Source organism: Anastrepha ludens, chromosome 6 (genome assembly GCF_028408465.1).
Source record: "Anastrepha ludens isolate Willacy chromosome 6, idAnaLude1.1, whole genome shotgun sequence".
Taxonomy (NCBI): Eukaryota; Metazoa; Arthropoda; class Insecta; order Diptera; family Tephritidae; genus Anastrepha; species Anastrepha ludens.
The window spans coordinates 113463715-113607893 of record NC_071502.1 but is presented as its reverse complement, the minus strand read 5'-3'; the positions used below and the strand labels follow the sequence as shown (position 1 = coordinate 113607893).

Below are 144179 nucleotides of genomic sequence, written 5' to 3'. Positions count from 1 at the left end.
TATTGCGTCTAAAGCGTCACTTTTAAACAAAGAGCTAATATCAAATTTTGTTTTAAATCGGTAAAACGTTTACCGAAACATTTGAATTGATGAAAAAAGTTTATGGCGATGACTGTCTATCTCGTGCCAGTGTCCATGAGTGGTTTACACGAATCAGAGATGGTTGTGAGGACATAAAGGACAACGAACATACGGGCCGCCCAAAATCAGTAATCACAGAAAACTCTATCGAAATTGTTCGTAAATGTATCAAAAATGAACCGACAACATCGTTGAAATTCATGAAATCGGAGTTAATATCTTGAAAACATTGATTTATCGCATTTTAACTGATCAATTGGTCATACGAAAGGTCTGTGCACGTCTCATTTCGTACAAGTTAATTGAGGACCAAAAATTGCTCAGAATTTAACAATCGAAATACCTCATTAAAGAGGCGAGAAAATACGAGAACTTCTTTTACAACACTGTAACTGGTGATGAAACGTGGTGTTTCCAACACCAACCTGACACTAAGCGTCAAAGTGCCGATTAGAAGGCCCCAGACGAGCTACAACCGAAAAACTCACGTTTGGAGACGTCAAAAATCAAGTCGATGGTCATTTGTTTTTACGATTCCAAGGGAATTGTCCATAAGAAGTTCATGCCAACGGGCCAAATCGTCAATGCAATTTTCTAACTTGGCGCTTTGAAGCGTTTGTTGCTTCCCCTCACCCTGAATACCTCGAAGGAGGAAGCTGGTGCTTATTGCATGATAATGCACCATCTCATCGATCCACTTTTGTGACTGACTTTTTGACTAGAAATCGCATTTTGACCATCAATCACTCACCTTATTCGCTTGATATGACTCCCTGTGACTTCTACCTATTCGGAAAATTGCATTTGGCCATGAAAGGGAAACGTTGTGCGTCGTAGAAGCTTGTACCGATAACCTGAAGAACATTCAAGTCAATGAGCTGAAACACTCTTTCGAAAAGCTTTTAGATCGCGCAAAACAGTGTATTGAGGCCCGCGGGGACTATTGTGAATGAACAAACTCAAAGTTATCAGAACAAAGCTCCTGTCGTTTCTATGTTAGCTCAGTCTTGTTTAATTGCGACTTCACCTTGTAGATCCCAAACTCCTGGCTGACATTAAGCCTACATTAGTTTTAAGATTTGTTAATAGCCTAAAAATCTTAAAAATTGTCATTACAAGAAGTTAAAAAAAAAATGTGTTTAGTATTTAGTTATTGAGAATCAGTTTTCAACTTTTGGATTTCCTCTATACCGCGACGATATTCCTTAAAATTTCACCTCTCGCTTCAACAATAAAAAAATATTATAAACAGTTTAAAGCAGGATACTCCTATATGAAAATTAAAGTTACACCTTTTTTGTATGCATGTAAATATGTATGCGTATACTTATATATTCTCTGAAGAGTGCGTACTTGAACAAACAGTACAACAAAGCTACTTCTCTCAGATCCTCCTTCCCGCACTCATTCTTAAACTTCAGACTCACTCAAGCATGGCTGGTCACTGCAAAAGCTTTTTATGGCCAATGTGAGAGCAGAATAATATTAGTATTTTTTTTTATGTGAATTAAATGCAACGAGTCCAGTGAAGGAGATAAAGGATTAAAATGCGATGCATTCGAGTTGAGTGTGAAAATAGGTGATAAAAACTAATAGCTGAGAGAAATCAAGATGAACTCGTGGCCTGTGCTCTAAAGGATTAAGCATGAAATAGGAGTCGGGCAATAATTTTCGGTTGAGCTTAAATATAAAAAATTCAGTACTGGAGCAGTAAAGTTACCGAGTACGGGAAAGAGCGTTAACAAGTAGGGTAAGTACGGGATTTGGGGAAGAAAGTTTGAGAAAATACAAAAAAACAGGAACTCCAAAGTAAGAGTAGCCAAAAGAGCAAGAATCGCACGCATTTAGAAACAAAAGCATAGCAGTAAGCATTCAAAACTTATTTATACTTTTTCTTATTACAAACGCTGGCTAATTATGCACAAGTCCTTTGGCGCTAAGTTGCAGCAGAAGTGGATGATTAAGGGCGGAGAGCAGGAAGAGAGAGCACGACACATTAAGCAACATAGTAACGACTTAAATGAAGAAAATGCGACTTAAATGAGCACGAAAGTGTTGGACTGAAAATGCAAAACACACCAATAAGAAAACTAGCATAAAATATTACAACTAAAGGAAGAAGAAGAACAATTCAAAACCATACAATTCAACTGAGGCGACATTTGCCCCAGGAAGGAAATAAAAAAGTAGCAGAAACTTTAAGCTAATCAGCACAGCCTCACCCTTTGCATACATTAGAAGCACAGTGGCCAGCAGCATTAGCCCTGCAGCGAGCATTAAGCTCTCAGAAGGTGTCCAAATGAGCGGCTGCCCGCACACCAACCAACAACTAGAAATGAAATTAACTTTTCCACAACACAAAACTAGAACTTAAAAAAGGTCAACAACAACTCAAAGTGGGTATTCACAAGCAAAAAACTGCATACACTTCCAAAGCTAACGAGCAGAAAGCTGTAAAGAGAAAAACAAAAATAAAAAATGAACAAGCAGCGTGAGCGGTTAAATGCACCAAGCCAAGTGATAAGACAAAACTGGGAAACTTGGAAAGTATGAAAATGGCTGCATGCTTTGGTGGCAAAATAAAGTTTTAAATAAGCAACAAAAGACACAATAACAAGTTTCTATCTACTTTTTCACAACTGACAAGGCAAAGCTCATTAAGGTGTTAAGCGTTATTTCTTGTTGTTGTTATGGCTAAATGCGCTGAATGCACTTGAAGCAATTAAACTGCACGAAAAAGGCGAATGCGTGGGCGTAATGGCTGGGAAATGTAATCAAGAAAATGTTATTTCTTTTTACTTTTAATGCAGGAGTAGTAGAAGACGATGGTCTTAATTACATTGCATCAAAGGCAAGAGGAATGGAAGCGGTGCAGTTAAATTAATGGCAATAAAAGTGGTGGGGCTATACAAAGTGAGACAAGGAATGGAATTTATTCATAAAAGTTAGTCTGGTTTATGTGAGCTCGCAGTTTAAGAAGCAGTGGCAGCTATGGTGATCCGCGGTGCTGGCAAGGGCGGTGAAACTTGATGATGGAGGGACCTAGAGCTTGATACCCCCTCCGAATCGCAAATGGCTTTTCATTAGAAATTTGTCGATGGTTTGCCATTGCCTGCGGAGGGGTGATCTTTATTTGAGAAATACCTCTAGTATCATTTGGCGTTTAGTGCTCACAATGGGCTTCTAGACTAAGCGCTACCGAGTTGTGGTCACGCACAAACCCGCTCGGCTTCCATACTAGCCATCATCTATATCTTAATTTGAGAAAAACTTTCTTCTTGGTCATGACGTTTCTTATTCCATCTCAGTAGAGGTCTGCGTACTGAAAATTGAAAAGTGAGTATTTTATTGCTTTAGAGGGATTCCATGTCAAGTGATCCAAGTATTTTTGATTTGGCCTTAAAATTTTCTGCAACTCAGTGCATTTGTAGAGTTAGGAGGAGCGCCAGAGGAGGCAAAGAAAGAATAGGAAGAAGCATTATCAACGGCAACTACACACTTAGTGGACAAGAAAGATGCGGATTTACCCATTAAAAAAAATTTAGTGGATCCCAAAATTATGACGACAATTTCGTGATTAGAATTGAGTGGTTGACCTTGTCAAAAATCTTAGGACAGTCCGTTCATCGAAAGCAGACATACAAACTCCAGAGAATACTGGAAGATAAGTGAAGCCATACTGGTTATTAGAAAGGTAACAGCGCTTTACCGCGAAATTGAACTTTTTTTTATAATAAAATTCGAATAACTTTTATGTTGTAAAGGGTTTTCCAATAAGAGGTGTTATTTTGATATTCAAAGAAAAATGCTATATGCTTTTTAATAAAAATCATCGGATGTTTATTTCATTATAAAGAGGAAGGTATGCCGTTAATAGTGGAAAACAACATCAGGCAAATGTCCACCACGACCACGCTGACAGGACAATATCCTTTTCATGAAATTTTCCATAATCGAATTGTAAAGTGGCTGAATTTTTCACGAATTCCATCTTTGGAGTCTTGAATCGATCCTGGGCTTCAAAGAAAACAGTCACAAGGTGTTAAATCACAGGATCTCGGTGGCCAATTATGATCACCTCTTCGAGAGATAACACGGTCCGGAAACTTTTCCCATAAAAGATCAATGGTTTCGTTGCTTGTGTGGCACGTAGCGCCGTCTTGTTGAAAATAAACATATCCATCCATATAAAACCATCCAATTTCGGCCATAAAAAATCGTCAATCATCTGTCCTGTTTAACACCTAACACCTGTTATTGGCAAACCCTTAGGATGTGTAGTTTGGAAATAGACCTGTAATTAGCCGCCTACATTTTATTGCTGGCCTTGAATATAGGGGTTTTGACGCCTCTATATTTCCATTAAATTTTCTTCTTGAATAACTTTTTTACAATACAAAACAAAAAAAAAAAAACGATTTTGAGTGTGGAAATCTTTATTTGGACATTGAGCTCTTCGCTACTTGTCTGTTTGTAGGTATACAGCAGCTGCCTAGTACACAAGTGTGAAATATGATTGACGTATGACGCCACTTGCGTATAGCGTGATTAATTTTGCCCCACTTTAAATCTAGCGAAATTTCAACGAAAAAGGTAGGCAAAGGCAGGGATATTTCTTGCAGAAAAAAATATGAAAATCCATCATCATTCGCAAGGAAAGAGCTTTTCGTACCCTGACTTCTGTCACAAAAAGCATCGATAGTTAGCAAAAGAGTGCAGAAAATTGTTTATGTATTCATTTAAAACAGTTAGAAAACTAATAATTAAAACTGATTGTAGAAGAAAATAACTAAGGTCTTACGCAAAAACTAACGGTAGAATTGGCTTGCCAACAAATGACACTAAGCTGCTGCTCCATGCAGCATAGGGCCTCGCTAAGACTCTTCCATAGCACACGGTTCTGTACTATTGCTTTTGCACCGTCCCATGAGATGTCGATATCTGCTGGTTCGCGAAGTATCGACCTTCTCCAAGTAGTTTTTCGTCGACCACGACCTCTGCTCCCTTGCGGGTTCCACTCCAGTGCCATTCGCATTATGCTGTCTGGTGGTGATTTTCTCAATATGTGACCTATCAATCACCACTTTCTGCGTTTGATGTGCGTAAGAATGGGTTCCTCGTTTGTTAATCTCCACAGTGAGACTGATGGTGTTTGGCCAGAATATTCTGCAGATGATGCGGAGGCATTTTTTGGTGAAGTATTGTAGCCTCTGTGTGATGGTGTTAGAGACCAGCCATGTTTCGCTTCCATCCAACAATACTGGCTTTACGCATGTGCTTGATATTCGTAGTTTAATGCGCCTGGAGCTTTCCGAACTCCCCCATACTGTATGCATTCGGCCGAATGCCGCCCTAGCTTTGTTTAGCCCGCAGTTGACATCTTCATCTGCTCCACCATCTGCCGTGATGATGCTGCTGAGGTAGCAGAAGCTTTTAACGAATTCCACCGCGCATCCCTCAACCAATACATGCCTTGCGTTATTGTGGTTAACTCTCATGGCCTTGGTCTTGGCGATTTGACCTTCAGTCCGACAGATTGTGCCAGCGCGACTAGTTTGTCGGCCTTCGCTTGCATGTCAGAGAGTTTGTGAGAGAGGAGGCAGGTCCTCAAAATGTCTGGTGAAACTCCATACCATGCCTTTTTTGGAGAGAAGGGGCGACAGAGGACAACCTTGCCTTACGCCTTATAAAGGAAAGTATCGTGAAAGAAATATGAAGTTGTTTTATTTTTGCGGACTTATTCAATTTTTTTCACACAAATAAAGTGGATAAACTGCGCTTTTGACTTTTTTATTAGAAGTAAGATAAATTTAAAATACCAAAAGCAATTAAAAAAAAAAAAATTTTATTAAATATAATAATGCACACCGTCTGCGAGCAGTTTTTAATACGTGCGGAAATTGGTACAAAGTGTACAACTCGTAATTTTTTTAAAGCTCGATCTGGCTGCATTGCAATAATTGATATTGCACTTAATTTGTCCTCCTTACCCCTTGAATTTATGCGTCTTTTTAAAATATTTCCCTAAAAGAGGTAAGAACAGTAGCAGTCTAAACGATTGGCCCCACAGTAAATGAACGCAAGCACTTAGCGCTCAGGAAACCATAAAAACCAGAATTAAAGAAAATATACGAAAGGTGTAAACAAACGTTGAAAAGCGCTAAAGAAAGTCAACATTATGAACATTATAAAATAAAATAAAATAAAATAAAGAAATCTATGTGGAAAATAATAAAAGTAAAATAGATGAAAGGTTAAGGTGCAACACCTTGGGGCATAAACATATAAACAAATTTACAACATCCGCAGAGAATGAAAACAAGAATATCGAAGAGAAAGTAAGGAAAATAAAAAATGACTCGAGGCGGAGAAGGGGTAACAATGAATACACTACGAGGCGCAAGCAGAAAAACGCTGTGAAGAAGATGAGGTAAGAGCAAGAAATAATAAATATAAAGCTGAAAAATAAGCAAAGGCAACTAGAAATAAATTCAATGTACGTGTGAGTGAGAGGAAGATATGTGGTGCGGAAGCAGAGCTCTCGTATGCCGGACGTACCGAGAAAAAATGAATGAATAAAAGTGCAGATAAGGAAGTTCCTGGCTAGAGAAGCAGCGTACAATAGATGACAGCGGCAAAGTAGGTGGCAAAAGTGTGGTAAAGGAAAAATAGAAGATTGAAGAATTTATCGATGAATAGAAGCAAGAGATTAAGTAATAGAGTAAACAATCGGCTGCATATAAAATTGTATATGAACGTAAAACTAAAAAGCGAGAAGGAGACTGTTGGGCGCCTTCTCTGTAAATGTCCGAGTTTGGCAACTAGATGATAAAGGTCACTAGGCGCTCTTTTCTTCGACAGCCTGGGCAGTGCGCCAACCTAAGTCCCATTAATCTTCTCTATTATATCAAGAGCTCTTGCTGGTTGTAGATATTTGCCTGTTGGAGGTCTCCTAATGGTCGTTTTGATACCATTTAGTACGTTTCAGTACTACTTGAGGAGTGCCAGACTGGCATTTCAACCATTTTACCTACCTAAAACTATAAAGGGGGACTGTTTAAAGGGACGCCTAGGATTCAGTGGTGAATAGTTCCTAGATGGTATCCATTTTATATGTCTTCTTTGGCATTTGTCAAGTAGATGACCCATTGAGGGTAGTGAGACTTTGCATCCGTCCCTCTACCATCGCCTCTTCTCTTTGTTTCCTGTTCCAACTTTTGCGATAGCAGTTATCCAAGGCTCCTGGACTACAGCCAGCGGCTACGACTTACTTTTACTTTTACTTTTACTTTTACTTTTAAAGTACGACTTCTCCAAGGTTATGAAGAGCTCAACTGTAACCGTTTTGCTATGATGGAGGCTGATGTGAAAGATTCTCCCCTCCATTGAGGTCCAAAACCTTCTATACAGGTTCGGCTGCCGTCGCCGTCACTCTGTCTTCGGTGGTAGTCATTGTGTTGGGCTCGTCACTCTTAAGCTGTAATGTTAGTATCACTTCTGTCACGAAATTCAAGCCGGGATCGCACTCTACTTCGCAAGCTTCTAGCATGTTGCCATTGCCATACCTCGGGTTCCGTTTTTAAGACGCAGATATACACTACCAGTGCCCCACGGCATCTTCTCGTAGCATGGGTATAGTTTGTTTTCTGTCCCTTTGTTTATCTGGCGGATCAGATCGCGTTGAGGTTTCCCTGCATGGATAAATTTCCAGTCTGTTGTTGGAATGCCTGGACATTGCTGCTAAAATAGCAAATTCCGGCTTCACTTAGCTAGATACTCGTACCTTAGCTCTAAGTTCACACGGGATATCCTCTCTGTCTGCTATCTTCAGCTTTGCGCTATTCTACAAACCTCCTAGTGTGCGAACAGTTGCAGTGACAACTTTTAATGTAGCGGATCTTTCCTCCCATAAACCATCCTGCTCCGTTGATGATCAGCGCAACGATTGCTTGCAGAAGTTGCTCGCCAACCTGCTTCTACTGACCTGTCATCATGCATCCATTCGGATGGCTACGGTCAATTAACACCACGATCAGGTATCGCTTGGTAACATCACTGACAGCTTTTAAGAACTGCTCGAATGCTCAGCAGAATTTGTAGGGGTGTTTGTATGACGACGCTTTGCCGCTAGTTTTTCTTGCTCAGCGTATTTTAGTCTCTCGTCTCCGATAGATTTTTTGCCACGTTTCTCTATTTTGTAGGCTTTTTCTTTGGTCCACTAATACCTTTGGAAGCAGTACCTAGAAGGTAAGCATTTGGAGAAGTCAGCAGCACCATGTCCACAGTTGTCTTTATGGTCGTCACACTACTCCTGCTTTCTAGGTCCGAGTCTGATTTTAACGCGCTACCTCTTGAGACTGACCACTTCTATTGCTCAGCAGTAGCATTGCGACTGCTGGGGCCTGCAACCACCTCAGCAGATGTGTGACCGCTCCGAGGTGAATCGGGGTCCACCCCGTGCCCGTCGTTGGTATCAGCCACTACCCCCATCGACGTTTGGACCGATATACCGGCCCAAATTTCATCTTTTCTCAACCCCACGTTGCTTCTTTTGGGCAGGGCACCAGACACTTCTTGATCCTGACTGTAAGGAAGCCTTACAGACTTTGTATACAGTCTTTGCTAGACCGCTTATCGCCTTTTACCTCGCATCCTTGTCCCCTTTCTAATATCAAATTTTGAAAAATCGATCATTAGAAGTGGAACGGGGGTGAGAATAGCAAGGATGCTGAGACCCATTACCCAGGCGGCACTCTCGCGGAGGGTTCAGTCAGGCGATTTTGGCCATCCTTTGAAACTTTAAAGTCCTTGAAAACGTGAAACTGATGAGAAAATGAAAAACAGAGTTGCATACTCTTTTATTTTCACGTACATAAGAATTTTTCGTGCACAAAGTGCGTAAAAGTAATACAATTGAGCAACAACATGTAGAAGTGCAAGAGTGACCAGCAAGCTTAAGTTAAATTAGGCCGTGCAAACTTTGGGAGACTAAGAAAGAGGTGCGAATAAAAAGATTAGCTAAACATAAATAGTCAGAAAAACCTGAAAAGGATTCACTTGGATCTTTGACTGCAAAAAAGCAAAGAATAAAAGCTTTACGACCAACACCTTCCACAGCAGCTGAAACGCTCCAGGAATATTGAAGTTATAAACATATTTAGCCGCTCGGAAGCAATAAAAAAAAATATGAACTAAGCGAAAAACGAACAAGTCAAGGAAATAAGCTGTTGCAGTAAGAAGTAGCTGGGGTCAAAAATAGCAAAAAAACTTCTAAAAAAAAATTTAAAAATAAACAAAAAAAGAATTGTGAGATTAACAAAAATGAATGTTGTAATTAGAAAACGTGCAATTTCCGGTTTCGTCATTAAGACGTTTTGCACCCGCAGAGCCCTTAAAGCTAACCTGAAGCGTGCGCTGCATTTAATATGCATAATTTGGCAAGTGGAGAAAGGGAGGGAAGACAGCGCGGAAAGAAAAGAAGAAACTAATGCGTTTACAGAGCTTGCGCTGGTATTGAAGGAAAGAATTTTTCAATTATCTTTTGCTTTACTTTTTTTCTTAATAATAACTATGAAAAACATCTGCAAGTCTGGTCAAGGTGAGAGAACCTTAAGGCGCTTGACATAAATGCACCCTTAATTAGATGCAGGGTGAAGTAAGGCAGCTGTATTCAAAGACGATACGCTTACATGAAAATTTAATCATCCATTATTGCGCGTACATTTTTATTAAGTCTTTCCCTGAGCCTCTTCTTCAGTTTAAAGTGCGAGACTTTATGTTGAGGCATAAAAATGCAGGATTGTGTAATTTTAAGACCTTTCCAGATATTAGATTTAATGCGAAACTTTCACTTGAGAAACGAGCTGGGAGGTGTGCAATTCTCCACCAAAGTGGCAGAAAGAAAGATATTTTTTTATTATATAATTTGATCTTTAATGTCGAAAAACATCAAAAAATAGGCTTTGTACCAGAAATAATCTATGCTGCGCCACAAGTGATAATACCAGATTGTCATGTGACCACTCGCGAGATAGATGTATTAGTGACACAGCACAGGACTAGCACAAATTCAATATTGCAAAAGCAAAAATATTTATTCTAATTCGGTATCATATAATTTGACAATTGTATCGCCGGGTCGCTGGGTGTAAAAAAATGTTGAAGAAATTCAGCCACGGACAAATCTATGACATAATAACTGGTGATAAATCATGGATTTATGCTTATGAACCGGAAATAAAACGGCAGCCTAAGCGTGGCTATTCCCATACAGACTTATTCCAACAAAAAGCACCTTAAACCAAATGGTCGTCTGGGTTTTTGGAAAATCTGGTCATGTCACAACGGTATCACTAAAGGAACTTAAACAGTCAATTCTGAATGGGGCACAATCATTTGTTTCCTTCACCAAGACAATGCGAACTCTCACAAAAGAGATTATTTGATCCCACAAAACATCGAATGATCGGTCATCTGCCTTACAGGAATAAATTGGCACCTAATAATTTTTAATTTCTTTTGTTCGAACAGCAAAAATAAAATATAGCCTTTATACCGTCGCGATAAAGCTGTTCATCGTTTGAGGCTATCCACGGATCAAACCATTTTTTGATGTCTTCATCTGAGTGGAACTTCTGGTCAGCTAGACCATGTGCCATCGATCGGAACAGGTGATAATCGGACGGTGTAATATCTGGAGAAAATGGCGGGTGGGATATGATTTCCCATTTCAGTGTTTCCAGGTTTTAACGGGTTTGGCAACTTGAGGCCGTTGTCTTGCTGTAGAATCACTTTTTCATGTCTCTCCGCGTATTGCGGCCACTTTTCGCGCAGTGCTCGGCTCAATTGCACCAAGTGAAGTCGATACCAATCCCCAGTGATGGTTGGTTTTAACAGTTCATAATATATAACACCAACTTGGTCCCACCAAATACATAGCATAACCTTCGCAGCGTGAATATTCGGCCGAGGCGACGACATAGAAGTATGACCGAGCAGTCCCCATGACTTTCTTTCCTTTGGATTACTGTAATGAATCCATATTTCTTCACCCGTCACGATGCGATGAATAAAGCTCTTCCTTTTTTGCCGCTGGGGCAGTTGTTCACAGGCGAAAAAACGACGTTCAACATACCTTGGTTATAGCTCATAAGGAAACCAAAGCCGCCTGTTTCTGAATCATTCCCAAAGCATGCAATCGCTTGGAAATGGATTGGCGGGTACCTCCTAGTACTGATTAAAGCTCTTCTTGCGTTCGACACGGATCCTCATTGCCCATCGAGCAATGCCTCCAATTCAGCGTCTTCGAAGGTTTTTGGCCCTCTTTCATGCGGACGGTCGTCAACGTTAAAATCACCGTCTTTGAAGTGACGGAACCAATCTCGGCACGTTGTTTCACTTAAAGCAGTATCTCCATAAACCTTTTGTAGCTCCCGATGCGCTTCAGTCGCCATTTTTTTCGAATGAAAGAGGAAAATCAACACTTTCCGCAAATGACGATTATTTGGCACAAAATCAGACATTTTCATATAACCAAAAGTATACTAGTATGAACCAAAACCAAATCACTAATGTGTCGGAGCAGTTTGTTTGCCATAAGTCTAAGCTTTGTTTATGACGTTTAGGTTGTATTAGAATAGACAAGCGCACACTGCTAGCGGCATCTATTGACAAACAGCGGGAACTTAGTTGCGCACCAAATAAAGGGGTTTCAATTGGCTCGGGTCGATTTTGGTGCCCTGTGGCAGCCATTTTGTTTTGGTGATATCTGTCAAATCTTTTGTTTATTATTCAGTTGTTTATGCTAAATTATCATGGCAAGTTACACGATTGAACAGCACGTTCAAATGATAAAACTTTATTATCAAAATGAGTGTCAAGATCAGCCGAGAACATTGTCGCGGTCCGTGAAAGTGTACAGCAGAATCCGAGGCAGTCTATTCCTCGCCGTGCACAAGAACTTGGCCTTTCGTAGACTTCCACTTGGTGAATTTTGCGTCGGGACTTGGGCCTACACCCGTACAAGATCCAACTGACCCAGGAGCTCAAAGTTGATGACCATAGACAACGCCGTTTGTTCGCTGACTGGGCTTCGAATCATTTGAAAGCGAACCCCAGTTTTGGGCGAAAAATCATCTTTGGTGACGAGGCGCATTTTTGGATGAATGGCTGTGTTAACAAACAAAATTGCCGTATATGCGACGACACCAATCCACACGAGGTTCACCAGGTGATAATGCATCTTCAAAAAGTTACCGTTTGGTGTGAATTTTGGGCCTGCGGCGTCATTGGTCCGTACTTTTTTGAAAACGACGTTGGTGAGACAGTCACCGTCAACAGCGAGCGCTACACAACGATGATAACCAATTTCTTATGGCCCATATTGAACAATATGGACCTAGACGACATGTGGTTCCAGCAGGACGGCGCTACGTGCCACACAGCAAACGCCACGATTGACATTCTGCACATCTACCCGCCCTTATTGAAAACCCCTTTACTTTCACAGTTTTTTTCTTGGAGCAGCCAGTTGTGTATTACAGCGTTCCGAAATTGCGATCAGTAAGAGATACTTTGATGTTTTCTTCAGCATCGCTACGATAAGGGCGAAAATTCGGATCAGTGCTCCCAGAAAATTGCGCCGCTTGAGTTCATAATACATGTAAGATGGTTCTGAAAATTCTATTCGGGTAATATGGACAACGAGAATGAGGAGACCATTCCAAAAAGCTAATCGTTAGAAGTGCCGATAAAATCATGAAAATTGGCGAGAAGGCCTATGCCCTGAGAAGGAATGAGCTCCGAGCACTTAATTTAGAAACTAAGTATTAGCTAGAAAACTGGTTGAGATCACCTACTTCAAGAAGATTTGCTTCAAATATGAGTTCGATGTATGGATATGACACGATGACTTGTTTGAAAACCTTTTGGTTGTTTGGTAAGTAGTACAGGGCTCTGATAATACTCTAGAGGGCAGCCGTATATTGTATGGAATTGAATTCCATTAGAGGCATTCGAGTTTAAGGATCTCGTTAAATTGTGTGATTTTTTCATTTATTGAACCTTAGCTGAAGCAAACTTGATACTTTGCAGGTATTCAAGCTAGCCCACTTGTTGTTAGTAGCTACTTCAGCCGCTTGATTACATTAAAAAAGAAACCTGGATAGGCTTGTAGGCCAGAGCTGGTTTAACCAGGACCTATTCCAGCCAAATTTCCTTAGTTCTTTAATATTTTGAAATCAAGTTGGTGTTTATTTGCTTGTGAGAATAACTCGCCTGTAGGGGTATTGTACTACTGTGGGCAAGAAGTAAGGTGAATTCATTTGTCAAACTTCGCGGGATTAAAGTTTCGCTCTAGTTATTTTTTTCATGAGTTGGCAGCACTCTTAATAACATCTGGGCCAACTTTCATGTGAATGTCATTATCAGTAATATATTTACACTTGTGTTTACCAAACGACCAAGAGTGCATTTTTCGATTTTTACAATGTCTGATTTGATTGAGCAGAGAAGTGCCATCAAATTTTGTTTGCGAAATGAAATTTCGGCTGCGGAAACGTTTAGCATGCAGAAGGCATTTGGTGATTCGACCATGTCGCAGAAAAATGTTTATAAGGTGTACAAAGATTTCAAAGAGGGTCGAGAACGTGTTGATGACTTGGAGCGCTCCGGACGACCATCGACGTCAACAGATGACCAACACGTCAATAAAGTGAAGGAGTTAGTGCTCAAAAATCGACGGTTGACTGTTAAAGACCTTACTGATATGATCGGAATATCAGAAGGATCTGTGAAAACCATTTTGAAAGACCATTTGGGCCAACGAAAAGTCAAATCTCGTTTGGTACCGAAAACTCTCAATTTCTTGGAAAAAAGTCGTCGCGTTGATGTGTGTGAAACAATGCTTTCAGACTATCAGGACAAGCTCAAATGCATCATTACGGAAGATCAGACTTGAATTTATGCTTACGACCCTGAAACAACCGACCAATCAAGCGAATGTCGTGCTAAAGGCGAGGCCAGACCAAAAAGAGCACGTCAAAGTCGTTCAAAAATAAAGGTCATGATGACAGTTTTTTTCGTCTTTCGTGGTGTGGTGCACTATGAATTCCTTCCACCTGGCTAAACTGTTAATAAGGAATATTATTTGAGCGTTATGCGTCGTTTACGTCAAGTAATTCGTCTAAAAAGACCAGAATTATGGGCCAACAACTCTTGGTTTTTGCATCACGATAATGCACCGTCTTACACTGCACTCGTTCTTCGTTACCATTTCGCCAAAAATTCCACGCATATCGTTCCGCAACCACCGTATTCGCCTGATTTGGCTTCGCGTGACTTCTGGCTATTCTCAAAACTCAAGAGACCACTCCGGGGACGCGTTTCGAGTCGATTGAGGAGATAAAAGCTGAATCGAAGAAGGTGCTGATGGCTATACCGGAAATGGACTATTTGGCATGTTTCGGGGATTGGAAAAATCCTTGGCATAAGTGTATTTCATCGAGAGGGGATTATTTTGAAGGGGATAAAATTGATTTACAAGAATAAATAAAGATTTTTCATTTTACAACCAAATTCCCCTTTCTTTTTTTTCACCACAGTAGTATTTCACTTTTTACAAATAATAGACCTTTAATCGTTTAACTTTACTTTCCACTTCTTTTACCTCCGTCCTAATCCGCAAATTACCGAAAATCTCTAGTAAATTTTACTCACTCCTTTCATAAAAACTTACAACATGGTAAATTGAATCCGATTACATTCGAAACACATTAGACTCAACAGTGAATTGCTTTAATGGAAATATATGTACGATCACCAAAAACCAACCAAGCAATCAGCCACCAAGCAAACCTAATAAGTCCCAATGGATTTAGTCATTAAATCAATTAAGCTTAAATCCAAATGGGGAGAGACAGAGAGACGGAGTAAAATGCGAGTAATTCAACAGAAAATTCCTAAAGAGAATGCCAGCTGTCTAAGGCCGACGACAGAAATTTTTGTTGGAACAAAATTTAATAGAAATGGAAGAGAAATAGTAGAGCAGGTCACATTGAAATTGATGAGCTTGTTCGTATATACGTACGTGTGTCTATTGAAGCTCTATGTATGTATATGTTGCATAATATCGTTAGCACGCAACGAAGTGGAAGTATTGGAATGAAATCATACAGAAGCGCGACCATAACTGTTGGATACGTATACGCCATGACGCCGCATAGTATTGCCAAAATTGCTGTAAAGCGGCGGAAGAACCGGCAGAAAAAGCAATGAAATGTCTTTGCAAGCAAAGAGAGTGAGCGAATGATTGCGAAATTGAGAATGAAGCTTGTGAGACATGCAAGTGCTAATATCGGGCACAAAGGACAGTCGACTTATATGGAAAGGGAAGAGCATTTATGGCCCATTGTTGTACATGCCTATATCGCATTCATATTGAGTACCATAAAATTTAAGTGTATTAGTGGCGAATGTTAGTATGATTGTTGTTGTAGATTGTGCCAAATATGTAGCATTTTTTTCGTGTTTTATGTGCTTTTTTCTTTCCGCTTTGCAAACAAAGACAGCTTTCTGCCGCTTTTGTACTTGTATGGCGCTCTATTGATTTGCTCATATTAAGGATATTAATACAACAAAGCACATACGGCAACATTATACTTAGACAATAGTGATAAGCAAACAAAAGACGCGCACAATAAAGCCCAGGCAATCAGTGAGGAAAGCGAAGTGTTGTAATGACGAATAATGGTTGTGAAAAGTAGTTGGAAAAATGCAAAGAGTGGGAGTAAATTGCCTTGCAATTTCGCAAGAATGTTCGCAAAATGAAAACATTACGATTTAATGAATGATGAGGGATGAAATGCGAAAAATATTTGCTAATCAAAACTGAAATTCATTTGGGGCTGAAGTGATGCTGAGTGAAGGCGTTTTGAGGAAATCGGTTTTTAATGCACTTCAAGGTGACTGGAAGTTTGGAAATGCACAAGAAAGTTTGGAAAAACACAAAAGAAAGTATTGTAAGGTTCCGCCGTAGATGAATGGCTTAGTGCGAGACTACCATTCGGAAATCAGACGGAACATTCGGTTCGAATCTCAATGAAAGACTAAAATGACAAAGTTTTTTCTAACAGCGGTCGCCCCTCGGTGGGCAATGGCAAATCTCCCAGTGCATACGCGCCAATTATAAAGGGTGGTTAAATTTCAAAAGCCGATGTTGAATGTGAACCACACCTAAACGTCAACGATACCGTTGGACTTCTTTCTTTGGGGTTATTTGAAAGGAAAGGTGTACGTGGATAAGTCAGCAACAATTCAAGAGCTAAAGGATGAGATAATTCGACACATAATGGCATAGAATCTCAATTATGCCTCAGCGTTATCGAAAATTTGGACCATCGAATGGAGGTGTGCCGCCAAAGCCGCGGCGGCCATTTGCCCAATATTTTGTTTCATACCTAATTGAGCCATACCATAATAAAGAGAAATGACAATAATTTCTTAAACAAATTGTAGTTTATTTAAAATCAGCACCGGCCCTTTAAACTTAACCACTCCTTATAAGGTATTCAAAGCATTTTTTATACACCCTCATAATTTTACTAACAAAAATCTGGCGCATTTTGCAGTGGCGCGAAAGGAAAGCAGAATTTTATTTTTGTGTATCGAATAAAATTGTGAAAATATTTTGTGAGCATATTTTGTTTTTTATCCTACTCGAGACTCGACCAGAAACCCAAAAAGTGTGAGGTGTGAACGCCAATTATGTATTCTAATCTCACATAGTATCTACCGTTTCTCTGAGTGTGGGCCCACAAATTCTTACAGACCTATTTTCGTACGCATTTTAGATCGTATCTGAAGGGTTTTTTTTTTGTAAGTAGCTCTAAATACATTTTCAGAGAAGTGTTACTCTGAACCCATTTTATATACCAGCAGAAGATTAATGCATATGTAAGTTAAACTGGCTAGACCAAGTTAAGTAATGAATTACCGAACAAGACGGACTTCCTACTTGTAATAATGAGCGCCTTTTCAGTCAAAATGTATTTCATCTCAAACTATATGTGACCCTACTATTTCCCAGGAGTTTTTACTTCCATGAGCTACCAACATCGCGTCAAAATCTCAACGACTAAGCACTCCACCTTTTCATGCATCCGTAACACTTTTCTAAAATCACATCAAAAATGTTTCTAACAGCTGACTACTCTTTAACGTCATAACGAATTTCCGTCGAGTCTGTCGAAATGCCACTCATCGCAGCGGTTGGCGTAAAGTTCAGTTTGTTTTGTTCCGCTTCGCACCTCAATGAAAGGGCAAACAATTAGACGCAGTTCTGCCTACGGCTACGAGTATAGCAAATTCCTTGACTGCGTTCAAGCAGAAAATTCAGCGACCGTTTGCCAATTTCACTGCCACAGCGCCACCAGTCGTACAATGCGCAATAGTTGATAATGTCGAAAGTGTTGACTCATACCCCACGCCAGTTTGGTTAAACAAATTTGTTGGCTGGCTGGCAGCGTTGTAATTGAGATAGTTCGCGGCAAGTTACTTCCAAGCAATCAGCGAAGGTTACTTTGTTTACGTAATTTTGATTAAGTTGCCGCCTGCGTGGAATGAATTTTGCTTGGGCTTTAAATTGTTTGATAGTTTTTCTCACAGCTAAATTGAATTGCTGCAGTTGTATTTGTAAGAGCGGGCTTAAATAAGAATCTAGTTGGATTTGATTCGTTTTTATATTTTTAATTGAGGTTCGGTAAATTTACGAGTCAGTTGCGGCTTAGCTGGTTGTTAGAAAAAGGTGGAAGATTGTTTGTTTGTTCTCTTATTTCTCCATGCAGACAAGTTCGTGGCCTCTTGCACATATGCAAATATAATTGGCGCTTACACCATCGATTGGATGTTTAGCAGGGTTCCTCCACCTCCTATTTGTGGCGCGCGTCTCTATGTTGTTCCACAAATGGAGGAGCCTTCAGTTTTAAACCGACTCCGAACGGCAAATGGAGGGGGTTTGCCATTGTCTGCTGAGAGGCGACCGCTATTAGAAGTCCACTGGTATTCCCGCACCAACCCATTCGACTACGGCGCCGCCGATTTTATTCTATACAATTTTTAATTTGGTGTCTGCCTATCATTGATTTGGATTGCAACGAACCCGGTAGATTATTCCAGTATAATCTACGCAGCGGGTCAGGGATTAGAATTTGCCTGTCATAAAAGGCGAGTAAAATCTATGGTTACCTGTGGCTGAGCAGTATTAAAGCTCAACTGGTAGTGTCTTCGGGTGCATGTACTCCAGCAAACTGGCTGCTGTTTTCTGGTCTACTGGTAAAAGCAGTGTTATGTTTGAGCCTCTTTCAACTCTTCTTTGCGTACGCCAGATGTCGACGTGGAGGCCTTTGTTTTGCCCCTGCAAAAAGATCTTTGGCGTTTCCAAGGACTGTGAATCGGAACAGTACCCCACTGCGGTCCGTGTTGCTGTTATTGCTGCGGCCTTGGATGTAGACGGTTTATAGTTCTTAGCCCGCTTCTTCGAGGTAGCCTCTGGTGGTGTCTGTTCCGATGACCTCTGCCGCTTTGGTTCTGGCTTAATGCCATCTCTCTTCTTTGCGGGCATGGGGAGCAGAGCTTTGGCATATGCCTCCTCTCTGCTGAACCCTTTTTTAAGGAGGTAAATTAGCCTTTTTTTGTCCATCTCGCTCTGTTTTTTCGGTTGTTCGGCTGTATCTGTTCCGATGGTATACCGTTTAGGTGTTTCAGCTGTTCAGGTCACAACTAAGCTGTTTGGTTAAGCATTTCTGCTCTTAGGTCCCGCCTTTGGGGTCTTGAGTGACGAACCTTTGGCTCGCTCCATTTGACGGATGCTCCTTCTTTCTTGATTGAGGTACAGCGTCCTCAGATGGGGAGCTATTATGGCTGCTCTCGCTATTTTTGTTTATGTTTTTATTGTGTCCGTTTTGGTCGCATGAGTAAAGAGAAAAGGTTGGTCTGCTGCGCCAGTATCCTGGTAGCGCAGAAAGGCAGTTATTGAAATGGAGCCTTACCTGGGCGCTCCAAGTTCGCATATTAGCGACTAGATAACCTCTAGCCACTCATGCATCGGCATATTCTGTTCCACCTTGGTTTGGGGATTTGTGTAGAGTTTACTCTCCCTACATTTTAGTCGTCTCTCACGACAGGCATACCTTACCTCGGGCAAATTCTAACCCCTGACCCGCTGGTGTAATACCTAAAACACGGGTACATTTCTTCTTATTGATGCGCAGTTGCATTGCAACCGGGTGCCGTGACTCATAGAACGGCAAAGGTTTAGATGGGCTTTGACGCCTACCAAGGCGGTTAGTGTATTCGCACCGCACTGCCAAATTGGTACCAAGTCCTATATTTACTTGTATACAAAAATAAATGAACTAAATATCTTGGGTTCCGATAAATAACCTAATTGATCCGTGCGCTTTTGAGCAGCATGGGTCTAAACCGTCGCCGCAGGTAGTCACGTAGAAAACAACCGACGTTTTCCCAGTAAGGTTTACTTTGTCTTTCCTCCACTTCCTCAATAAGAGAGGAGTAGCTTCCCTTTTCTTGGCCACCAAATGGTTCTGGTTTTATAAGTGGCGTGACCGACCCTTTCTTGTGTAATGTATCTACCATTTCGTTCCCAGTAGTTCATACTCATACCGGTGTCTATGGCCTAAGATACAATTGTCAATTATTAATTGTACTTACAATTTAAATTTACCGAACATTGGCAGTTCGGGCAGTATCAAAATTCCAAACATAAATTTTATTACCTACATTTCTTATGCCTTTGCCTTTCAGTTTACCAGTTTCCAGGTATGAGTTCATCTTTTTTTCATCTTTCAAAAACACGATGAATTTTTTAAAACTATCCCTTTATTAGCCCTTTATTACCAATAAAGTTTTGTTTAATAATAAACGCATTTTTGGGTTATTAAAGACTTCATATTTACCGCCATTTAATTTATTCATTATACTTATCCTCTACTGGCATTTAATAACGCTGACAGCCAATGCTCTTCTAAGCTCTATTCGCTTGATAATCGCTTCTGCCCTTTCTCATTAAACTTTTAATTCACTTTTGTTGACAAACGAACCACCAACAACGAACTGATTGTCATTTTATAATTATGAAAAATTTTCAAAGCGATAATAACAAGGCAGTTTAATTACATTCTCCGCTTCTGCTTGCTCAGTATGATCCGCGTCATGGTTACTCAGTTACCCTCGAACTTTGTGTGCATGTATGTGTGTATTATCATCAACCACTCGCGCTGTGCGCTTGATCCTGCAATTGACTCCATACAAACATTTACGCGCCCATAAATAGTTTCGTTATCGCACTCGCGCCCTTGCGTTACTCGGAGAGTGCAGTCGCCGTTGACGCCTCACTTTGGAACTAAGTTTCAATAAAATTTTAGTTTACTATAATTTTCACTTCCACACTCTTCTTTTTTGCGTACGCTGTGCTCCTTGGACTTGGAGCGGTTTTAAGAAGTAAAATACTGTAGCGCGCATTTAATGAGAAAATTGTAAAAAAAAGTTAGCAGCTGCTGGCCACACTATTTTATCAAATTGTTATTTTTAATTTTTTCTCCCTTTACTTTTTTGCGTCACTGTTAATTGCGTGTGTATGAAAAAGCATTGCCGGCACTGGCTGGGGGAAATGCTAATCCTCGATGAAGACTTCGAGCATAAAATGCAATTTTTACAATCCTTCACTGCCTCTCGCCCTGTCTACTGCCATTTCGTTACTCCGCCTCCTGACTGCCTGTCAGTTAAATAGTTGGTTAGTTGGTTGGTTTGTTGCCCAACGAAGCTCATAATTGCCATGTTTCACTATCGCTTGCATTCAACAATTTTTGCTGCTGTCGGTGTGGAAAAAAAGATAATTCAGAAGAGGACGAAGTTGTTGCTGTCAGCACAAAATAGTGAAGAAGAATAAATGAAATTAAAAATCAAACCAACGAGGCCCCTTTTTTTTAATGGCATTCGCATGGGGTATTTTTTGCAAATCGAAGACAAAGAGATTTTTTTTATTTTAAGGGGATTTGAGGATCTGATGTCATTCACTTCATGAAATGATTTTGTGTAAAAGAAACTCTTACCATTTCAAGTAAATGGTAGAACTATCCGATAGAGTGCATTGTGCTTTAACTTCTGAAATAGAAGATGCCTGAAAAGACTTAGAACCTGCAAAATTTTTTAAAAATTTCTTTTACTTTAAAAATAATGCAAACATTTTCACAGTTGTTCTATTTATTCTACCGATATTGTGTGCATGTATATAATATTTATAAATACAGACTAGTTTATGGTAGTAGTCTGGTCAAATACTATTTTTTTTAGATGTTTTTTAGGAAATTCTCTTTTTAAGAAAATAAAATGCGATTGTTTCGATTTTATAGTATGTTATTATTGACATCAAATAGTATATAAAAGCAATTTTTTTTCTAACATTTTTTTTTTTAGTAGGGTGCCACCAAAATTAGCGTCTTAAAAAAAAGTTGGGTGGCTTGTCAGCAAGATTTTGGCTCTTCAGGACATCTGAAACCATAAGCTAACTGATTAAAATCCTGTTGACAAGGCGGAACTTTAGTGCGGCCTCTAAGCCCTTGAAATTCATAGTGCCGTCTATTATAAGATAGTCACCCAGTACTTTCCCACACTAGGGAAATGCTCCAGATTGAAGGCAAGTTCTCCACTCCATAAGGTTTCGTTCCCGGAGTAATGCAGAAAGTAGTTCCGGAAAAGAAGAAGTTTTCGTTCCTTACTCTGCAAAAGTTGCAAATTTCCCAGTTTTTTTTAGGTTTATTGAAAACTCCTATGGCAATTCTCAAGTTCATGCAATCTGTAAAACATTTTTAGCTGCATAAGAGTAAACACTCTCTGGAGCGCTTCCAGACTGGTTGATTTCTCCTAATAGTTCCCTAGAGCTATTTCCTCCTCTTTTATCAGGGAGGACAGTGAGTCTCTTGCCCACACCGCTTAAGGGCTCTGGGCTTACATATGCATAAAGGTAGTTGATGCTCCCTTCTTTACGAATTTATCAGCAATCGATTTACTGAAATGCCAATGTTACTCGCTACTGAGAGCATCCGAACTTGATTGGTCAGCCAAGTGTGCTAAGCTTTCTAAGTCACTTGATCTCCAGTTAAGATCTTTTAGCACTTTTATCCCAAATTATATGAATTCCACCATTTGCAATCGAGTTATGATTTTCAACAAGAAAAAAAAAAACAGTGTTGTTGAATGCATTAATCACTTTAGTACTTTAATTTTGAAATAAATAAAAAATATGTTATTAAATGAGGGAACAACCCTACTCAAAAACTTTTGCTGAATCACGTCATTCCTAAACCATTTTTGTTCCATATCCGCCTCAAAATGCTATGTTTATTAAATTACTATTTTTAGATAGGTGGACACGAAGCACTAAAAAAGGCACCAGTTCCGTGATTAGTGTTTTAATTTTTAAACTCAAAACTTTATATTATTAAAAAGGTGGCAACTCTAGTAAAAACTGTGTTGAATTAAATTATTCGTAAAAACGTGTCGTTTAAGCTGCGGCTCTAAAAATCATACTTATTCAAGTACTATTTTTAAATTGGTGGCAACGCTATACCAAAATAAGTATAACATTAGAACAACAACATTAGAAATAAGTTTTGTGATTAGTGCCTTAATTTCCAAGTAAAAAAATATATTATTAAACAAGGTGGCAACCCTACTCAAACACTTAGCTCCATCAAGTCATTCCAAATACATTTCGCTCCATCTCCGCCTCAAAATATCATACTTGTTCAATTAGTATTTTTTAGATAAGTGGCAACGCTATACCAAAATAAGTATAAACAGTACAAGTAAGTTTTTCTAATATCTATGATAAGAAATCATTTTGAGATTAGTGCTTTAATTTTGAAATGAATAAAAATATGTTTTTAAAAAAGGTGGCAACCCTGGTCATAAACTTTGGTGAATTAAGTTATTTCTAAAAACGTTTGAGCTCGAACGCAAAATTGAATGTTTGTTAAATTACTATTCATAAAATACTAAGTCAGGACTAAAACATTTTCCAACAGCTTTGATACTGATGGTATATTATAAAATTTGTAGTTTTTTTAACCAGTTTTAATTTTCTGGAAAGGTGGCAATCCTGCTCAAAAATATGTCTGCATTAAACTGTACTTGCATAGCTAATTATTTTCCCTATTGCGATATTATAAATAATTTAGGTCATTGTAATTTTTTAGTTAAGTTGCAGCTCTATCCCAAAATGTGTTCATATTACTGCTTTCTTAAACTGCTTTCACTTTTTACCAATATTCTAATATCGTATTCTATTCTAGCCGCATTCGTTGAAGCAATAAAAGTCTGTCTGTATGAACGCGGTCTAATAAAAAAAATAAAAAAAAAAATATAGTTGACAGCATTGAAAATAGTTTCATTGGGTAAATATCATAATAATGTAGAATGGCAACAATACGAATACTTGTCATCGTACGCCGATTTTGATGAAAAGTACCCTATATTACCCTGTGATACAGAGATTGCTGTCTAGTCCCCAGTAACGCCCATGAAAGCCTATTTAGCAGTTTCGGAGGTTATTGAGTTCAACCAGGCCACCTTACATTCCTTGCATTACCTTCAATCATTATTTTAAAGCAATATTCGACACGCCGATTCTGCAGTTTTATCATTCTTCTGTACTGACACATTTTCCCACTAAATTTTGCAACACTCTTGACATTTTTTGCAAATATTTCTCTATTTATTGTAAATTTTTACTTTGTTGCTGAACATTTTTTTTTTCACTACTTCGCTTTGCTGTTATTTTCGTTTAAGTATTTCTGAATTGTACAATTCTTTCTGGCTGCTTAACATTTTTCAATTAAAATAACTGTAAACTGCAGAGAGTTACATTTTTTTTCGTGCAATTGCCGTTGTTTTTATTATACCACTCTTTGAGTGGCAACAACTGCGAAATTTTATTGTAAAAGTTGTAAAATTTTTGTAGCTGCAAAACAAAGCTTAACCCACTTAAAATAGTTTTTGTTGCTTCCCCATTGCAGGCAAAGAGGCGTAGAACTGGAAAGGGGATTCGACTAAACGTAGGAGGACGAACGGAGGAAAGAATAGAGAAAGAGGAAAGGAAGCAGCCACTACGAAATTGAAAAAAGTAGAGTAAGAAGAGCAGCGACGCACCAGGAAGAAGAAGAGCAAGAAAAGTGGAAAACGTAGAGAAAAGAATTTAACAACCAGGAAAATAGTGGCAAGAAAGGCAGTCGCAACAATAATAACAGCAGCAAGAATAATAAAAGTAAGCCACACAACAGCAACGGTGCAACACAGTACCAGAGCAACACTGAAAGCTGCAAGTAAGTCAACAACAGATTACGTGCAATGTTGACAACAGGAAGTGTGACGGCAGGCGGCAATGGCGACGGCGTCGTCGGTGACTGCCAGGCATATAAATGAAACAAACGGGAAGCGCGAATGGGTGCTGAACGATATTAAAGTGTAATTAAACAAAAGTTGCTGATGTCAGGAAGAAAGACAAAATCAACAAAAACAAAAGGAATAACAATAACAAATCCAACAACAAACACCATTTAAGCAACAAAGATTACCAGCGCGCCTCGCTGCAAGAGAGAAAACACGCTGCCACAGCAACAACAACAAAACCTACATCAGCACTACAAGACAATGCTGCCACACATTAGTGACGACGTGAGACTGAGACTTGCGCTAGTGTATGAGTGTTGAGTTGTTATACTAAAAGTGTTAAGGAAGTGTTTAAATTAGGGTAGCAGCACTGATGGCACTTTGCCAACAATGCCCTGTCAGCTGCAGATACAAACACACAACCAAAGCAAAGAGTGAAATAAATACAACGAAAAAAAAACGGCAACAAAAGCTGTGAATTGAATTGGTTGTTGAATGCATGCGTTTGAGTGGGTTAGCAGGCGGGGAAGATCGGGGGGGCAGAGTGCGAAAATTAAGTGAAGTGTGGACGTAAACACTTCCGGCTGAATGACATTAACATGGTGCCGAGTGACAGCAACGGCGAAGCAGCGGAAGTGTTACACCAAACGTGCGCAGGTGGTTGCAAGAGGGGCAGGTGGAAAGGGCAGAGGATTAAAAATTGTATAATAGAAATTAAGTTAAATTAGTGAAACGGCAACGCACTAAAACTGAGTGAATATCGATAATATTTTAATACAAACAATATAAAAATTAAAAATTAAAAAAAAAAAAAAAACAATGAACCAGAAGTGAGTGTCGAAAGAGGAGAAAAATAATATAAATTTTATTAATATGAATTAATGAAACAGCATCGACTTAAAACTGAGTGAATACTGGAATTTTTTTAATACAAACAAAGTAAAAATTGAAAACTAAAAATTTAAAATTAAAAAAAAATTAACTCAAAGTGATCGTGGAAAGAGGAGAGAAATAAATGAAATTAAAACTAAAAAAGATTTATAAAATAAAGTAGCTAAGTATGGGATTAAAATATAAATGAATATAAAAAAAAATTATTTCAGGCATTTATTATATATAGGGCTAATAATTCAAAAAAAAAATAACAAGAAGTGATGGTGGAAAGAGCAGAGAAATAAAATAAATTTTAATTTAAAAATAAAATGAAAATAAGTTAAATATAATTTATTTTATGTATTTATTTAAGTAAAAATATTTGAAACAACAAAAAAAAAACGCTAACTGTTAGGGGATTGGCCGAAATAAAAATAAATGTGAAATATTTCGGTATCCATCGCAAAGGTTATCGAAATTATAGAAGATACACAATAACGCACAATTTAAATATTATTGACCAATTTATTGTATATACTATTTTTTTGTTTTAATATAAAGGGTGGTTAAATTTCAAGGGCCGATGTTGAATGTGAACCACACCTAAACGTCAACGACACCTTTGGACTTCTTTCTTAAAAGTACGAATAAAAATAGCATCACGAACTAAATACCTTTTAGGTATTTGGCAACTATTTCGCAAATATTTCAGCCTATTATTAAGACAAAGCTGATTTTTTCTATGTCTTGTCTAGTGAGCTCGAATCAACTTGGTTTTGTTAGTGGAAAGTCTGCTGTTTTTAGCCTTAACATTTTTTTCCGAGAACTGTATTGATAAATTTAAGGCTGGTTATAAAGTAAATGCCATTTACACTGGTATGCTTTTTATAGTGATTCTCATAAAATATTGCCAAGTAAATTTGTACAGCCAATGTTATATTCCCTCAAGTGCAAACCTCAATTCTCATTTCTTACAGCAAACTCTAAAAGCGAACAACGTAAAAGATTTATAAACAATCAAAGTGAAGAATTCAATTAAACTAACCAGTGGGAAAAATTCAAAGCAAAATCAGTTAAAAACTATTAAAAACGCATCGCTCGCCCGCCACATCGCTTAACCAGCCTAAATGTTCCCGTGGCGGCGACGACGGCGGTGCGTACAACAAATGCAACAAACACGTCTGCTATTGCAACTAAAATGTCGGACGTTGAAAGGGGCCGAAGTGCAACAACGACAACAACAAACACAGCGGCAGCGGCAGCAACAGAAACAGCAACGGCGACCACAGCAACAACAACAGCCACAGCAAATCAGCGTACAACAATTAGCAATGAACAGCAACAACAGCAATACAAGCAAACAATTGCAACTCCAGGCGCAGCAGCAGCAGCAGCGGTGAAGTTGCAACATCAACAACTCTATCACAATCAACTTTATCAACAGCAGCACCAGCAACAACTACAACAGCAGCAGCAGCAATATAGCAAATCCGCAGCGCATTACAACTACAATAATAGCGCAACGGTAGCCCAGGAACGTCAGCAACAACACCAACACCAACAACCACATTACCAATTAATTGCCACAGCCACCGGGGAGTTTGGCAGCAGTGAGGACGATTCATCTTTTTTCAGCAGCTGCTTTGGTCTGCTGCTGAAAGTACTCTTCTCACCTCCCGGCTTGGTGGCGTTGGTTGTTGCGTACTCAATGCTTGGTGCGTGCATTTTTCCACTGCTCGAGGCGCCACAGGACATCAATACTTCGGCAGCGATTGCAAAGAGTCGAGAGGAGTGCTTGCGTGAGCTGTGGATTATAACGGGTGAGTGGAAGTTGAAAACATTTAATATAATTGCTGAAGTGTAGACGTTTGGAGAAGCCAGTAAGGCAGTATTTTGGTAATTCTTCGGAACATATATATGTATATTATATATATATTTTTGGTTTTTCTCTTTTTTTTGTGATCTCAAGTCACAATTTTTCGGAATCAAAATTTTTTCGTTTTTGGACTCGTTTTTTTTTGTTTTTGGACCTCTCAAACCATAATTCTTTGGAACATACATTTTTTCTGTTGTTTTGGGATCTTTAGCCACAATTTTTCGGATATAAATTTTTTCTTTTTTTTTGGGCTCTTAAATAAAAATTTTTTGTTTCTCTTGTTTTTGGACTCGCAAATCACAATTTTTTGGAATACAAATTTTTTGTTTTTTTGGAGCTCTCAAATCACAATTTTTTGAAATATAAATTTTTTCTTTTTGTATCTGTTTTTTTTGTTTCAAGTCACAATTTCTTGGAATATTAATTTTATCTTTTTTTTGGCTTTCAAATCACAATTTTTTGAAATATAAATTTTTCCTTTTTATATCTGTTTTTTGTTTCTAAACACAATTTCTTGGAATATTAATTTTTTTTTTGGCTTTCAAATCACAATTTTTCAGTATAAATTTTTTATTTGTTCCTTGGAGCTCTCAAATCACAATTTTTTGGAATATTAATTTTTCCTTTTTTTCTTTGGCTTTGAAATCACATTTTTTCACAATTTATTTCTTTTCTTGTAAAATACGCCTATAGTGGTCGCCTCTTCGCAGGTAATGGCAAACTTCCGAGTGTATTTCTGTCATGAAAAAGCTCCTCATAAAAAATATCTGACGTTCGAAGTCGGCTTAAAAGGGACGTACTTGGTATGATGCAACCAACATTGAGAGTTTTAGGTCGAAACTCTATACAGTAATTTTTGTTGTATGGCTTTATTTCTGCAATAAATGAGTGAACCTAAAATCTTATTCCATCGCCGTTATGTTAGGTTTTCAAGGCAAATTTTAATGCTTAGGTCTGCGTATACATGCCGAGAAGCTACAGTTTTGCCTTTATGACTTTTCATGCATAGTTTTCGTTTTCATGTTTTCATTCTCTGTGTCTGAAAAAATGCAATTCAAACCTTGACTTTTGGTCTATTTATCCAAATGCGTGGTGCACAAGTGGGCTTGGTTACGTGAAAGCATTTTGGTTGCTCTAAATAAATTCAAATTAATGAACTGGCAAAAAAATTAGGCGATTATGGTAATAAAGTGCTTGTAAATGTCATGTTATGTCTAATTAGACATGCAATAAAAAAAGGAAAGGAGAAAAAAAAGGAAAATAAATCAAAAATTTAATAAATTCCAACTCATACTTTGTCACTAGCAACCCTTCACATTTTGCTTGTTTATACTTATAAAATAATAGAAATTACAGCATTTGTGGTTTTGATTTGTTAATTTTTTAATGTAAATTGGAATTTTAATTAGATGATTTTGTAATCGAATAAATTGCGAAATTAAACTCAAATAAATTTGGTTAAAAAGGCGAAAGTAATTTTAGTTGAAATATATTTCTGGTTTGATAGGTTTGCGCAACATCATTGAAGTGCTAATTTTGTAGCCACAAAGGAGTCAATTTGATATGGTTAGTTTAAATGTATGACTTTGCCAGCTTAATTAAATATATCTGTGGTCATATGGCATTATTTTCAAAGCATTTAATAAAATATGCTGAAGGAATTGGCATCACGTCTATTCACTGCAATGGGAAAGTGATGCTATAGCGCGAAGAAAGAAGGCATCACAGCCGGAAGAAAGGGCAATACGCTGTTAGCTTTATGAAGTGAATTGGGTTTAGATGAGTTAGGTCATAAAAGTAGAGGACACAAAAAGTCGTGAGGTCTAAGTGCAAATCTCATTTTCATTCATTACTTCTCTTCAATTAACACTTACCCCATATCTCCGTGTGCGATGATCTATCGCGTGTGTACTTTTATAATTTTTTTGTATTTTAGGCGTAAATTATTCCAAAGACGGGGAGAGAACACAAAGTTAAAAGCCTGGGATGCTTGATATAGTAAATATTACAATCATTCTATTGGCAACTACCTATGTACAGAGGGTTATGAAAGTGAAGCAAAATGCATCCCACGCTTTTAACTCTAATTTGAATTACTCTATTTGTATCTTAATTTTTGTTATAATTCTGTTCTGAGGTAGTTGACTATGACTGATCGTTCGATTTGCTTTTACTTTATTACATTATAGGTCTCTTTGTCATTAAAATTTATTTTCTACTTTTTAGTTCGATTAGCAATAAAAGCGTGTTTTTTAGTTTTTTTAAACTATTTTTTATTTTCTACTTTTTAGTTCGATTAGCAAAAAAGCGTGTTTTTTAGTTTCTTTAAACTATTTTTTGTTTATTATGAATGCAAATTATTGTTATCATTGTAGTCAGTGAATAAATGATTCGATATATTCGTGTTATATTTAATTCCTTTCTTATCGACTGTGAGTCTAAAGCTATGCAGTTATCGGCCGTGATAAAGAAGTAATCGAGATGAAGAACTTATTTCGTCGAGGGAGCCTGAGAAACTGATTTACAAGAATAAAAAAAGATTTTTCATTTTACAACCAAATTTACCTTACTTTTTGCCCACAGGTAAAAAAAAGAAAATATTAATCCTGATAATCCTAATAAGGATAATGGAAAACTTTTATCAAATTATTGCATTGTCATCGGTCATTGATAGGTGTGCAAAATTTCAAGTCGATCAGATTTTTAGTACATACATACATACATACATACATACATACATACATACAACCCGACCTAATAAAAGTGTGTTAAAAAGAAGGCCTTGCAGAGGCAAAATCAATATAACTATCTGGTTATAGTTGCATGAGAAAGATAATTAGCTGTTAGCACATAGATAAAATGTGGATTTTGAACACGAAAGGCTTTGCTGAGTATATTCAAACTAATTAGCCCGAAAAACTCACAGCAGTCTATGGAAACACTGACTGGATTCTTCTTCTGCTTTGAAGTCTTTAAACTAATCAACATACAGCGGGAACTGTAAGAGGTAAGTGGCTATAGAAATTTTATCGGTTGGAGTGCATAGCGAAGGAACTTACGCTGCACCTTTTCTATTCTAGTAGCATGGAATTGATAGAGCAGATTCCATATAATAGAGAACATATAAAGTTATAGAGAAGTTTAGTGGAGTATGTATCTTTGAAATCTTTGGAGTAGCGACGCAAAAATGCCCGATTACTCTAAGTCTCTAGGAAGACATAATGATTTCTGAACGTAAATGTTTATCGAATACAAATCCTTTACTAAAATAATTTGATGATTAAAGATAAAAAACACGATTACCAAATCTCGATAAATCTAGAAATAGTCATAGACAGATATTCGACTGAGTTTATGAGGGGTGTGGTAATTAAGTGACGGTCGCTGTTCTGCTCAAAAAAAAACTGCTAACTTCTTCAGTTAAAAACTACTTATATTTAAATTGAAAATGTTACCTATAAAATTATCAAAGAAGTTAAAGTTGTTAAGATGTTGAAAGCAGCTTTTCATAACTCAAATTAAATGTTTAAAGTATTAAATGCGGTGTGTGGTGAAAATGATAGGTAATATAGTTAGTATATATGAATGTATGCTTGTATTTACGTGCAGAACTGAAATGTGCATTCCACTCATAAATAGCCTGCTTGCCACCTTGGCCACTTGACAGCCCCTTGTGGCAAGATAAGTTGCAATTGCATATGCAGCTGAGTGTTGTTTATCGCTGCCGCATTATGTTACGTCCATTCACAGTAAATACAGTCTGTACATATATAAATGCGAGTATACCCTGCAGAAATACCTGAGAGTATTTGTTTCGAGCTGTTGTGCCCCTCGATATTTTATGGGGAATTCAAACTAGTTTACCCTTCAAATTGAGAGTGAAATTTGAAAAAATTCAAGCCAAAAAGCACCAAGAGATTTGGTAACTCCCAAAACACTCCGTCTAAGAAGCCCATTGTATTTAAAGCCATGGAAAGTAAATGGGTAGATAGTCAAATAGGAAATAAGACAGATGAAAAACCTTGGTTAGAATAAAGACATTGAGGTAGCTAGACATGTGAGAATTTGCCAGATTAGTAAATCTAAAAATATACTAATTTCACTTACTTACACTTAAAAATATAAACAATTGGCGAATTTTAAGTGGCCTTGTATTAAAAAGTATGTTTTGGTCACCACATTTTTTTCATAGTTTCAGACTATTTAGTACTCAAGTAACTTGATACTCAAAGTAACAGATTTAGTTCGCTGTGTGGAAATTCTTGCAAAAAATTAATTTAATTCAATCAAGTGTTTATTTCTATTTCGAAAAAAAAAAACGAAATTAGGAACGATAACTTAAAATATCTTCCAAAAATTATATACATTTTCCCTTAAATGGTAAGAGCACTACAAAATTTGAAACACGTAATGGGATATGCCTCACTAACTGTTATTTAAAAAAAAAAAAAATTAATTGTACTTTCCACTTCAGTTCCTAGACTTTGACCGACATTCTTGATCCCTTTCTTTATTATTGGCAAAATATTTCAAGAAAAGGGCTTTGGGCTTTATTAATCCTTAACAGCCGAAAGGCCTTGCTACGGCGACATAGTACTTATGCGATAGAAAACGAAAGGCCCCAATGTGGGAACATGAAAATAATTCTGTTTTAATTTAATTTATTTATCATCGCTGTAGTTTTCTTTAACAAATATTGCAACTTTACACATACATCCCTGTTTTGTTTATCATGCAAGAAATAGTAAACATAATACAACGTTTTAAGACATAAATATTTTGGAATATTCACAACTTATGAACGTTTTAAAGGGTGGTTAAGTTTTAAGGGCCGGTGTTGATTTTTAATAAAATACAAGTTTTTTAGAAAATTGTTGCTACTTCTCTTTATTATTATAATATTGGTATAGCTCAATTATGTGTTGAGCAAAATATTGGCCAAATAACCGCCGCGGCCTCGACTGCACACCTCCATCCGATGGTCCAAATTTTCGATGACGCGGAGGCATAATTGAGGTTCTATGCTGTTAATGTGCCGAATTATCTCATCCTTTAGCTCTTGAATTGTTGCTGGCTTATCGACGTGCACCTTTTCTTTTAAATAACCCCAAAGAAAGAAGTCCAACGGTGTCAAATCACATGATCTTGGCGGCCTATTGACATCGCCGCGACGTGAGATTATTCGGCCATCAAATTTTTCTCGCAAAAGAGCCATTGTTTCGTTAGCTGTGTGACAAGTGGCACCGTCCTGTTGAAACCGCATATCGTCCACATCCATATCTTCCAATTCGGGCCACAAAAAGTTCGTTATCATCTCACGATCGCGAACACTATTCACAGTAACTGCCTGACCGGCCTCATTTTGGAAAAAATACAGCCCAATGATGCCGCCGGCCCATAAACCGCACCAAACAGTCACTCTTTGTGGGTGCATTAGTTTTTCGGCAAACTCTTTTGGATTATCATTCGCCCAAATGCGGCAATTCTGCTTATTGACGAATCCACTGAGGTGAAAATGTGCCTCATCACTGAAGGTGAAGTGCGCGATATGCATTTTGCTTTGAACGCCCATTTTCATAATTAGCCTGAATAAATTTAGCGCGTTGCTCGATTGTGTACCTTTCCATGGTTCAAATTTAGTTAGGGTTAAATGTAAGGGCAAAGTGACACTGAGAAATGTTTTTCTACAGACTTGCAATTAAACGTTAATAGAGGGTAATCCAAAAGTGACGCCTATATGTCACTAGTGAATAATTCCTAGACGGTACCTTTTTTATATCATCTTGAACAACTGTCAATTAGATAGACTTACAATTTGACCAAAGTTTCACTTGAAATATTATAAAATATTTTAAAAAATATTCCAATTTTCATGATAAGTTTCAACGCACTAAAATGATTGAAACTTTTACGAAAATGGTCGGTCTTTAAGAACAACATATCGCAAAATTCGTGATTTTTTTGGTGGAAGTAAGCGTTCGAATGAGTCGACAATTCAAAGGTTGATGAAAAAATTTTAAGAAACTGTATAGACGTGTTCACGGTGGACATTTCAATTATCTAATTTTTCACATCTATTTATTAAGAGCAGTATTTTGAATGAGAATAAAAAGTGAAATCTGAAGCAACCTAAAGTTTTATAAATTTTATTTTAAAACAACATCTAAACGTGTCCTTTCAAAGGCTCCTTGTACCTACAAGAATAGTGCTCTTAACAAATATTTTTTGAGATCACCTGAAATGATAAAAGAGTTTATACTTAAAAGGTCTACATAAAAATGTTTACAAATTTGTCAATGCAAACGAGATAATGAAATTTTTGGAGGTACTTTCAAATTGATTATTCTCACCTAAATCTCAATATTTTCCAGATATTTTTTTGCGGAAATCCTAAAATATAACACATTTTATTCGATTAAATTAATGTAATATAATTTATTTGGGGAAGTAATCGTCCGAGTGAGTCGACAATTGCAAGGTTGGTGAAACTGGAATCTTCAAGAATTTGGTTCCATCCAGAATAGAAAAATGATCTATTATAATACATTAAGGAAGATAGTGTGTACGATAAGCTTAATAATGTTAGAAAAAAAAAATAATTTTGTACTTTTTCCATTAGCGCACATTATTTTTATCTGAGAAGACCCTTTCAGAAATTTTCAGGGAAATATTCTTGTGGAGCATTTCAATCCTATATCAATTCAGAAAACTTAATATTTTGAAGATTATTTTAAATAAGGGTCAAAATGACCCACATGCATAAGAAATATTATCATAGGTGATACAAAAATATGCGCCATTAAATTTGGTCATAGACGCTTAAAGAAGCTATTCAAGATAAATGTACTTCTGTATGCGTTTTTTTCATTATTTAAATAAATTTGAGGCCAAAATAGGAAAATTTCGATACACTCAAACAAAATTCTGGCGTTTAATTACAAAAAAGCAGGTGCCCCAATATTTTGCTGCTCTTCCTCTTTCGTCATTGCAAACGACATTCCCGTCTTTTCTTGACTGCTACGCCGTGGGATTAGCTATCAGTTTGGAAGGAATTTATTATACATGGGAAAAAATGTTGGCCAAAAATATCACCACCCTGGTCACTAGTAGCGATGGTCTCTAGCGATGAATTCACTACTTGCGTTTCTGCATGGTTTTCACAAGTAAACATACACTTGCGCAAATTAGCAAATATGCATGCAAAAAATGCAAGCAAGAAAGTTGCAAGACGTTGGTGGTATAAATTAAGACGCCATCAACTGTTGAAGGCAATCATGTAAGTAAAATATGTAAGTAAATATGCAGAAGGGCATTTGTGCAAGGCTACAAAAACAAAAAAAAAACTTGCACAACACACCTAACTGAATAGGTTATGTATTACATATTTGATGCATATCTTAGTGCCCTTGCATTTATGCTTATTTGAAACACAGCTACAGCTATTCCGTAGTGACCTTCGAATTGCGCTTGAGCCACGCCCACTAAGAGCGGTTGTTGAAGAAGGGACAACTGCTCAGTTCGCCGGCACTTAGCTGCTTAAGCAATTATGCAATTTGAAACATGCATACATATTTATATTTAATGCATGTATATGAATGCGCACAATAAAATATTATATTTGCAAGTACAGGGTGACTGGTCGACTTACAAAATAAATGTAAGGGTATATAGTACATACATACTTACATAAAAAGATCATTACTCAAAAAGTACTGCCCGATTTAAAATGTTTTGCACTACTATGCGGGTCGTTTATGGTTTGTGTGTAGGCGTTGCCACCATTTCGTATAGTAAAAAAAATTGTAAAAATGTACATAGGTTAGTTTAGGTTAGCCTGGTTGGTATTAAGCCACGCATAGACCTTTTGGCGATACCAGATGGAGACCGATCTCTATGAATTCTGAAAGTAGACATCATGTAGGATGTCAACGCTTTTGCGAATCTATGCAGAGCTGGGAGATCCGCTTTTGAGACGTCCTCCAGACCTTCAAACAATGGGGCTCCCAGGCATTTTAAACGCGTTTTTAATAATGCCGGACAAAGGCACAGAAGGAGTTCTAAAATTTCCTCAACATCCTCTCTGCATTTCCTGCATTTGTCCGTGCTAACAGGTCATAATCTATTGGCTGCACATGCGTACAAGATAGGGATTGATCAATTGATTGATTAATCGCATGTGCAGCCAATAGATTATGACCCGTTAGCATACCTATAATAGTTCTGCAGTCCTTTCGCGACATAAGTAATAGAGCATACTCAGATTACGCGAAAAATTCCAAAAAAATTGTTTCCAAAAATTTTTTTTAATAGCGTTGCCACCTGAATTTTGTTGTAATTTATCTCAAATTTAATTTAAATTTTAAGATATAGGCATCAAATGGAAGGCAATTTAGTAAAAAAAATATGGTGTTGCCACCTATTATTTTTGGAAATTAAGAATTTGTATTCATTCTAAAACATGCAGTTTATCATATATCAAATTAGGAAAACAATAATTTAGTCTGGTGTTGCCACCTATTTTTTTTATTAATAAATTGTTTACAAATATTTATTAATACAAACACATACGGCATATCATATTGCAATATAAACGAAAGTATAGCTTCAACCGAATAACGGCGTTGCCATTTAATTTTAAATAAAAATTAAAGACTAACATAATTTAATTAGAGGTTAGGCTATGTGTGCCACACAAAATGTGTTGAGAACAATAAACCAATATTTAATTAACAGTTTTTGTGTGTGGTGTTGCCACCTAACTCTTAAGGTGGGAATAGTAAATAGCAGTGCAGTTGAATTAAGTCTTAGCAGTGGAGTATAAAGCCATTTGTGATTTAGAATGCTTCAATTAAAAAGCATTTTTTGATTAGCGTTGCCACTTATTTTTTAATTTATAAACTATTGGAGTTGCCTTATAATACAAAGGGCGTGCATTTGCTTTCCGAAGCTGTATTAGGTAAAACTCACTATCGATTTTAGAAATTTACTAAATAATATTACATAGATGCATTAAGTTTTGTTTTACATGCAAGCGAAACCGCGAGAGCCAGCTTTTTCTTCTGCTTGATGTAAGTCCATTAGTATACGTAAGGCAGGAAATTTATGAGATTAATAAAATATAAGAAATAAGTTGTTCGAAAGCGCCAGTATGGATATTTATTAAGAACATTTCTTACATAGAGATTATTGAATAATCCTTTTACTACTTCCCTATATACTATGTCGCCTATTTATCTATAGACACTAAGTTCGTTCTGCCCAAAAAAAATATTTTCCTTTTGATGCTACGCCCTATATTTGTTCTGTTATCGTTATTGTTGTAACAGCATAAAATATTACCCAAAAATTCTGCGGAATCCTTTTGTCACTTCAAATGACCGGATGTAAGTCCGGATAACTGCAATAACGCAGAATTGTCTCTTTTCTCGTATTTACTTAGTCAATTGTGAATTATTAATTTCATATATTGCACATAAAAACACCCTGTTTGGAATTGTTATCGTTAATATGCTAAAATGTGCACCACAAACGTCTACGTTATTCCCTCGTCTGAAATGTCATTAACATAAGTTGAGTGAGCAAGCCAAGCGAGCATTTTATAGTAATGTACTTGAGTACAAACATATAAATTCACGTATGTTACATATACATTTATACCTACCCTGCAGGGAAATATACCAGATTCAAGCTGATCAGTTTCTGCGAATTCGAAATTCGCTTTTATGCTCTGAATTACTTTTGCACGCAAGAACTACTGAGAGGGTCAGTTATACGCCGCTGTATCGCTTTTTATATAATCCAGTATGGCCTTCAAAGGGTTAAATAATTTTAATAGTTTTTATTGGTAAGAATTAAGAAAATAAAAAATATGCATGTCCAAGTATATAATTGGCCCTTACACCCTTTAAAGGGGGTTGGGCTGAGCTCCTCCTCCTATTTGTGGTGTGCGTCTTGATGTTGTGCGACAAATGTTGGCAAATACTATTTTTATAAGTCTTTATTATAATATTTATAACTTGAAAAGTGTAAAAATTTTAATTTAAAAATAAGCAGTCTTACAAGTTGCCATACAATTAATCATCCATTTTTGTATTTGAATAATTTTTTTATTTAGTATATAAATAAAAAAAAATTAACTCAATTAAAAAAGTTATTTTGTGTGATGGATATCTTTATTTCTTCCTTTATGCGCTCCTTTGCTCGCCTCTTTGTACACTCCAGCGACGCCATTTGCAAAAATTATAAATTTTCAGTTAGGGTGGTTAATTTTGCGTTGACTATATGAAAATATATACCCTGTGAACTATTTTTGCCATTCAAAGTTTACGACATACAACACGGTTACCGGGAAAGTCGTCCTAGATACGTAGATTCTAATTTAAAAAAAAATGTATTAGAAAACACCTTTTCCCATCATTTTATGTTTCATTCCCACAGTTAGTCTCGAATCCAAAGCCTACAGAATGGAAGCCACTCACAAGTCCATCCAACTACTGTGACCGTCTAGTTTGCATTTGGCAAAACACCTAGAAGTGAACTACAAATTTGTTTCTCTGCTTGTGGCTGGCTTTCCCTGCTGGGTTCGGCGCACATGCCTGCATACGAATATTTGTGTGTAAGCAATGTAGTGTATGAACTTTCAAGGCTCCTCGCAGCCGGACATCTTGGTTATGTACTTATGGCATGATGCTCCTTGCTATGAAGGTGTGTATGTGTGGGGGTCATGCTCTTTTCAAGCATTTTGTGGTTAATTTTCATTTTTCCATTTATTAGACTTCTAAGCTAGTTTTAATGTAATTTTAAAGTACATAACAGGATTTTTAAAGCGAGAGTCAAAGTGTAGGAGAAAACAATTTAAATGAGGAGTGCTAACTGGGTATCAGTAGTTAGAAACATATTGAGTTGACTGCAGATAGTTTTTGCATTAGGTTACTAATATGTAAGCGACATTCCTGAAGATTATTTCGCATATATATTGGCCAGGAGAACAACTAACTTTAAATCAGTCTACTCTGCTCTTAATGTAGGCATCCCTTTATGTTCAATAGTGTAGTTCAATTTTAGTTGAACTACGGAGTTCACTTTTGAAGTAACGAAACTGATATTGCCTAAAAGCAATGAAGACAGAAGAACATCTCTCATCAGTCTGGACCGATATTCCATTAATACAGTGGCTCGGATCATCACGATGATATAATTTCTGTCGCTGTTGCAGAAATGCGGAGGAAGTGAATATCGTTAATATCTTTCTCTGCCATTGTCCCGCCCTTACCAGAACAAGGCATCGCTGTCAATGCTCTTTCTTCTTTGGATGCCTGCCCAACTTGGAATCTGCAATCTTCCACAATATTTCAACATATATCAGAGAGAAGAAGTGGCGCAGAGGAGGCATAGCTATGAGCCTTCAGGCTTAATTAGACCCCTCTATATTCTGATGGGGTGTGGAAACCATTGTAACCTAACTCTTTCTTGCTCAAAATATTTACTGGATACAATTTTTCTGTAACCATTTTAATGTTTTTGTTTTAAGTTATTTTTATACCTGGTTAGACTAGCAGAAATACACTCGGACGGTTGTGATTGCCTGCCGAGTGGCGACCGCTTTTAGAAACAAACTTTTCTATCATATGGGGCTTCAGGCCTGGAGTTACGAGGCTGGCCACCAGCGAATAGTAGTCACGCGCCAATCCATTCGGCAATGGCGAACACTCTAATCGATATATTATTAAACTTATTTTGTGCATTTGCCTATTTTTAATTAAGGTACACAAGATTTCAAAGGTTTATAATTTTGAGAAAACTTTAACGATAGTTAAATTGTCCATCTTTATTTTGTTTATTCAATTCAGCTATGCGAAATTAACTTCTGTAAATCTTGAAAACAAAAAACAAAATTGAAAATCGCTTAATTCTTATTCTACATAGAAAAACTTAACGTCCTTTACGAGCGCAACTGGTCGACTCTGGTGCACGAACAGCTACGCCGCTTCGAGGACTCGGTTGTGGCAGCCACGCGTCACACAAACAACAGCAGTAGCGGCGGCATGTTTGGCAGCAGTGCAACGGCGCTACGTCGCTACGGCAACACAATCGACGCGGCGGCAGATGCAGCGCTAATGCCAACGCACTGGACTTTTGGTGAGGCGCTGCTGTACTCAGTGACTGTGATAACGACAATCGGTAAGTGGACATTAGTAAAAGGTAAAAAAAAAACAAAATGTTGTTGATATGTTGTAGAGCCATTCCAGCGAACAAGCAGACAAAGAACATAATTAGGGATCAAATAAAGAGGGAGAAAATTAGTAGACAATAGTCTTAATGGGTTTGTCAAATTATCTGTTCACAGGTGATCAATCGAAAAAGATCATAGCTGAATATAACTATGAAGCCATGAGTCTTCACAAGTTATACCAAAAGCAGAACTAGATTAAAATAAGGTCATCCTTCAATTGTATGGGATTACAAATCTTTTATTTTTCAAATAGCACGGAGACATTTTGAAAAATCTTAACCATTTATTTTTTCTTTTTCAATTTAATTAATTTTTTCTAGAAAACAAAATGCCGCATATTCCTACAAAAATATATAACCAACAAATTTTCATAAAAATTTCACACTGTTTGATCAGAATTTTTAGCAAAATTTCGAGTGTGCAGGGTTAGGTTAGGTTAGGTTAGTCAGGTTGCTTGTTTAAAACAAGACACTCGGTGGTCCAACTTAGTTAGGGGAAGGAAAAGAAATGCAGGTATAACATTGGGTTTTATACAATCACAATGGGCCTTATACCTACATTGGTTTTCCTTCCCTTAACTAAGTTGCTTAAACCACTTAGATCTTTTTAAGAAGGTTACTAGTTCCTCCAGTGAGACATTTTGCAAATTTCCCAGGTCTTCGAAGAAATAATCGCCAAGATATTTGGTGCGGCTTCTTTGAAGTGTAGGACATTCGCAGAGGAGTTGTTGTAACGACTCAATTTCTTTTTCATCTCCACAGCCTGCAGAGGTCATTGTAAGGTACACCCATTCTATTGGCTAGGGTGCCAATAGTGTAGTGACTCGTTATGACATCTGTGAGTACGCGGGTTCATCTGTTGAATCCAAGCAGACATTTTGTCCTTTTAAGATTCAGTTTTGGCCAGAGCGCTTTGGAGACCCTGCAATTAGTAGTCAGGTACCACAATCTATTGTTTCCGTGATTACGCTCAGGTCAATCTCGAATACTTATGTCATCTACCGCTCGCTAAAGGTCCAGCTTAGAGCTTATCCTTGCATACTCATCAGCTCTTTCATTTCCTTCCTCTCCAGAGTGGACGGGAACCCAAAAAAATGTGGTGTTGTGTTGTTAGATGAGCGAGGGCGACCTCTTGCATTATTTAACACATCCTGAATTGATGCGCGTCAAGGCCAGTGTCTTCATCGCTGCTTGACTATCAACAAAAATGTTAAGGTTTGCTGGAGATGAGGCCATCAGTCTTATCGATTTTGCTGCTTGGCTTATAACGTAGATCTCAGCTTTGAAGACGAGTCTGGGAGTCTAAATGAGCAATTTAAAGATTATCCTTCCAAGTAAACTCCTGATCCAGTGCTATCTTTGAGGCCTCAGCACACCTAAATATGGTGACCACTGTTATCTGATATGACTCTGATCTGATAATCCTTCCTTTCAGGTATGCAGGGTTATAGCCCATTGAATTTTCACAAGATAAATTGCACGTTTTTAGTGACTGAAAAATCGCATGAATGTTCGACATTTTATTTTTATGGAGGAAAACACCCAACACCGTCAGAAAAAAAAAACTTGTTAAAAATCAACGTGAAAAAAAAGATTTTAAAAAATAAATACTTTAAAAATAAATACTTTAAAAATAAATATTTAATTGGCCGCAAAATTTGATTTTTTAAATTAACAGTGAAAAATGTCGTGCATTCTTTATATGGGGAAAACTACCTTCAAGAAAAAAATTGTTAAAAATCATCGCAATTTTCAAGCCATTTCCAACTTTGCCACACCGAAATTGAATGGGCTATAAAACTGTATATAGCAGCCTCGGTAGTCTAGTGTTAGTGCTCTAGCCTGCCATCCCAGGTTGTGGGTTCGAATCCCACTTAAAGCACGGTCCTCGCAGTTTTCCAAACTTACCTACGTTGCCGGTTTCTAAAAAAACACACAAAAAACCTCATTCCTCAATTCCAAAACCATATCCTTTCCATCCTTACTCCCGCACAATAGTCAGCGCATTATTTGCATTGTGGCTGCTAAAACAAAGAAAAACACAAAGTTACACATTGCATCAGTGGTGCCGGCAGCGCGGTAATAGCGCAGACACACAATTTTAGCGAATCTGTGATCATTCTGCCAGAAAATTATGGTACACAGATGGCGCACCAAGCAGTAAGAAGGCGTTGTTACTAAGCAACGACAGGTGGGCATTCCCTCTGCTTAGGACTGATAGCGGCAGGATAATCACCTACCCTGTCAGAAATCATATAGATCAACGAAACCAACGCAATACAAGTCTTGCCGAGTCCCTACGCTACCGAGAGGAGTGAACAAGGAAAAAAACACAAAAAACTGCATACTCAAAATTTTTGCTGCAATTGTGATTAAAATTTTTTAAATTTTGCTTAATATCTTTTGAGTTTTTTGTATGAATTTGAAACTTGGACTTATTAACTTTTCTAGGAGAATGAACTATATTTTCATAAAAGAATTATTAAAATTAAATAAGACAAAAATAAGTTTTCAAAATTCTCAATAAGTCCCAGTGCTATGGGACTATTATTCAATGCAGTAGAAAATATTCCAAAGAAAGGCCACAGCTTTGCATAGCCACAGTATAATCAGTATGAAATCAGATGCGCATAAGCATAATATGATACTACAGGCATCCAAAGGCTGCTCTTCAGCATATTTAATAAATGTTAGCTCATAATTACATACACAGCCATACATACTCGCACTTACAACATACGCACAGGCACATAAATTATGAATAAGTGCTGTGGTGGTGAATTTGTGTAGCCGTTTACCATTTTATTGACCCGTTTACAAATTACAGAGCAAAGATTAAATTGCTGCATACCGTAAACAAGCATCGGCAACGACAACACACACACACTCAAGTGTACAATAAAAAAATAAAATAAAATAAAATAAAATGCGACTGCCGCAGGTGCCATCACTTGCAAAAACTGAAGGGGAATTTCACTTGCAAATTTGCATGCAGGAATAAATATTTACGTACACATGTATAGGCACACTCATACATAGACACGTGCATACAAATATGCAATTGAAAATCCTTCAGATAACTCCGGGGGCTCTGGTTTCAGGGCTGAACTACTGAGATTCGCATGCGTAAACGCATTCTGGTTACTGTTGTCATGCATGTACATATATAAAAATGAAATGCGTGTGTGTGTGTGCGTATTTTCTGTAGCTATAGTTGAGCCAGCGATCCAAGGTTATGCAGCAATGAAAGAGAAGTGCGGCTTTTCAAGCAAAATACACACACAAAGGAGGCAAGGGAGCTACAGGCTGCACGCATTTATTTAACATACCAGTGTAGTCGTTGTACTTATTCAGATGCTGCGTTCTCACTCTCCTGCTGCAAAATACCACCACTGGACTGGCGGCACTGGCACTGGCACTGACCAACTGCAGGACTGCAGTAAAATTGAAGATAAACATTTATCTTTTGTTGTGTTTGTCAGCGGGCGCCAACACACGAAAGAGTACACTTTCATGCATACTTACAGTTATGTGTGTGTGCACGCACTCAATACTCGTACGAATGCAATGTATTCATTTGTGTTATGGCCCTGCAGGGAAAAGCCAGACGAGTATGGAAACATTCTTATTCGAATGCTGGTATTTAATAGGAGGAAGCAAACTAATCCGCATGGACTAAAATAGCAAAACTAAAAATTTTTCTGAAAATTAGTTGATTTTTTTTTTTTATAAGAAAGTTTAAGACCCGTCTATGAAGGCACCAATCATGGCGATTATGTACAAAGTGGTGCAAAATTTATCTCCCAATATTGTCATTTGTTTATAAATTTTTACTGTGAATTTACCCCAAACCTTGTGTGTTTGTATGCTGTAGCTTTCTAGTTCACAAGTATCAATACAATTGACATATATTCCGATAGGATGATTCATTTTGTGCCACCTTGTATAAGTCTATATTCGTACTTACTTCAAGGAAAGACAACAACTAATGAAATTTATTCACTTTATACAAGGTGAAGTCCAAAATAAACAAGACTGGCGTCACAAAAATGTTTTGGTGGCGTCATATTCTTAATGAATTAGTGCGTTGGAAGATACATTACTAGCTGACTTCCAGTGAAAACTTGGTGAAATTCGGTTCAGTGGAACTGAAGTTATTGCGCCTAAAGTGTCACTATGCTTGCGTCATTGGTACAAAATTGAGTTTCAAACAAAGAGCTAATATCAAATGTGGATTTAAAATCGGTAAAACGTTTACCGAAGCATTTGAATTGATATTGATGAATATTTATGATGAAGATTGTCTATCTCGTGCTAGAGCTCATGAGTGGTTTACACGTTTCAGAGTTGGTTGTGAGGACATAAAAGACAATGGACATACGGGCCGCCCAAAATCAGTAATCATCGAAAACTCCATCGAAATTGTTCGTAAATTTATCAAAAATTAACCGAAAGGATTCTTGAAATTCATGAATTCGGAGTTGAATATCTCCAAAACATCGATTTATCGCATTTTAACAGATCTTTCGGAGAGAGGTTTCTGCACCCATTTTATGCATCAATCACCCACCGTATTCGCCTGATATGGCGCCCTGTGACTTCTACCTGTTCGGAAAATTGCATTTGGCCATGAAAGGAAAACGCTTTGCGTCCGTAGAAGCCATCTAAAAGGCTTGTACCGACATCCGGTCAATAACCTGAAACACTCTTTCGAAAAGCTTTTAGATCGCGCAAAAGCTTTTAGATCGAGTAAACAGTGCCAGAGGGGCTCAGAAAAAAGCTCCTGTCGTTTCAATTTTAGCTCAGACTTAGTTATTTTGGACTTGACCTTGCATTTAGTCTCGCATCACAAGTGAATAAGATTAGAGGCACGGATTCATATTTTTACACTGGCTCAGGTAAGGCTTTGAACTTACTTTGACTTACAAGAAAAAAATTATTTCGCACCATTTATATATCGGTATACGAGCTAAATGACTGGTGGGAAAAAGATTTTATTAAATCGAGGAGGATATAGTAACGAAGAGCTATTCTTTAGACTTGGACAAATCCTAATCTTCGCAAGGGTTCAACAAATTACAACAGCGTTTGACGAAATGTATCGAACGACTCTCGTAGCATTCAATATTTTTGCCACAACTTCTTTTTCTGCAGAAGTCCAAAAACCTTCCATAGAATCTTTCTCTGAAGTACTCCAAGGGACGCCTCATCGCCCAAGCTTCTGCGCCATACGATAGGACGAACATGATGAGAACGTTATAAAGTGTGAGCTTTGTTCGTCGAGTGAGGAGCTCTCTCGTTCTCTCTCGCTTTCAAGGCTGTTAATTTAATGTTAGTTCCCAAATAAAGGAAGTCTTAAAAGTAAAACCATCAATAGGGGCATGGGCGCCGAAACGCGAGTGCATGTTTGATGGCAGTAGGTACTTCGTTTGGTCCGCGTTCACCATCAGATTTATGATCTTCCCTTCTTTATTCAGCGCGGTTGTCACAGCTAGGATATCAATACACCGCCTTACGTCTTATAAAGGGTGGTTAAGTTTCAAGGGCTGGTGTTGATTTTAAATAAAATACATTCTTTTAGGAAATTATTATATTATAATTTCTCTTTATTATGATAATATTGGTACGACTCAATTACGTATAAAACAAAATATCGGCCAAATGGCTGCCGCGGCCTCCTCCGATGGCCCAAATTTTCGATTACGTTGAGGCATAATTGATGTACTATGCCGTTAATGTGCCGAATTAGCTCTTGAATTATTGCTGGCTTATCGACGTACACCTTTTCTTCTAAATAACCCCAAAGAAAGAAATCCAACGGTGTCAAATCACGTGACGTGAGATTATTCGGCCATCAAATTTTTCGCGCAAAAGAGCCATTGTTTCGTTAGCTGTGTGATAAGTGACACTCCTGTGACTGCTGCCTAACCGGCCTCATTTTGGAAAAAATACGGCCCAATGATGCGGCCGACCCATAAACCGCAACAAACAGTCACTCTTTGTGGGTGCATTGGTTTTTCGGCAATCACTCTTGGATTATCATTCGCCCAAATGCGGCAATTCTGCTTATTGACGAATCCACTGAGATGAAAATGTGCCTCATCACTAAAGATGATTTTCTTCGAAAATTGGTCATTCACTGTTGCCTTTTCCTGCCACCATTCTGACCATTGATGACGCTTGAAATGGTCAAGAGGCTTTAGTTCTTGAGTCAATTGCACCTTGTAAGCGTGTAAATGCAAGTCTTTATAGATAATGTTCATCAACGACGAGCGTGAGAGGTGCAATTGTTGGGCACGACGACGAGTTGAGGTGGACGGCTCTTCAACCACACTATCGTGAACAACAGCAATATTTTCTGCAGTTCGATCTGTACGAGCATGCACTGGTGTTTCCACATCACAAACTTAAACTTAAGCGACAGAACACTAAATTGTTGAGCTGAAAAGTGAACTTGTATTACTATACTTCTCAACTAGTATTTTTCCTTGCAGGGAGTGCGCATTCATATGTTTATATGTATTTGCATTTATGTGCTTTTGGACGCAGCCTCTAAGAGAAATCAACTGAATGTACATCAACGTCCACCGCAGCAACCTTCAATACCTTCACTCAAGCCTCTGCTTTCTATGCAAATATATGAGCCTACATACTCACACATTTATCTATGTACGTATGTGGGTGTGTTGTCCTTTTTTATTTATGTGGGGTAGCTGTAACTAGGACAACAGTTCCATAGAGATTATGAAAACATGCACATCACATTAATCCCTACGAGGTCGAGGTTTAACTTAAGGAAAATATGTGAAAGTATGACAACTTTAAAATCTTTTTTCTATATTATGAGTATATCAATGATTCTAGTTATTTGTTAGTTATTTCACGACCCTCAAAAACTTCAGGAAAGAGCAGAAGTGGTATGTTGTAAAACGGGGCGAGGCCAGCCATGTATGCACAGATGGCTCAAGGCTCGAAGGCAAGGTGAGCGAAGGAGCAAAGTGGCGCATTTTTTTACCACATAAAAAAAGTATTGCAAGTGATGGAAATCTTTATTTTGTCCTGATTGACGGGCGCCGCCATTTGCAAAATTTTGAATCTTCCGACAGGGTGATTAATTTTTCGCCACCGTGTATCAGGTAGATACCTATGAAATGAGACGTTCAGCTATTAGTCCATAGATGTCGCTAGGAGTACTTTTAAACCTTCTCAAATGTCTTGTTTTTTTCGTCTGTCATCTGTCAACAATATTCAGTTCATTGTTTCTTACGTTTCATGCAACAATGCATTTTTGTCGCTCTTCGTGCCTTCAAACCACGATTTGCGGACATCGTTGATTTTCTGTTATCAAATGAAGAAAAATGCTTCTCAAGCTCATCAAATGCTTATAGAAACATATGGTGGACATGCTCTAAGCAGAGCACAGTGCTTCAGGAGGTTTGAAAAATTCCCCAGTGGCCATTTTAGCGTGGAGAGCGAGGACCGTGGCCGCCCACCGGAGGACGCCGAATTGCAAGCATTGTTGGATGAAGATGATGGTCAAACGCAAGAAATGATGGCAGAGCAGTTGGGAGTGACCGAAAAAACCATTTCCAAACGTTTAAAAGACATGGGCATAATTTTAAAGGTCGGAAGATGGGTGCCGCATGAACTTACTGAAAGGCAGCAAGAGAACCGAAACCCCACTTGTGAAATGCTGCTCTCCCGGTTCAAAAGGATGTCTTTGTTGCGTCGAATCGTTACGGGTGATGAAAAATGGGTGTATTTCTCCAATCCCAAGCGTAAACGATCGTATGGTTCGCCCGGCCACAAGCCAAAACAACAGCCAAACCAAATCGCTTCGGCCGCAAGGCAATACTATGTGTTTTCTGGGATCAGCGTAGTATGATTTGGTACGAGCTATTAAAACCAGGCGAAACAGTTGATGGTGCACGCTACCAACGACAATTGGCCGATTTGAACAGCGCTATACGCCGAAAACGCCCAGAATATGCCGATCGGCGTCACAAAGTAATTTCTCTTGATGACATTGCGCGCCACATCGAACAAGCACGACCCGGGAATTGGTGGAGACGTACGATTGGGAACCGCTGGTGGGGACCGATTGGTAACCGATTATCATTTGTTTGCATCGATGGGCCACGCACTTTCCGAGCAGCGCTTCAATTCTCACGAAGAAGCCAAAATATGGCTCGATGATTGGTTTGCGGCCCAAGACTGAACATTTTTTTGGCGCGTCATCCAAAAAATTGCCTGAGAGATGGGAGAAAAAGTGTTGCAAGCGATGGCTATTATTTTGAAGATTGAATTTGTAGCCATTTTTTGTTAATAAACGTTTTAAAATTGAAAAAAAATGCTCATTTCATAGGTATCTACCTGGTATATGTAAATTCAGAAGAGCTGGGAATCTGCTACAGGGGAATGCAGTGTTGTTAACATCTGAATTTCAAAAAGCACAGAAATGTGAAAATAGTGCGTGCTATCATTCTAAAAGCTTCAATTTTTTTGCTGAGACTATCACCTTGTCTTATTCCTGAAGATATGGGATGTCTCATTATTTGTTCTAATGTATGATATGTGATATTATATTTATTAATATCATCTATTGATGGCAGCGTTTTTACCGAAGGCTTTTATTTAAGCAAAAAACAATAATTATGTCAATGAGTTAATCAAGTATAGGGTTTTTCAGTAAGAGCGCTTCAACTTTTGAACTTTTTTGAATAAAACACAAACGGTTTTACTTTTTAACTAATTTTTTTTTATTATCGAGTTTGAACATATACATTTAAGTGTGAAATTCGATTTCTTTTGCATGACCACCGCGTGCACGTTTTACGAAGTCCAATCGTTGAACCCAATTTTTGACCACTCTTTTGCATAAATCGGCCGAAATTCCAGCAATTTCGCGTTCAATATTGGCTCTGAGCTCACAAATCGTCGCCGGCTTGTTACTGTAGACCAATGACTTCACATAACCCCAAAACGGGACGGCTTGTTAAATGGACCATAAAATGGCCGCAATGCTCTTAAAGTAGCAGCAACAGAACGATTATTTTCATAAAAAATTTGCACGATTTGCAATCGTTGCTCAAGTGTGTAGCGTTCCATAATGAAATGTATACTAATGAAGTTTACAAATGGCAAGCGAAAAATAAAAAATATTGCGTCGTTCGCCCTCCCTATCGGAAAAAAGTTGAAGCGCACCTATTGAATAGCCCTATATATATTCGCCGTTGATGTTTACAACTTCTTTCCACCTTTCGACCAATTTGTTGATGCCGTTCCGCCAAAAACCGACTGGTCTGGTGTCAAAGTTGAACCTGTTTTTTTATTTACCTCTTTGTTACTAAAGGTAAGGCCCTTCATGAGGTTTGACAGAAAAGGTAATATCGTAATATGGTAATCGGCCGGTACAAGATCCGGAAAATACGGCGGATGCTGACGGACCTCCCATTCGACTTCTTGGAGGGCGGCTTTGACGACTTGTGCCACATATTGGGGCCCGGCGTTGTCGTGAAGGAGTATGGTTTGACCACGTCGATTAGGTCGTTTCAGTCGAATAGCCCCATTCACGCGGTGTAACTGGGCAATGTAGAGCTCCTTGTTGATCGTGGCATTCTTTTCGAGCTTATCCCAGTGCACCATGCCCATTTAGTCCTACCAAACACATATCATGATCTTCATAAAAAGAAGAAGCCGGCTTGACTCTCGGCTTTGGCGTATTTCCTGGAGCCACCAACTCCTTTTTTTGCTTCATATTGATGTATAGGCACTAGGCCGGGTCGATTTGTGGGGAGGCAAAAAAATCCCACATTGCTCTGTGAAAATCGTATTCTAGGGATCAAAATAAGAAACTTTGCCGAAGGAACCATACCTCTAAAACGAATTCTGATGTCCACCAATTTGGGTCGAACTCTTAGTGTCTTTTGTGGGGAGGCAAAAAAATCGCCCATTGCTCTGTGAAAATCATATTCTAGGGATCAAAATAAGAAACTTTGCCGAAGGAACCATACCTCTAAAACTAATTCTGATGTCCCCCAATTTGGGTGGAACTTTTTAGTTTCTTTTCTCATGTAAAGGTCAAAAATGGTGATATTTTGAAATGATTGTATGGGGAACCCCCCAGGGGAGTTCCAGGGGGTGTGCCGCTGGCATGGGTGGATCGGCCGTCCAAAGTTAGTGGGGGTCGGTCATACATTTGGACTCGATTGGAGCACTCTAAATGGGTCAAAGTGGGATTTTTCGTTCAACCCAAATTGGGGGACCTCAGAATTCGTTTTAGAGGTATGGTTCCTTCGGCAAAATTTCTTATTTTGATCCCTAGAATACGATTTTCACAGAGCAATGAGCGATTTTTAAATCAACCCGCCCTAATAGGAACCATTTCGTATTTCCGGTGACGGTTCGGTACAAAAAGCGCTGTTTTTGACTGCGTTTTACTCGATGGTGAGCTGAGAAGCAATGTGAGAATCGTTTTATTAGCACAGTTCCTTTTTCCACCAATAAGCGGAAACTGGGTATTTAGCTGATGGAAGTGAGATTTCCATAGGAATATAGCGATATTTGAGAGGGATAGGTATTTAGTTGATGAAAGCGTAGATGGTAATTAAAAAGAACCAGAAGCCATGTGCACAACAAAGTCCAAAAACCTATCGAGAATTTCAGTTGCATACTGAGTGAATGAAATAAGTTTTAACCGCATTGAGCGGCCATTTAATATGTACATATATTTACACGCATATAAGTACATATTTTGCTGAGCTCAACCACTCAGCGTAATTCACCAACACAAATATCGGCCGGAAGCTGGTATTGCACATATTTAAATAAGTATAAGTACGCATGTAAGCTTCCGTACTCGTAGCTGACCTGCAGGCATATTCAAGGAATACTTAACTAGATGCGTCATGCTAGGCAAGCATTTTAAATACAAACCTCAAACTATTATGCCCAACATGGCTTCTGCACTCAATCTCCATCTAAGTAATCGCCTCTTTAGCTATCCCCATATTACACGACGAATACCAATACAACTATCTATTATGACAACGAGTAAGAACTCTATAAGGCAACCGGCATGCCATAGTAGGAGTTAACTTGGTGTTTGTATGCGACTATGTGAATGTGCCACAAAATGAAGTCGATGACGCAACGAATAGACCTCACCGGCTGACCACAAGTTCTATCATGGCTTCGACAGCTTCCTTTATTGGTATTACATATGTTTCTGCTCTTGTTCGTTGAGCTGCTAGTGCTGGTCAATTCCTGTAGCTTATTTGATTTCTCCTCCCAAGCGTCTACAGCTTCCTTTTGTGCTTCGAAAATCCTGTTACTCCTGTCTTGGCTACTTGCTGCTATTTGATAGTCCAAATATGATTCGTGTTGCAAGAATGTAAATGTTTGCTCAGTGTTGTTATTGCTGAGTGAAAGGAAGCGTTTAATTTTATTGTTTGCTTGAGTGGCATCAGCCTAGGGCTGCTGAGACGTAGAGGTGGTGATGGAAAGGCAGAATGCACGGAAAGAAAAAAATATAGAAAAAGCAAAGTAAACAAAAATAATCTAAAGCGAATATATTTCAGAGAATTGAAATGAAAATTTGAAAATATGGCAGAGCGAGGGTATGATTTATGAGATTTAGTAATATAATATTAATCAAGAACATGCCGCTCGCTCTCTGTCTCTCTCTCGTGCGATATTTTTGACAGAATCTGCTATCAGTGATAAGCTCGCGCTGTGATGTCTTGATATCGAAATGGTTTGCATATGTCATCTAAATGGCTTAGAACTGTAATAGATGTATAAGAAATTACAATAAAAAACTCAAATATTCCATAATAAAAGTCTAATTTATTATTATAATTATATAATATAATATTATTCCTTACTCCCTATTCCAAATGCTATATTCTACACTCAATATTAGATTTTCTAAACATAATTTAAAATTAAAGCAAAGCCTCTTTACATACATTTTTCTCTTTTCTCATTCCTAGGTCATGGCAGTTTAACACCACGTACGCCTGCCGGTAAAATCGCCACCATTCTGTATGCCCTAATCGGTGTGCCACTGATGTTGATGTGTCTCTCCAGCTTGGGTGCGCTGCTGGCGGAGGCATTGCAATGTACATATACGCGCATCTGCTGTCGGCTAGCAAGGCATCAACATAATCATCACCACTCACATCATCATCACCATCAAAACAAACATGAAAAAGAACACACCGGCAAACAAAAACATCCGCCCGAACATGATCTCTACCAGCAGCAAACGCATCACCTACAGGTGACAGGCGAGAAGAGCGGACATTTGCTGGAGGCATCAGCTGGCATAGTGGGTGTGAGTGGTAGCGGAGGCAAATATGCGAGGCGGTGCAGTGCGGACAGCTTGGATGATGGAGCGTTGCTAAAACGTGGACTGAGCGATTGCCAGCAGGAAAAGGAACATGAGGTGAGTGGGAAAAAAATTGCTTTTTTTATGAGATTAAATCAAATGAATGGAATTATTTGGAAATATCTGGGGCGAAAGGTGCATTTTTTGCATACTTCAGAAAGGGCTTAAATTTGGGCGGGCAGGCGTAGAAAACGAGAATTGTTTTAAAATCTGTAAGAATATACATAATCGTACTTATACTCATTAAATTCATACTAATACCCATTCACTTTCATTTTCATATTCATATTTTTTTATTCATATTCATATTCATACTCCCACTCATAATCACAATTAAATTCAAATTCATTCCCATATTCAAACACAGACTCCTACTCATACTCATACTCATAGTCGCATTCGTATTCTTAATCTTATTTACATATGTTTGCATACCCGTTAACATATTTAGCCTAACCTAACCTAATATTCACACTCAAACTCATACTCATATGTAAATCTATAGTTATATTTTTAATCACTTTTGTATTCATATTCGTACTCATACTCATACTCATATTTATACTTATATTCATATTCATATTCATATTCATATTCATATTCATATTCATATTCATATTCATATTCAAATTAATATTCATATTCATATTCATATTCATATTCATTTTCATATTCATATTCATATTCATATTCATATTCATATTCATATTCATATTCATATTCATACTCATACTCATACTCATAATCATATTTATTCACATTGATATTCATATTCATATTCATATTCATATTTATATTCATATTTATATTCATATTTATACTCATACCCATATTCGTTTTCCACTTCATTATGCTATTCATATCCATAATCATTTAATATTCATATTTTTATTCAAATTTATATATGTAATTATATTTTCATACTCATACTCTTACTCATACTCATACTCTTCTTTATATTCATAATTATACGTAAAGTCTTATTCATACACATATTCACACTAATATTCGCTCTTTCTATTTTACTTAATCATCTTCTAAAAACTCCACATATATCAAATATATAGCAATCGAGTCTCACTTCTCTTATTGTGTGTGTGTGTGTGTTTCATCTTCTATACTGCTAATTTATTTTCTTTTAGCGTAAGTGTCCACCATGGACCTTTATTAATGCTCACAAATCTTCGGCTTATGCCACCTCGTCTTTACCCATATTGCCCTACAGTGAAACTTAATAAACTGGTATGTAAACAAAATCAGGAAAAATAGAAATCAACTAGCCTATGGCTCTCCCCATTAGAGTATATCCACACACGTCGTACAAAAATACTCGTGCCTACTTATCGAACAAATTTTACCGAATTTTTGCATACTCTAATATTTATCTTTTCGCTAAATTCTTTTCTTTGCTACTAATTTTTCTCATTATGTTTTTATTATGCCTCTCATTCCCCGTCTTCCTTATTGCCAGCGGATTTTTTGCACAATATCCTGCCTAAATCTACTTCCTTGCTGCCTCCCCAATCAAATCCTAGCTCCACTTTACTAGAAGCAAACGAATCCATTGGGGCTCATTTATGCCAACTTAACGATTACATGGTACATATCAACATACACATTTTCTGCCGACACACCTCTTATATTCAGCTATGAGTATATATGTATGTATGTGGTAATATAGCCATATAATTTCTTACCCCACTCTTAATCTCCCGCACTCTATATTTTTTGCTAGCGAATTTCCGTTTGCTTATTTTCTTTCCATCAGTTAGCTGACGTCCTTTTTTATTATCCTCCTATCCCTTCTTGGCCCTTCACATTTTCACGTTTTATTAACACAGCCAAATTGCTACGAGGCTCATAATTTTGCCCCTAGTTTGTTGTTTTTACATGTTTATGATTATTATTATTATTTTTTTTTTTGTTCGCTTCATCTCCATCATTTATTCATTATCCCCTTTCTGTTGTTTTTTCTCCTTGTTAATAAATATTTTACTACTTTAGCTTATTGATTTGACGCGAGGGCGGAACTCATTTGGTCATTAGTGCTGAAATTAGTTTTTTATATACTATATTTATCACGAAAATCTTGTACTGTTTGTTGTAAGGATGATGTGTGTCAGAGAAAATATATCGGATTTGATTATTCGGTTATGCTTCTGTTTACATACTTGTGGATAATCGCTCGGTCAACCAAAACGCGCGGCAATCAGCAATTAAGGTACCTTCACATTAAGCCTTGAACTTGAAAAAAATATATAACAGGACCAATTAATAAATATTATTTCTCTACCCAATTTACAACAAAAAACAAAAAATAGTTGCATATTTTACATATGTATTACAAAGCGTATAATATCTTAAAATGACCACCAAAATGTTTGAAATGTGAGCTGCCCCGATTTGAAAGTACCTCGAAAAATCCAATTTTTTATAAATAAAATTTGTTTTTAAAATACATACTGTTTTTCAATAAATCCACTCAGATAATAAAGGAGTTGAAGTTCAAAATATGATTTATGAGAAAACAACTCGGAGCTTTTAGGAAAAGCAAGAACACCAGGAACGAAAGGAACACCATTCAACAGCCATCGAATTCATCTTAAATGGCTCCCAGCAGTTTATTTCTGTTTGATTGCGTCATAAAATCACTACGAGGAACGCGTTTTAATAGCTGAAAGGGAGTAATGGAAAAATCGAAGACGGTTCTGATGGCTATACTGAAAATATAGCTCCAGAAAAGCTTCGGTCGACCTCACTTCACTTTTGAGAAATAAAACTGTGTCTTTAATTTTCTGAATATATTCCGAGAATTTTTTCATCAAGCTTGCATTTTTATACATATATTGAGCATTTCGACTTCCCACTCATTCGAGTAATATAAACGCCGGCCGACTATCGCAGTTTGAGCTGACCCGATAATGAAGGGTATTTTAAATTTCTTAATTGGCTTAAAATAATGAAATTCTTCAAATTTCAAAATTAAATAAGAATGCGCCTTAAATTTTTAAAATTTCGTCGATCACTCTTTTGCCAACACGTCGGCAAATACCTTATAGTAACGAATATAAAGTTTTCTGCCAAACAAAACCAATTATTCCTCCTTTTATGCATTTTGCCCTACCAACTGCATAATTATGACATTTTTATACTGGGCGTGGCCTCAACTTTTTGAAATATGGGTTCTATTTTAATTGCCTATTTATATTTTCTACACAAAACGCACCCCAATTACAGAAACAACACAAACATATCTACATATATGTGCATATACTCGTACAAGGTGGCACAAAATTAATTATACAAATTATTTAAAGTGAAACTTCTTAGGCGTCAATGGGCGAGCGAGAATGGAGAGTAAAATTTCAAGGGCATTTTCGTTGCATGAGAGAGAAAAAAGATGCAACGTAGAGGAAAAGGAGGGAGAGAGCTATGCCTTATATATATCTTAGATCCACTTTAGGATATTTTTCCTGATTTTTTCCTAGTGGTTGCTAATTTTTCGTGAGGAGTAACACTGTCTATTTTTTGGCGCTTGTTTGTTGGTGCAAACTTGTAGAAAATATATTTTTGGTGCCTACTTTTTGGCGTTATATTTCATTGGTGCCAACTGTTTGAGGCGTTTTTTGGTCCCAATTTTTTGGCGTTTTTTTGGTGCCTACTTTTTGACGCTTATTACCGTTTCCTGGCTATTGCTTGTGCGTACTATAAAGTGGTATCCAATCCGGCGTCGGATTTATTGGTATTGCCTTGCGGTAATTTGTGCCGTTGCTGCGGTCCTGGCATAGCTGCGTTTGTGCGGGTGATAAACGCTCGGAGTAGTGCGCGTTGTCGCCACGGTTTGTGTCCGGCGTTTACCTACACCGGTCAACCCTTCTCCGTTTTTTGTAAATTTTGTCTATTTGTATTCTCTGCAAATGTTGTGAATTTACTTAGATGTATACTTTTTTCTCTCTCTCTCTCTCATTCTCTCTCGGGGCTCTCCCTCTTTCTTTGTCTGCCTTGAAAGTTTCACTTCTTTTATGTGTACTACGCTACACGCACTTTTTTTTTAATAACTTTTACTACTACTAAATAAAGAACAAAAATTTTGAGAGATGAAAATATTTATTTTTACCTAACGCCTTGTCTGATTATTATTGTTGTCCAATATTATTATAAGGTGATTAATTTTGCGTCACCTTGTGCAATCGCATAACCCTTTGCTGAGCACTCATGTTAACTTATTCGAGTACATATGCATGTGTGCATGTATGTATGTATGTATCATATGCCGCACGCCAACTTGAAACTATAAAAGTATGCAATTCAACTTCCGCAGAATGGTGAAAGTTTAGCTTTCACTTCACATATTTATGCATTAAATTTTTTTCATTTAGCCATTTACCATATTTCATTCCTGCATTCATGCATTCATGCACTCACTTAACCGGTCGAGCTGAGGCCCAAAGGCAAATACAATTTCACACAATTTCTTATTGTAATTTTATTACCTTGACGCGCGCACAAAGTGGCGATTTTAAATTGCTCGCTAAAGGTTGGTATACAAATGTAGATGTACAGTTGTGAACACGACAATAGCAGTATCAAACCAATATCATATTAGGTTTTTTCAAAGGGTTTTAAATCTATGATTAGTTTTTATTCTTTAACTGAACTCATATTTAAGTCAATTCTATAATGAAAAACCAAACTTTTTATAACTAAACGTAGGAATTCAAGGGTAAAATTAAAATAGCAATGGTCACATAAACAATGCGTTCTGACCAAGTTTATAAAAAACTTAAAGAAAATCTCCTTTGACAAAGTTTGCAGATACAAAGTTGTAACTAAGTTAGGTTAGGTTAGCCTGGTTAGCAATAAGCCACGCATATACCTTTTGGTCCCTAGCGATACCAGATGGAGCTTGACCTCTATGAATACTTAAAGAGACATCTTGTAGGATGTCAACGCTTATGGCGAATCTATGCAGAGCTGGGAGATCCGCTTTTGAGACGTTCTTCAAACTCTCAAACGGTAGGGCTCCCAGGTATTTTAAATGCGTTGTTAATAATGCCGGACAAACGCGCAGATGGTGTTCTAAAGTTTCCTCAACATCCTCTCTGCATTTGTCCGTGTTAGCAATCCCTATCTTGTACGCATGTGCAGCCAATAGATTGTGACCTGTTAGCATACCTATGATAGTTCTGCAGTCCTTTCGCGAGAGCGTAAGTACGAATTGACTGAGTTTTTTGTCGTTAGTTCTACACATGACTTTTGCTGTTTTGCATGTGATCAGATTAGGCCACCTAGGTTCCACTCGCTTTTTCATGTAGCCTTCCATTTTGTTGTATACTGTAGTTAGCGGTTTTTGTATGTCGTTCTCTTGTTCAAATAGCAGTCTATCAGCATTTTTTGCTATCTCATCTACTATTTCGTTTCCCATAAGGCCTTTGTGAACAGGTACTCAATAGATATGCAGCCCACTGTTTGCGGCTAGCTTTTCTATGGCCTCCCTGCTCCGTTGAACATTTTTGGACTTAATGCAATATGAGCTTATTGCTGTGGTATGGCAACTTGATAGGCTGCCTTATCCCTAGTTTGGAGCAGGAAATGTCCGCTTCCACTCCGTCTAACGTTTTAGATGTGAAAAGTGTATAGATGTGAAAAGTATTATGGCCAGGTTTCATGCCTTTGTGCAATCCCTCCTCATCAATTGTAGTACGAAACCTGTTCTCCCAATTAAAGTACAATTAAAGTACTGAGTCATGTTGTCTGCGCAACCTGAACTCCACTTTCGTATTGAGTTGTGTCCGAAGGTTCTACAGGTGAATACCCCAGCAGCCACTAACCTCCGGGAAAATTTCGCTACCAGGTTTTCCGCCATAAGATGAATAGGTGGCATGTTGAGTATCATTTCCAGCGCCGTCGGTGAAGTGGTTTTCATCGCTCTTGTTATGTACAGAGCAGCGAGTCCCTAAAGCCTTTCCAGTGGCATTAAGTATGTCAGTTTTCTTGTCGCAGTCCACCATACTAGGGCCCCATGCAGCAATATCGGTCTAACTACTGCCATGTAGCACCAATGCATCAAAGAGGGTGATAGACCCCAAGTAACGCCCAGCATTATTTTACATGCGAACAACGCATTACTGGCCTTTTTCACCCTTTCCTCAACATTGTGCTTTCACAGCAATTTACTGTCTAGTATTACTCCGAGGTAAAAGTTGTAACTAATATTTAGTTGAATTTTTGCAACTTTTTATTACGATGGCGTGGCATTGAGTCCACTAATTGCTCTCATCTGTTTGGCACTGGCTAATGCCACAATCGCCTCCGTCCCGTTAAAGCTCTGGCAAGCCTTCGGATACGTTCCTTGCACGCCACCATTAAGTTAGTAGTGCGGGCTCAGTTGAGAAATCCTGACTAGTTCTTGTCCTGGCTCTGAAATCTATTCCCATGGCCTCCCTGCTTGCATTGATAACCATGGTGATACTTAGGAACTGCACTTTCGTGTAAGGATAGCGGCATGAAGTTGGAATTCCAAAGAATTGAAAATGAATACCCAAATTGAAAAAATAAACCACCTAGAAAGAAACAGAAGAAGGAAGCTGAAATGACAACGTGGCTCCAAGAGCAGCCTTCAGAAGAAGTAGCAGTAAGCTAAAATCCCCGCTGGCAAAGAACGCACCCATTCTGAGTGCAGCTAGAAGCAGACCAGCCCGCACTGCAATCAGAAATGCCAAAGCTGATAGCCTCGCAAACGGCAAGCGCACACTAACATCAGCATTCAGATGAAGGATACCTCTAGCACCACCATTGGAGGGCAACAACCAGCGCAGTATACACCAACTAGTGCTCTTGCAGCGGCAGAGCTCCTTATCAATCCCACTCCAGCGAATGGCAACACAGATACGATCGCCTCAAAAGCGAGCGCGTCAATCGACGCATTTGAAATGTCTCCGCGGCTTTAGCTGATTAAAAAACATAAGGAGGATGAAGGAAGTTGCGATCTCCGAATGCAAGCTGTTGATAAGGTCTATGCAACAGACGTTCAGGTGTCAAAGTAATACCAGCAACGAAGTCAAAGGTGGAGTAAACAAAATGGCTGAGCTACTGGATGTAACGCCGAACCACATACGTTCGTGGAAATTAGCAGAAGACGGAAGGGCGCTCTCGAACTCCCGTAAAACACCGCTCCCCCAGGCAACAGCAGATACTCCCACAGCAGATTTTCTATAGGATTGAGGACGGGGAACTGAACTAGCTATTTCATAACCTCAATTTTATTTAGTCTAAGCCAATCCTTGGCCTTCCGAGTCGTGTGTTTGGGATCATTATCCTGCTCGTATACCCATTTTATTGAAATTTCCTCTGCAATACGGCAATTTAACTAGAAATATTGCCATACCAATATTTTGAAGTCGCCATGTTTGATAATTTTTATAGTGTAAGGACTTTCGGTACCACTTGGACGTTTAACATATTGTCGTGAACCTGTTCCACCATACAAATATTATCCCATATGTCAGCTGTTCAGCTAGGATGTTTTCTTGCAAATTCCAAACGTTTTGCCTTATCTTTTGGCATCAGGAGTGGCTTTTTTCGTGGGCTGTGAGCCACTAATCGAGCTTCCCGTACTCTTCTACATACAGTCATATCAAAAATATTTTACTTAACCTCTTTTTTAATTTGTAGCGTGAGGAAGTTTTTGTTAAACGTGAAATCATTTTTGTTAAACGTGAAAAAATATTTTGCATTTCTGTGTAAGATCCTGCAGCTGCTCTCAGATTCAGAAGCTGTTATGTGGTGCAGTACTTCGCCCGACTGCATAGTCAGAACGTAAGGCACTGCTTTTTCAATGTTTCACGTAACGACTCCTCTAAAGATCAATTTTATTAATAAAAACTTTAGACATCTGAATTCCATTAATCCTTCGTAGGTGATTGGTGTTGCAATTTTTCTTTGATTGATTTATAAGAAAAAAGACATATCTTTAAATGTTAAAATTGTTTAAGATTATTGTTATTTTCTTGTTCACAGCTGTAAGTGCTTATACATATATACGTGTGTGTGTATGCGTGTTTATGTGTGTGCGTGGTATGCGGTAAAAATGTGGCATGCAACAAATTATTACCTACCACACATGTCAGGTGGATTTCTTTGCTGTTAACAACGGCTGATGGAGTTATTTCCAGGGCCTTTTCAGGTGACTACCGCAAGCGTGGATATACGCGAGCCCTTTCGGAACTATCCTTTTTCGCTTTTTGTGCTCATTCATTTCGGTAGTTTATGGCGTGTTAATATTTCGCAACTCATAAAACTTTAACTTCAAACTGCCCCTTCAAGTATGCACTGCGCTCGATTTCAACAATTTTCGAGGCTTTTCTTTTAATTTTTTTTTCTCCTTTGCACTCAGTTCGAGCTCTCAACTTATAATTAACTCTAATTGAATTATATACTTGTGTAATTACTGCACTACTTGGATTTGCTGCTGCTTGCATACAACTGTTGAAAGCTTAATGGCACATAATTGCCACTTGTCATCTAATTGCTGGCGTATTGTGCAATGAAACAAGAATTTGTGTACACAGGCGCAGGTAATTCTAAGTAAATTGACTGTTTAACGACTTAAGAGGAATCACTGGCTGTTTAAATTGTAATGATTTTGTACCTTAAAGTACGAGATATGCTTCCTTCTTCATCTATCTTACAATTTTTTCAATGCTGTAATTTGCAAATGACAAATTTTTTTCATAGCCACTCAATATTGAAATCGGCATAGGTAGGCAAATATATTTAGTAACGTATTTCGGGTCTGAGAAAACGCTCACTAAAATTTTCTGGTAAATGTTTTCACAGAACATTTTTTCCCTTGTTCATTCCTCTCTGGAGTATAGGGTCTGGGCACGGCTTTTGCCTTGCGTTGGTTTTATTTAATCTATTTGATTTCTGGCAGGGTAGGTGATTAGCCTGCCGCTACCAGACACATAGAACACCTCAGTCCTCTAATTTTCTTTTTTTAAACTCTTTTATGAGTTTTCTTAAAAAAGGGGTTAAATTGAGCAATGAAAAGGGGCGTTAGGGAGTTAAAATATTTCACAAAATTTGTTTATTTTTTTATTTAAAAGAGTAACAGTTATTAATAACTATTCCACTTACGAGATAAGCACTGGCTTTCAGGGCCTTCGGCTTATGGTATCTTAACTAGAGTAATAATATAGGTAAGTAACTATACAAGAGGATGGGAGAGAGCAGTTGAGGGAGTATTAGAAGATTAGTGGGTAGTGTGAGTTTGAGCGGAGTGTAATTTTATATATATCTAGTTTTCGAAAAGAGCTAAAGTTTTAATTTAGTTAGTTTAAGGGGGGAGCCTGGTTTATAAGGTCAAAAAAATCATTTTTTTTTTCATTTTAAGCGATTCCTAATATATTTCAGAATATTCACACAAAGTTACAGAGCCTAATTCTCAATATTTCCGTAGATACAAAGCCAAAGTTAGGCGAGCGTTAGGTAGTTACGCTGTGACCGGACAGCTTCTCATTTTTATGATTTCTTTGAATTGGCGTACATGAATGAAAGAAAACTAATGAACCTTTTGAAATGAATCATAGCTTATTCCCTTCAGTATTAAATTCTCTTCAATTTGAACTAACAAAATAGATAAAAAAAATTTTTTCAAGATTTTTATTCCAAGTTGAAGTCAATTTTTTTTTATAGAAAGGCATGTTTTTCTTTAAAACCTCCAAAAGTTGAAATTTTGGAATTTCTCTCAGTTTTCTTAGTTCAACTGGAATAAAAAATCATGATAATTAGAAATCCATTTGAATTTTTTGCTTTAGATAATAATTACGAGCTGTATCTTGTACGCCAGTTGGAAACTCCTGCGTTGCAGCGCTCTGCTAATTTCTATGTTAAACATTTTTTTCAACTTATTTTAACCAGTACAAAAATTGTTTATACTTTTTAAATGTTCATTAAAGATAGAAAAAACTTTGCAGTGCTAAATTAATTTTTTCCTTAAAAAAAAAAAATCGCAAAGAGATGCAATTTTTAGACCTCAAAAACCAGGCTCCCCCCTTAATAAATTTACAAATTAAGTTAATGCTATTGTCATCTGTGTTGTTGAATATCTTCGAAAGTTGAAGGTTAGGATGCATTGCATTTCTAGTGCATTTCAATCCTGGACAGGTATCGAGGAGGTGTGAAGTCATGTAGTCATCTGAGTTGCAAAAAGCGCAGTCTGGTTTGACTGTGCCGTTTAGTATGTGAACATGGGCGACTATAGTATGACCGATTCGAAGGCGTGTAAATATCTTGAGGCTCTTGGAAGACATGTGTGTAGGATATATGGGTTTGATGCCAGTAGGGTTGTACTTTTTGTAGTGGTGTTGATAATTAAACCATTGGCTATTGTACGCATCCTGAAGAGATTTTAGTATAATTTTACGAATATCTTTGGTAGTAAAATGTGCACTGAAGGGAAGGGGTTCTTGGACATCTTCTTTGGCACTAGTATCAGCGCAATCGTTGCCTTGTATTCCGGTATGACCCGGAACCCACATGATCCTTATGGAGTTTTTATTTGATACGATATTATTTCGGATTTCGGTGATTATTGGAGTTTCGCTAGAATGGACGCTAGCGTCCATTACGGATTTACTATCGCTGCGAATAATTAATTTTCCGCCTTTGTTGGAGGCATAAACTACCGCTTCAAGCAATGCAGCTGCTTCCTTCCGCTGTGAATACTGAGCAGTAGGAAGGTAAAGCCCCGACTGAGATTGTGACACCAAGCTGGTTTGTGACTGCAAACGATGTACTGGTGTCTGTTTTAGATCCATCGCTATAAACGAACTCCCATTCGTTTCTTAAAGGAGCAATCATTGAAATGTTGGACGTATTCATTAGAGGAGGTGGACTCTTTGGGGAATTTTAGCAACCCCGCGATAAAAATAATTTATGGATTCAAGCCTGGTGGGAAAACTGGAATTGGTGGCAGAATCGCATCTGATGTGACATTCAGTTTGTGCATTAGTTCAACACAACGTTGTATGGTGGACGGTTTGCGGCTATTTTTATATTGTTGCTTCGCTGAGTTTACCAGTCCAAGTAATATTTTATTTCTGCAGCGAAGAAGCTTGGGTAGAAGCATTATTGTGTTGCGGTTGACTCTGTGGGATATATCCAGTAATCCGGCTTCTGGAAGAACAGCTTTTGTTGGAGATGTTGGAAACGCGCGGATACTAGCTGCCGCATGGTAAGGAGCATTTAATATTTGATGTTTTCTTTGACACAATGTCCGTAAATACAAAGTCCAAAATCGATTTTGGAAAACAGTAAGGCCTTTGTTACGTTAACAAGTGAAATTACACTAAAAAACATTGACAATAGTATTTGAAACAGCCTATTACATCTCTCCGAAAAATTACACCGACCAAAATGAAAAGTGTACCTACTTAAAAAAAACAAACCTTGTGGTATATAATTTCTTTTAATGAGAAAAGTCCAGTCCTGATGTACTTTCAGGAGCATACAAGTATGGTTCTGCTTAAATAGTGCAATAGTCACACTTTGAGCTTCACAAGACTCTTATGATCAACTCAGGTCTTGAATTGATGAAAAATATTAAATTTAATTTGTTGTTTTGTTTAAGAGGCTGCTTTTCGAAACAATAATGGAGCGCTGTTAAAATCCTCTTTTCTTTTAAAAGCAAGTAAAACGTATATATGTTAATAACTAGGAATAAAAGCAAGTCTACTATAAAAAAATACTAATAATTATTACTAGATTAAATTAGGTTGAAGCGGTTGTCCTGTGGGACACACTCAGGCCCATAGCCCATTCTGATGCCGCGTGGGGAGCTTGTCCCTATCACTCCTAAAAACAGTGTGTGCTTTTTACACATTTTAGAATATTTCTGATTTCTGTACAACTGAGATCTTCCAACTCATTAAAAAATTGTTTGCCTAGAATAGTAAGCCTGCGTCTGGATAGAGCAGGACAATGGCACAGTAGGTGCGAGATTGTCTATTCCTCATCCTCATCTAGACAACTTATACAGAAGTCATGTGTTTGCACACCCTGTTTACCCAGGCAGTGCCCCGCTATGACTCAAATCAGTGAGCTAAAACTGTGTTTAATTTGGCTTAGCAGAGATTTTGTGCGCTTAGCATTTAGAGTCGGCCACAGTTAACGGACGATTCTGCAGGTGGCTTCATTACGCTATCTTTCGTTTGCTTTCCTTAAGATTTCTTCAAGGGTGAGTAGCTTACATGTTTGTAAGGGTACTTCTATGTTATTCGCTATGTGCTCATCGGTCACTTTGGTGCCGAGTCGCGCTAATTCGTCGGCTCTACAGTTACCCTCAATGTGATGGCCAGGAACCCATGTTACCTTTAAGTGAAATGACTCAGCCATTTCGTGAAGAGATGCGCGGCATTTCATGGCTACCTTGGAGGTCGCCGACTGTTTTGTGAGCGATTTTATCGCCACCTGGTTCACAGTGAAAATGTAGATGTCATTTCCGGATATCGCATCACACTGCGTCAGTGTCGCGGCTTTCATTATTGCCATCAGTTCAGCATGAAAGACACTACAGAGTATACACCTTCGGCAGGGTGGGCGAGCTTTGAGCTATCTGTGTATACATGGATGGACTCGCCCATTAATACTGCGAAATAGATATTTGGTTAAGGCTAAACAGAATTCGGTGTGCATTTAAAGATGCAAATTTTAGTTTTAAATTATTATGAATTAAATTTTAAGCATGCATGACAACGTGCAAGACATGTCCTTATGATGACTTGCATACCCAATATGCGTTTATATGCTTAATTAAACTAAAATTTATATTTTGGACATAAAATGATTTGTTTATTTGAAAACATAGTTTTCAGTACAGATATTTTGTTTTTATACGAAGGAAATGCTAAATGAGAAAAAACCAACAATATTTTGATCAACTTCAAAATTGCACTTGGTTGTCAGCATCATCAGGCATCGTAACTGCTCGGGTGAGCTTTACTTTCATCAACTAGCCTTCTCCAAGTTACACGCAGCAGACCTCCATTTATGTATTTTCAGTTTCTTGATATCTGCGTTGACGTCGTCTAACCACCGTTTCCTAGAGCTTCCTTTTCAGCTGCTGACCAGTGCGTTCTAATTTAAGAAAGATTTTTAAGGCATTCCTTACTCGTGCACGTGACATAGCCTAACCACTGGGGTCACTGCCATTTGACGAACTTAACGACATCTTCCATTTTGCAAATCCGCAGCAGCTCTTCGTTGCATCTGATTCTATCACAACCATTCTCAACGCGGATTGGACCATTCACTTTTAGTGAGACTCTATTTTCGAAAGTTCATAGATTTTATTCATTCTTCATGGACATTACCCTTGACTCACAGCCGTGCGTCAAAACTGGTTTTATTAATGTTTTGCCATTACTTTTTCCACCTGCGCGTAGTAATTTCAGTTTGGCGTAGAAAGCTCTGCACGCTGTAACAAGTCGATCTTGGTTGCACTGCTGGACAATTTTGTCATTTTTTAGTAGTTCCCTTAAGTAACTGAGATTCCCTACCCCTTCAAAAACGTACTGCCCAATGTTATATTTTAAGGTTTTCGCCTTCAAGGTCGCGTGATATTTTTATATATTTGCGCTCGACTATACTAAAATCTAATGGAATATAAAACTGCGTACCCATTAAAAAAATCGGATTGAAAATTCCCAATTCTGATGGCGTTGCTGGTATTCAACATCGCATTTTGCATTAGTTTTTGCGAGGATACAAAACTCAGACATCGCGACAAAGAGGCAACTCCTATTCGTGCTGTCGAAAGCAGCTTTAAAATCAAAAAGAAGATGGTGTGTGCCGATTGAATACCGATCAACAATGCGTAAGCTAGGGGCATAATATTTTTAACTGAAAATAGTGTAAGTAAAATGTTCATGTACGCCAAATGGGGTTTCTCATTTAGACGAGCCTTCTCGTGGCTTCACATAACTGAGCTATTATAGACAAAACATTTATTCCAAGTGTTGCAGTGGTGCATTTTCGAACTAATTTAATTTGGCTATAAATGAAAGGTAAAGAAATATTTTTTTGAAATATTCCAATTTTTGATACATTTTTTCTTTACAAAAGAGTAAACCATCCATTAAATATTAATAATAATATATTTTACAATAATTTTTTTTAATTATAATATTTTTTCATATTTCAAATCCTAAATTATTTTTGGCTAGTTAGCGTCTTTAGTCAACAAAAAATAATATAATTGATTTAAACAGAATGGTTTCCAAACTGACGCGATATACACGGATTTCTCTAAAGCCTTTGATAAAATCTCCCGTATGATTTTAGTAACCAAATTTCCATGTCTTTTCCTGTTTTCATTCAACTTTCCTTGAGAGATGCAGTACTGTAGTTATTGATGGAGTTTCTTCGAAGCAGTTCATCGCCCCCCTGGTGTACCTCAGGCTAGTATTTTAGGACCTTTGTTATTTGTTCTGTTTATTAATGATATTTGTTCGTAATTCCCTTTGCCAATTTTCTACTCTATGTTGATGAGCTAAAAGTGTGCGCTAAAATAAGAAATTCTAGTGATTCAGCCGTCCTACAGTGCAAGTTGAATAATTTATTTTCCTGGTGCCTTATGAATCGCCTATTTCTTAATTTTGAAAAATGTCATAAAATCACATTTCCTAATCCTCAAAACCCCCTTAACACCTCTTATCATATTAGCTACACATATCTTGTTTCGTCCGATGTGATAAAGGTTTCAGAAGCTTTCTTCGATACAAAGCTTAATTTTATCACGCATTTAAATTATGCCATTTCCAATTCACCCATATGCTCTTAAGATATTATACTCTGCGTTTGTTCGGTCCAAATTAGATTATGCCTCTTTTATTTGGAGACCTTAGAGGGTTGAGAGGGTTCAAAAATTTTGTGTGCGTTTCGCACTACATTCACTCAATTTCTCAGACCCGAAACCATTATACGAATCCCGCAGTCTTTGATTAGTCTCTATTAAGTGACAGAGGTACTTTTCAGGCAGTGTCATATATCTTTGATCTCATTAATGGCAAAATTGACTGCCAGGTCCTTCTAGAAAGAATACAGTTTAATCTTCCTTGCAGAAATTGTCGCCGTTGCAAGATTTTTCGCGTTGGCTTTAGTAGGATACGAGGGGTGCCTTTTAGGTGCCGGGATTTGGCAACCCTGGTATTGCAATCTGGCAACTGACAGCAGTATCGCAAAGTTTGACATTTTTTTGGCTTTTACGTACTCAGAACGTTTTGAAATACCAGCGCTATTTGTGTTGTTTACAGTAACTTAAAAGATTCATCTCGGTCCAAAAATGGAATTAAATCGTGAACATTTTCGTGCGATTATTTTTTACAACTTTCGACGTGAGTAACTCAGCAATATTGCATGAATGAACTTAATTAATTTTTTGGCGATGAAGCTCCATCAAGGACCAGTGTTTATCGATGGTATGGTGAATTCAATCGTGGCCGTAGTTCACTCCAAGACGAATTTGGTGAAGGTCGTCCAAAATCAGTTGTTGTTCCGAAAACCATTGCTGCTGTGCGCGAACTGATATTGCAAGATGGCCATGTGACCTATCGTGAGATTGAGACAATCTTAAGCATTAATGGGATCAGCATACATTCAATATTGCATAAACATTTGACTGTGAAAAAAATTTGTTCACGTTGGATCCCACACAATTTCTCAATCGCCCAAAAAAAAGGCTCGTGTCGATTGGTTGAAGGAAATGCTAAAAAAATATAATCGCGGGGCCTTGAAACACGTCTATGACATCGTGACAGGTGATAAATCGTGGATTTACGCGTATGAGCCCGAAAGTAAACAGCAGTCGACTGTATAGGTGTTTCAAGATGAGCCAAATTCAACAAAAGTTGTTCGCGCACGAAGCACTTCCAAGCAAATGGTCGCCTGTTTTTTCGGAAAAACTGGACATGTCGCAACCGTACCACTAGAACAACGCAGAACAGTAAATTATGAGTGGTACACAACCATTTGTTTGCCAGTTGCCTTCCAAGAAATTAGGAAACTCAATCGCCAAAGACGGATCACTCTTCACCAGGACAATGCGAGCTCTCACACATCGGCTCAAACAACTGCATTTTTGAGCACCCAAAACATCGAATTAATGGGTCATCCGCCGTATAGTCCTGACTTGGCATCGAATGACTTCTTTTTATTCCCGTACGTAAAAAGCAAACTGAGAGGTCAACGTTTTTCGACATCTGAAGAAGCGGTTGCGGCATTCAGAACGCATGTTTTGGAGGTACCTCATTCAGAGTGGCAAAAGTGTTTCGACAATTGGTTCAAGCGCATCCAAAAGTGTATAGATCTTCATGGAGAATATTTTGAAAAACAATAAAGTGATTTTTGACGATTAAAATTTGTTTTTGTTCTCTAATCCCTCGTATTATATAGTGAAAATGCGCCATTCGTTAAAATGTTGTCTGACCATATTTATCTCTGTACCCTTTTGGATTTGAACCTTTCTAGGGCCAAACAAGTATTTCAAACGCAATTAAAAAATTACTTTCTATGTAAGAAATCAAAATAATACCAAGTATATATTTGTTATTTAAGTTCCATAATTATTAATTTCGTTAAAATTCAATTTATACTTGTATATATTTTTAGCAATTTAATATCCTAATAGCTTTTTAATATGAAATATTGTAAATTTGTATTTTAGTTCTGAATTTATATCTTAAATGTCTGCTCTGAATTTTGTTAGACATTAATGAAAAGATAAATAAATAAGTAATAAACGGCAACCTACCGACATAAGCATTTGGGCTGCCTATTTAATTTACCCAGTAAATCTATTTTTTTTCCAATATATCCCAACATTGTTCAAGCAAAAAATGTATTACTATGTGAGTTTATAACTATGAAATAAATTTTTGAAACATTCGACTCTAATTTTTGCTGTAAAATTAAAAAAAAAAATCGTTAACTCAAATTCCAAGCACTAGATGAATCACTCACTTCACTATGAGAAAGTATAATATTTCTTATTCTTAAGAAATTTTTCACACTTCTTTAACGCTAACTCAGCTTTTTCAAAATTGGTAACGCACTGAGTCTTTAATTAGAAAAAATTCAAAGGATACAAATATCTGATATAATGTGCCTGACTATGAGCGTGCGGTCATTCTAATTCAAGATCAATTGACTAAAAATAGAGTTTCCAATTTCATCCCACATGGCTCACATATTTACGCATATCCATTTAAATGCGCATGTAGCAAAAATCAGCAGGATTACACCGCAATGTCGCTCGTACACCACATGAATGTCAATGCGGCATCAAATGAGATAGCAGCAGTGGTCAGCAAAGCAAATAGAAAAGCAAACGGAAAAGATTAAAGAATTTGACTCAGCTTATGCGTCCACTCATTTCCGTTGCAGACCGAGTATAGTAAAGAAGAGTACAAATGAAAGTTTAGCAGAAGCAGCTGAGAGCTGAAGGCTGAGGGTTGAGAGAACAAGAAATGGAATGGAAAATGAGTGAGTTGAATTGCAAGAGGATGCAATCAGATATACAGCCCGTTGAATTCTATGATTCCTATATATATTTAGTTGCAAGTAGAGATAGATTTATACTTTGCTCAACTGATTTGCTTGGACTATTGGATGTCACTCTCTTAACCTATGCTTGCATGGCTTTGTGTGCTTGTGGTAGTGATTCATTTATGTACTCTGCTTTTGATTCGCTTTATATTGGCGGTTAGCTATTAGATTTGACCAGTTGTTTTCAACAACAAAAAAAATGTATTATACAAAGAAATAAAAACGAATTCAGGTAAAGAAAAAAAATAATAAAAAATTAAGTCAAGCATGTAACAAAAGATAAAGTAAAAGTAAAAGATAAATCCTCGAAATATAAATTTGAAACCCTTGTGAATGGGTCCCTGATAAGCTACTAAATTTTAATTTTAGTTCTCTGACCAAAAAAAACATCTGAAAAATGTTCGTTAATGCATTGCTCACACAGAGCTGTCTGAAATACATCTCTATCATAAAGTCTTTTGTGTCCTACGAAAGGGTGACTTCTCTCTTATTGAGGAAGAAAACCAAACGTCATATAGGGATCACAGGAATTATAGCAGAGCATTGTAGATTGAATCATCATTTTACTAGTCTGGGAGTATACTCTAGTAGAACTTGCAGGCTCTATAGTGAGAAAGACGAAGTCGCCAAACGTGTGCTGGGATCAGCAGCAGGATTAGTGCATAGGCGAGGCAAACATCTGGGTAAACATATAAAAACTAATTACTGCAAGCCAATAAGCAGTTTTTATTTTTTCACGGACTTTTCAAGCGACCTTCGTACTCCAACGGAACTGGCAGGTTCTGTAGGAAGAAAGGGTAACAAAGGAGGAGGAGTTAATAAAATTTAAAAAAATATAACAAATACTAGAATTTATTGAGGAAGTTGTGCTCAGAGAATTACTCTGAATCTCCAAAGTAGGCACAATGAATATTTCAGGTCACTTATACCCGTAGTTGGGGGTTTGGTTTCCACAAATAGAGAGATCTACAGTTTGAATCTCCCCCGAAAGGCAGATGAGTTTTTATGAGAAGCTTCTTCATGACAGAAATACATCCGGAGGTTTGCCATTTCCAGCCGATGGTCGACCGCTATTAGAAAAAGGTTTGCATCATTTCATTGTTCCAGGGATGGGTCCAATACGGAAAGAGTTAGAGAGCGCGAATAGATCCCCCTCTAAGGAGTTTGAACATAGCGATCTTATATCTCTTTTTATGCTGGTCTCGAACTACTTGACGGAGGTAAAAACAAGCATTTAAAATAAAAATTCATACATCCATAGAGAATTTTAGATGTCAATTTATAATGGACGCAATATTTTATGGAGCTTTTCTTTCCGCGCTTCAGCTAAATTAGTAACTGGCTCTAACAACTAAATCGGACCACAATTCGACTTTGCCAGCATTTTTAGGAGCAGCTACTAAATTTATTCAAACTACCAGAGAATTGGATATTTATTACAAAAACTGCAATGAAATTAAAACCAATGGAAAAGAGCTGCTAACCAATGGCAACAAGCAAACATCCTTTAGCTGCATATTGTAGCAAAAAACAAAAAAAAAATGCAACAAGAAACTTATATTTTCTTTCAATTTAACGCTCCGAAACAAAAGCCTCTAAGAAATTGAAGAAGCAAGACGAAAAGTTCAATATATTTTCACACATACACAACAGCAGCAGAAGCACCACAAACAAGGAAGCACGTACGTACGGCAATAAAAGCAACAACACACAGCTTGAATGCCTCACAGCAAAGTTCGCAACCGTCAACAGGCAACATCAGCCATTGCCCCGCAGCACTTGCACTTGCCTGGCTTACTCGATTTGGCAGCTGCAATTGGAATTTTACTTTTTCTCTCCCTTTCCTCTTCCTCTTCGGGCAACAATTTTCTGCTATTAGTTTTTCGTTAATTTTCTTGTCGACCTTTTATGCGAGCGCTCGCATGCAGCCGAAAACTATGCTACACATTTTCCTTTCAATATTTAGTTGCCTGGAAAACTTTTCAATAAAACATCGCCTTGACTGCAAGAACATTTTGCTATTAGTTTTGTACTGTGCTGCCCCGTATTGCAAGTGTATGACATACCACTACGGTTGCCAGAAATTTTATTCGATTATTTTGGTAGTTAAATGTTTCTTCCTTTCGTATTATTTTGCACTTTTTTTCGCTTTTGTTAACTTTCTTGCAATGTCGGTTGGTGCTTTTTAGTTTTCAATTTGGCTGCAGCGCAAATTTACTACTTTTTGCACTTAAAATTATAAGCATTTGTGTATATGTGTAGGCGAAGCTCAACTCATCATAGGGAAGCATATTCGGCACACAAAAACTTTTGAATAATCGAATAATAAAGAAATATGTGTGTTGGTCAAGGGTTCCAAAAGTAATTTGCAAGGCAAACACCAGGAAGAAACAGTAGCACACAGACAACAGAGATATGCTTTTTATTTGCTTCAAAAATATTAGCAATAAATTTGTACCAAAATACTACGCAAAGTTCTCGAATCTAAATCTTTATCAAGGGGTTAGGCCACGGAGAAATTTCAAACAAAAAAAAGCAAATTAAAAAAAAAAGAAAATTGTTTTAATAGGACTATCAATAAGTTCGTGCGGTTTTACAACAGATGGCGTAACTTGATTATTATTCCATCGATCCACATTTCCAAACATTCATTGGAGAGCTACTGTCGTAAAGCACAAACGTCAGTATAAGTTTTTTATTTGAAGCGTAAACAACAATATTTTTACCACACTTGAAAATGTCGAATTTCGTGCCAAATAATGTGTTTTTGCGGGGAATTCTTCTTCATTATTTTAATATGAAGAAAAAAGCAGCCGAAAGTCATCGTATCTTGGTGGAAGTTTATGGTGAGCATGCTCTATCTGAGCGAACGTGCCAGAAGTGGTTTGCACGCTTTAAAAGTGGTGATTTTGGCTTGGAAGACGAAGAACGCGAGGGTGCGCCGCCAAAGTTCATGGATACCGAATTGGAGGAATTGCTCGATCAAGATCCGGCTCAAACGCAAGAAGAGGTTGCAAAAACTTTGGGAGTTGATCAATCAACCATTTCCAAACGTTTAAAAGCCATGGGAATGATCCGAAAGGTAGGCCATTGGGTGCCGTATGAATTGAAGCCAAGAGACGTTGAACGCCGTTTTATGGCATGCGAACAACTGCTTCAACGGCACAAAAGAAAGGGTTTTTTGCATCGAATTGTGACTGGCGATGAAAAGTGGGTCCATTACGACAATCCAAAACGTCGGGCAACGTATGGATACCCTGGCCATGCTTCAACATCGACGTCGGCGCAGAATATTCATGGCCTGAAGGTTATGCTGTGTATCTGGTGGGACCAGCTGGGTGTTGTGTATTATGAGCTACTGAAACCGAATGAAACGATTACGGGGGATGTCTACCGACGACAATTGATGCGTTTGAGCCGAGCACTGCGAGAAAAACGGCCGCAATACGCCGATAGACACGACAAAGTTATTTTGCAACATGACAATGCTCGGCCACATGTTGCACAAGTGGTCAAAACATACTTAGAAACGCTCAAATGGGATGTCCTACCCCACCCGCCGTATAGTCCAGACCTTGCGCCATCCGATTACTATCTCTTCCGATCGATGCAACATGGCCTGGCTGACCAGCACTTCCGTAATTACGATGAAGTCAAAAAATGGATCGATTCGTGGATTGCGGCAAAACCGACCGAATTTTTCACAAAGGGAATCCGTGAATTGCCAGAAAGATGGGAAAAAGTAGTAGTAAGCGATGGACAATATTTTGAATATTAAATTTGTAACCATTTTACGTCAATAAAGTTTCAAATTTCGAAAAAAAACCGCACGAACTTATTGATAGTCCTATTAGTTTTGCTTAAAATATGGCTTAACACCTTAAAAATGGCATACTCAAAGGATTGAGGTGAACAAACACAAATGACTTGTGCATTCTTTGCCGTCAAGGTCCTCCTCCAATTTATGGTGTGCATCTTGCTGTTGTCCCACAAATGGAGAGACCAACAGTTTTTGCCACCTCCGAAAAGCATATGGATTTTATAAGAAGCTTTTTCATGTTAGAAATGCATTCAGAGGTGTGCCCTTGTCTGCTGAGAGGCTGGCAACGACTGTTAGAAAAAAAAATTGTCTGTCCTTTGATTTTACTACGAATTTCGAGCCCGAGGCAAGCGAATACTACAAGCACAAACCCACTCGGCTACAGTGGCCACCATAAGGTGGAAAGTTATTCATAACATTTTGAATTCCATAGTAGCCTCTCTTAGCCTAACGCCCAGCCCACCATTCAGGAAATTTTAAACGCACTTTTTTTGAAATAAAATTTTTGAAACCAATCGAACTCATAACTCGAAGAAGTCCCGACCGACTGACTGCTTAGCCACATATGGACTCAAAGGTTTTCGGAGCCGAAAAAATGTATATACAGGGCCCGCCATCTATCGTTACGGATTTGAACTAGATATTATTTGAAGAATGGTAACACTTAACTGTCATCTGATTTGACAGAAAATTAGTTTTATTCTTCCGCTGAACGAAAATGGTTGTGTATACGCTCAAAGAACGCTGGGAAATATTGCGACATTACTTTGAAAATCATGGTAATGTTGCAGAATGTGTACGAAAATTACGTACGGCAATGGGAAGAAGAAAAGCACCGAATGAAGCGTATGTGCGTTACTTTGCGAAAAAAGTAAGACAACTGGCCGCCTCGGAGCTGCGATTTGACGCCGTTGGATTATTATCTTTGGGGTGCCGTCAAAGACCAGTGTTATGCCAACAAACCTGCAACAACTGATGCACTGAAGACCAACATACGCAATGTCATAGCTGAAATACAGCCGCATACAATCGAAAATGTGTTGAAAAATTTGACCGATCGTATGGGATGGTGCATGGCTAGTCGAGGCAGCCATATGAATGAAGTTGTATTCCATCATTAACCGGAAGGATTGTACTTCAAAATAAAAAAACAGTTTGGAAAAATATTTAGTAGTTTCTTTTTTATAACATTTTTAATTCCGTAAAGTTATATGGCGGACCCTATATTTCCCGGAAATAACTTTTCTAAGTTAAGCATATATTAGCAGATAACTTTCTGGCAATTAAGTCAAGTGGAGGCTTATGTATGTTAGAATATAATTTCAAGCCTCGATACGTGAGAAACCGAGCGCGCTATCTTTAGTTTTAGACGCATACGCTCAGCGCATCTGTGCCACTTTTTACAGCTTTTTATTGTCCATTGAGTTCAATCGTCTCAGCCAATAGACGAATGCTGAATAAGTGCAATGGCGTTGACTTCTTCCTGATACCTTCCACTGCTTAGTTCATGCAGAGTAGTTTACTACCTGCGATTACCCCGAGATGCTAAGCATTAATTTTGCGCCGTCTAGTTCAGAGGTCTACTGGTGAATGCTTTGTATTTGTATTGGTGGCTGCTGTTAAAAGGACCTGCTCAGTGCTGGCTAAGCTTACATCGGTAACAAAAATTATCGATCTGGTGACTCATAAAGGAAGCAAGATATTCATCAGTTCATATACACCTAAGGTCTGAGAAAATTTTCCTTCTACGATCACTGTTTTAATAGCCGCGTAACTGCTGGGTAAATGTTAGCACCTACAGAAATGAAGAAAGGACGGTTTGTAAACAAATGTGATGTAGCTCGGGGTATAAAAGATTACGGAAAATTTGTTTTTCACCTTTAATGGAAAGGAGATTAGAATAATGATCAGAGCGTTAGCTGTTAGCTGCTTAAGTATGCATTTGTGCTATTCAAAAGATTTGTACAATTCTTAGAAAAATATTACTTCTAAAATATAATATATCTAAATTTTATTTTTAAAATAACAATTTTTATAAATATGAATTAATAAAAAAAATTGTTAATTACACATTTTTTTTAATTATACAATATATAGGAAAAATTTATGAAATATTAAATTTAAAAAAATATTAAATTTTTATATAAAATATTAAAAAAAATTTAAATTAATAATAATTTCTTCTCAAATTATACAATATGTAGAAAAATATGTACAAAATATTAAAAAAAAAATATTAAAAATTTCTTTTCACATTATACGTAGAAAAATATGTATAAAATATTAAATAAAAACAAAATAGTTAAATTTTTTTTAAGTTAAATATATATAAAATATTAAATAAAAAATCCTAAAAAAAATATTAAATAAAAAATCCTGAAATGAGAATAAAACTAGTTCCGGGTAGCAAAATTAAGTACCAGCGACCCGCAACCATTCATTTCTTAAACTTTTTCCTATCAGCTTTTCTTTATCTGCAACACATTTTACATACACTCCATAGTGAATGAAATAAAGACACCAAACGCCACATCATACTAAATGAACTTCAGGAATGTTGTAACTAAAACGCCTAGAAGTATGCAATAAACTTGCTAAATTAACTTTAGCTTCACTGCTGCCTTTAAAGAATTTCACTAACGACCCTTAATAGGGAGGGAGAGTCTCAAAAAGTTGCCACCTCATGCATATACCTATACATAAGCTAATGTACACACACACACGCGCATGCAATACTATACGCAAGCTACACCAATGTTGGCATATAAATTATATAGCAACTGCTATTTCACCTCCGCTGGCACGCCACTATTCGCACTCCAGTGCTTGGCCACCCTTCGTCTATACTCTATGCGCCACTTCGCCGCACACTGAACAGCATGAAACATATGCTAGCGCCCACTTAGAAGCTCGTTAAAAGCGGCACTTGAACTCATTTTCAATTTTTAAACAATTTTAGTGCAATTTTGAAAGTTTTTGCGAATTTTTTTTGGTTCTCTTTTTTCTGTAATTTTTCTCGTAAAAAAACTTTTAGCGCTAGCAGACAATGCCGAGTAAATACCTGTGTGTATGTAAGTGTGTTAACGTATGCTCGCTGTACTAAAGTGTGCGCGGGCGTTGTGGGCTATTGGAGGCCTTAGGCCATAAATGGCTGGTAAAGTGAGTGAGCAGGAAATATTAAAAAATGATGAGAACCAAAATGTTTCAGATGAAATGTTTTAAGCAAACAAAAAAATGTGTATGCGACTATATTACAAAAAACGCTGTTGAAAATTTTAAATTTTATGGCAAATAATAAAAAAAAATTCGTGCATGTTTACATACAATTTTCAAGCACTTAAGTTGTCTGCGAAGCATGCTTTTGTGCGCTAAAGGGCACGAAAAACGAAAATGAAAAAACAGCGTATATTCGCCCTTAGCCCTTGGTTGACTGAAAATATTATTGGAAGTTGACGCAAAAAAAGAAATGAAAAAAAAATACACAAAAAAAAACATTATTGAATAAAAAACTGTTCACAAATTGCTTTCAATACATTACTAAAGCCTCTAGTAATTTACTCTACTAATAAAAAGCTGTTAAGGCATTTCCTTCCTAGGTAATTTTCTGCTTTGTGCCATCGCTTATCCCTTGCCCACTTAACAAGTTCATCTACTGTTTATCGCACGTTTCCATTTCATTCTCAGCTGGCTCGTTCGCCGCTCGCACGCAGCCAACTGATTGCTGTTGCTCCTGTAATTGTGGCATCAGCTGGTGTTCGGAGCGTTAGAAAATTCAAGCAGGTGACAACTTTCGCTTTTGCACGCTGCTTAAACTTTGGCGAAACTATTTTAAATACTTTTTGGAATTATTTTCCCGTTTTTTTTTTTGTTATTGTGAAACATTGTTTCTCATTTGGTTTATAGTTTGCATTGGATTATATTTTTATACTGGCTTTTTTCATATTAAAAGTTTTAAGCGGAATTTCCGCGCTATTATAAGCAGCGGCTTTCATCACATTAACAGCTCTCTGACGCCAGTCCACTCGACAGCTTCATAAAACTATATTTTTTTACTTTTGCTTTTATTTAGTTATAGTTTGTTCTTTATTTTTTTTTTGCTCTGAATCGCAGCCATAATTGTGTTGATATTTATGTTAATGCTCCTGACATTACCGAAAGTTGCTTTTCTACACTTTTTCATTTAAAAAGCAAAGGCATTTTTTGTTGTTTGGCAAACGTATTTAAAATAAACTGGTTAAAAATAAAAATGTTTTTAATACAAAATTTATTCTAGGGTATCAAAACTATTGGTCATAACTTTCTATTACCCACGCTCCTTCTTGTATAAACCTATTATTTAATAGAAATACATCCCATAATCTCTAATCCTTAAATAAAATTTCAGTCAAAAAAGTAGTGCCCAAATGGTGTCCCAAAGGATTTTAAAATAAGAGTAAATCATTCCTTTGTATTTAAAATATAGCACTTACTTATAAACAAATTTTTTGTGCAATGTTAGCTTTTTTCAGGCCGCCATAGGCGATTGGACTTGTGCGTGACCATTCGGTAGTGCCCGGGCTCCAGATCCGCTGTAGGCACTTAACACCAAAATTACAGATTTTTGTTTTTTAACAGCGTTTGCCTCTCAGCAGGTAATGACAAACCGCCAAGTTTATGTCTGCCATGAAGGAAGTTCCTCAAAAATATATAAAACCATTTTCATTTAGAGATGCATAGGACTGTAGGTTCCACGATTTGTAGAAAAAAAATTCTCAAGACAAGCTGAAGGAGGAAAATAAAGAGTATAAGCGCCATTCATGTACATATACACTGCGCGTCATCAGGTTAGCGCCCCCCTTTACACTCATTTTCTTTTGGTTTTTTCTAATTGCCTATTGCACGCAACTTCTTAGTTTTTGTTTTGATTTTGTTACCATCATATGAGATCTCTATCATAATGAAATAAAGCGCGAGATAAGAACCGTTATGTTTTATTTCTTATTCTGCTTTGTTTTCGCAAAGAATGTGTGCTTTTATTTTGCGTCATCAGTTTAGCGCCGCCAAATGCAATTTTAGTTATCTTGCTTATTTTGGCAATTACAGTCACCAAATTTTTTGTGAAGCTCAGCGTATTTAATATCTTTAAATAAACGTACACTATGGGTAAACGAACAGTTTTATCTTTGGTTGAAAAATCAAATATTGAGGCATACTTTGAGTCTGGACTATCCTACCATAAAATTGCTGAAAAGACGGGAAGGCACAGAAAAACAATTGCCAATTTTCTTTAAAATAAGGAAAGCTATGGAAAAAACTACAAAGGCGGCAATAATCAAGTGATTACACAAGCAGATAGAAGAGCAATACTTCGGGAAGCATCGAATTCGCACGAATCGACCACCAAGAGTATGGAAAAAACTGGTGTTGAGGCGAGCTTATTAACGGTCCAAAGAGTAATCAAGAAAACTAATCACTTAAAGAGACAGAAATTAAAAAAAAAAGAGGTTGTCTGTGTAGTCGGTTTACTGACGATAATTTAACGTGACAACGTCATAAGAAAATACTGATGTAAGGGTTGCAATTTTCAAAACAAAATTTTAATTTTATTTGTTTGATAGATATTTTGTATGGATATAGAGGAGGAGGTAAATGGAATTGCAATGGAATAGGTCAAGTTACATTTACACAAGCGTGAAAAATTACGAAACATTTATCAAATTCATGAAAGATATGTTCAATTTCGATTGTGCATCAGACGTTAATAAGTCAACAACACTAAGAGGCAACATCATCGATTTGCCTTTTTCAAGACACTTTACACTCGAAACACTCCCTTTCATTTCTTACTTTTTCTATCATCGTCCTATTCTCAACAGAGAAATGGTTCATTACCATGCACACAGGAAGAAGGCATATGCAAATACAAGTATGTGAATTTATATACAAATGCGCATATACATACATATATATGCTCACTCAAGTAGGACAGAGCCAGATGTCACACGTTGCCGAACGCGGAGACCGATTGTGCTCTTTGTCGTTCGTTCCGCGCTCTCGCTTGCAGTTCAAGCACATTAGCTTACATTTGCTTGCGTACGGAATAGATTCGTATATTTGATATGTCCATATGACGTGTATGCATCTTTACATATAGATTTGTTCTTTTTGAAAATTGCGCGAAATTGTATATGTATATGCATGTTTATATACATATATTAGTATACAACATATCTTATAAGGTATATGGTAAATACTACCATACATTTTTCCTTCATATATAATAAAAAAATTAAAGAGGTATTATTAACAAACTTGGTTTTATTTTAAATTCTTCAAGTAAATCAAATTAATAATAATCAATAAGAAGGCATATCCAAATACAAATACGTGAATTTATATATGTACATATGCGCATATACATACATATAATATATACGCTCACTTAAGTAGGAGAGAGCAAGATGTCGAACGTTGCCGTTCGTTTGCTTTGTTTGCTTTGTCGTTCGTTCCGCGCCTTCGCTTGCAGCTCATTCAAGGTAACGACAATGAGCAAGGTAACGACAAATGAGCAAGGTAACGACACATTTTTTCGAATTATAAGACGTTATCACGTCAAAACCAGGACTCAATATGCTGAGAAAAGAAATGCGCTTTAATTTTGCCCGAGGGTACATGACGTGGTCTACCAATGGCGGTATGTTGTCTTTTCAGATGAAAAAAAATTTAATTTGGAAGGACCTGATGGCTATAACTATTATTTCTATGACCTACGCAAAGACGAACATTACTTGGATCGGTTGAACAGCCAGGTGTGGGGAGCAATATCGTGCTACGGCACTTGCGAGCTTCAATTTTTGACATCGCGCAAGAACGCACAGGACTACAACTCCGTGTTAAAAACGGCTTTTCCGCATTTCCAAAACCTTTTTCAAATCCTGCAGTGGACTTTCCAGCATGATAATGCTCTAACTCACACCGCCCGATCCGTGAAGTCATGGATTCAGGGCCAAAAAGTTGATCTCATGGAGTGACCAGTATACTCACCCGACTTTAACGTCATTGAAAACGTCTGGGGATGGTTGGTCAGGAAAGTGTATGAGTCCGGAAAGCAGTATAGTACAAAGACAGAGTTAACGAAGGTATCAAACACGCTTGGTCAACCATATCATTGAATTATATTGAACAACTTTATAATTCAATTCCTAATCGAATTTTTGAAGTAATTTCAAACAAAGGCGGGACTACACACTACTAATATTACTTACAAATGACAGAAATTTAATATACAGGTAATATAAACTACCATTATTGGTCATCAGCTTAATTAAATTCAATTTAACGCAGGGGGCGCTAGCCTGATGACCAAATTTTTGTTACATTTTTTTGTACCTTTCTCAAAAACATTCATTGAAAAGTATTCCTTATTGCAACAGTAGCCATTGTTGTTTTATTTTAAAGAGAAATGGATGTAGCACAATATAAAAAAATTTTAAAGCTGGAGCTCTGATGCTTTCGATTTTATTGAGCATTGGCGGTGAGTGTAAAGAGGGCGCAGTGTATGAAGTGATTGTTGATCCCGAAATTTCGGTATGGTTTCGGGATCCTGAAATTTAGCCGGATTTTAACTTCCTTAAATTCAGTTTGTAGATTTATACCATAATTTCACTAACTTTCTCAGTAATCCATTTACTTCTAGCCTGAAGGCTTTACCTTTTTTTCGAAAATGCATACAGACATTGACCACAAAGTGTCCCAAGCACGTACAGTCGTGTCAGAGAAAGGAACCACGATTATTCATGAAGTATAAAAGATATATATTTCAAAAATTTACATGAAAGTATGTACAAAACTACGAGTCCCAATAACTTAATAAGCTGTGTAGTTTCCATCGGTGTCGAGTATAGCCTGACATCTTCTCGGCATGCTCTGAAGCTTTTCTGCGTAGCTCGTCGACAAAGAGGACTAGATTTTGCACACTTGACGCAGGAGTTGATCGTGTACAATCTTTTTGACAATATGCGCTTTCATAATTCCCCACACATTTTCAATGGGCTTGGCGTCTGGTTGGCTGGGAAAGCCAGTCCAATACTGTGACGCCATTTTCTTGTTTTGTTGTTTCTTAATGTGTTTTTCTGAAAGCGGTGGTTTTGATGATGTGGGACGGTAGGATATGTTCGCCTCACATCTATTCCCTTTTCAGCATGAATTTTGCGTGCTTGGCGTAGTTACAAAGAAGCGTCCCGCTTAAAAAGTCGGACGATCACTTTATCCTGCTTTTTTGTCGTCACTCGCTTCAAGGCGCGCTCGGAAAAGTCATCAACATTTTTGTACACCTTATACCGCTGATTCCACATAACAAACAATTTTTTGATTTTTTAGTTATTTTTGCCGCAGCGTAAGATAATTTCGGCCCTTTTTCGAACGAAACTAACCTGAGTTATCACTGACGTCGTAGTCCTTGAGTGGGACTATTACGCAGCAAAAGCAGAACGAAATATATCTTGAAGTTACAAGAAAAAAACTGGTTCTTTTGTTCTGACACAGATTGTAAGGGCAGATGAAATCCTAGTTATTACTCGATTTCTTTAATACTAGCAACAAATTCATAACAATTTAATGCGAATCCCGTACTCGCCACAAAACCGCACAATTAGCGCAGTATGCCAATTAAAGCAACTTACTCATGCCACATACTTAGCCAGCCACAAACAAGCTTAATACAAAAGACGTTGCATATTGGCTGTTAAAATGGCAAACCACAAAAGCTTGTTAGTAATGCGGTTTCCACAAATGCAGACACTACTTAAACCAGATAAATCAGCAGCTTAAATACATCTTGAAACTGCAACATAGCATGAAATGAGGCAATTTGTTATGCTTTTACCTTCTTTAAGTGAACTTGTGGGTTTGGGGTATACTTGCCACATACCCTTTACTAACCGCATTTGTCTTTTTGCAAACCAACTAAATTCTCACATTTCCTACACACTTTCTGATAATTATCGCCTCTATTTGTTTAATATATTTTTGTTCATTTGTGCACATCATTTGTCGCTTGATGGCACAACAAACCGCAGCTTGACACTTCTCTCATCCGCACTTCACATACATACAAACTTATTTGCATACAAACACCCATAAATGGTGTGCCGTGGCGTATACGCAATGAGGGTAAACTACTCCTATTTACTTTGCTGCCTTAAAGCGTTATGTTGATTTCCTTTTCACAGCTGAGCTACACCTGAGCTGGTTACTGCCGGTTATTTTAACGCTTGTTGCCATGGTAATTTAATTACCTCCGCCTCAATGGCCACGTTTCCCATACTACTTCTGCTCAACCGGTTGCATTGTCAATTGCTTGTCTCCTGAAAGATTTACCAGCTTGAAGTGTTGGCAATTTGTAAGCATCAAAAGTTTGACAAATTTTACTACATATTGAAAGTGTTAATTAGTTTGGAAAATAACTGTATGTGGGGAGTGTTGCTGATGTTGTTAGCGTAAAGTGGTTGTTGGTGTAAAATGGTTTAGAAGTTGTCATGCCCTAGTGGATATGTACATTTTAATAATCAGTCAGTTGGTGTGTTAGTCTCATAACAGTTCGTTGATGTGAGTAATTTAAAAAAAAAATGTATTTTTTGAAGTGAAGTAAGTGAATGAATACTGACCGCTATATTTCAACAACAAAATCAGGAACAACGATAGATGCCGTATTTTCTCGCTATATCGACACAATCAAGTCAAATAAAGCGTTTTTCAGTAAGAGTGCTTCAACTTTTTTTTGAATAAAACACAAACGGTTTGACTTTTTTAACTAATTTTTTTTTAATATATTATCGAGTTTGAACATATACATTTAAGTATGAAATTCGATTTCTTTTGCATGACCACCGCGTGCACGTTTTACGAAGTCCAATCGTTGAACCCAATTTTCGACCATTTTGTTTGCATAAATCGGCCGAAATTCCAGCAATTTCGCGTTCAATATTGGCTCTGAGCTCACAAATCGTCACCGACTTGTTACTGTAGACCAATGACTTCACATAACCCCAAAGAAAGTAGTCTAGAGGCGTCAAATCACACGAGCGCGGCGGCCATTCGACCGGTCCATTTCTGGAAATAATGCGCTCATCGAACTTACTCTTCAACAAGCGTGTGCTGTGTGGCTTGTGGCCCCGTCCTGTTGAAACCACATGTCGTCTAAGTCCATACCATTCAATTGCGGCCAAAAATAATCGTTTATCATGTCGCGGTATCGATTTCCATTCACAGTAACGTGGCGATCGTTCCCATCAACAAAAAAATATGGGCCAATTACGCCGCCGGCATGTAAACCGCACCAAACAGTGATTACAAACGGAATGCAACGGTGCCTCATGAATCACGTGTGGATTGCTTTCTGCCCAGTAACGCATATTTTGCTTGTTGACAAAGCCATTGAGCCAAAAGTGAGCTTCATCACTGAAGATGATTTTTTGGAAAAAATCTGGATCATTTTCGAGTTGATCTTCAGCCCAATTTACGAATCGACGTCGCTTCAAATGGTCAAACGGCTTCAGTTCTTGTGTCAGCTTGATCTTGTACGGATGTAGGCCAAGATCTTTTCGCAAAATTCGCCACAATGACGACACAGAAAGGCCCAATTGTTGAGAACGTCGTGTGAGCGACACATTTGCGTCTTCTTGAACTGAAGCCCTGGCGGCAGCAATATTTTCAACACTTCGTGCACTTCTTGCTCTCACTGGCACCGGAACATTATGTAGCGAAAACGTAGATACAAATTTTTTCACTAGACGGTCGATTGTCGAACGGGATGGCTTGTTAAATGGACCGTAAAATGGCCGTAATGCTCTTAAAGTAGCAGCAACAGAACGATTATTTTCATAAAAAATTTGCACGATTTGCAATCGTTGCTCAAGTGTGTAGCGTTCCATGATGAAATGTATACTAATGAAGTTTACAAATGACAAGCGAAAAATAAAAAATATTGCGTCGTTCGCCCTCCCTATCGGAAAAAAGTTGAAGCACACCTATTGAAAAACGCCTTATATCCTATTTCAGTTACCACAAACAGATTGTATCCACTGCTTCTATTGCACCATCAATACAAAATGTACAGGCTATTGAAGCACCGACTAATGTACAGATTTCAGAAATAAATGACTAATAATAGTATCCACTATTATTTTGTTTTACAAGAAAATCATTTCAATCCTTATTAAAATATTTAAATTTAATCCAGAAATTGCCGCATAGTGTCATCAATGATATTAAGGTCAACTGTAGGTCCTCCCAGTTGTGAAAAAACATCACAATGATTAGGAGGAGCTCAACCAAATACTAAACAAAGTTTTTAAGCGCCAATATTTGTATTATTATCATTAAAGACGGCTGGTAGCCTCACCAGATTAGGTAAAAATGGCAATGCGGAAGCTTCTCATGTAAATCTAGTTTCTCTGCATGATGGAATACATTTTGAATATAACGTGCCGTCATTTGCATTCTTCATTGCTTCATTAGCAAACTCCAGATGTTCAACTACAGCTGCGGACATACATATGTATATACCCAGCACACTATAACACTCTACTCGAGCTTTTTACTACGCTTAAAGTTCCCTTAATTTAGCGCTGTAGTGGACTTTCGTCAAATGCAAGCCGTTCAGTCAGGACCAAATATTTTGTTGTTCATCGCCTTTACGAAGAATTTTCGTAAATCTTCAAACGTGTTTCCATACGAGGCGGCGTTTTCGGCGCTTCTTATTTGCAATTGATATCTTACTAGCGTATTGAAATTACATATTTTGGAGAATCACTAAATATATAGTTTGTGCATTGAGTTCCACATTCATTGAGCAAAGTTTAAATTAAACTTTGAACCATTAAAGTAAACCTTAGATCAATATTGAATTCAAAGCTCATAGTAAATTTGACCAACATATCACATCAACCCATGTTTCATCATATACATCCCAAACATTTACTATATAAGACTACTATGACTTCATTTAATTGGTTCATTGTTTCCACTATTTGGTTGCTTTTCCTCTAAATTAGCTCCACATGCTCGTGTGTTCGTTCTGATACCCTTTGATCTATCGACTTCCGAATCCAATTTTCACAAATTATTTTGTACTTCCCTTCCCAGTAATTTCCCATGCAATTACAATTTCATTCACGCCCTCGCTTTGCACTTTTCTGCGAATTTATAAGCTTAAACGTTAGCCAATAGATTTCCAAGTCGTAAAACAGACACAGCAGTAGATGAGACAGTAAAAAGTTGCAAGCTAACTAATTGACTGTTAAAATAAAAACACGCTGCAAATGAAAAGGAGAAATTTACCCTAAACCCTTGGACACAAAATAGCGAACGCACAGCGGGCTATAAAATACACATATGTGAAGGTGGGGGGAGGGTGGTGTAAATGTGGAGAGCCAAAAGCAGTGCATGTAAAATGAATAAAGGGATTATAGAATACTTTGGAAAAATACCAACGCTAACTTATAAATACTGGGATATATGTTTGGAATGCATAGAGACATATGCACTTACGAACACCCTCGCACAGCTAGCCAAGTCATTTAGTTAGCAAATTCCACACTCGCCAACACAAATGTCACCAATAAAATATCCGCTGAGTCTTTTTGATATGAAAGCAAACTGACTGGTTAGCTGACAGCTGTAAAAGTCCAATCGTATGGTGGTGTTAGTGTGTAGGTTCATGCATATGTGGTGTGTTGCATGTGGCCATTGAGGTTTTGCACAAAGGATTAGTGTGACTTTATCACGCGTTGCTCTTCCGCTCATTTAATACGCTTTGATAGTAAATTTAGTGAAGGATTTCGTGAATGAGATTAGTAAGACAAATGTAAAAGGGGTGAGAGAGGCTTCGTAAATTTGGAAGAGCTAAATGAAATGGAATATATACATATATACGAGTGCATGTGAATACACCAGTGTTCGGAATAATAGTAGCGCCAAGTATAGCAAATTTTTTTTTTTTTTTATATAAAAACATAGCTTAAAGAACAACAAAACCATTACGTTAAGCTTCCAACTTTATGTAAAAATTTTAAACATTTAAAATTTAAAAATTAAAATTTTGTATTCAAAACTTTTAGAAAAAATGTTGGATATAGTTTTATGTCATTAATTTTTGATAAAATAAGATGTAAGCTTGAAGCGGTTAAAAATGCGCTTTGACTTTTGACGATTTTTATTTTTTTGCTGGCGGCTGTGTGCATTTTCTCCAAATAAAAAAGTTTCGCTTATCCATTGCTACATAGCACCGTCAACAAAAAAAAATTACAAAAGTCAACCCGAATTTGAAGCACTTGAAACTGATAAAATACAATATTATATCAAAATTTAATGGACTATAAAACTGCATACCCAGAATCAAGAAAAAAATTGTCTTTTACTCACAATTTTTACAGTTTTTTTTAATTTTGTTGAATTTTTCAAAATTTTTAACAACGCTTCAAACTTTGTGCTACATCCTTTTTGTTGTACTATAAACTATACTTTTATAAAAAGAGTAGCAAAAATGAAATACAAAATAAATAAATAGCCAAACCTTTCGCACCTCTATTATTATGAACACAGCTGTATATACATAAAAGTGTGCTAAATGATAGCAAAGGACATTGTGTAAGAAACCAGGATTTACGGCAGTTGTGTAATTTAAATGAAATCCTAGTTTATTAAAGTACTGAAAAGAAGTCGCAATTTCTAAAGCAACAGGGGTCGCTCAAAATAAGAGAAAAGAAAACGGCACAGTAATTTTATTCAAGCAAATCGCTGCATTTGGATATAAATATCGGTAGCTAAATTGTGCACAAAGACTAAAAAACTGATTTAACAGAAAACTTTACGACCGAGAAATTTGCTGAAAAATATGCCCCACTTCATTTAACCCTTATTTTATATTTGTGCACAAAATTGGGCATTCGAAAGGACCCATATAAGTATACCTGGATCTAGCACTTAACAATCTATGAATGGCAATCCCGAGCTTTTTGTAATCGTAAGTTGAAGCAGCATAAATATTGAGCAAGGCTAAAAAAGCACAATTTCAGTCATATCTATGGTAAGCCAAACAACATCTGAGGTCTTTAGATGCTTGGCGCATCCTTTTGCCGGTGCTTGGTATTTGATATCATCTCGGCTCTACTGATTCTTCATGTCTACTTATTCAAATTGGATTTTATGTTTCGGCACGTGATCTGCGATGTAATGAATTCTTTCATGTGGATAAGATTGTCTATGGCATGAATACTCCCTTAAGGCGGGAGAATCAATTAGTAGAACACCTGTTACAATATTGTTGTTACAACTTCTTTGCTTTGTTATTCGGTTACCCTTATTTAAGTTTCTTAATCTGGTAAGATAAACACATTCTTCGTGTTTTCCTTGAATTGAACCGGTTTTTGTTTTGTCCAAGCTAGCTCGCATGTGAGCGTTTAATTTTTGAATGAGTTATATATACATAATTGGCGCGTACACCCTTTTTGGGTATTTGGCCAAGCTCCTCCTCCTATTTGCCGTCTTGCTAGTTTCTAATGGAGCGACTTACAAGTTTACGCCGCTTCCGAACGACAGATAGTTTTTAAGAGGCGTCTTTTCTTAGCAAAAATACACTACAGAGTCTTTTCATTGTACTACCGTGGACAAAAAGTAAGGTGAATTTGGCTGTAAAATGAAAAATCTTAATTTATTCTTGTAAATCAATTTCATCCCCTTCAAAATGATCCCCTCTCGAGGAAATACACTTATGCCAATGATTTTTCCAATCCCCTAAACATGTCAAATATGTATTCCATTTCCGGTATAGCCATCAGCACCTTCTCCGATTCAGCTTTTCTCTCCTCAATCGACTCGAAACGCGTTCCCCGGAGTGATCCCTTGAGTTTTGGGAATAGTCAGAAGTCACACGGAGCCAAATCAGGAGAATACGGTGGTTGCGGACCGATATGCATGGAATTTTTGGCGAAATGGTCACGAAGAACGAGTGCAGTGTGAGACGGTGATTTATCGTGATACAAAAACCAAGAGTTGTTGGCCCATAATTCTGGTCTTTTTAGACGAACTGTTTCACCTAAACGACGCATGACGCTCAAATAATATTCCTTATTAACAGTTTGACCAGGTGGAAGGAATTCATAGTGCACCACACCACGAAAATCGAAAAAAACTGTCATCATGACCTTTATTTTTGAACGACTTTGACGTGCTCTTTTCGGTCTGGCCTCGCCTTTAGCACGATATTCGCTTGATTGGTCGGTTGTTTCAGGGTCGTAAGCATAAATCCAAGTCTCATCTCCCGTAATGATGCATTTGAGCTTGTCCTGATAGTCTGAAAGCATTGCTTCACACACATCAACGCGACGACTTTTTTTCAAGAAATTTAGAGTTTTCGGTACCAAACGAGATTTGACTTTTCGTAGGCCCAATTGGTCTTTCAAAATGGTTTTCACAGATCCTTCTGATATTCCGATCATATCTTCTTCACTTTATCGACGTGTTGGTCATCTGTTGACGTCGATGGTCGTCCGGAGCGCTCCAAGTCATCAACACGTTCTCGACCCTCTTTGAAATCTTTGTACCACTTATAAACATTTTTCTGCGACATGGTCGAATCACCAAATGCCTTTTGCAACATGCTAAACGTTTCCGCAGCCAAAATTTCATTCCGCAAACAAAATTTGATGGTACTTCTCTGCTCAATCAAATCAGACATTGTAAAAATCGAAAAATGCACTCTTGGTCGTTTGGTAAACACAAGCGTAAATATATTACTGATAATGACATTCACATGAAAGTTGGCACAGATGTTATCAACAGTGCTGCCAACTCACGAAAAAAATAACTAGAGGGAAATTTTAATCCCGCGATGTTTGACAAATAAATTCATCTTACTTTTTGCCCACAGCAAGGAGGAGCTACCAGTATTAGAGAAAAAATGGCGGAAACTGTCCTGATAGTCATAATATAGGCATGCTCATAGGTTTTCTCATGGGTCACAGCCAACTCTGATTGGATCTGCACCGACTTGGTCTGCCTGCTGAACCAAAATGTGAACTATGTGTGAAAAACGAGGATACTTTTTAACACATTTGGAGTAAAAGTGCAGCTTAGGCTGGACTTAAATATATGTCTTTAAGAAACTTATAGCTATTTTTAAATAGCCGTTGAAAACTTCATTTCGGAAATTCTTCTTGCCTCTCCTCTTCTTCTTTCTTCTCTTCATTTCATTCATTCTCCTCTTCTGCTTCCTTTTCCTCTTCTTCTTCCATCTGCTCTTCTTTTTCCTTCTATTCTTCTTGTTCCTTCTGCTCCTCTTCCTCCTTCTCCTCTTCTTGATTGGCGCGATAATCGCTCAAGCTATTTCGAACAATTTTAACAGAGCGCCACCAGTCGTTTCTTTCTCGTGTTAACCGGAGCTAGTTGGTTGCACCAAGTAAAGCCAATTTCGTCTCCTCGTGATCTTTTCATTACAATGAAAGATTTTCTGTTTTCTCTGACTTAGCAAGCGGCGCCGCTGTATTTTTATTCGCAGCCTATGTCTTCGTAAGCTTCATACAACTAATTTTTCCCTGTATCCAAAAAGGTTCCGTAAAATCTTACTCTTATATATACTCTAAACGCCACTCCATCGGATGTTAATATCGTCAAAACTTTTGCGTGATGAAATAGGACGGATGTAATGAGAGACTTCGAAAGTGGGATTTTTATTCATTGAGAGAAGACTTATTTACTTATTGAGATTACAGGACCTGATATTGGGATATGGAAAGATCTTCAGTGGCCAGGAGCTCTCCTAATATTGTGTGTGTTATCTTATCTCATATAACCTTATCTATTCTATTTTATGCTAACTTATTTTGCATAAATCCTGGCCAAAAGTTTAGGAAACTTATTATCATTACATCAAAGAGCGGTAAGCGTATCCCTGCGATCTTTGAAGAAAACAAAAATTAGTTTTTTGGCTACCGTAGCTAACAAACTAGTAGTTCAACGCTAGTATAGGTGTGAAATAAAAAAAGTTATTTAATTCCAGTAGCTGTTAAGCCTGGATAGGCAATTGCAAATTCCCAAATGGAGTAAATGAAAATATTTTTTTATGCGAAAACGTTTGCCTCAAAATCATATTCGTTAAGAAATTAAGCGTTAGTACCTGAACTAAAGAAAAGATACTTTATCACAATCTACAGGAACTTAAACAAATTGCAATTTTTTTAAATTAAATATTAATAAATATTTCTTGAGCCCAAGCCTCAAACAATAGAGATATTCTGATTATTTTGCTCATATTCCAAGTAACAAATCTTTACCCGTTTTCTTCTTGCAGCTGGATTTTAAAAATTGTAAATACGATCCATTGATTACTGAAACAAATCTCAGCAACGGTTATGATTACAACAGCAGTAGCAACCTGGGTGGGGGTGGCACTGATTCCGGGGATGGTAAGTTCTAAATAAATTTCTATATTTTATCGAAGTAGGGATATACATTAATTTTTTATTAATTAAAATTTAAATGCTTAAAATGTACTCTCATTACCGGCTTACTTACCTCTGTAGTAGACAAAAAGGGATCTCAGCACAAATTTTTTATATAGCGATAATAAAATAATGTTTGCCTCGAAGTGACTCCATAGGTAGCTATGGTTTCATTGTTGACTGAATACTCGAAGTATGGAGAAGAGATTGCATTTGAAAATACTTAGTTTATAATGATTCCTATTAAATTGAGAATGACGCATTTTTACGATCTTTAGTAATTCAAAATTAAGTGTCGCTGTTGATTATATATATATTAGGGTGGTCCAAAAAAAATTTGTATGCTGCCGCCCCCCAAAATAGTAAAGAATGAAAAATAAAAAGACCCGTATTTTTTTTTTTTTAATCAGACCATATTTAATGGTGCCGCCGGGGCTTTGAAATATCCCATGTATTTTGCATGGGAAAAAAATACTTTTTCGTAGATTTCATGTAAAAACCTGGAAAATGAATATATTTTAACCGGATAACTCAATTTCTCTTCATAATTGGTCAGGGAATAATAACCAATTATGAAATAATTAATTTTTTTTGTATTAACTATTTTTTATAGAACCCCAAAAAGCCCCCATAAAACGAAAATCTAAGAAAAAATCGAAAAACAATATTTTATATTACTTTTATGATATTTTTTTGTGAGATTGGTTGTTATTCCCTGACCAATTATGAAGAGAAACTGAGGTATCCGGTTAAAATATATTCATTTTCCAGGTTTTTACATGAAATCTACGAAAAAGTATTTTTTCCCCATGCAAAATACATGGAATATTTCAAAGCCCCGGCGGCACCATTAAATATGGTCTGATTAAAAAAAAAAATACGGGTCTTTTTATTTTTCATTCTTTACCATTATGGGGGGCGGCAGCATAAAAATTTTAATATAAATTTTTTCCCATGCATTTTTGGACCACCCTAATATATATATATATATAATATACTATATAATTGGTGCGTACACCCTTTTTGTGTGTTTGGCCCAGCTCCTCCTCTTATTTGTGGTGTGCGTCTTGATGTTGTTCCACAAATGGAGGGACCTACAGGTCCTGATTAATCTGAACAAAAAACGTACTTAGCAAAGTTTAGTTATTTACTGGCGACCTTTATTTTATTTAATTCAAGAAGTCAAAAAAATTCGTTTTCAGTACGACTACTAAGGCTTTAAAATAACCAAGGACTCTGGCAGCACAAAACTTAGGCACATAATTTCAAAAGTTTATTCGAGTAACTATATTTAGATTCCTAGTCGAAGATAATGTGAAAATATTTCACTCTCTTCACTCCTTTTCAATTGCTCCTTTTGCTGAACGACTACTTAGTAACTATAGTTTCAATGATGTGCACTTCGTTCTTTCTCTATTTTAAATAAATTTCATTAAATATTTGAATTAATTTGCTGTTGTTGTCCTTTCAGACTCCTGTCGCTTGCTGCACAATTCACCAGCGAAATTAAATCAAAATCAAATGTTAACGGCGACGAAAATCAATTCACAATACTATCACCACCTCCAACAGCAGCAACCACAGTTGCAGCAACAGCAACACCAGCAACAACAAAAACGACCAGATGTTATGCTAATGGCAACAACAGCACTGCCAACACAAAAACCGTTACAACAACAGTACCAACAGTTATACAGCCGTTCAGCCACGCCATCACCGCAACATTTTCAACAGCAGCCACAACAGCAACAACAACAATCAGCATTACCGCCGCCACATGGCTTGCAAACATTCCACATCGTATCGGCCAGCTCATCGCCCACACACCACGGCCAACAACAACAGCAACAACTGCTGCCACAGTCAACACTACGTCAATATGCAACACTGCAACCGCATCAACATAAGCCACAACAACAATATGTTGCTGTACCCAGCGGTGCTTTGGTGCGTTTCCAAACAACAGCCACACCAACGATAGCCGCATCAGCGCTCAGTGGCAGCAGCAATAATTGCACAACCGATGGCAATGGCAATGTTGGTATTGGTGTTGGTGCAACACTCATCGCCACTGGTTTGTCCAGCAATTGTTATCAATCGGCGAACGTGTCAGTGCCTGGCAGCACAGCTACGGCCACAATTTACTTTCCCATTGCCCCACCAGCCCATCCACATCCACAGCAACAACAGCCGCAACAGCAGCAGCCCACCTACGCATCCATTACGGGCGTTTCCGAGGCGTCAGCCGTACCCACAGCAAACAGTGATGTGACGATAGCAAGAACGTTGACCGGTGCGGGATCCAGCTCTGGCTCCACAGGCGCAACGCAATTGCTTTGCAATCAGCCGATTGTGAAATATCACACCATACAACTGACGCATGCGAGAAAGCACCAACAACAACAATTACTAGAAGAGCAATCAGCGTTGATAGGCGAGGCTGATGTGATGCCACTGCCGCCACCGCCTGCATACCAAACGGCAACAGTGCATGGTAAGTAAGATATTGCACGAGACCCTCGGGGGAACTTATTTAAAGTAAACAAATGGGCGGTTTTAAGTAGAAAATCCCAACAAAATATTATATATAACCTTTTACAAATAGTATGCGGTTATACCTCGGGTTACATCTTTTGAAGTATGGCTTACATCGAAAAGTAGGCGTTGAATAAGATAAAAGACAATATATGTCACTAAAATTACGAAAGCCTCCATATTTTAGGTTTCCTAAGCTTTGCCGGAAACCAGCAAAAAAGAAAAACTGGCGCTGAATAGCAATTCAGCAAAGTTTATAACAGCAATTAAAACTTACTCAATAAAAATATTGGAGAATGCACACAGAATTCATATCTTTTAGTTTGCTGAAAAGCCGAAGAATATGCTGAATATCAATAAATAGAGTTAAGGTATAAAACGTATGATCGTACGAGACCCTAACATTCTGAAAACACAAAAAACGTGTTAAATGTGTAGCTGAGGAATGTGCTGAGTAAAGTAAAATACTGCTAAACTAATCGAGAAATGCGCCGAACAGTGTAAAATTTCGGAAAGTTAAGCAAAATTGTGCATAGGTTAGAAAATTATAAGTATTAATAATATAGCTTCTTGGTTTAACTGGTGAACCATCTTCAATGGGAATATCACACATTTATAAAAACTAAGAAGGACAATTATATTATTATTTTACGTGGCTGAATATTTGTATGAGGCGCTGAATAGCTTTATATAAGACTTAATAGAGCTAACTTAAGAAAAATGCAGTTACTTTGAACGCTCATACTTTGCTGATAAAGGAAAAAGCGCTGAATCGAATAGAATACGCTGAATAACAATAAACTCAGCATGATTTTCTTCTGATGACTTACACTCAATGTGCTGGGCACTAAATTTATTAAATTGCATATTAATATTGCGCTGTATAGTGTAGAATTGGTGAAAATATCACTGAATTAACCTTTGATGGTAATATTTTATTTTGTTTTTCTTTGTTTTATTTGAAAGCCATAAATCTTTGCCGCAAAAACCCATATATTTCGAAATGCTGATCGGCGCTGAATTAGCGAAAATGCAGCTGAATGAGTTTTTTTTGGATTTGGAGATAATTTAACCAAATTAAGCTCTGAGAGTGAACAATTTAATTTGCCACTCATAAATTTCCGCCATAAAAAGATGGTGTATATGAAAAGCTGAATTAAACCAAACATAGTTCAGTTAAATATTTGTGAAAAAATATTTATTAAACCGCATATTTTCACCCAGCTGAATTGAGTTTTATGGGTTATATAAAAATATATATTTTGTGTCCACACTTACTCTGAATTTTATTAACCCTAGAATCGTAATATACGTAAATTTTACGTGTATGTCTCAAAAAAAAGTCAGTTACACTTTACCGTTTGGCGCTATCGCTACGACCTCTTGGCAGTGCATCCTTTATTTTATTGTTGCATTAACAAGTGAATCATAAATCAGTTGCTACTTCGCGTTTAGCTTTAATCGTTCTTTAAAAAAAAGTGTGCACGTAAATTTTACGTGGTCTTAGCATTAACGTATACAGTTTTGTACGTAAGTTTTACGTGGTCTTGTTATTAGCGTATAAATATTTGTAAATGAAATTTATGTTCCGTGCGGTTTTCAAGAGAAATAAAAGAAAATAACGGAAAGCTCAAGTCGTTGCCTTGCGGATGCAGAAATAGAAGCCCTCCTGGACAGTATTGACAGCGATGTAAGCTTTACTGAGGACAACCTTGAAGAGGAAGTTGATTTTGACAGTGACGATAGTTTGGAGTATCCAGACTACTCTCCTGAATTACAGGAAAATACTTTTGAAGAGGAACTGATGAAAGCCGTGGAGTCCGCTTAAAATATGGCATCTGAAAAAACACCAACTGTGCACCTACAACTAAATGACATTGAAGATGTATCCAGTTCTAATCCACTTTTGGGAAGGAATGGTCATGTTTAGATTAGCAATCCAGTGCATCGTGGTAGCGGAAGAGCAATGGCTATGAATGTTATTTATATTCGACCAGGTAATATTATTAAAAGCGGATGTTTTTTAAACACTGTTATTAAAATAAAACATAAACTAGGTCCATATCCATTTTTTTATAATTCACTTTAAGAAACATAAAACTTTGTATTTTCAATAAATAAAATCAAAACAGAAGATATGTAAGTTTTTGTTGAACATTTATTTTAAATTTTTGTGTTGTACGTAAAATTTACGTATATTAGCATTAACGTAGGGTAAAACTATCTTACGATTCTAGGGTTAAATACTGTTTAAAAAGGTTTCGTAAGACAAATTTTTATTTAACCGCATATATCAATTGCGCTGAATTGATGAAAATCTAGCTGAATCAAACTCTGTGGTAAAAATGGTTTGCAATTTTGTAGATATCAAGATTTTATTGCTAAATAAAGTATATTTAATATGTGCACTGGCGCTGAATTTAATTAAGTGCAGCTCAGTTAAGTATTTGTGGACAAATATTTTTTACACTTCATATATAAAGCGTGCTGAATTGAAGAAAGTGCAGCTGAATTAAACTCTTTTATAAAAATATTTTCAAACTTTGTAGATATTTTTTTCAAATAATAATTATTATGTTATATGCACAATAGTGCTGAATTGAATTAAATGCAGCTAAGTCAAGTTTTTGTGGGCAAATATTTATTAAGGCTTATACAGGAGTCATGCTGAATGAAAGGAATGCAGCTGAATTAAAATCCCGTTGTAACAGAATTGTTTAGTTTGTAGTTTTGCAGGTTGTGTAATAAAAGAATATTGGATTTCGTAAGCTGAATAGCGCTGAATCAATTAAAATGTAGCTTTGTGTAGCTTTTCTGTGAATAAACCTATTAAGCTTTAAATTTTTATTGGCCTAAATTAGAAAAAACAAACCAAGCTGAATAAATTTTTTGTAATCATATTGGCCTTAGATTTGGCAATGAAAGCTTACAGTGTTTTTTCTGCCGAAAAAACTGTTCAAGTTTCAGTGGACTTATATGAAGTAGGGCGGCCTTGCTAGTCTATCGAATCCCACTTACCCTGTTTCTAAAAAAACAGAATTCCTCCAATTCAATTCCTCAACCCCAAAAACTTATCCTTTCCATCCTTACGAAATTTAGCGAAGGCCTCAACCATCTGTGCGATCCTTCTGCCAGAAAAATGTGAGACAAAGATGACGCTCCAAGCAGTAAGAAGACGTTATTCCTAAGCAACGACAGGTGAGCATTCCAGCTACTTAGGACTGATAGCGGCAGGCTGATCCCCTACCCTGTCAGAAATAAAAAACAGATGAACGAAACCAACGCATGAGTCTTGTCGCGGCCCTACGCCATCGAGAGGAGTGAACAAGGAAAAAAAATATTAAATAGGATCTCTTAAGGGCTCCCTCTGGCGGATAACATCTAATCGCACATCCCACATTAGTGGTGATCTAATATATTTAAAACTTGCAAATTTTCAAGCACCGGGCATCACTATCGGATGAAATTGAATCCAATTAGATTGCACGGTTCGGCAAGAATTATTTCTTAAACTCTTCCAGAATACCGAGTAATGTGCTGAATGGAGCTGAATTGAAGAAAATATTTATTACAGAAGCAAATGTCATCCCTAATTATAATCTACTAGCATTGCTCAGTGGGCTTCGCACCACCATACATAAAATGTTTTTTTTATATCGCAAGAAATTTTTCGTATTAAGTTTTCTTTATAGAACTCGTAAAATGTTTAAACAGTTGAATTAGTTGATTTTTTTCATTCAACATACTTTCTAAGGATGTCACAATAGCCTTTTCTGTACATTTTTAAAATTTGATTGTGGTGGTGACCTATATACAGGTAAGGTGAAAGAGCCGATAAAAACTTGTAATTAAACTTTGATTCTTTAATTTCCATTTCAATTTTTTACGCTAAATAAATTATGCTAAAATAAATAAAGTTAAAAATGTTTTTCCAGTTCCTCCTAGAGCATTCAATTTTTTATTATATTTTCGTCCAAAATGACTTGAATTCGATGAAAAATGAAATTATTTTTATTTTTGTTTCGGAAAAAGAAAAGCAACGTTTAATTTAATACCATTGTATACACAACATTTTTTGTTTTATTTTGTGGTGCATAAATATACAAATTTTTTGGCGCTCCAACTTTCGCCATGCAACGTACAGTTGACCGTGGGAAAAGCAAGCTTCCTCTAAATTAGCTCCATACACCTGGAGCGTTTGCCCTTGGGCTTTGTTTACGGTCATAGCAAAAGATAGCCGAACAGGATATTGAAGATTTTGACTTCTGCCAGTATAACTCACAAACTGGATATCACCTTACACTTCTTTGTTTAGCTGCTACGCAACTCAAACCAAACTCACTTGAAATGACTCACAGTTCAAAAATAAATTATTGCCACTTTTTCATTATCCTTTACATCTAAGCAGCATTTTTCTCCAACATTCACTTACAATTTCATAGCTTTAACAGAACTTCCTTAAATTTTTTAACACTCTCACTTGCTATCTACACTTCACGCAACCATTAAATCTGTAAATCCACTTTCGTTGCTTGCAGAAACTTTCACTCATTTTAAATCAACTACAAACTTTGACGTGCCAAAACTCAGCCAACTAAAGCAACCCAACTAACCGGCAAACCGAATGCAACAACATGCAAAAAAGAAACAGGAAACTTGGAATGCCAACAGTAAATATTCAAGAGCAAACAGCAAATAGCAAAATTAGTTTGCAGCAAGCAGTAGGCACCAAAGGCCTTCCCATCCTAGACTGTCGCTGCCACCTTGTCTCCGAACGTGGCTGGTGTAGAATCTTTCGTATAACTCATTTACTTAGCCATAGATGCCACGTTACTGCACTTTAATTGCATTTTGCTTTCAACTTAAAGTTGTAGACCAAAAACAGCAGTTACAACAGCAATAACAACAAAATAAACTTATGCATTGCTGCAACATCATCTCACCAATGGCTGATGTGGCAAACAGCAAACTTTTCGTAGTTGACTTTCATTAGTGGTTTGTGGCACAGAGTGCGAATACGTAAAACTGGCAAACGGTAGTCGTCCAACTAGAAGGAGAAAGCGTCCAGGAGAAAGACTAGCAGGCGGAGTATTTTGTGGAATTAGTGCAATACCTCGGCATCCCCCCCACCCTTCGTTTATAGAGTACTGCGAAGTTTGCATGTCAGACTGGTGTGGCAATTGAGATATAAGCTCTGCCTTCGGACTGCCCGGCTTGAAAGTTGTGTAAATTGAAAAAAGGAGAAATAAAATTGCAATGCTTTTGATGTGTTTGGTTTTGTTTGAAAGCTTGTGGTGTTCTGGTCTAGAAGTTAGTCCACAACACTGATGCAGCTATTTAGTTGTCACTGGCCGCATGCGCTGGCATGTGAATACACAAGCCTGGTTATTTGAGATGCTGTGAGTAGTGAAAGTGTGCGCTTGAATTTTTTTCCTATTTTACTAAATAATTCTGCTGATTTTTAATGATGAGCAACAAATTGTTTTGGATGGAGACTTTAGCATAAAAATTTTTTAGAAGAAATTTCCATAGGAATTTCTTCAAATCTTTTTGTTTCAACATTGGAAAACAAACGTATTTTTAAAACTCTCAGCAATCAGCTCTATATACTAATATATATACTTTTATTTGCTCTCTAATTAATGAACTGACCTTGAACTGAAAAAATAGAAAATACGAAAACCAATTATTTGTATTTTGAATTTTTATACCGATCGATAGACTGCAAGCAACTGAAATTAAGGAGAAAGTCAAAGGAATCCACTGAATTTTTAGATATCAAATCGAGATGGATTTCAATAACATCCTTGAATCCTCGTACTGTTGTTCTGTAATAATAGTCGTTAAATCATCGGAGATTGAACTCTTGAGTACTTGACATCTGAATTCTTGAAAATCAACCCTCAACGTACTATTCCCACTTTGGTGGACGATGGTTTTTAAATCTGCGAATCGCATGTTATACTCATTCACTTGGCTCAGATGTATGACAAAAATAAATCTGTATGCCCAAAATGCCCTAAAAAATAGGCAGCGATCAACCAGCGACTTTTCATCGTTCTCAACATACCTATGATCAGAAAGTACCGGGAATGCTTAAATAAAAGAAAACAGAGTTAAATTTCAGGCAAATTTATTTCATCTCCTTCAAAATATGACCCGCCTGAAGCAACACGCATGTGCCAACGTTTAACTCAGTCCTCCATGCATGCCTGGTAGGCCGAAGAAGGGGTGGCCTTCAGCTCCTTCGTCGCATTCGCTTTGATCTCCTCGATCGACTGAAATCTTCTTCCACGAAGTGGTAACGATGGTATTTACGTGGTGTATGGTCAAATAATCCAGCACAAATTGGGCCCGGTGCGATGGCGCGTAATCATCATGCTAAATCCAAGAATTTTTTGCCCTTATTTCCGGTTGTTTGCGACGTATAGCGTCTCTCAAATGCTTCAAAACGGATAAATAATATTCTTTATTGACTGTCTGGCCAGATGGAGGGTACTCATGGTGCGCTGCGCCTTGGCAATAAAAGAAAACAGTCTTCCCGGTCAGCCCGGTACTTTTTGATCATAGGGTATATTCATTGCCTGCTGCCCGACCGCTTAACCAAATTTAAAACTCGATTGACAATTTTGGATATTTTTCTTGATTGGAAGCCTACACTGCTAATAATATGATAGTTTGCCTATAGCCGATTTTTCCAGACTTACCAACATCTCGTCCTTTGATGTGATCTGCATTGTGTAAATATTCTAACCTACTTAAATGGTACAACCATTGCAAAACAAACTCTGTTCGGCGCAGAAGATAGCAAAGAAAGTTGTGAGTTGCTTAAAAAATATTTGTAAAATTGTTACAGTGTTTGTGATGGAATAATTATGGAAATGTTTTGATTTCGTCAAAACACAACGCCCTATGTTCCACACAGGAATACGAGGATCAAATATATATAAAACAGCTAAGTCTGTAGTGCGATTCGCTAACTTTAAACAATTCGACAATTTGCATTTTCTCGACAATATTTGTCGTTTGCTTTAACGATTGTGCTATTCACAAGCATATGTTGCTGTCTTCTTCTATTTATTCAAATTGACAGACAGGTCCCAAAAGATGTCGCGCCACAGCCGAGCAACTCAATAAAAATTTTATTTTGCCACTTGCTGCTCTACTTGGGTCATAGGTAACCTCACCCTTGCGCAGTTGATTGCATTTGTTGCACTATGTATGCTTCGGCTAACGGACAACTGGCTCATGGATATTGCACATTGCTCACCTAGGGGTCGTTGATAATATCAAATTGCGAAAAATCGCAAAGCAGCTAGAACTTAGTATTACTATTTTATTATAAAGGCAGAATTTAGAATTGAATAATCTTGCAGATTACAAGATTTAACTTTTTTTCAGTTGAAATTACTTTTATTCTGGAACCTCAAAAATGACCACCAAGCTGAGAAATTTGGTCCTCAGTCAAGTCTGGAGTTAACCGAAGCAACATTTGGAACCCCCCTGCCGCCGCATGGAAAGGATTGTCCACAATCCGGAGCAAACGTCGATCCACTGTTTGAGGGCTCATTACCTCCTCTCGATATCGAATAGATAAGTCGTTAAGTTTTCAACGAAAGCAGAGCTAACAATGCGATTATCGTTAAAATGTGTTAGAGAATCGCACTACAGATCTACAGGGTCTGGCACTCGAAGTGTAACCAATTAAAAAGGCAATAAATTTAGTTTGGAAAATTACTTTTATTTACTTCAAAGTAAAAAATGTTTCAAAATAATACAAAACTAAGAATCAATTTACTTTTGCTCGATAATGACCACCTTTTGCCTTGCCCTTGGCCATGGCCTTGAGACGGTTCAGAAACGAGTTCGCAAGCTGGCCGAATGTGACTTGTAGGTACTTTGGCCCATTCGATCCGGCCTTGCTCTTCAAAACGGCCCAAAGAGAATAATCCATCGGATTCGCGTCTGGTGACTTAGAGAGCCATTGTGGGGACGTTATGAAGTTCGGCACGTTGCTTGTTAGCCATTCTTAGTCCTTTCGAGCTTTGTGAAACGGTGCCGAGTCCTGTTGAAATACCCATGGTCCGCCACCAACGTATTTGTCTGCCCGCGGCTTCAAAGCGCCCTCCAGAATACTTTCCGGATAATATTTCGCACCTTGACGCCAAGCTCGTCGAAAACGATTGGTGAGCACCCAGCTGCGGTTACAGTGGCCCAAACCATTACCTGTGGCGGGTACTGCCTCCTGATGGCCAGTCGATGACACGAATTCTCGTATGAACGGTTGGTCAAATAAACCCTATCGTTTAATTTGAAAAATTTTCTCGTCGGAAAACATAATGTTCGGAAATTGACCGTTTTCGGCCAATCAAAGCAACTCCTACGCTCTCTGAAGTCTGACTTGTTGCTGCTTTGGTGTGAGATCAGGCGTCTTTTGTATCTTGTAAGGCTTGACTTTGAGATCATTTTCCAGTATACTGTGGATGCTACGACCAGTTCTTCCTCCCTTTGATTGGCCCTTTTTCGGGGATTTCACTCAAGTGACGTTGCAGTCTTTTAATGACCCACTGTCAAAAAAATAGCTAGTTCAATCGCTGAGTCTCGCATTCGGTAGGCATTCTAAAAATTGAAGACCTGACCTGCCCTGCCTGTATGGAGGTAAAGGCCCTGCTTTCAGTACGCGTCTTCACTATATGCACTATTTTCTGGAAAAATTTGCATTATTCTGAACATAAATTTGTCTAAATAAGCTTTGCATACTTTTCACGCTGCCCTTTACATCTACTCATCTGCATAAATCGTCTCATGGCCAACGTTTACTTTACGGCCATCGACCATCGCATCCTCAATGCCGCATGAATAAGCCGAAAATGAGATTCTTTGCTTAACAACAACAATTCATTCATGATTGTCAGCTCTCCTTTTAAAGCAGCAGCTTTTAATTGCATTTATCGTACGCCGTTATCGCTGACAATGCTGATCTAACTTGCAATATGCCAACGGTTGTTTATGCAGCATTTATTCCCTGGTCATTGCATGTCGACGATGGCTGACATTGGCTGATGTTGGCTGGTGTTGACGGCCAAGGAAATGGTGTCTGATCGGCTCGGTCAAGCGACATAATTCACAGCATTATTTCCAGCTGTTGCTGACTCAGGCGTGTCGGACACTCCGTTGACTGTTTTTGCTTAACACATTTCGTCCGTCGTTTGCTTATCACTCCACCAGTCGCTTTTGATCTCAAATCGTTTGCAAGGCTTGCACGTTTAAGCGATGTACATACATACATACATACATTTACTTGTATGTTTGAGACTTTGGCATTTGCTATGTGAACAGGCAAAATGTTTGTGTGCGTAGGATTAGAGCAATGATTTTGTCAGCAAGATTGGCAGAATGTAATAATAGCGCCAAATACTTTAAGTGAAGATTTATGTATATTTCGAAAACATTATTTTTAGTATTGCATTAACTGCAGCAATCGTAAAAGGAGCTACTTTGTTGTAATAAGTAAAAAAAGTTAAAGTGATTTATATGAGTTTAACGGAATGAAGTTTTTAAGTGAGCTAAAACGGTTCAAATGAGTATTTATTTCTAATTTAAAGCGCACAGTACCGGTGTAGATATAAAATAACAAGTAACAGAATATTCTACTAAAAGTACTCATAACCGACAACTAGACTGTTCCATCCAACCATCCATTAATCAGTGGTACCATAGGGCACCAATTTTGCCGAAGAATTAAAACAAAAACCTTCAGAATTTGTTTAAAGTAAAGGGTTTTTCAATAAGGGCGGTTAGATGTTGAAATGGAATAAAACAAGCTGTGGGTGAGTTATTGACAAAATTATTTTTTTATTTGAAAGGCGCATATATGCCATTAAGTGTGGAATATGACATCATTCAAATGCCCGCCTCGGCTTCTTACGGTGGAACGGATCCGAGTGGTCCAATTTTCAATTAATCTTCCGCATAGATCCGGCTGAATTTGAGCGATGGCCTGTGTTATGTTCACCTTTAGAGCATCGGTCGATTGTGGTTTATTTGCATAGACCTGAGATTTCAAGAAACCCTACAGGAAAAAGTCTAGCGGGATCAAATCGCATTGGATCTTGTACGGGTGTAGGCCCAAGTCCCGACGCAAAATTCGCCAAGTTGAAGTCTGCGAAAGGCAAAGTTCTTGTGCATGGCGAGGAATAGACTGCCTCGGGTTCTGCTGTACACTTTCACGGACCGCGGCAATGTTCTCAGCTGATCTTGCGTTCCTTGAACGTACGGGTGTTGGCTGATTGTTTTCTGACCCGGTCGTCTCAAATTTGGTCACCAAACTTTGAAGAGTCGACTTTGAAGGGCCACCACGTCTATCGAAAAATGGGCGCGATGCGCGCAACGTTTGCGTTAATGAACACTCATTTTGATAATAAAGTTTTATCATTTGAACGCACTGTTCAATCGTGTAAGTTGTCATGATGATTTGGCATAAATAACTGAATAATAAACAAAAGATTTGACAGATGTCACCAAAACAAAATGGCTGCCACAGGGCGCCAAAATCGCCCCGCGCCAATTGAAAACCCCTTTATTAGCTAAATACATATATCAATTCGAAGTAATTTTTTTTCAACAATTCAGTCTCATAGTCGCTTACAAATTGCTGAATTAACTAATGTCTCTGAATTTGCAGCTTGTTTGGCTTGAACTAATATATATGCACTGTAAGAGTTAATAATATACTTCATATCCTACGTGAGAAAAATAAAAAGTTTCCTTATCCATGAATTTATTTTGATCCATGTAATACAGAGGATAACATTTATAAAGCTGCTGAATTGGTTTTAAGCACGCTGAATTCAAGTTAAAACCAATTAATTATTTTACAATTTTCATTCAAATGATTTTAATGTATTAGAGAGTTAATTTCTTTCGAGAACTCGGATTTATTTCGAAACTTGCTGAATAGCTTTGTACCTTCCAAAAGCCCGCTTTTCGAGTCATAAATTATGACTACTATGTATGTAGAATGCGCCACTTCATTTTCTTGTCGGAAGTAGGACCACTGCAGAAGAAGATGTGGAATTTCAAACGCCTCTTCACTTTTTAGTCCCGCTGTTGAATTGCTGAAATACGTGCTGAATTTAGTCTTACTACTTTTTTTAAATGTGAAAGCTTTAAAAAACTTTTTTTTCTAAAACTTTGCAGCTAGATAACATTTTTGTTTTTCAATTATGAACCCTGAAAACGAAAATGTGAGACCTCATTTGTTTCTTAGAACTATTTTTGATCTGCTAAGCATGAAACTTTTCTGCATCGTACTATAAAAAAAGTGGCATATCATTCCTTCCTTTACTCCTCAATTCTGCCGAATAACGCTATCGCTTTATCGCTGAGCTATACGCTGAATCAAATTTTACTATTATTATTACTCGGTACAAAACTATTTGGTACGAAATCTAGTAATAAAACCATTTTTTCGCAATTATGACACCAAAAATAAATGCGAGGCGCCCTTCAGCCTACAGCAAGCAAAACAAGAACATAATAGGACTATGAATAAGTTCGTGCGGTTTTTTTTCGAAATTTGAAACTTTATTGACGTAAAATGGTTACAAATTTAATATTCAAAATATTGTCCATCGCTTACTACTACTTTTTCCCATCTTTCTGGCAATTCACGGATTTCCTTTGTGAAAAATTCGGTCGGTTTTGCCGCAATCCACGAATCGATCCATTTTTTGACTTCATCGTAATTACGGAAGTGCTGGTCAGCCAGGCCATGTTGCATCGATCGGAAGAGATAGTAATCGGATGGCGCAAGGTCTGGACTATACAGCGGGTGGGGTAGGACATCCCATTTGAGCGTTTCTAAGTATGTTTGACCACTTGTGCAACATGTGGCCGAGCATTGTCATGTTGCAAAATAACTTTGTCGTGTCTATCGGCGTATTGCGGCCGTTTTTCTCGCAGTGCTCGGCTCAAACGCATCAATTGTCGTCGGTAGACATCCCCCGTAATCGTTTCATTCGGTTTCAGTAGCTCATAATACACAACACCCAGCTGGTCCCACCAGATACACAGCATAACCTTCAGGCCATGAATATTCTGCGCCGACGTCGATGTTGAAGCATGGCCAGGGTATCCATACGTTGCCCGACGTTTTGGATTGTCGTAATGGACCCACTTTTCATCGCCAGTCACAATTCGATGCAAAAAACCCTTTCTTTTGTGCCGTTGAAGCAGTTGTTCGCATGCGATAAAACGGCGTTCAACGTCTCTTGGCTTCAATTCATACGGCACCCAATGGCCTACCTTTCGGATCATTCCCATGGCTTTTAAACGTTTGGAAATGGTTGATTGATCAACTCCCAAAGTTTTTGCTACCTGTTCTTGCGTTTGAGCCGGATCTTGATCGAGCAATTCCTCCAATTCGGTATCCATGAACTTTGGCGGCGCACCCTCGCGTTCTTCGTCTTCCAAGCCAAAATCACCACTTTTAAAGCGTGCAAACCACTTCTGGCACGTTCGCTCAGATAGAGCATGCTCACCATAAACTTCCACCAAGATACGATGACTTTCGGCTGCTTTTTTCTTCATATTAAAATAATGAAGAAGAATTCCCCGCAAAAACACATTATTTGGCACGAAATTCGACATTTTCAAGTGTGGTAAAAATATTGTTGTTTACGCTTCAAATAAAAAACTTATACTGACGTTTGTGCCTTACGACAGTAGCTCTCCAATGAATGTTTGGAAATGTGGATCGATGGAATAATAATCAAGTTACGCCATCTGTTGTAAAACCGCACGAACTTATAAATAGACCATTAGTTTTTCTAAAACTTTGCCAAATTTTTTTGTATATTAAAAATGTGTTAGCAGTTCAAAATTAAGCTTTCCAAAGCCGCTGCATTGCTTGAAGACGCGCTGAATTAAGAATTTATTTACTTCGAAAGCTGTTAAACAAATTTTTTCGGTCTTAAATTATGCTCGCTGTAAAATTTGATGTTGCACATTGGCTGAGTCAAGTCGTCCGAATGGATACAAACACTATGGGTCTTATAGTATTCGATGCGGTACCAGCTGGTGGTGGCAGAGGAAAAGGAAGGCCTCCTCTACGTTGGAAATGGACTGGTGGAGAAGGACTGTGCTTCTCTTAGTGCTTACAACTGGTGCCGGTTAGCACGAGAAGGAAACGACTGGCCCGCTTTGTTAAGCTCACTTAAAATAGCGTAAGCTGTGAAACGGCATTTCTCCCTTCAATACTTGATCCTGCTGACTCATGCCCGTTTAAATCAAACAAAAACGGAACTGTACCTAGTTTTTCTAAAACATTAAATCCTTTTTTCTAATTTGTTTAAAAATGTTTCCTTATTTATTATACTTTTTAAAGCTACTGAATTCCATGAAGAGGTGCTGCATTAAATTTTCAACGTATAAAAATTTAAAACAATTTATTTTGTCAGTGCACACGCCTGCCGCCATCAAAGTCAGTTGCTTTCCGCACGCAAGAGAGCAATTTAAAAAAAAAAAACTCCAACGTATACTAACCCCAATTGCGTGGCATCGATTTAATTAACAATCTTAGTCATTGTGTCAGCGTAAATTGGCGCCCTTTAACACACAACTCGAGCAAATTGCTAAACTCAAACACAACTCAACACAAACATTGGAGCATCAACAACACGGCAGGCAGGTGAAATACGAGACTGTCAAGAGCAAAACCTACAGCCAGAGATTTTAACTCAAGGCAAAGCGCTTGACAACAAGTATTACTGCTAAAATACGGTAATCAATCACTTCATTTAATTTAGGTCTTAAATTGTGGCAGCTGTGACAAGTAGTTGGTGAGAGAAAGGGTGACGAGTTCAAAAGTAAAAAGTGAAGAAGTGAAAAAGTGGGTAGTGAGTTAAAGCAAATATGTCGGCGCTGACATAGGGTCATTGAGCCGAATGTCTCAGAAGCGATCAGCTTGAGCTTTAAAATGGCAAATGAAGAAAAAAGGATAGAAGAGAGAGGGAGTGAGAGAGGTGAAACACTTTGACTTTGACTGACAAAAAGCAGTCAAAGCAATAAACAATTTTGGTATTCATAAGTAAGACAAACCGTCCCACTTTGTAACTAGTACACACACACATTTCCCTGCTAACAACAGGTTGATCCATATTCTACTAAAAATCTGATATTATGAACCTACCAAATGTGTGCGACACTTTTTATTGATGTTGGTAATGATGCGTTGTGGCACGTCCGCGTGTCAAGGGAAAGAACCTCGCGCTTGAATGCTTTATTGTTTTTCTTGAAAATTTATTTTTCTCGTAACTTAGCACAGCAGTGTCAACAGCTAAATGTATGGGGAAAAGCGTGAAGGTCACATGAGCGCTTATGTTGCTGATCTAAACTTATTTGTATGTATGTACGTGTGTTAATTTTTTTGAATTAAATTCGTGTATGGAATCAGAAAATTTACGCAAAACCTACCGCGCATCGAGACTAGATCAAACAATGAGAGATTGCATATGAAAAGAATCGCGCTAATGAGTTTTTTTTATAAAGGGGGGTTAAGTTACAAGGGCCGGTGTTGATTTTCAATAAAATACAATTTTTTTAGGAAATTATTGTCATTTTTCTTTATTATGATATTGAATGGTCAGATGAAAATATTGATTTGGGGTCGCTCTTCCGCAAATCTTTTGGATTCATTGATGAAAGAACTTTCTCCATTCTCAGCACATCGCACCCACATCGCAGCCTAAGTCTGATTCGAGAAAATGACGCACAGTTACAGAGAAAATGCTCGGCAGCGCCCTCATTCTCACGAAAGTATAGCCAAATTGGGTCGCCAATGATTTCCATGGTAGCCACATGCTGACCACAGTCAGGTTCTCCCTACTAAGTTCTGGGATAAAGGCCGCTAATTTCCCGCTTGGTTCGCTCACAAAGTACTTAGCTACTCTACAGAAGCCCAACGCAGTCAAACGTCTTCTTCGGGTGGACGTCATGAAGTGGTCAATCCATAGTTGAACCAATGCAAGTGCATTGACCCCTAGTAAGGGTTCAGGGCCTAGTGGTATGCTAGCAGAGCCTTCATTAGCCAGTTTAGCAGTCAACTTGTTCCCGTAATGTCAGTTTTGCCTTACATTCACCGACTTATTTCGAAGAGCAACCTTGGTTAGCAAGAGCTCTTCGTGCAGCTTGACTGTCACTGCAAATTTCAATACTAGCAATCAGTGCAGTCCGCTAAATTGTGCTGATTATCAATGATGGCCTCTGAATTAAGCAAAAATTTAAGTTTACTAAATTTCAATGCGTTATCTACAAAACCAGCGAGATTTCAGTTTAAAATATGAGCATTTTACCCAAAATATTATTATTTTACCTAATATCTTACATAGGGGGCATAAAATGCACGCTGCATTTTCTTAAATAATGTAAAAACACCGAAAAAAGTATTTTGCAATTCTTACAAGTCGATTAGTAGTCAAAAATTGTTCGTATATATTCGCTGTATCCAGTCAAGTTGCACTTAATTGTGATGATAAAAGTCACTTGAGTGAAATTTTGATCTAAAACGGCAGCATGGGCTTTATGGGCAAATTTACCGCGCTGAATTATATAAATGGCGCTGAATTATATAAAACCCTCGCTGAATAAGTGAAATTGTGATTGAGTAAGTCCTGGAAGGCACAGTAATTACTGTTCGATTATAATCATAATAATGGTAATAAGTGAAAATATTTTAAGAAAGAATTAAGCCAATATTTTGCTTTTTCAAACATAGATGTAGGGCCAAACATTTTTTTCCCAATCCCAGCTCAAGTTGCACTTAGTTAAGCCGAGAAAATTCATTCGCTGATGAAAAATTCGGAATATTTATGCCAATGCGCAAAATGTTTACCTTGCTGAATTGCTAAATAGCGCTGAATCAAACTGTGCTCAGTTAGAAAGATACAAATGTATGGCAGTTTTAAAAATTAGCACAAGCTAAAACAAATTCAAGAATACGCGCTGAATTAAGTTGAAGGGTGTTTAGCTGCGCTGATAAAAAATTTTATTTTTCTGACGTTAATTGCGTATAAAGAGTCAGTGGGTTTCTGAAAATGTATTACGTATAATCTCATCAAGCTGAATTCAACAAAACAGCGCTGAATAAGTCAATAGCGCACGAAAATGAAAAAATAACACCAAAAAAAATCCGCTGCTGTTCCCGAAAAATGTCTCATTGTCAGATATTATTTAAAAATATAATTAAGTGTTTACGAATAAAACTCAGTGCAAGGTTTTTTATTTTAAGTACGATTTCCGTAGTTCAACACATACAATTTTTTTGGATTGTAGAGTGAAGTTAATCAGCTGAATATAACGGAACAAAAAAAGAGTATGTTTATAAAGTATATAAAAAAAATGAATTGTCTATTATAAGAAAAAATATAACGTAAAAAATGGCGCATTTAAATGACCTTGGAAGCTTAAAATAATATGAAAGACAAAGAGGCACTTAAATACCTCTACAGTGAGAGCTTAGTGGGTGGAATGGTTGAGGAAAACTACAAATCTTCTATCATTTTTCTGGTTATATCATTCATAAAACAAATCCTGGCCAAATTGGTAAACAACGTACTTAATGTCAATGGACAGATGTATAAAATAAAGGGGACACAAACAAAAAAAAAAAAAAAAATTCATAAAACAATGTGCTGAGATGAGATATATTGCGCTGAATTGAAGTGTATACAAATACAATATTTTATGTACCAAAAAATCTGTAAGCTGATTTCATCCAGACAAAAAAGTTGCTGCATAAAAAAAATGTGCTGAATTGGGATATCTTGCGCTAATTGAAGCCTATGCAGCTATTTTTTGTAAAAAAAAAAATGCTGTTTACTGATTTAGCTCAGACAAAAAAGTAGTCTAATAAAGAACATAATTTGCTGAATTGGGTGACTTGCACTGAATTGAAGTCTATAGAAAGGCTTTATGTAACAAATATTCAGTTTACTCATTTAACCCAGACAAACAAGTTGCTGCATAAAACAAAATGTGCTGAATAGTGAAATAAATATTTTCCGCAAACAGCAGCACATCACAAGAATTTTAAAATTTAAAGCTACAAAAACCATGGTTTTTTAAATAAGTTAAGAAAGAGCGCAAACATTTCTAAAGGTTTGAGAACCTTAAAATGAGGACGATTTTCAAGAACAGAAAACAGCTCCACATAAAAAATCACTTCAGCGACACAATACTAACTTGCAGAATTAACACTTTATATTAAATTTCAAATCAAAATATCTTTATATTTCAATCTTATTATCTTCACGCAACCCCTCACAACCAAACATTTTAATTTCTCATTTTAATTTCCCATTTTAATTCTCTTTCCAGGTATACGCCGAGCGAAATTCCTCACCAAACCTCTACCACCGGAGATCAGCACCTTAGTAGCCAGTGAGCGAGATATAGCCTGCAGACATGATTTATTATTGCAACAAAGTGATGGTGGCAGTAGTGGAAATAATTCATCAAATACTACCATAGCACCAACACAATCGGCACCTACCGCCCCACAGCAAACAATAACGTCGACAACTACATCGAATGCACCAAATGCAACATCCGTTGCTATGCTGACAGCTGGATTGACAGCAACAGCAGCAGCAGCGGCGACGTGTAGCGGTAATCCGCCAACATCAACATCAACAGTAAACTCCATTCAAATGGGCACTTTGATGTCCGGCACATCGTCTATGGTCGGTTCGAATGCCACTGTTGATATAATGGAGGATGAGGAGGAGCACGAGCAGCAGCGATTGGGGTAAGCTGTAAATCCGATTGTTTGTTATTGTTGGTAAATTTGCGGAATGTTATGCATTTTAAAAGGTTTACTTGTGTATCTGATTGCAGTTTGTTGTTGTTTCGTTTTTGCCGGTTTTTTTTTGTTTTATTTTTGAAGCGTCGTTGTATGTCGTCGAATGCAATTTGCCGGACTTAGCTATTGACAGTGAAACGAGCTGAATTATGCTGAAATGCATGAAGCGGCAGTAACAGAGTATTGCTAAAAAAGCTGAATTGCAAACTGCTAGTATTTGATGCATTTAGTGAAATAGAAATCTAATTAACAGTTGCTGAATTGTAATGAATGTTGCTGGTGCCATTTGTAGAGAGCTGTGATGTTAATAATAATAATTTTAGTATATAAATATAATGTGCCCAATGGCTGATACTTCGCCCTAAAGCATCTTTTGTGCTCAGAAAAAAAACTTAAATTGACGAACTAGAGTACTGAATAGCTGCCCCCCTTGTTACAATTCGTTCAAAAGTTTGCTAAATTGCGCTGAATCGGTCTTAATAAAACTTGTTCAGCTAATATAGATTTCCATTAAGCAAAGAAACTATGTTGCAATAAATATATTTTAAAACTAATGGGAAAAAAGTTGGAATAAAAAGTGCTGAATAGTAGTGAAACGCGCTGAATATTGCAAATATAATATTATATAGCTTTCTCGCTACTATATCGCATAGTTTTTTTATATTTATGTACATTCAACTGGTTGGAAAAATACTCAGCAGCTGATTTGAGTTGTTATAACATTTGCTGAATTGCGCTGAATAAGTATTTATGAAGTATATAACCGCATTCCTCTTCTACGAGATTTAATTTTATGATATATTAAACTTGAAAGATGCTGAATATGCTTCGCGCGTTACTTAACAAAGTCAATTACGCCTTGCTGCTGCCATATGGGGTTCAGTACCTTTGAAATTTAGTTTGAAATGCTCTGTATTCGTACCTTAACGAGCTCTATTGAGTAACACGAAGACTAAATTCCAAATGCTAGGTGACCGAACCGGAATTTAGTTAAGTCATTATGAATACTTGTTAGTTCCTGCTCCTCTCAACATATATTCTTAGAATGTTGAAACTGACTTTAGTTTATATAACTACTACCAGAGCTATTTCCCAGAAGCAACGAATACCACTGGACCCTGCTAAGTGTTCATTCATAGTTTTCTATTCAGTCAAATGCACATTCGTACTAAGTGAGGATGAGAATTCCTGACTTGAGCTGAATATTTCTGTTAATTGGGTTGGTGCGTGACTACCATTCGGAATTCATAGAGAGAACGTCGGTTTGAATCTCGGTGAAAACACCAAAATTAAGAAAAACATTTTTCTAATAGCGGTCGCCCCTCGGCAGGCAATGGCAAACCTCCGAGTGTATTTCTGCCATGAAAAAGCTCCTCATAAAAATATCTGCCGTTCGGAGTCGGCTTAAAACTGTAGGTCCCTCCATTTGTGGAATAAACACCCAAAAAGGGTGTACGCGCCAATTATATATTATATATATATGTATATATATTAGGCTCTGTGAAAATCATATTCTAGGGATCGAAATAAGGAACTTTGCCGAAGGAACCATACCTCTGAAACGTTGTTTCTTTCAACTTTAAATTTATTGGTACTAAACTATGATCAGTAATGCTGAATGGTGCTCAATTCCGCTGAATAGTGCTAAATTCCGCTGAATAGCGCTAAATCATACCGAATGCATTTCTTTCGCACTGTAACATTAACTGGTTCATTCGCACGCCAAGTCTACTTCACAAAAGTGACTCACTGGACATATTTTATCAAGATTTGAATCTTCATATCAATAGAAGGGAGTTTCTGACCCTATTAAGGTTTTAGAATAGGTTAAAATCGATTCGACCCAACGGTCTGTATTCATTCACTTTACCGGATAAGATAGTATAATTTTTTATAATTTTTAAATGCCCCAGCTATACTGAGGGAAACTTTGGGGAGATCCAGCTACCAGATGGTTAAATTAGTCTTTCGCCCCTATACACTTCTTCTTTTTCAACTTAATTTAACTTAATTGTGTCCTCATGTCTTCCTGATATGTTTTCTATTCGCATCGTGGACAGCAAATTCCATACTCATATTATCTCCTGGGTCCTACCTGCCGGTCACTGTATATTCGGTCTTTCTAGCATTGCTGCCTTCTAAAGTCACCCGACAGCCCTTCTTTTGACATGTCGGTTTGACTGCTATACTCAATTTTGACAATCTATTTGCACATCAGAACTGTTTCCGTCTTCCATTAGCATTGCTATTAATAAGAATATTCCCTACACAGCTTCATTATTTCCAACAACAACATTGCTGCGAACAAAATGTTTTGAATAAGTAGCTTTACCCTTTAACAACAGCACAAAAGCAAACCCTCAACTTAAATCAACACAGCTCTTGGGGCTTTTTTTTTTTTTTTTTGTTTTTGGAAGGTAAATGACATGAAATAACAACACATCAGTAACCAAATACAAACATTCAAAGCCGATGCTCATGCAAATTAAAGTGCTTCCTTTTTATACCCACCAAGAAACTAAAAACGAGTAAAATAAAAGCTAAAATAAAGGAAACAAGTAAAAAATCAAATACGAGTAATCGATGCCCGAAAAGGGAAATAAATAAAAAAATAAACAATAAGTAAATATCTCGTTTGGAAGGCGCACTGAAGTCCTGCACCGTAAAGTCCAATACTCTAGCGGGAACAAATTTGTCGTAATGACAGCGGAAGAATGTTTACCCGGCCGAGTTGTGTTTGCCAATGGCATTTGATTTTCCGGCACTTCTTTGCACTTTTTACTACTGCTTTTGCCACCCTGCTTTTTCTTCGCTCTTGTTTGTTGTTCTTTTTTCGCTTCCATTTTGCATTTTCTTTTATAATTTTCCGTTTTCATACCACAAGTGGTGAACTTGTCGTGTTTTAGACAGACAACTTGATTTATAAAGTGGGCATTTCGACTGTGGCTGGTTAAGTTTTACCTCTTCCAATCGTGGCAGGAGGAATTGTTTTTATTTAAAACGATTTTCAAGAACGATATTTAAAGGCTTAAAATTCCGCATATTTATTAAGTGAGTAGGCATTTTGGAAGTTTTTTTTTACTTTAGTTTCATTAGGAAATGTTTAGGGTGAATTTCCGCAAGTGAAAAAAGGCATTTATTCACAGGTTGGGTGCAAATAACTCGTTTGCTGTTAGTTCCGTAAGACTGTAGTGTGGAATGGAAAAAGTTTCCTTCAGGGCTAATGAGTTGCAAAACCAAAAGCTTCATGATGATGGGTTGTGAATAGCAAAAGCGCATGTAACTGCTCGTATCATCAAACAACACAAAAGGCCGCAATCCGTCTTTGTAACTTAGCTATTCAAAACAGGATCTCAAACAAAGGACTTCCGAGAACAAATATACGAGGTTTATCTCATATATTTTTGCGCCTTTGCACTGTACTGTGTGTGGTGACCTGTAATTCGATATTTTTTTCGACAACTTCGGATTGATTGGAAGAAACTACACCGGCAGATAGATTCTCGGTTTTTTTTTGTTTTTTGTTTCTGCAGCGTATGTTATTATTTGAACTTAAGTACTTTATTTTTATCGATTCATATTTTGTATTTCAAATTTTCTTACATTTTTTTATTTTTATCATTTTTAAGGTTTTTTTATTTCCTTTTTTGCACTTAATTTTTTAGATCAGAGATTGCTATGAATCTGTCCCAGTCATTGGTAAACCATTGCTTCATTCACAACCTTTCGCCACCCATCTCTCTCCAAAGCTACTTCCATCCATCACCGCACGTTCAGCTTTGCAAGGTCATCAACAACGTCTTCGAGCCATCTCTTTCTGGGGCATCATCTTCTTCGACCTCCAACGAGGCGCAATTCAACTGCCTTCAAGTTGTTCTAAGATATTGGTTAATCTTGCTTAGTTTCGTATCATAGCTTGTGAGGATTGAAATTGATAGACCTAAATATATGAGCAAATAAATGACTAAATGCTTTCTCAGCTCTTTCTCTGATCTAATCTGAATTACTTCATAAAAACCAAGTTACGTTAGGAAAATTCGTCGGAATTGCTTGCCAGCCACCAATAAAAGGAAATAAAATAGTTTTCCGAAAATTTAGCTTTTTGTATAAAAGAAAACTGCAATATTTTATTTCGTATTGAGCTTTTGGTTTGAAGATTTGATAACTTGTTTTTTGCGTATCCTTAAACCAATATAAGTAAAATAAAACGTAATTAAAATTTAAAAAATAAAAAAAGAAACTCCCACCTTTTTAATAAAATCGCTTCACGAATAAATACTTTAATTTATTTTTGATACGATACCCACTTTCCTTATTAAAGAGCAGAAATAATAGCTTCAATTATTTTTGCTCAAATCTTAAATCGATTCAAGCAGCCAAACAAATGACCAAATGAAAGTGGCACAAACAAAAACAAATTTGATGTAATACCATCATACATACGAATTCAGCCAAATGGCAAAATAATGTCAAGAATGAAACATGAGAATTGGGAAAATTAATTGACCCGCTTCGAACTCAAGTTACAATTAATTACTGCCATTGCCAACCAACCAAGACAAAGTGAATGAAATAAAGTTATATAAAAGAGAAACATAAAGTACGTATGTATTTGCGCATACAAGCGCAAAAGCAACAGTACAAAGAGCAAAAAGTAGTTTGGAAATAATATGAATGTACAGATGCATATGTGAAAGTTTTCCAAACGACGAAAAAGTGAACCAGAAACCATCAATGACGGTTAGGATGCTGCTTCACATATGGCTGAGCAGTTGCTGCGCAAGAGTCATGGCCACCACAAATAGCAAGGCCCGAAGTTAAGTCTTACAGTATTTTGTTAATCTATTGTGACAACTAAATTAAAAGCTGGCTACGCAAAACGCCTTGCTGGGTTTCATAGGCAGCCTATGTTGAATGCTGACACTTGCCGCCTGCCGCCTGCCGCAGTTACACGCGCATATGTTATTCGCTATTGATAAACATATGCATACACACATATATAGCTACAAGTATTTATTTTCGCATTTCTTCATATTCGACTGTTTTTCACTTATAGCATTTGCTTATACTCACTCTTTCGCATTAAATGCTCTCCCTCGCTCTACCGCTCTACCAGGCGTATGAGTAACTTTTTGTGGTTTTACTTGGAGGCTGTTTTTACTTAGCGCAGCTTGTGTATGTTCCTAAACACATATACCTACACTCATTTATTCTTAAGTGTTAATTTTTTTCGTGTTATTGTATAAAAATGCATTAATAAGCTTTTAATGTAGAAAGCAAAGCAATCAATTCGTAAAAGCAACAACCGCTCAATATATGAACAGCAGTTGCCAGTGATGGATGTGAAAATGGGCATTCGTGAAATAACGTTTGTGTTAAATATTCAAAAGGTTTCATTAAAATATTTATGAGATATAAGTACATGTAAGCCGATTTATCACCCTTATACGAAACCCTGCCAAGGAGCAAAGCTACAAACTTGAAAAAAATATAGCACTTCAATTGTTGCCGCTACGGCAAACTGCGTAGAGTCCCAAACGCCACTAAAACTCAACCTTTACTTTAAATTTTCGTGCGCTTTCTTTGCTTCTACGCTCGCCTGTGTGCATTTGGTAATTTAACCGAATTGAACTTAAAGATATGAAAATTTATAAAAACTCAAACAAGAGTCAAGGTAAATAGTTGAAAAACAATATAAACTGACTTTCAATGTTTTTACATTTTTTAGATGTCTAAAGCTCGAGCGAATGCTGATCTTAAAGTTCACTGTATAACAGCGCACTTAGGGGGTTACATATGTACGCCCAGCAGTGCCAAAAATACGTTAAAAGAAAAACTATTTTTAGAAGGGGTAACAACAGAAATAAATATAAAGAATTTTGTGCGTTGTTTATTAGTACTTAAGCTTTATAAAAATCATTATTTTAATTTTTCTTGACAAAAACTAGTATATAAAAAATTACGTGACCCAACGTACAATGGAAAAAAATTCATTGCATCATTGCTCTTTCAAATGTTGATGAATCTGCAAAAAGTAAAAGGATTCTTGTAAAATAAAGTTTTAGTTATAGTCTGTCGAGCGAGATTTTTGAATTTCGCAAAATTTTGCAATTTTGTCATAAAAGTCACACTTTAATTATGTTTATAAAATGTTTCAATAATTGTATCAGAAATCCGGCTTGACACACTATAGAGAAAACAGCATCAAAAAGTATTAAAAACTCTTTGAGTTATCATGCAAACCATACCGGAAAAAGTAATAGGACGATGAATAAGTTCGTGCGGTTTTTTTTCGAAATTTGAAACTTTATTGACGTAAAATGGTTACAAATTTAATATTCAAAATATTGTCCATCGCTCACTACTACTTTTTCCCATTTTTCTGGCAATTCACGGATTCCCTTTGTGAAAAATTCGGTCGGTTTTGCCGCAATCCACGAATCGATCCATTTTTTGACTTCATCGTAATTACGGAAGTGCTGGTCAGCCAGGCCATGTTGCATCGATCGGAAGAGATAGTAATCGGATGGCGCAAGGTCTGGACTATACGGCGGGTGGGGTAGGACATCCCATTTGAGCGTTTCTAAGTATGTTTTGACCACTTGTGCAACATGTGGCCGAGCATTGTCATGTTGCAAAATAACTTTGTCGTGTCTATCGGCGTATTGCGGCCGTTTTTCTCGCAGTGCTCGGCTCAAACGCATCAATTGTCGTCGGTAGACATCCCCCGTAATCGTTTCATTCGGTTTCAGTAGCTCATAATACACAACACCCAGCTGGTCCCACCAGATACACAGCATAACCTTCAGGCCATGAATATTCTGCGCCGACGTCGATGTTGAAGCATGGCCAGGGTATCCATACGTTGCCCGACGTTTTGGATTGTCGTAATGGACCCACTTTTCATCGCCAGTCACAATTCGATGCAAAAAACCCTTTCTTTTGTGCCGTTGAAGCAGTTGTTCGCATGCCATAAAACGGCGTTCAACGTCTCTTGGCTTCAATTCATACGGCACCCAATGGCCTACCTTTCGGATCATTCCCATGGCTTTTAAACGTTTGGAAATGGTTGATTGATCAACTCCCAAAGTTTTTGCAACCTCTTCTTGCGTTTGAGCCGGATCTTGATCGAGCAATTCCTCCAATTCGGTATCCATGAACTTTGGCGGCGCACCCTCGCGTTCTTCGTCTTCCAAGCCAAAATCACCACTTTTAAAGCGTGCAAACCACTTCTGGCACGTTCGCTCAGATAGAGCATGCTCACCATAAACTTCCACCAAGATACGATGACTTTCGGCTGCTTTTTTCTTCATATTAAAATAATGAAGAAGAATTCCCCGCAAAAACACATTATTTGGCACGAAATTCGACATTTTCAAGTGTGGTAAAAATATTGTTGTTTACGCTTCAAATAAAAAACTTATACTGACGTTTGTGCCTTACGACAGTAGCTCTCCAATGAATGTTTGGAAATGTGGATCGATGGAATAATAATCAAGTTACGCCATCTGTTGTAAAACCGAAACGAACTTATTCATAGTCCTATTAGTTTCAAGAAAAACGAGTTTAAACACCTACCTCTGCGCATCAAACTCTCGTCGAGCAGTTACATTTTCTACCATAACTTTGAATCTATGGGGAATTTTTAGAGACTTCCACAGAAATACGCCCAAAACTGTAAAGAACAATAATCTAGCAAAAAAAAAATAGATTTTGGAAAATTCTGTGCGTACTAGTGTGGGCAAGAAGTAAGGTGAATTTATTCGTAAAACTTCGCGGAGCAGCACTGTTAATAACATCTGGGCCAACTTTCATGTGAATGTCATTGTCAGTAATATATTTACGCTTGTGTTTACCAAACGACCCAGAGTGCATTTTTCGATTTTTACAATGTCTGATTTGATTGAGCAGAGAAGTGCCATCAAATTTTGTTTGCGGAATGAAATTTCGGCTGCGGAAACGTTTAGCATGTTGCAAAAGGCATTTGGTGATTCGACCATGTCGCAGAAAAATGTTTATAAGTGGCAAAAAGACTTCAAAGAGGGTCGAGAACGTGTTGATGACTTGGAGCGCTCCGGACGACCATCGACGTCAACAGATGACCAACACGTCGATAAAGTGAAGAAGATATGATCGGAATATCAGAAGGATCTGTGAAAACCATTTTGAAAGACCATTCGGGTCTACGAAAAGTCAAATCTCGTTTGGTACCGAAAACTCTCAATTTCTTGGAAAAAAGTCGTCGCGTTGATGTGTGTGAAGCAATGCTTTCAGACTATCAGGACAAGCTCAAATGCATCATTACGGGAGATGAGACTTGGATTTATGCTTACGACCCAGAAACAACCGACCAATCTAGCGAATATCGTGCTAAAGGCGAGGCCAGACCAAAAAGAGCTCGTCAAAGTCGTTCAAAAATAAAGGTCATGATGACAGTTTTTTTCGATTTTCGTGGTGTGGTGCACTATGAATTCCTTCCACCTGGCCAAACTGTTAATAAGGAATATTATTTGAGCGTCATGCGTCGTTTACGTGGAGCAATTCGTCTAAAAAGACCAGAACTATGGGCCAACAACTCTTGGTTTTTGCATCACGATAATGCACCGTCTCACACTGCACTCGTTCTTCGTGACCATTTCGCCAAAAATTCCACGCATACCGTTCCGCAACCACCGTATCCGTCTGATTTGGCTCCGTGTGACTTGTGGCTATTCCCAAAATTTTTATGAGGCACTTTTCATAACACATATTTTCTGAAAATATTCAAATGACAAAGAAGGTTTAAAATTGATAAGTCATTACAGCAAAAAAAATCGACGCTGGTATCAACGAAATAAGTTGCGCTTAACGAAAGATTAAACAAAGTTCAAAAGCTGTTTACCTTTCTCCAATGGGCTTGTGCGCAGCAAATACGTGTGCTTTTCTTTGATAATCAAGCAAGTCTCTAATGCGAAGTGTTAGCCGAAGGCCAGTTTACGCTCGCTTGCTAGTTGGTGCTTTCAAAAATCATATTTTTAACTTGCAAACATTAAGAACGCCAATGTTCGAGTTGGTTGTTGATTGCGGGATTTCGGGATTACGAAATTTAGACTTAAATAAAAAAATATAGACTTAAATAAATACAAAAAAGAGAATTAATAAATACAATTTACTGGCTTATGACTCTTTTAAATTCAGTTTCTTGGGCTTTGTCGCTTTTTTTCATGATTTCACTAACTTTTTCGGTAATCCATTTACAATTTAGAACAGGCGCCGTAGCTGAGTAGGTTAGTAGAGACGTAAATACCATTTGGAAGTACAGTTGGTTCGAATCTCCGTGCCTGAAACACCAAATTATAGAAACAGTTTTTTCTAAAGGCGGTCGCCCCTCGGCAAGCAATGGCTCCGAGTGCATTTCTGCCATGAAAAACTCTCCATAAAAAATTATCTGCCCTTCGGAGGCAGCGTACAACTATTGCAATGCTGCTTATATTTCTCTTCTATTTGCTTCACTTCACTTGAACCAAAAATGCAAAGAGATATGTAATCGTTGGAACATTCCCACAACAATATTTCAAAACATTGTCGTGCATAAAATGTCACAGCTTTCTCCCAGCTGTCATCACTTCATGTGATTGGTAAGCGGAAAATAACTATATAGATTGCACGTTTGTGCATGCTTACATATAAATAAGTAAAATCTAACAAATTTGTAAAAGTATTGGTAGTTTGCTACATAGCACTGGGTGTGCACTGCTAACGACCTGAAGCACGCCAGGAAAGCCGCAGACGTGTCAGTTTAAGCCAGCCATTGCTTACTTTAACTGTCACTAACTGTCAAATCAAGCATGTGTAAGTGTGTAAGAATAGCGCAAGTTATTGCATATACATGCATGCATACACACACATACATATGCGTGCACACAAATTTATTTTAGTTTTTAAAATTCGCACACTTTTCATGGATGTATAGAAGCGCAAGTGCTATTGCGTCGACATTTGTGCTACATTCATGCATGTATTTATGAATATGTATATACGCTTTCATATTTACATATAGTAGTTGAGTACAATAGAGTTTTACTTCTTTTCAATCCCTCATTTGACATGGAAAAATTTAAATATTTCACTTTTGTCAAATGAGCAATACAAATAAAATGGGAAATTTTGGTATTTTCTATTAACCAAAACGATATAAAAAGTGAATTATAAGTTTTTCAAGCTCCTGTCTGTTTATATGGGATCGTATTTAGATTGATGGACACCCAAACAATTTGTTAGGTATTGGTCTGAGCTTCCTGTCCAATGTGCGTTATGTTATGCGCGTGATGTCGTTCTAAAAATACAGGGTCTTATAGTTTTCTGTCGGCTCTAAGGAATAAATGGATGTACTGTTTTCGGGTTTTTTTGGTTGGTTTATTTCCTTTTTGTTTTTGTAAAGAAGTAGAAAGTATTAAGATAGTTATGTGCTGGTGAAATTAATTAAGGGGAACCCCTCGATTTTTGGGAATTTTTTTTTGTAAGTAAGAATAATTATTCGAGGATCGGACAAAAGGTATATTAAAATATGTAGTAAACTATATTGATGTAAAGTGTTATTAACAAATATTGAAAATTGACAAATTTATGTAAATAAACGGAACGAGTTAAAAAAAAAGTGACGTCATCTGGTGGCAACGATACAGCAATGAATAATCATCTGAAATCAAATAACCAAAACTTTTATTAATCTGCACAATAGTGGCTATCGTTGTACGCAACCGTTTTTTTTTTTTTGTTTTTTTAACAAAATGGTGGTGATTTGAATTTCGATGTGTGTTTTTCACCATTTTTTCAATTTGCAACAAGTCCAAAAAAATAGTTATTTTCAAAATTAGCTACGTACAACGATAGCCAATGCGATAACAAAAATTTTGAGAAAACGAAAATTAAAATCGGTTAATTAGTCTTCGAAAAATCGTTGCCAGCGTATCAAAAAAAAGTCGTTTCGAGAAAAACGGGGGTTTGAAATAAAGCATCGTATCGTAAGCGCTACGGGTGATTTTCCTTCTCTTTCCACTTTTGGATATGATTTTAAATTTATAACAAATTTTGTTTATTTGTACACTTTTCAAATTAGTTTGTACACAATTTCAAACGAATTATTTTTCAGGAAAGCGCAGAAAAGATGGAGCTCCATTTCTTCATGTGCTATTTCGAAAACCCTTTGGCCCCAGTACAATGTACGAAGGACTCAGAAAGTTCTTTGGACTCCTCGCCATTCAATTTCCGAACTGTTTACCAGTCACTGGACTATCAACGCACACGCGGAAAAGCTAAGGATACCATTTAACGCCCATTGCAGAAGTTGTGTGTGACCTTTCAGGGAAGCGGACTGTTGAATATTTTCTCTGTAAGCGTCCGGGTTTGGCAGCTAGACGATTAACGTCACCGGGTGCTGCTTTCTTCGACAACCTGGGGCTGTGCGCCAATCTAAATCCAATCAATCTTCTCCATTATATCAACAGCTCTGGCTGGCTGTAGATATCTGCCTGTTGGAGGTCTCATAAGGGTATCAAAACGGCGCTTTAGAGTTACTTGAAAAGTGCCAGGAGCACTTCAACCATTTTACCTACCTACACTTTTCATTTAAGTGAGCTGAATCAATTTTGAGAAAACCTTTATAATTTTCACATTTACTCAAAGCTGAAAATTTTGGTATGCAGCTCTTTAAAATCAAATATATTCAGTTCTTTTTTACTTTTTTTTCACTTTTATTTTATTGTTTTGAAGATAACATGCATTAAAAAAATGAGGAAACATTTATTTTTTTGGAAAAAATTTTAATTTTTTATTGAAACTTTTTGGGAACAAATTATATGTAAAATAAAATTTTTTGGAAAAATTACTTGGGGAAATATTTTTCCGGGAACAAATCATTATTTTCTTTACTGTTAAAATTGTTTCCCAAAGTGTTTTGAGGAAGTGGTAGATTTCCGGAATTTATTTATTTAAATCAAGGACTAACACATGGGCTAAACGGTTCCGCACCTAAAGAAAAAAACACTTTTTTTTGTTCAAAATTAGGCTTACTCATTAACTTTCCATCAAGAACAAAGCAGTCATTCCAGTGCCGCTCTAACATTTCAATACCACTTTGGTAGAACGATTTATCTTCTGCCTTAAAATAGGCCTCAGTTTTAGCGATAACCGCTTCATTCTAGCGAAATTTCGTCCCGACGACGTCTGAGGTCAGCAAACCATCGTTTTAGTATTGTTTCTGTTGAAGCGGAGCCGCCACAAAAGCATATCAACAATCAGTGTAAAATTAAAACATGAAATTCTTTTTGATCCAAAAAAAAGTAGCGTCACTCTTAACACAATAACTCACGAACTAGTGAACAGATCAGAAGATAGAATAACATGAAATTTTAACACCTGCCTTTGTTTGGTTAGTACTAACTGAAAAAGAAATGAATGCAATAAAACTAGTGTCATCTATGTGTTAGGCCCGGGACTTTCACTGATGGAAATGAGCATTAGCATTAAGAATTTGATGAATTTAAAAACAAAATGAGTTGCAGAAAAAAATACTAATTTTACAAAACATATGCATATACGTAAATAGAGTTATGCTCTTGAAAAATTAATTTTAATTTTCACTCCTGGCGCTCCATATTTGTTTGACCTACATAAATTCTTATTCATTCATATTTTTTACTAAGCTTTGGAGCTGGCAATTAACACACATCTTCACATATTGATTAACAAATGCACTAGAAACGTCAGTTCTTGTTTTGTGCATTATTTTGGTCATTTCAGTTGTCACTCTGCCCAGATGGCGCGTCTATCATCTAAGACATTACAAAGGTGTTGTCCAAGGTATTGGCTAAGTAATCAGTCAACAGTTGCAACAAAGTGAATATAGAATATTATTGGTGGCATAGAGCAACTTAGTTTACGTATGAATTTACTTATATACGTATATAATAAGAAGAGCAGGAACATAGTATCGGGTGTTTATTTAAGAGGTCGAGAGCTTAAAATTATATACAAAACTGAATAGTAATAGGAATTTTTTTTTATTATAGTTTCATGATATTTATTTCTTGAATATGATAACCGGCATATGTTCGCCGCTTCTTCAATTTTTGACTACTTTTATTTATTTATTTATTTTTTAAGTAAATTTCTACAATTTGGAAGCATTGTTCTGACGTTAAACAATGGCTTGCCAAAGTTTACTGAACAGAAATATCAACACAGTTTGCCATTCTCAACCATGAAATCACAGTTATCGACATCGATAACTCGCATGCAGCTACAAAAACGGCCTATATATAAAAGATGGCGCAAAATTAATCACCCTGCGCCAATCATATTTCACATTTATGCACTGAAAGTATAAAAGTTCAAAATTGTATGAGTAATTTTGCGCCACCTGGTTGACAACAAACTGGTTATACCTTTTTTAACAGCTGAGTTTATATTTCGTACTGAATTATATATTTAGGGTGAGAACAGCTAAAAATTACCGAGTGGTACAGCAGTATTTGCAAACCTTCCCAAATGTCTTGTTTTTTCGTCTGTCATCTGTCAACAATATTCAGTTCATTGTTTGTTACGTTTCATACAACAATGCATTTTTGTCGCTCTAAAAAATGTCGAATTTCGTGTCTTCAAACTACGATTTGCGAACATCGAAAAATCACTTGTGAAATGCTGCTCTCCCGGTTCAAAAGGCAGTATTTTTTGGATCGAATCGTTACGGGTGATGAAAAATGGGTGTATTTCTCCAATCCCAAGCGTAAACTATCGTATGGTCCGCCCGGGCATAAGCCAAAAACAACGGCCAAACCAAATCGCTTCGGCCGCAAGGCAATGCTGTGTGTTTTCTGGGATAAGCGTCGTATGATTTGGTACGAGCTATTGAAACCAGGTGAAATAGTTGACGGTGCCCGCTACTAACGACAATTGGCCGATTTGCACAGCACCATACACCGAAAACGCCCAAAGTAATTTTTCTTGATGACAATGCACCGCCACATGCACCGCCACATCGAACAAGAGCGACCCGGGAATTGGTGGAGACGTACGATTGGGAACCTCTGGTGCATGCGGCTTACTCACCAGACTTGGTGCCTTCCGATTATCATTTGTTTGCATCGATGGGCCACGCACTTTCAGAGCAGCGCTTCAATTCTCACGAAGAAGCCAAAAAATGGCTCGATGAATGGTGTGCGGCCCAAGATGGCCAATTTTTTTGGCGTGGCATCCACAAATTGCCTGAGAGATGGGAAAAATGTGTCTTTAGCGATGGCTATTATTTTGAAGATTAAATCTGAAACCATTTTTTTGTTAATAAACGTTTGAAATTGTAAAAAGTCTTATTTCAAATACCAGCTCGAAAACTTCAGTGTTAATATGATAGAAAGTCGTATGATATTTCAGTAGGTTTGTCTAGGGAAATTGATGCCTTTTCTGTTAATGGAGATGGATGCTGCTATCTGCAGAAAAAATTCAATTTATATCAAAATTTCGGCTCACAAGTGCTGAAACAGAACAGCAGCAGCTGCTGGTAATTTTCGTCGATACTTGGATAATGTTTCTCTCAGTACATCAATTTTCTAAGATCACACTTTAATCAAAACAAAAAGGGTAGTTTAAATTCAGAAAGTAGTTCACTAATATATTTTGAACCTAACGAGCTGTACCACGTTTAAAGAGCGTTTAGGACAACGAGCGCTCACTTGAGTGTCAGAATCTTGATAAACTGGATGGTCATATTAAACAATTCGGTTGCTATTTTATTTCTTACATCAATGCATTTGATTTTTGTTCTTATTAAAAATAATATTTAAGTACTTAAGAATGAAAAATTTTTAAATATCGTTCTCCAACTGTGGCTTAGGTTGTATTAGCTTAAGTGGTATTAGCAAAAACTGCTGCACCTCCCCTAGTATATTTTGAGCGATTACTGATTTTCTCAAAACAATGAGATCGGAAATGAAATTTGTTTGAATATTATTTTTGTTCATATATTCACTTTTAATAAACGCAGCATACTTTTGACAAATTTTTTTTTTGTTTTTGTTATTTCAAAAGTTTAACATCAAATATTTTATATCAAAAATTCAATAGACAAAACTAAAGCATCCCCATATTTGGCGTAACAAATACATTTCTATGCTAATATTTTGTAGAAAATCCCTTATTTGGATGACTGCAGCGCATCTTTTTAAGGCAGTTGTCAAAAAATATCAAAAAACTGGTCACATTATAACCGCAGATAGTGCAGAAAGACCGCGAAAAACTTTTCGGCAGGATAACTCTCTGATAAAAAGACACATTCAAAAGGATCCAACAGTTTCTTCCAGCAAAATTCAAAATATTTTTAAAATCCTGGTTTCGAAAACCTCGGCATCAGTAAAGTCCATCAAATCAAAATCCCTATTAAATATTTTTTCACGCTTATAACATTTGCCAACAGACAACCACTCTTTGCTTCTATGCATTCTCGTTTCATCCCAACACTCAGTGCATACATACACGTATTTGCGCTACAATCACTCATCCATAGCTGCTTATGTAAGCAGACTCAGAGCTCAGTTGTGAGGTCAAGCAATGTCCTTTCGAATGCCATACATATTTTATTTCATTGTCCCGCAGCACTCAACAACCTCACCAACTACCGAGCGCTTATGTATCCACATGGCGTATACGCTGTGAGTATGTACGTTTGCATGTGTGTGTGTGCGTGTACATCTGAAAACGTTTATTGTGCCTTTCAACTGCAAAACTACTCTTACAGATTTAAAAATATAAAGTTGTGCCCTCTGTCCAATCGTTTTACGTGTTCACATCTATACATAAATATGAGTGTGTGCGTGCGTGTTTGCAATTTAATAAATGTAAAAATTTATGAAATTTATTTATTGATATACGATTGCCTTTTACAAGCTCGCAATATTTTCCCAGTTTGTAGCATGCACACGTACATAAATGTGTGTATGTGTGTATACTACTTACTTTGGCTGGCCTTGTACGCCTTTCAGATGCAACATATTTTCCTAGCAGCTGTTTGAATCATCGTTTGCCCTTTGAAAAGTGATTTTATTCATGAAATTATTTTGTAATGTAATTCAAAAACGAGATTTCTTCAGATGGTATATTTATTTTATAGACATTTTGTGTGCTTTGTACTTCATGCTTTGTTTTGGATCGATGTCACGTATTTTAGGTTTAAATCTACATTGAAAAGTCAATAGTTTTCAAGCAAGAATTCTTTGCGGATAGCCTTTTCACATTTGTGACACTCTTAGCCTGGCTGTAAGGGTTATGGCATAATGCTAAGCCATTTAGTTTTTAAAATTTATTATAGGAAGTCGATTTTATGGTAAGCACAAATCAGTGTCTGGCCGATGGATTCACGGGCAAATTTTTGTAATAACAAAAACTCTGATCTCTTCATTCATGGCTCAGAGCAAATTTTCGTCATGTAAGAACATTTTCAGTATTTAAGTAAAAGTTGTCTCATCCAAGAGCAAGTGCAAAGATTTATGAAAATTATTATTCACCAGCCTCTGAATGCGAAAATCTTCTTTGAGTACCGCAATGGGCTTCTATGATCACCTGAACTAATCATAATTAAGTTATAAATTAAAAAGCTCTTTTAAGGATTTGGAAAGTTCAGCTCATACAACTAAACTTCCGCTAATGAACTGAGAATGATCAACTTCACTTGGCGTCATGGGTTCTTGCAGTACCACCTGGTACGAAGCATAAAAAGATGCATTCAACTATGCATTGCTGAAATAAATGGGTGGCGGCATCAAACCAATTCATGTGACCGCCGTAGCCACATGCGAAAACAGGAGCATGAAACACCAAATGATAGAAAAAGTAGAGTACTCACAATAGTAGTATTGGTAGTACTAGGCACAATGTTGGTACTCATAGAGAAGATATTGGCCTCGGGCTCCCAATCGTTTTACCCCTCATGAGATATTTGAGATTCTCAGCAATTTTCTGAGGACTACTGTGAGCATAACTTCTTTAGGATATATCAGCCAACTAACTTCTTGACAAATTTTTATTCGCTGTTATTCGCAGAGAAGATAAATGTCTCATTAAATTCCTGATTATGAATGGCCAGGAATGGCTGATGCCGTTTCATTCTATGCAGTAAGAAGGAGTAAACCTTGACTCCACTTTAAGACAAATCAGACGTATACTTTTAAAGCTCTCAGGCATATTTGTTTTTGCCCTTCCTTACCATACAATATATCAATATCTCCTATACTTTGGTGTAATTGTGAGGAACTTTTTTTCCTTTACCACCGCAGGTTACCCTCATATATAAATATGTATTTTATTGCCGATATGTTATTTATAGCGGAATGAATCTTAAGCCATCAATGCCTACTTTCTCAACCAAAACCACTTTGTGACGTGTGATATCATAAATCAATTCTAAAAATAAACTAAAAATTCAGGCAGTGACAAGCAGCAATTTGAAAAGTCAATAGAGCACTTGGGTTAAAAATAGAGACGTGTAGAAATATTGTTATATGTATGAGTTGTGTGCACGTATACATATTTCGTAGTCGGAAGAACAGCTGAAGTCGAAAAATACCACTTTACAGTTTTGATTAATTTTTATTATTTTTCAGTTTAGTTATTTTGGCACTTTAAGCGGCAAAGGTTGCTAATAGCACCAGCTTATAGCAAAAAAAAAAACTAAGAATCAGTCCATCTAGAACTGTTGGTGAGTTCGAAAATCCACATAATTCTTTCTTCTGATGTTCGAACATCACCAAGTAACGGTTTGGATTAAATAGAAAAAGAGGAGATCATGAAATTTGTTACCACCTGAAGAAGGCGTTAACCGATAAAAGCGGATGATTTGTCAAATTAAAAGTAGTGAAGTTTTTATTAAAATACAACGTATTTCGTACATATACAAAATTAAAAAAAAAAAAAAAGTTTTTTTTCTGTAAAAATTTTTAAACTTTATATTCATGTTCTAAGAAATACTTGGAAAACGATTTTCGATAACTTGTTTTTTTACTAATTCCTTAAGCTTGGCATATCTACTAAGATTAGAGCATATCTGAATTTGAGAAAAAATATATAAAAGATGTAAAAGTTAGTATCATGAGTGTAAAAATACTTTACATTAGAATTCACCGAATTTACATAGGATTCGATGGTCATAGGATTCGATGGGCTGGTTCTTGGTTAAACAAATCATTAATTATTTCTTAAACTTGGTAATCTACCATCAACAATAGTAATAAAAATAATATAAATTGCTACTAATGCCACTAAGGGGTTCAGATAATAATTGAAAATTAAAATATTATGAGATTTACAAGGTTTGAGATCGCTAGCTTGCTACAATGTAATCCCTTTTCTCCCTTAACTCGACTTAGCCTACACTTCCACATAACCACAGATTCGTATGTATGTATGCATAGAAATGATGTTAAAGATCCGTAAACTATGCAAATTGTGTGGCTCAGCAAGAAGCGAGACCTAATAAATTATATGTGTGTGTGTGCGCTTGACCCAAGAATTTGGGTAGCTATGCAAAGTATTTATCACGTATACGCCATTGTTGACAAAAGCGGGAGGTAAAACCTTTGAATTCACATCGTCAAAGGGGATTGCCTGTGAATGACTATTTCGTTTTTCGATTGTTTAGATATTAAATGGGGCGCAACGATTCTATTACGAGGAGGGTGAGAGGAAGGCAAAGAAGATAGATTGATTGATAGGCCGAGCAAATGAAAAGGCAACAAAAACATGTGTGAAAATGGAAGAAACGATTAGTGTAGGAAATTTAGAAATGGTGCTGGTTAAAAAGAGATTTATATTGAAAGTGATAAAAAGTTGGGACAGCTGATATGATATGTTGAAATACGTTGCATACGCACGAGGAGGAAGAGGAGGAGAGAATTGTAAACAAAATTTATAACGGAAAGGATTGTGAAAGAGTAAAGATTGAGAAGCGTGATTAGAAAAAGATGGAAGTGGGTGGATTTTAGGCAAAATAGAAAATAAAAAAAAATTAAAAAGTGTGATGCGAGATAGAGTCTATATGAAAGACCATAAAATAATAAGGATTAGTATGAAGTAAAGGAAGTACGAAAAAGGGATGAAACTGATGCGCTTAAAGAGCAAATTAAATATCAGGTAAGATAAAGAGAGTTGCTTAGGTTATTAAAGTCACAATAAAGTCAATAGGGCATACATTTAAAACTAGCTATTATCATTATTATTATTATTTTTGTTATTATTTTATTTACTGCAATAAAAATTAAGGTAAAAAAAAACCAGAGTATGATGAATAATTTTCTCAAATAGATGAATTTATGAATATGAGTAACAACTACATGTTTTTTCATATTTTGTAAAGAGAAACTAAAAACGATCGATGAAGTGTGTTCCAGATATAGTCAATAGTCAGTTGTGGAGTTGAAAGCGCTGCAAAAAGGCAAATGGAGGTTTGTTGTCATAAAGAAGATGGAATTATTAATTATATATCCATTTTTTTTGGTTTCCCTGTTCAGACCACTCGGGAGCATAGGGCCTCGACAAGACTCACACTTGCGTTAGTTTCATTAATATATTTTGATTTCTGACAGGGTAGGTGATTAGCCTGCCGCCACCAGTCCTATGTAGTGGGAATGCCCACCTGTCGTTTCTTAGGAAGAACGCCTTCTTACTGCTTGAAGCGCCATCTGTGTGTGACATTTTTCTGGCAGAAGGATCGCACAGATAGTTGAGGACTTCGCTAAATTTTTTGTGTGTCTGCGCTACTACCGCGATTGCCCGCTTCCTCTTGCTGGTGCCACTGACGCCATGTGTAACTGTGTGTTTTTCTTAGCTTTTTGGCAAATAAGGCGCTGACTATTGTGCCTGAGTAAAGATGGAAAGGATACGTTTTTTGAGGTTGAGGAATGAATATTTATATTTACATAATTTATAATAATAACGAATTTCCATTCAAAAGCAAAATCGAAAGTTCTATCTATAATGACATTTGACAATATTTCATGTAATCTCACAAATGCACCCATATTTTGCCAGCACCTTTTTAGTACACCGAATTTCTTACGACGAAGGTATTGATGCTTTTTTTTAATAATATATTTCCATTTACTTTGGTTGTAACCAAGAGTTTCAGTAACAGAAATCAATTGAAATCTATATAGAAATATTGGCATAAAGTCTTTCAAACCTAGCTTTCAATTAGACCACTCTTGGTTAGTGATCCAACTTTTCATGTGTGTCTTATTGGCCAGCTGCTTTGGATTTCCACACAATTATTTAAACGAATATTTATTTAAGACCACAAAATGAGAAAAAAAAACGCAAACAAGCAACCAAAGCTAATAACTATTTTTTGTGTTTTTTTTTTACACATCGGAAATTTAAAAAACAATGGACATGGATGATATACCACAGCGCTTACAATCCGCAACCCTTTGGCACTGAAAAAAATTTCGATATACACTTTTTTCCCAAATTTTTGCATAACAGGTCATAGTGACTGACAACACGTGAGCCTGTGCAGAGAAAATTGACACTGACTTGCTATTTTCAACTCGAATTCATAAAAAGGCAATTTAAAGTTTCCTACATAAAAAAAGGCAAAGCAGCAGGGCTCGAGCGGATTATGGCTATACCAGCAAGAAAACAACCAACAGGGTTAAGTCAGTGAGTTTCCAAAGGGATGACATATAACCGTGTAAAAAGTGGTAAAAGCAAAATAGTGTAGATGGAGGGATAGAAAGAGAGATAGACAAAGGGATACGGAGATTAATCTCAGTGGTAGTGGAGAATAAATGGGAAGCAAAATACGTCAGCAGCCCATTTGAGCTCTGCTTTTATAGCCGCTAGATTTGTTTAAAGCTTTTCAAAGGTAATTTTGGAAAAAAAAACGTAGAGATGATTTAAACCTTTTTATAAAAATAAATATTTTAGCAAACTACATAAAACGCTTCTATGCTTTTATCGACTTTATTTTATAATCTTACTTTGGCTACATGAAAAAACTGAAAATTGCATATAAAAAAGCAGAAGTGTTTTATATAAAAATTATTTTAAATAAAAAACAAACACTTTCCACTTACCTTTTCTTGCATGGATTCCAAAAAAACGCACCAGCTAATTTCGAGCAAATCTTTTCACAATTTCCAAAACAGGAAATGGTAATAATATTTATCCGAATGCTGCACAGAATTTCAGGAAAACCAAATCTTAAAGTTGAGTTTTACTAAAGATAGTTTTGAATTTCAGGAAATCCACTAATCTGAGCTTTGAATTTGCACTCTTATTGCGAATGCTCTGCCATACAATTAGACTTCATTTACACTACGAAACGGAATAAAAATAACGAGATTTTTTATGCTAGGAAGAAAACTTAAATACCTCAACCAAATCATGACTTCTAATGTAGTATTGAAAGAGGATTTACATATCTTTTTCATTTTTGAAAAACTAACTCCTTCAAAAGGATGTATCGACGTTTTGACAGAATTATTACAGTACTTTGTAATAAACCTGCTATGGGTGCCGGGTCATAGACACATAGAAGGCAACTGCAAAGCAGATGAACTGGGTACCCCATTACCGATCCAACCAGACAAAGCAAACATACCTATACCTTTAACAACTTGCAAGAAGCTTATAGAGAAACACACTATCAGTGCTGGCAACAGGCTATGGTCTCAGTCCCTGACCTGTGCAACTAGTAGGATGGCGTGGCCGGAATGAAACAGAGGCCGCACAAACCGACTGTTGAAACTAAACAGGAAAAACATGAGAAATCTTCTCTGGGTTCTAACAGGGCATTGTCTGAATGGCAGACAGCTCCCATAAATCTTGGTATTTCTTCGAAAATTTTGATAATTCCGATGGAAAAGTATTACCATTTTTTTTTTTTTATTGTACGAAGTGTGATGCCTCCTAATTTTTATATGAAGCCAATTAAATATACATTTTCCACATTTACTTCAATACAACTAACTTTCTACTCGCATACTTACTTAACTACTTCTTCAACTACTCAAAATATCCCCCTCTTCACTTTTTCTTCCAGCAACTGCCCGCACGGCACACCCTCACGTGTACCGCTCATCGCCGGCAGCAGCAACATGGGCCACAACAACAACAGCAGCACGGACGATGAGCAGCGAGGTGCGCGCAATCTTTTCAATGCCACCGCAGCCTCCTTTCATCGTCACACCCTAAACACCTTTCAACGCAACGCAGCTGCACGCAAATCGGCCAATTTTACCGCAACACGACGAACAACCGCCTGCAACATCCATGCAAACAGTCATCGAAGTGGGAAAGCGAGCAGCTGTTATGGCGATGCGGCAACCGAAACCTCCGACGAAGAAGAAGCCGCTTACATGCAACGCGAAACAGCACAGGGCGAACAATTTCGATTAACCAAGCTCGCCAACAACAACAAGCATAGCAGAAGAAATAGCAGTTGCAACCATGCGGCGGATGAACATGATTACTGTGATGCCACTGCGTCTACAGCAGACGATGCAGATGATGAGGATGCCACCTCGAATGCGGACGGTGATGATGCTGGCCCACAGGTACCCATCAGCATTGTGCTGCTCATACTCATCTGCTACATTTGTTTGGGAACTGTGATTTTTGCTTTCTGGGAGAATTGGTCCATTGTGGATGGCGCTTACTTTTGCTTTGTCACCTTGGCCACCATTGGTTACGGCGACTTTATGCCCGAGCGTACCTTCCATGGGCCACATGTGCAACTCTTCGCTTGTTGCGCGTATCTGTTGTTGGGCCTGGTGTTGGTCGCCATGTCCTTTAGTATACTGGAGACACAGCTGATGTGGAAGTGCAAACGGATTGCAGTGCGACTGAAGTTGGCCAATGATTGATAGCGGCAGCGGCTGTTGTGGCGACGCCGAAGTGCTGGAGTGTTGGCGCAATTTCTGTAAAATTCTTCAGCAGCAATACTATAAGAAATTAATGGAGAAAAGGAGTAGAAATAGAAAATAAACTAAGCATAGAAGTAGTTAAGTTGCAGCTAAGTAGTGATGTGTGAGAAATGTAAATAGTTATGACGTGCAAGAGCTACTAAGCGTGGGATATAAAGAAAGCTTTAGGTGAGTGTTTTATGTGCATAGGAATACTGTCAGCGTAGTGTGTAACATAAGCAAACCACATAAGAGGTAAACAATTGTTATTTAAGTAGCCGCATTAAATAAGTGAACCCGTAACCCTTTCACACCTTTGGCTATAATATTTGTGAAACCTTTTGGATGTCAATAAGAGATTTCATTTAGCAATGCTGCATACTCAGTTTTTCATTTAAATTTTCAGAAAAATAAAATGCTAATGAAAGAGCTGATTTAATTTCAAGCTATTCTCCTATTTCTTCACACTAATTTTCCAGCGCAGTTTAAAGTGCTATGCTCAGATATTTTTTTCTCGTCGACGCAAGGGGTATATCGACGCATCCATGAAGAGTGACTTGTAGCTTATTCGTTGCGTTTCCGATAGTTTTATCGACTGCAAGTATGGAAGTGACATCCGCAAATCTTCCAGTTACTTGCTAATTTGCCGATGGTAGATCGTGCGTATACAGGAGATATACCAGAGGGCCCAAAATGCTTCCTTGTGGAACGCTTCCTGTATATTTTTTTAAACGAACATGCATTTTGGGGTTTCAGCCAAAAGTACCAATCATTAAGATTTGGTCAGGGCACCTCATTTCATTGTGTTGGCAACATGGACTTAAGCTTTTGGAGGAGCTCTTCGTGCCACACTTTGTCAAAAACTTGTCATTCACCGGAAAAAACGGCGTAACACACTTTTTTCATTTCCATTGCGCTTTCTATGGTGGCTACGATGTATTTTATTAAGTGTCGAATGATTTTCTCTGAAAGCAAATTGATGAATGAGAACCAGACGTTTATTTTCATTGGCTGGCTGTAGACGTTTTAAAAGTATTTTTTCCACAAGCTTCGAAATTACTGGTAAAAGAGATATTAGCCTGTGAGAGCACACTTTGTTGGGAGATTTACAAGGCTTAAGTATCATGATAACTTCGGTATCTACCTCAAGCTGAGAGATATCCTTGAAACTTGCTAATGAAATATTTTGAAAAAAAAGAATATCTTAGATGTATGTACACATGTGTTCATATAATTAAGTCATCTTTTTCCATCTTTTTCCATTATTCACAATATCTTTCGAGGTTACATTTTTTTCGTCAACTCACAAATATTTAGCGAATTCCCAAACACTGTGAAGAAAATTTTCAAATTTCTGATTAGAATTATTATAAAGCATCTGGGTATGCAATCCATTGAATTTTATAGTAGTATAATGAAATGTAGGTCTGAAATTGCTAAAAACTTACGTTTACTTTTGAAAACTGTTTTTGAATAGTATATTCAAAATTTTTTCCACATGAGGCCAATGGGAAGAATTTGGCAGTGTGGGTAAATATTAAATAAAACATAAAATCATTGATGTAACATTTTTTTTTGAAAATACAACTTAATTGGGGGGTAGAATCAATATTGTTTTCGTTTTTTTTTTAATTTGTTTTTTTTTTTATATTTTAATTTTACTTTGTTTAGGGAAAAATCGATAAATTTCTTTCTTCCATTTTTTTTGTTATTTTTTATTTTACTTTTTTGATATTTTAAATTAAAGAAAAAAATCATTTTTCTTATTATGTTTTCCCCCGTAATTTTTTTAATTTATTTTCTTTTAATTTTTTTGTTATAGATTATAAGAGTAAAGTCGGGTATTGTCACCATTTTTCCTTGATATTAATTTCTGCCAAAATAATGGTAATGAAAAAGCGATCTTTTTTTCTTTCTAACAGATATTGAATTATCTTTACATTTTTTTGCAAAATATACCCTAATATAATCGTTTTTATCTGATAATGTAGAAAAACTGAAACCACCTTAAAAGTTAATGAAGGGTATTAAGGTAAAGTGGGTCACTAGATAAAATCACTAAAAAGAATTGTAAGAGTTAATAATAAGTCAATGAATTTATTCATATACATATATTTTTTATTTTAATTAATGACCTTCTTGGTTGACTGTTTGACAAAAATTATTAAACTTAGGTAAATATAAAGCCACATTCTGTATTTGTGTTTCTCATACTTAAGTAGATCTAAAAACATTTTCACATTTTCTTTTGTGAAACCCATTGCTATATTAAAAGACGTTCCCGTTGGAAAGCGGAAACTAAACTCATTTTTTGTGTCTGCACAGGAATCCATGCAGCCAGCCTTTCCCTCCAGATTGCTTAAGGACAGAAAGTTGTTTGGCACTTTATTTCTTTCCGACAATTGAAACACCAGGGAACGAATATTGTGCCCTGTGAAACCGCAAAGTCTTGATTCCATTTCTAACGTATATTTTTCAAGGTATTTTTCTGTGGCTTTGTCCAGTATTGGCTGACGTCCAAGTGGGGTTTTTAAAAGCATTACTATTTCTCCATTTTCGGCATATCGAAATATGTATAGAAAATTAATAAGAATTAGGAAAGTACTAAGGCAGTCATGTGAGCTACTAGTTCACAATACCCGACGTTGACTAGCCCACATTAGCCACTGTACCACCAACAAAAAAAAAGTATTACAAACTTTTGTTTAAATAATTGCAAAAGAGTTTCTTACCGCATTAAAAAATTTAGAATAGTTTAATAATTCTATCTGAACTTTTCTTCTTCTTCTTAATTGGCGCGATAACCGCTTACGCGATTTTGGCCGAGCTTAACAAAGCGCGCCAGTCGTTTCTTTCTCGTGCTAACCGGACGATATGACCCAGCCAACGAAGCCGCTGGAACTTTATTCGCTGCGCTATGTCTATGTCGTCGTAAAGCTCATTCAGCTCATCGTTCCATCGTCTACGACATTCGCCATTGCCAACGTGCAAAGGTCCAAAAATCTTACGCAGAATCTTTCTCTCGAACACTCCAAGCGTCGCTTCATCGGATGTTGTCATCGTCCAAGCTTCTGCGCCATACGTTAGGACGGGAATGATGAGAGTCTTGTAGAGTGTTAGTTTTGTTCGTCGAGAGTGGACTTTACTGCTCAGTTGCCTACTTAGTCCAAAGTAGCACTTGTTGGTAAGAGAGATTCTACGTTGGATTTCAAGGCTGACATTGTTATCGGTGTAAATGATGGCTCCTAAATAAACGAAGTCTTTTACAACCTCGAAATTATAACTGTCTACAGCGACGTGGGTGCCGATACGCGAGTGCGCCGACTGTTTGTTTGAAGACAGGAGGTACTTCGTTTTGTCCTCGTTCACCACCAAACCCATTCGCTTTGCCTCTTTATCCAGTTTGGAGAAGGCAGAACTAACAGCGCGGTTGTTAAGGCCTATCTAGCTACCCTAAATTCGCATGTGACGCTTTAGGTAGGTGAAGCAATTTTATATATTTACTTTTATTGTCAAGGGTTGCCAAATATCTTCAAGGTGAACATTTTTCGCGTGGAAGCCTAATTTACTTTTAATTTCTTCAAAATGAGATTTGTCTCTTAATTAAATTAATGTATAGAATTTAATTTAAAAAATAGAATTAATTAATTATTCCAATTTTTTTATCATTGCTGATACTTTCCTATATATATTTTTTTAATATATAAATTAAATAAATAAAATTCAATAACTAATTAAAGGATAAATTCTTTTAAAAATCTATATAAAATAAATCAATCAATAAAAAATAAACACTTTTAATATTTTTTTTGGTCACCCCAATAAGTATAATTGATTCGGTATACTGTATTCATCGCTAGAGATTAATGTTACACCAAACATCCAGAGACTATTCAAAACTTGGCATAGGTGGAATGAATGCCGATACCTTCAAAAATATGCTGAAAAACTTGGTTCATAAAATTGACAGCCATGGACGATGGATGCCATTTGAATGGAATTGTGGTCACTTCCAATGGCAAGATTTACTCACTGCATTAAAGAAAACAAAAATTTACCAGAAAATATTTATATTTCTTTTGTTAATAGATGAGCAAAAAAAAACAGCTAGCGTTACACAGGGTGTTCCGCTGTATTACATCACCATTTAAAATCTCATTAAGGCGCTGGTATTAGAGTAAATAACAAAAAAATATATGCATAATTAGATATAGGAATGGATAGTAGAATAAAAAAGTTCTAATTCTAGTTCTAAACTTAACAAGAAGGCCATTTGAGTGCAGATAATAAACTTAAATAATTATAAGTTATAAAATAAGTTAAAATTAATCGAGTAATAAATCGCTAAGTGACAAATTGTAAGGTGGCAATAAATAAATTTCAATGTAAAATAACAAAAAATGCGATTATCGTAAAATAGTTAATAAAATCAAAGGTTAAATTCCCTATGTAGTAAAGTATGTAATAGCGAATCCTGCGTAACTATGCTGAATAGTGAAAACACCAAAATGTAAATAGTCATCAAGCTAATACAGAACAAAATAAAAAAAACGATAAATAAAATAAAATTATAGATTTTTCAAAGAAATGTCTAGAATTCTTTTTTTAGCTTCGTTAATTCTGACTACAAACTTTGTTTTTACTTGTACTAGAAAGAAGCTGAAGGTCAAAGCTAAGCTCCTTGAAGCCTTTAACGGCTGAAGCAGTTCAGTTAATGTTAATTTTTTCCATGAACCAATTAAAACAAGGTCGCATATCCGAAGGAGAAGTAAAGAAAGCAATTTTCCGGATGGGAAGTAGCGCTTTTGACACCAAGTTTCTTGTTGTGAAATGTTTTAAATAAATAAAACCAAAAAGTTGTGTGATTGAGTACGAACATCATAGGTAAAATCTATAAGTAAAATTGGTTGAAGTTAACAAAAAATTTTATGAAATATAATTTTTATGATGAAAAGGGCCTTAGAATCGCAGAGTAACAGAGCGCCTCGATTTTTTAAACCAGAAAATGTTAAAGAAGAAATAAATATACAAAAGTCGAAAAAAACTTCAAAACCCCAAACTCGATTACAAACACTCGGTTGGTAAACGGTAAACTCGCTAGTAAACATTCCATGCATTTTTTTCAGCAACGCAAAAGCTCTCGGCGATTCCACTCGGTGCGCAGTGCCAGAACAAACAACTCACTGAAGTTTTTGTAGTTGAGGTCAACATAAGCAGTGCTCATCAGCAGCATTCCCATGTAGCTGCCCAAGTAAAAGGTCAGTGAAAACTTTGCTCAGAGCAGATTCAGGGCAAAATGTAATTTTTAAGGTATTTCACTATCAGTAACCGCCCTGGTATTTTGAAGTAAGTATCGTTACATGCATTGCCAAATTGTGTTGATTTGGCTGATGGTATAGGAAAAGCTCTCACCTCAGCGCACTTTCATCTCTCCATCGACTGATTATCCACGAGGATGCTGGAGTTGCAGTCCTTGGCCGAATATAAAGTGAGGTCGTTCCGCTAAAGTACGGACTGTTGTGGAAGCGGATTGCGCTGCTTGTGTCGTTTTGGTCGAAGGAGGGCAAGCGTTGAGTTTATTAGCAATAAAAAATAACTACATTTTACATTGTTTGCTCTACCTCTACCTACCTGCCTTTCAAAAAATACGCAGACAAATCTTTCTTCGAAACGCCGGAAGAGATCTATAGAGCAACAACTACAAAAACAATTATTTATAGTGTCTAAGCCATGGAACTGTTCCGCGTTTAGCAAACGAGTTTTCCAGCCTTACTTATGTCCCTTAGGGACATATGGCCAAAAACACGCTGGCACTTTCTTGAACAAATACTCAGTCGGCTCTGCGTTACCAGAGCGACCTGAGTTTGAAACCTAGCTAAATAGTCTCACATCCGTAGTATTCCTGAGTAGTATTTTAAGTGGACAGATGCCTGTAAATGGCCATATTTTCCCTGACTTTTATTAAAATTATTTAAAATGAAGCAGTCAGTACATTTTTTCTAAATTGGCATACAGTTTATTTATATATTAAAATAATATAAATTTTTTTTTATTTTAATCATTTAAAATGGCGGATGTACACTCAATTCTTCCAGGAAGGACGCAGCGGGGCTTCTCAATCGGCGGGCATTGTAGCATCGGCGTCAGTGACTTGAATACAAAAAGCCAAAAATTTGTTTGTTTATTAATGCCATAATTTCTGTATAAATTAACAATAAATGGGGGAAAAAAATTCGCGGAATAAAATGCTTAAAAAAAATGAATTTTGGGGCGAATTTTCCTACTATTTTTGCTTCGAAAAAATAATTTTTTCGAAAAATTTTCGAATTATAATTTCGTATAGAAAGTAATATCATAAAAAAAGATGTGTGCAAAATTTCAGGGAGATAGGTCAATAACTTTTCGAGTTATCGTGTACGCCAATTCGGAAAATATAGTTTTGAGAAAAACGCGTCTAAAGTCGTCAACGTTGCTATACCTCTTCAAGCGTTCGAATGCAAAGAATAGAGTAGTCAGGGTTGACGATCTATAATATAAGAAATACTTAAATTTATGTTCTAAAAATTTGTCGACATATTCCTGAAGGATTATATAGGGCCCGCCATCTATCGTTACGGATTTGAACTAGATATTATTTGAAGAATGAACACTTAGTTGTCATCTGATTTGACAGAAAATTAGTTTTATTCTTCCGCTGAACGAAAATGGTTGTGTATACGCTCAAAGTACGCTGGGAAATATTGCGACATTACTTTGAAAATCATGGTAATGTTGCAGAATGTGTACGAAAATTACGTACGGCAATGGGAAGAAGAAAAGCACTGAATGAAGTGTGTGTGCGTTACTTTGCGAAAAAAGTAAGAGAAACTGGGTTGCCTATTGACAAACCAACGCGTGACCGACCAAAAACCGTGCGTACACCCGAAAATATTGCTGTTGTGGCCGAGAGTGTTCGTGAATCACCAGGAACATCAGTTCACCGTCGTTCTCAACAATTGGACATTTCGGAGGCATCATTGAGACGAATTTTGCGTAAAGACCTTGGTATGACGCCGTACAAAGTCCATATGAATGAAGTTGTGTTCCATCATTAACCGGAAGGATTGTACTTCAAAATAAAAAAACAGTTTGGAAAAATATTGAGGAGTTACTTTTTTATAGCATTTTTAATTCCGTAAAGTTATATGGCGGACCCTGTATTAACATTAAATAAAAAAAAAATTTCTGAAATTTTACAGGTATCTGCCTCCTTAAGCTGTTGCGTTAGCAACACCAACTCGCCGGTTCGTGGTATAGCTCAGATATGTGACTCATCACTCCACTGCTTCCTTTTTAAATCTGAAAACATTTAAAGTGATTACGTATTCAAAAAAAGTTATTATATTTTTTTTTTGTTTTTTTTTTTGAAGCGCATTTTATAAGCCACTCTGTATTTATAAGGCGTACCACAAGAACAATAAATATAATATTTTAGAAAAAAGTGACTGAGCAGTAAAACCTCCTTAACTTTTGCACCACGCTGTGCTTATATGTAAATATTAAAAGTGAAAGTCACAGCTGTGACGAAAAATGCGAGGGTAAGCATGGCCGAAAAAATGCAGAAGAAGTCAAGCGAAAATATTTGCCCAAAAGCGATGTAATACCAAAATACAAATATTTACTTAGCTGTGTCGCTTGCGTAACTACATAAATATGTTTGTTCAAATTTACATATAAAAAAATTAGCAAAAACAAAAGCAAAACAAAATATACACAAACGCCATAAACTAAATGAGTCAACGTGCGCGCCTGGGAGTATGCTTCGCTTTTGCATTTTTAAACTGGCTACCGACAAATCAACGTTTTTAACGGACAAACGTCCGTATATGCGTTGATTGAAGTGAAACTTGCTGCTGGGAAACTGTGAAGTACATCATGTTTTGACTTTTTTATTCATTAGAGTTTCAACAGATGAAAGTGAGCTAAAAAGTAACAGAAATGCGAACTAGTCACAGTTCCCAATTCACTAGAAGGCCGCCAGAATAGAACGTGAAAAATTTCTCTGCGGGATACCTCGTATTTTATGACCTTTTAGCTTATTTCCCCATTTTTTTTATACATTCGCCGCCGGAGATGAATTCAATTAACATTTAAACACTAGCAAACACATGAATAAATTGAGGATTTTATTCGTTTCCGCACAAAAAGCTTTAAGCCCCGCAAAAAATTGGTCCACGGTACAAATTCAAAACGTTAAATATTTATGCAAAAAAATGTTTATCCATGCGGTAGGGAGGCGACCGCCGCTTACTGGCTGATTGGAAAGAGCAGCGGACTCAGCATATAAAAATTATTTATTTGTTTGTTTAGTATTTTTGCCAAACTCATTAGTAATGCATACATTTGATTGTGACGAAAATTCAAAACAGAGCCAGTGCAGAGAAAAAATGCTATGTGAAGATATTTGTGTAGGATCCTTAATGAATGTTTGATTAAATGGGTGGAAGTGGAAATAGAATACGAAGTTTGGGAAAGGCATACACGTAACTCAAGGACCAGCCACGTCGACTGAATAGAAATTCGTCCTATACAATCGAAAAGTAATGCATTCACCAACATGACGCCAAGTAGCTAATTTGTCACTTTTATGATTACTAGGAATTCATGTATTGTACTACCGTAAACAAAGAATGGAGCCAAAAGTAAGGGCATACCTACATTAAATAATGAGAAATGTGGATGTACGAACGGTGTATGCTATTCCACGATGAGTAAGAAAACAGTATTTGACTCCAGGCTACTCATAAAGGCTCTATAAAGACAGAATAGTTGACCAGTAGGTGCTGAGAATCGGTGCTGTGCAAATAGGCTATTGGTAAACCCTACCAAGATTGGTATGGTCCTCTTTACCAGAAGAAGGAAGCTTGATGGAATCGTTCTGCCTAAGCCAAAAGGAGTCACAATCCACCTAACCAAAGAAATCAAATACCTTTGAGTAATCCTCAATATTAAACTCTTTTGGAAGTCTCACATTGAAACAAAGCACCTACAGCCTTCTGGCAGTGCAAGGGTGTCTTTGAGAAAGCGTGGGGTCTTTCTCCAGCAAGATCCAATGGATCTACACGGCTATGATAAGACCTATTAAATCCTATGTATCAGTGGTCTGAATAAGTAGACTCTCTCTCTCGAGAGTCCTCCTTACTGCACCAGAGATTTTCCGACTACTTCAGTCTACCACCACTTCATGTTTTCATGCAAGGGGAGGCCTTTAAGGCCATCTGCAAGCTGAAACAGAATAGGAACCGGCACGACTCATTGTTCGGAATTGGACAACAGGAAAAGCATGAACTTCGACCCAATGATCCTCTCCAAGCACAGTTCTGGCTCTGGTGTTTACGTGGAATCAAGCGGGACAAAACTACGATTTTCCCTTGGAATGCACGCATCTGTGTTTCAAGCTGAGATGTATGCTGTTCAAGAAGCAATGAAGTTTGTTGTGGAAAACAGATGGAAAGACAGATATGTATGTGTATGCAGCGACAGCAAAGCTGCGCTCATGGCCTTCGACAACACTCCAACCACTTCAAGGTTAGTTGAGTACTGTTAATTCAAGCTCAACTAAGTTGGTAGACATAATATCCTGACGCTTACATGGATCGCGCTGCAGGTGGGTATCGCGGGTAACGATATATCTGACTCTTTAGCTAGGACGGGCTCTGAAGCCAACTTCTTTCACCCGGAGCCCGTTCTGTCACTCCCTTCTGCAACCATCAACGCCACAGTTAGCAAACGGGTTAAGTAGGCTGAGAGAAGCTGCAGATGAACAAAACTGATGTTACCTGAAAGTCCGACCGACTGTCGGAGATCCTCCCGCCATTAAACATAAGGGACTGTAGGCAACTAATTGAACAGATGACGCGCAACTTTTTATGGACGAAGCAAATGGAAACGTAGGCATCTCAGAACGTGCACTCTTCCCAGCATGTAGAGAGGAGAATCAGACGATGGAGCACTTTCTGTGTGTCTGCCCGGCCTTCGGTCGAAGGCTTGAAGTCTTTGGCA

At 37.2% G+C, this 144179-nt stretch overlaps 1 protein-coding gene across 2 annotated transcripts; it reads left to right on the top strand.

The window, feature by feature from the left end:
- The first annotated feature begins 24184 nt into the window (after positions 1 to 24184).
- On the top strand, positions 24185 to 134551 carry LOC128867669 (uncharacterized). Of its 2 annotated transcripts, XM_054109101.1 has the most exons (8): positions 24185 to 25601; positions 26394 to 27236; positions 39218 to 39472; positions 51517 to 51971; positions 90665 to 90779; positions 92287 to 93309; positions 110727 to 111156; positions 133277 to 134551. In XM_054109101.1, the coding sequence occupies exons 2-8, from the start codon at positions 26615 to 26617 to the stop codon at positions 134097 to 134099; spliced, it is 3723 nt and encodes a 1240-aa protein (XP_053965076.1). In that variant the 5' UTR covers positions 24185 to 25601; positions 26394 to 26614; the 3' UTR covers positions 134100 to 134551. The 2 variants fall into 2 exon arrangements, with proteins under 2 accessions (XP_053965076.1, XP_053965074.1); XM_054109099.1 differs by having other exon boundaries at positions 24185 to 27236.
- Positions 134552 to 144179: the final 9628 nt, after the last annotated feature.

Coding starts and splice junctions, on each gene's coding strand:
- LOC128867669 (XM_054109101.1), top strand. CDS start 26,615: ATGTCGGACGTTGAAAGGGGCCGAAGTGCAACAACGACAACAACAAAC. Junction 39,473..51,516: donor GACTGTGATAACGACAATCG/GTAAGTGGACAT, acceptor TCTCATTCCTAG/GTCATGGCAGTTTAACACCA. Junction 93,310..110,726: donor CCAAACGGCAACAGTGCATG/GTAAGTAAGATA, acceptor TTCTCTTTCCAG/GTATACGCCGAGCGAAATTC.